The sequence below is a fragment of the Helianthus annuus genome, chromosome 4 (genome assembly GCF_002127325.2).
Source record: "Helianthus annuus cultivar XRQ/B chromosome 4, HanXRQr2.0-SUNRISE, whole genome shotgun sequence".
NCBI lineage: Eukaryota > Viridiplantae > Streptophyta > Magnoliopsida > Asterales > Asteraceae > Helianthus > Helianthus annuus.
The window spans coordinates 207,709,762-207,853,940 of NC_035436.2; the positions used below are offsets into that span (position 1 = coordinate 207,709,762).

The 144,179-nt window shown below is 38.0% G+C and overlaps 6 protein-coding genes and 4 non-coding genes across 13 annotated transcripts; 4 read left to right on the forward strand and 6 right to left on the reverse strand.

Annotated features, from left to right (window-relative positions):
• The first annotated feature begins 34,949 nt into the window (after positions 1-34,949).
• LOC110938279 (zinc finger protein-like 1 homolog) lies at positions 34,950-39,913 on the forward strand. The gene is made up of 8 exons (XM_022180740.2): positions 34,950-35,207; positions 35,422-35,502; positions 35,575-35,698; positions 35,775-35,869; positions 35,936-36,007; positions 36,097-36,379; positions 38,709-38,883; positions 39,608-39,913. Exons 1-8 carry the CDS (start codon positions 35,184-35,186, stop codon positions 39,693-39,695), a joined length of 942 nt encoding a protein of 313 aa, XP_022036432.1. The 5' UTR covers positions 34,950-35,183; the 3' UTR covers positions 39,696-39,913.
• Positions 39,914-42,598: 2,685 nt separating this feature from the next.
• LOC110938282 (transcription factor bHLH84-like) lies at positions 42,599-43,691 on the forward strand. The gene is made up of 5 exons (XM_022180745.2): positions 42,599-42,823; positions 42,910-43,038; positions 43,105-43,170; positions 43,263-43,328; positions 43,442-43,691. The coding sequence occupies exons 1-5, from the start codon at positions 42,659-42,661 to the stop codon at positions 43,532-43,534; spliced, it is 519 nt and encodes a 172-aa protein (XP_022036437.2). The 5' UTR covers positions 42,599-42,658; the 3' UTR covers positions 43,535-43,691.
• Positions 43,692-43,791: 100 nt separating this feature from the next.
• LOC110938281 (endo-1,4-beta-xylanase 5-like) lies at positions 43,792-45,914 on the reverse strand. Of its 4 annotated transcripts, none has more exons than XM_022180743.2 (4): positions 45,747-45,914; positions 45,628-45,674; positions 45,436-45,525; positions 43,792-45,004 (listed from the first exon to the last, which is right to left on the reverse strand). In XM_022180743.2, the coding sequence occupies exons 1-4, from the start codon at positions 45,805-45,807 to the stop codon at positions 43,841-43,843; spliced, it is 1,362 nt and encodes a 453-aa protein (XP_022036435.1). In that variant the 5' UTR covers positions 45,808-45,914; the 3' UTR covers positions 43,792-43,840. The 4 variants fall into 4 exon arrangements, with proteins under 4 accessions (XP_022036435.1, XP_022036433.1, XP_022036436.1 ...); XM_022180741.2 differs by having other exon boundaries at positions 45,628-45,677; XM_022180744.2 differs by having other exon boundaries at positions 45,436-45,522; positions 45,747-45,913.
• Positions 45,915-46,767: 853 nt separating this feature from the next.
• On the reverse strand, positions 46,768-46,839 carry TRNAP-AGG. Its single transcript has one exon. It is a non-coding gene; the product is annotated as a tRNA-Pro (tRNA).
• A 74-nt stretch (positions 46,840-46,913) lies between these two features.
• On the reverse strand, positions 46,914-46,985 carry TRNAP-UGG. Its single transcript has one exon. It is a non-coding gene; the product is annotated as a tRNA-Pro (tRNA).
• A 1,003-nt stretch (positions 46,986-47,988) lies between these two features.
• On the reverse strand, positions 47,989-48,060 carry TRNAP-CGG. The gene has a single exon. It is a non-coding gene; the product is annotated as a tRNA-Pro (tRNA).
• Positions 48,061-61,678: 13,618 nt separating this feature from the next.
• On the forward strand, positions 61,679-63,803 carry LOC110938283 (protein CHUP1, chloroplastic). Its single transcript, XM_022180746.2, has 5 exons — positions 61,679-62,340; positions 62,552-62,868; positions 62,961-63,072; positions 63,230-63,361; positions 63,571-63,803. The coding sequence occupies exons 1-5, from the start codon at positions 61,789-61,791 to the stop codon at positions 63,643-63,645; spliced, it is 1,188 nt and encodes a 395-aa protein (XP_022036438.1). The 5' UTR covers positions 61,679-61,788; the 3' UTR covers positions 63,646-63,803.
• A 5,491-nt stretch (positions 63,804-69,294) lies between these two features.
• Positions 69,295-69,367, forward strand: TRNAE-CUC. Its single transcript has one exon. It is a non-coding gene; the product is annotated as a tRNA-Glu (tRNA).
• A 15-nt stretch (positions 69,368-69,382) lies between these two features.
• On the reverse strand, positions 69,383-71,425 carry LOC110938284 (probable 2-oxoglutarate-dependent dioxygenase ANS). Its single transcript, XM_022180747.2, has 2 exons — positions 70,870-71,425; positions 69,383-70,078 (listed from the first exon to the last, which is right to left on the reverse strand). Exons 1-2 carry the CDS (start codon positions 71,388-71,390, stop codon positions 69,502-69,504), a joined length of 1,098 nt encoding a protein of 365 aa, XP_022036439.1. The 5' UTR covers positions 71,391-71,425; the 3' UTR covers positions 69,383-69,501.
• A 17,225-nt stretch (positions 71,426-88,650) lies between these two features.
• On the reverse strand, positions 88,651-95,568 carry LOC110938285 (serine carboxypeptidase-like 18). Its single transcript, XM_022180748.2, has 11 exons — positions 95,145-95,568; positions 92,056-92,132; positions 91,832-91,954; positions 91,596-91,736; positions 91,404-91,505; positions 90,176-90,262; positions 89,912-90,085; positions 89,748-89,819; positions 89,478-89,626; positions 89,188-89,359; positions 88,651-89,107 (listed from the first exon to the last, which is right to left on the reverse strand). Exons 1-11 carry the CDS (start codon positions 95,425-95,427, stop codon positions 89,024-89,026), a joined length of 1,464 nt encoding a protein of 487 aa, XP_022036440.1. The 5' UTR covers positions 95,428-95,568; the 3' UTR covers positions 88,651-89,023.
• Positions 95,569-144,179: the final 48,611 nt, after the last annotated feature.

A 144,179-nucleotide genomic window follows, 5' to 3' on the forward strand; every position in this document is an offset into this window, starting at 1 on the left:
TAATCTTTCGCAAATCGGTCCGCTTAGGGATCCAAATTCGGTCCAGATAATAGAATACCCCATCTGATTTGCTTACTAACTGAGCTCCATCGTGATAGATCCTTTCTTTCTTCAATGTACGCTCGTTAAAGCACGCATGTTGAGCTTCTCGGATGAGGGTTTCGAGGTTGTGTTGGGCTTGGATGTTTCGGGTACTGAGCACGTAACTCTTTCTGCTCAGCGCGTCAGCAACCACATTTGCCTTGCCTGGGTGATAACGAATTTCACAGTCGTAATCATTGAGAAGTTCTACCCATCGGCGTTGACGCATATTAAGCTCTCTCTGATTAAAGATGTGTTGTAAACTCCTGTGATCAGTGTAGATTGTACACTTAGTGCCATACAGGTAGTGTCGCCAAATCTTCAATGCAAAGACAACCGCGCCTAGCTCGAGGTCATGGGTTGTATAGTTCTTCTCGTGGATCTTGAGCTGACGAGATGTGTAGGCTATAACCTTGTCTCGCTGCATGAGAACACAGCCGAGACCAAGGTTAGAAGCATCACAGTAGACAATGAAGTTGTCGCTTCCGTCGGGCAGAGTAAGGATCGGTGCGTTGCACAGCATATGCTTGAGGGTTTGAAAGGCAGTCTCTTGTGCGTTTCCCCACACAAAAGGCTTGTCCTTATGGGTAAGAGCGGTAAGCGGCACAGCGATCTTGGAGAATCCTTCGATGAATCGCCGATAATAGCCCGCTAGTCCAAGAAAAGAACGAACTTCTGACGGGTTCTTAGGCGTAATCCAGCTTTTGACAGCTTCAATCTTCGCAGGATCGACATGGATACCCCGACTATTCACTATGTGACCCAGAAACTGAACCTCCTCCAACCAGAATTCGCGCTTGGAGAATTTGGCATAGAGTTGGTTCCCCTGGAGTAACTCGAGAACCAAACGTAGATGTTGCGCGTGTTCGGCTTTCGATTTGGAATAAATCAAGACATCGTCGATGAACACGATGACGAAACGGTCAAGGTATGGCTTACACACGCGATTCATCAGATCCATGAAAACCGCGGGTGCATTGGTTAAACCAAAGGGCATGACAACAAATTCGTAATGGCCATAACGGGTTCGAAAAGCGGTTTTAGGAATGTCTTCCTCTTGGATCCGCAGCTGATGGTATCCTGAACGTAGATCGATCTTAGAGAAGCATGCTGCACCTTGTAGCTGATCAAACAAATCGTCAATTCGTGGCAAAGGGTATCGGTTCTTGATGGTTAGCTTATTCAATTCCCGATAGTCGATGCACATCCGGAACGACCCGTCCTTCTTTTTGACGAAAAGGACTGGCGCGCCCCAAGGAGAGGTGCTTGGGCGAATAAAGCCTTTTTCGAGTAATTCCTGGAGTTGGTTCGAGAGTTCCCGCATTTCGGATGGAGCGAGTCGATAAGGGGCTTTGGCAACGGGGTTAGCTCCAGGAATGAGGTCGATACGAAAGTCGATATCACGACTTGGTGGTAATCCGGGAAGATCATCGGGGAACACCCGAGGAAATTCACGAACCACTGGAACATCTTTGACTTCAACTTTCTTTTTCTTTCCCTTCTCCGCTACTACGATGTTGGCCAAGAAGGCTCGGTATTCCTTGCGGAGATACTTGCTGGCTTGAATACATGACATAAGCTTGAGACCTTTCGACGTTGTTTCACCGTATACACATAGGAGATCACCATTCGCGAGCGAGAATCGAATCATCTTTTCAAAGCACACAACTTCAGCATGGTTTTCACGAAGAAAGTCCATGCCGATTATGACATCAAAACTTCCAAGTTGCATCGGAATAAGGTTGATCGGAAAGATGTGATTGTTGAGTTCGAGAGTACAATCACGGAGTACTGAGTTAACGGCAATAGTTCTTCCTGTAGCGACTTCGACTTCGAATGATGAGGACAGATAAGAGCGCTTATGACTAAGGAGCTTCTCGAATTCAAATGACACAAAGCAGTTATCGGCTCCAGTATCAAACAAACATGATGCATAAATACCATTCACAAGGAACGTACCATTAACCACATTGTTATCCGCCTGAGCCTAGCGGGCATTGATGTTGAAAGTTCGGGCATGGGCTGCTTGTTGCTGCTGCTGAGGCTACTGTTGTTTCTGTTGCTGCTGGGGCTCTTGCTTGACTACCCTGTTCGGGCATCTGTTGGCAAAGTGGTTAGGGTCGCCACATGCAAAGCAGACTCGAGCATTGACTGCTGGTGCTTGAGCTGCTGGCTGGCCCTGAGGGGCTGGGAGTAGAGCTTGGTTGACAGTAGCTTGAACTGGGGCTTGACGAGGACCACAGCGACAGTTCGCAGTGAAATGACCGTACAGATTGCAGTGAGCGCAAAAATGACAAGCTAGACCCACTGGATGATGATACGAACATGTCGGGCAGAGTGGGTGAGGGCCTGTGTATGCACGCTTTGCTGGCAGTGCATTGATCACTGGAGCTGAGCGCTGGTGGTGCTGCTGTTGAGCTGGTACCGTTTGCAGGGGAGTGGCGTTTGTCGCGGCAGCACAGCTCTTGTTGCTGGAGCTGTTGTTGTTGTTCTTCTTCTTCTTCCTTCTTGAAGACTTGGAGGATTGAGCAAATGAGTCGGTGGGTGTTGCAGTGGCTTGGTGCAGAGACTTGGTTTGCTTATCCCAGAAACCAGACTTGACTCGCTTATCGTTGATCTCAGCGGCGAGTAGGTAGGTTTCCTCTATCGTTGTTGGCTTGGCTGCGTGAACAAAATCGGCTACACAGTCGGGTAGGGATCGGATAGGGCTCTGAGGTCTTGACTTGATCAGGACAAATGATGCTAAGCTGGTTGAAGCGAGCAGTGAGAGCAGCGTTGTCTCTGTCTTTCTGCTTGATTCCCCAGAACTCGTCCTCCAGCTTTTGGCGCTCAGGAGGAGGGCAGAATTCTTCGATCATAATCACTTTCAACTCCTTCCATGATAGCCCGTAAGCTGCATCATTTCCGCGCTTGTTTCGTTCGGCCGTCCACCAGTCTAGAGCACGGGACTGGAAGACGCCTGTAGCATTAAGAGTACGGAGATGCTTAGGACATCCGCTCTGGCGCAGAGTGACTTCGACCGAGTCGAACCAGTGAAACATGGTTGTCAGACCATCTTCGCCATTAAACTCCTTTGGCCCGCATGCTTTGAACTACTTGAAGTTGAAAGCAGCCTTGCTGGAATCCTTAGGGATTTCGGCTCGGGATTCTTCTGACGACTTGCTAGCGTTCTCATACACCTCACTCACAGCTTTCGCCACAGTTTTGGAGATGATAGCAGCAAGACGTCTGTCCCTCTTTTCCTGGCGGGTAAGTGGGGCTCGGGGTCGGGATCCAGACGACGACATGGTCTGCATTAGACATCGCCACGAGTCTCAACATAACGAAATCGAATCTCACCTCACACGCCTACCACTATCTAAAGCATAGAATCACGTCGAAATACGTATCACATAAACATATAAGCACATATCCGCATAACCACAGATATACATAAGCACAGAAGCACCTAGAACACAGAAGCACAAAACACAGACACACGTAAATTACCTTGGCATTTAATCACTGAGGTAGGTAATATCACATAATTCCCCTATAAGCACACATAGTTTTCTGACTACCTCAAGATTCTATCATTCAAAGCGTGCGTGTCGTTCGAATATCGTATCGATTAGCATCGTATAGTATAACCTAACTTAGTCGTACAGCACAGTATAGTATGATATCGTTTTAGAGTTGCGATAGCTGGGTGTCGAATTGAGATAGAACAGCAATTGCGAGTCGTGTGTGTCGATAGCAAAATTGAATAATATCCCAAAACATAAGCATAAAACAAGAAAGCACACATAAACACATAAAATCAACAAGTGTACCTGATGACTTGTCAAATTTGAAACATATAAAATCGAGAGATAGATTGTCTGCGGCTACTAGACATCGACTAACCAAGGCAACTCGACTATTCACAGTAGACTTGTCATCACTTCCGACTCTAGAGGTTGTGTTTCTGCCTCGATTCTTGGGCATTCCACACGCGCCTCCTAGGTCATACTTGTGAGTTCAGGTCGTTGGAGTCCATCGAAGCCTTGGTGAGATGAATAAAATACATAACAAACTGCTAAGGTTAGGGTTTCACCCCTTGGCTTAGCAATTTCTTCCTTGTCTTTTGTAAAATCGAGAAGAACTTTCTTCAAAATGGGGGTTTCACACCTGATTTGGTATAATTCTCCTCGTTTATTGACGAAAATATCGAGACGAAGGAATAAAAATCCCCATAAGTCAGGAAATTTAGTCGGGAGTTTGCGGTTTTCACACCTCTTCCTGACTGAATCGCCTGACGTTAGTTGAAAATTTAGGCGCAGTGATAGTGAAGAATTACAGAATAAGGCACATAAACTGGGTCTGATGGTTCCTAACTATAGTCTAGGTCTCTAAGACAACGACCCAGACTAGGTCGTGTCTGCCTAATTCCCTATAGTTATGGCTCTGATACCAATCTGTCACACCCCAACCGATGGCGGAATCATCGGGGCGCGACACTGAGCGAAACAGATTGTCCAGAAGTTTCCACAACAACTATTATTACAAATTCAGTTAAGTGATACGTCCCATACCGTATCCCAAATAAATAAACAAGTTATCATAGAATACAACTAAACAAATAGTACTGTTTCGACAACTCAGATTTAATTTATTACAAACCAAATGTTTAGAAGTACTGCCCAGAGTCATTAGGACTCATCCGGACAAGATCTACAGACAACTAATGCCATAGATGCTTGATCGAACAACTCCAACGGCTCCATGGCTATAGTTTATTCGCTTCTAGAGACCCCTAGGTAGGCTACGACCTACAACTGCTAGATGGGCTCTAAAGCTTTATTATTGCCTCGCTTTCCTAGCAAGCTAACACCTTAAGCACCTGTCACATACGTTAAAATAAAGTCAATACATAAAATGTAAAGGTGAGCACACAAGTTTAGTAATAGCATATAGAGTTCGAATAGTTTACGCATAACCTGGCACGTACACAGAGGAAAACGATGCATGTTAATTATCGACATGGGACCATCGGTACCAACGACTGCGGGTTGACCGTCCGAGACGGTTCGCAATACATGATTACCACCGTAATACATGCAAGTAATTGTCCTTAACAACCCCCGTATGAACGGGTACTGAGTCCAAACTATAGTACTATGTTGCTAAGGCAGGTAGATAGCATTCCACGTGTAAACATAATAAACAGCATTCATTTAGTCAAATAGCACATGCATTCGGTTAGCGTTCAAATAGTTTGTGTCTGATTGTGATTTGATAGGTAACGTATGTAACACCTAAAAGTGCTAAAAGCATAAAGGGATCGAGTATACTCACAGTGATTGATTGTGGATTGAAGGGAGCGCTGAGAGTAAGATTAGCCTGAATAGTTCGATAGCATAACGATAAGTAATGCGGAAAAGTAAACAAGTAAGGATGGATCGAAAGGGCTGTCGATCGAACGGCAGGTTCGATCGGACGGCCTGTTCGATCGGCTGGTATATCCGATTGGACAGTCCTGTTCGATTGGCCGGTTGGCTCGATCGGCTGGACCATTCGAGTGGATTGTTTCTTCCTCTGGTGTGTTTGTGTTTGAGGATTTGAACTTTTGAAGTTTTCGTTGCAGCATTTGAGAACACTGAAGTGTTCCTACCTTTCAAGTCGGTCGATCGAGCGGTTCGCTCGATCGGCTAGCTCACTCGATCGGCTAGGAATTTCAGAAGTGGTCCTCGCTGAATGTCACTCGATCGAACAGTCTGTTCGATCGGCTGACATTCCTTACTACGAACGAGTTGTGAAAACGATTAAGTGTTGAAGCATAGTATCTCATGATCCGGACAGTAATGTTTACCAATCGAGTGACCCATTCGATTGAACATTACTTCGTCAATACTATACTTCAAAAGTTTGGAAGTGTGGGACCATGTGCTAGCCGATCGGCTGGCCCGGTCGATCGGCTGGCATGTCCGATCGGCTGGGCTGTTCGAACAGCCTAGCCGTTCGGCCAGCATTTCTGACCTGGTCGGCCTTTCGTCTAACACTTGGCTGTTTGTTTATTTTGTCATTCTTTCAAGGTATCTTGACAACGTGTTGAACTATGATAACCTTCGTTCCTTGGCTCGAACAGGAATCACCCAAGTCCGGCCGGTGAACGGTTCGGAATGTTGGTTTAGAGTTTAACCCGAAATCGGTGAACCTTGTTCATAGAATCTGAGTCTTGAACCTATTAACCATCTGAATGATTAGTTAGCTGGTGCAAGCTCCGTTTCTATCGGTTTGAAGGCATTGAGTGTAAAAGAGTTGAGAGAAAGTTGGAATTCCTTCTTTCAATCCTTCACAACTCGTGGATGTTTAGATCTTTGATAGATCTTAACTTGTTTATGTGGAAATCGGTTAGATCTAAGCTAACCATAGTGGAATGAGGCCAAAACATGGTGTTCTTCAAGAACACCATGATGACATCACCCAAGAACACTTAGATCTTGATGATTTCACGGTTAAAATCCAAGTTTGAAAGATAGAATGGTGTAGAATCAAGTAATGATCATGAACGTACAAGAATTAGAGTGAGAACTTACCGTGATTGAGAGAAATCTGAGAAAAGGTGAAGAAGATAGCTGGTTCGGTCAGAGCTTTCCAAAAATGGAAAGTATGACAATGACAACCCTATTTATAGGCTTCCAAAAGAGGAAAGTGGCAGCCGATCGGCTGGGAGCTCCGATCGAGTGGGCTGCTCGATCGGCTGGCAAGATGCTAGCCGATCGGCTGGCCTGTTCGATCAGGATGCTTCCTGTTCGATCCGCCACGCACTTCGAGTATTTTGCGACGATTTTCGATGTTTCGATTTCGATGGACGATGATACGGATACGATAGAGTTCCTAGTCAAATTACTTTTAATCACAACCACTATATCTAACATACAATCTTCTATAAGTCACGTTTCGATGTCGGTTTCGATTGAGTTCGATTGCTTTTCGAGTTTCGATTCGATTTTCGATTGATTTGCTTGAATACCACACCAAACATAAGGTAAGCACGCACAAGTAGCACATAGGGCACACACACACGTATAATAATACCACAATTCGTGTAATTCGAGTCTCGAGTTCGATTGATTGTTAGATCGGTTTGATTGCTGATTAGGTTAACTTTATCGCATTGTTACTTCCTATCATTCACAGCTGTAGATTAGTTCGCGTTAAAACACATTCGATTACTTTGGTTCTTGCTGATTACAACACTTACTCCACATAATACAACTAAAATACAAAATCGACTATCTACAGTCAAGGAAAGTCAAAGTTGACCTGGACTTTGACTTTGACTTTGACATTCGAAAACACGGGGTGTTACACTCAGGGTTCGAGGGACACTTACGTAAAACCTACGTAAACTCATACCTGCTATTGTCCTAGGGTTATGTAGGACACTTACGTAAAACCTACGTAAACCCCCGCGTACCACTGTCCTCGGGATAAGAAGGACACTTACGTAAAACCTACGTAAACCTCGTACGTACTACTGTTCTCGGGTTAAGAAGAACACTATGGTTGCAAATAGTCTAGTGTATATACAAATGTGGGAAGCCCCCACCAATGGAACATACTACCGGCCTAGTAGAGCCACCTGTTACAACATGAACATACTAATACGAACTTACTTACTGTGAACTCGCTCAACTAGTTGTTGACTGTCTGTTACATGCCTTGCAGGACCTTAGGTATACATGGAGCTTGCACGGGAGGCACAGTCGTTGTGGAAGAAGTGTCTGTTCACAACGTTTTTCACGTGTCGAATCTGAAGAAGTGTCTGTCAGATGAGACCCTCATAGTTCCTCTGAAGGAGCTCACTATCGACGAGCAGTTGCGATTCGTCGAGGAACCAGTAGAAATCACGGACCGGGATGTTAAGGTCCTCAAGAACATGAGAATCCCTCTTGTACGAGTTCGTTGGAACTCCCGTCGTGGCCCAGAGTTCACCTGGGAACGCGAAGATCAGATGAAGCAAAAGTATCCCCAATTGTTCGCAAACAGTACAACCACTACTGAGGCTGAAGCTACCACGGAATTTCGGGATGAAATTCCAGATCAACGGGGGGAGGATGTGACACCCCAGGAAAACCAGTAAACGATACAACTTACCTAGCTTACTCAGTGAGTACGTACCAAATTTCGGGACGAAATTTCTTTCAAGTTGGGGATAATGTGACAACTCGTATTTTAGAACCGTCTCTTGTATTACGTGTTAACCTGTATGAACTCTATGTGATTACGTGAATGCTATGTTTTGTGAATGTTTGAACATTAACCCGATTACACAAACCCATTCGGCCCACTATGCTTGACTCGAGACTATGAGGGCAACCCAAGTAAGGGTTCGGCCCACTCACTCCTTGTACGCATACATGAACCTTAGGGGGTGTAGTTTCTGATTGCTTGCAAAACACTTTTCACACACTCAAACCCTAGTGCCCTCTCTCTCCCTCACGAAACGACGGCAGCCAAACACCCTCTCCATCGAAGCTCCTTGATTCGGATCACTCTTCTCTACCTTCAATTCAGTTAGTGTTTCATGATACGTGTTGATTAATGTTGTTATGATTCCATGTTTTGACTAAACGATTAGGGTTGCATGTATGATGAACAATAGCGTACTATATGATTATGTTCTTGTGAATCGGATGAGTGTGATGATGATAATCGGTTATCATAGCTTGTTTTCGAATTGATTACATGATGAACTAGAACCGAATGCTTGTTAATCGACTGTGATGTGATTGTGTTCATGTTGAAGTTGTGGTTGATGATCATGTTAGGGTTCATAAGATTGATTAGAATATGCCTTATTCAATCGATTGTATGTTAATTGGATAGTTGGAAAGTTGTTAATTAATGATAATGGTAATATGAATGTGCATGATTGCCGAATAATTGCGATTGGATCTGAATTGTGAAACTGCCTAAACTGTTAGCAATTGTTACGAAAATCATGAGTTGCAAATCAGGAAGTCTGTTACATCACCTAGTCTCGACACAGATTGCGAGTCGAGAACTCACTGTCTCGACTCGAGACCACAACACCGACACAAAAAGCATAACTCGAGACCATGGTTGCGGGTCCGGTTGCGACTCGAGACCGTGTAGTCTCGACTAGTACATGATGACTCGAGACCTCTTTGGTTGCGACTCGAGACCTTGAGGCCAGCACAACTCGAGACCGCACTGTCTCGACTCGAGATCTCTAGTCTCGACTCGAGACCACGAACACGGGCACACTATTTTGGACTTTGCACACTGTTACGAGCCCAACCATTTGGGCCGCATACTTGGACTTTGTTTACGTGACTGTACTGTTGAACATATGACGTATGAGTTGTTGATCTGCCGTGATTATACGTGTAGAATATAAGTGCACTATTTGAATACGAACCTGACTTGTATGGTAACCATGGTAGGACGTGGTTGACCACCATATAGCTTAATTGAACTTTGTTGTGTATCTGCCGAGCAAACCAAGGTGAGTTCACACCCTTACCAAGGCATGGGATTCCCGGTGGGTAGGGAATGGGATTGAAGGAAAAAGGATTGACGAATTATTTGGATTTACACCGTTACTAGACTATCTACCATCGTCCTCGGTTGCGAAGGATCCTTACGTAAAACCTACGTAATACTTGTGCTTACCACTGTCCTCAGGGTTCGAGGGACACTTACATAAAACCTACGTAAACTCATACCTGCTACTGTCCTAGGGTTATGAAGGACACTTACGTAAAACCTACGTAAACCCTCGCGTACCACTGTCCTCGGGATAAGAAGGACACTTACGTAAAACCTACGTAAACCTCGTACGTACTACTGTTCTCGGGTTAAGAAGAACACTATGGTTACAAATAGTCTAGTGTATATACAAATGTTGGAAGCCCCCACCAATGGAACATACTACCGGCCTAGTAGAGCCACCTGTTACAACATGAACATACTAATACGAACTTACTTACTGTGAACTCGCTCAACTAGTTGTTGACTGTCTGTTACATGCCTTGCAGGACCTTAGGTATACATGGAGCTTGCACGGGAGGCACAGTCGTTGTGGACATGGATCGTGGACGTTTTGATAAACACTTATGACAGTTGAAAACTTAATAATTACGTTGGATTTTATGCTATGCTTCCGCTACTTAAACTATGTTATTTGAACACCTTTCATATTGTGAGTTGACACACATTTACGTTTACTAATTACTTATATGTTCAATATGATTGGTGGCTTGATCCTGGTCATGTCACGCCTCCAAGCGGTGGTACTCCGCGTGTGGATTTTGGGGGTGTGACAGATTGGTATCAGAGCCATTGGTTATAGAGAATTGCGCTGACTTGGTGAAAAGCGCAAGTTCAGATTTTAGGGCTGGCAGCTGCTAACGCCACCCCTTGGAATGATTTTAAGGAACTGATCAAGCGAGAATACTGCACGCGTGATGACATCCACATGTTGGAAGTGGAGCTTTACCATTTGAAAATGACTGGATCAGAAATCGAAGCTTATACTAAACGGTCAAACGAACTGGCCATCTTGTGTCCAACCATGGTGGACCCTCAAATTAAGCGCATTGAGTTGTATCTCAAGGGTCTAGCGCCAGAAATCCAGAGCCACGTGACATCGGCTAACCTCGATAATATCCAGGATATTCAGCGACTTGCTCATCGCCTCACGGATTAGGCAGTGGAACAAGACAGGCTACCTAAACGTATTGGCGCTACTGCTATCACTACCACTTCTGCTACTCCTGCTACTCCCAGTGACAACAAGAGAAAATGGGAGCGGGATTCCAGCAAGGGTTCAGCTACAGTTCAGTCTCAGGTTCAGCAGCAAAAGACTGACCACTACCAGAGTCCCAGTCAGTAGTCTTCTGGTAGTCGCGGGCAGAGAGTTTATCGCGGAAATCACCCCAGGTGCAACAACTGTAACAGACACCACAGTGGCCAGTGCAACAAGGGTCGTTGCCAGAGGTGTCTCAAGATGGGTCATGAGGCCAAGGATTGTAGGAGCCCGCGGCCTGCGAATCAGAATCAGCAGCAACAGCAAGCACAGCAGAATCAGCAACAGGGCAACAAAGGATGTTTTCATTGTGGCGCTGAAGGTCACTTCAAAAGACATTGCCCTCAGTTAAACCGAAACCAGAACAACAACAACAACAATAACCAAGGCAACGGAAACAACAACGGTGGGAACAACAACGGCAACGAAGCTAGGGGACGTGCATTTGTGCTGGGGCAGGGTGATGCTAGGAATGATCCCAACGTAATTATGGGTAAGTTTCTTCTCGACGACTTTTATGTTACTGTTTTGTTTGATTCGGGTGCGGATACAAGTTATATGTCTCTTAATGTTAGCCAAATGTTAAAACGTGCACCAACTCCCTTAAACACCAAGCATGTCGTAGAGTTAGCTAATGGTAAGAGTCTAGAGGCCACGCACATAGTTCAGGGTTGTAATCTTATCCTCGCGGGTCAGACTTTCTCTATCGATCTCATTCCCATAGTTTTGGGTAGTTTCGACATCGTCATTGGTATGGACTGGTTATCCCAACATCACGCAGAGATCTTGTGCAAAGAGAAGATCGTTCGTATTCCTCGTTCTGGAAAAGAACCTCTCGAAGTCCAAGGCGACAAGAGTGGTGCAGTGGTTGGCATCATCTCCTTTCTAAAGGCCCAGAAGTGTTTGCGAAAGGGCCACACTGTCATTCTGGCACTTGTTACCGATGCATCAGCAAAAGAAAAGAAATTGAGGGACATTCCAGTAGTTCGCGACTTTCCTCAGGTGTTCCCTGAAGATTTACCTGGTCTACCACCTCATCGCCAGGTCGAGTTTCAAATCGAGCTAGCACCAGGAGCAGCACCGATAGCACGTGCACCGTATCGATTAGCTCCATCAGAGTTGGAAGAACTCTCTGCACAACTACAAGAACTCTTGGATAAGGGTTTCATTCGACCTAGCTCTTCGCCTTGGGGAGCTCCAGTACTATTTGTAAAGAAGAAGGACGGTACTTTCCGCATGTGCATTGACTACCGTGAACTGAACAAGGTGACGGTGAAGAACCGTTATCCTCTTCCACGTATTGATGACTTATTCGACCAGTTGCAAGGGTCGAGCTACTACTCCAAGATAGACTTGAGGTCAGGTTATCATCAGCTGAGAGTCCGGGATGAGGACGTCTCTAAAACAGCATTCAGAACTCGCTACGGCCACTACGAGCTTCTTGTCATGACATTCGGGTTGACAAACGCACCGGCAGTCTTTATGGACCTTATGAACAGGGTGTGCAAACCCTATCTAGACAAGTTTGTGATTGTATTCATCGACGACATCCTGATCTACTCCAAGAGTCAGGAGGAACACGAGCAGCACTTACGACTTATCTTGGAACTTCTTCGAAAGGAACAACTGTACGCCATGTTTTCAAAATGCGACTTCTGGCTTCGTGAAGTCCATTTTCTAGGCCATGTGGTAAACAAGGATGGGATTCATGTGGATCCATCTAAGGTAGACTCGATCAGGAACTGGCCTGCACCGCGTACACCAACGGAAATACGCCAATTCTTGGGTTTGGCAGGTTACTATAGACGATTTATCAAGGACTTCTCAAAAATTGCGCAGCCGCTTACACTAATGACACAGAAGGGTGTCACCTACCATTGGGGTAATACTCAGGAAACCGCTTTTCAGCACTTAAAGGATAGACTTTGCAGTGCACCTATCCTCTCATTGCCAGAGGGCACGGACGACTTCGTGGTTTATTGTGATGCTTCCATTCAGGGTCTTGGATGTGTGTTAATGCAGCGCGACAAGGTCATTGCTTACGCTTCGCGCCAACTCAAGGTTCACTAACGGAACTACACGACGCATGATTTAGAGCTGGGAGCTGTTGTTTTCGCGCTTAAGATATGGCGACACTACCTGTACGGTACCAAGGGCACTATCTACACCGATCACAGGAGTCTCGAGCATATCTTCAAACAGAAGGAATTGAACATGCATCAACGTCGATGGGTTGAACTACTTAACGATTACGAATGCGCCATCAAGTACCATCCAGGCAAAGCCAACGTTGTGGCTGACGCTCTCAGTCGAAAAGACACGCTACCTAGACGCGTGCGAGCTCTACAGCTCACTATTCAATCCAGTCTTCCTGCACAGATACGAGATGCTCAGGTAGAAGCATTGAAACTAGAAAACATCAGGGCAGAAGCCTTACGTGGCTCAAGGCAACGATTAGAACGGATAGGGATGGCAATGGGTCGGGTTTGGGACGGGTTTAGGTAATCCCAAACCCAAACCCGGTTAGATAAGCTTGTCCCAAACCCGTCCCAAAACCCGTCGGGTTTCTAGCGGGTAAATACCCATCGGGTTTCGGGTATACCCGCGGGTTTCGGGTAAACCCGTTAATTTAAAAAGATTACCCGTTGGGTATACTCATCTCAAAACCCATTAGGTATTTATCGGGTAACTACTAACCGGTTACATTTCGTATTGTCATTATAAAAATATATATCAAATAACTACAATGTATACGGAATAAAATACTTATATGTATAAAAAAATAGATGTATCATATATATACATATTTAATAATATACAAGAAATTATATCGGGTATACAATCGGGTAAACGGGTACACTTTATCGGGTAATTGGGTCGGGTAAACGGGTATATCACTAAATCCCAAACCCGTCCCAAACCCGCGAAAAAAATAAAAACTATTCCCAAACCCGTCCCAAACCCGATTAACCGACCCCAAACCCGTCCCAAATATGTCGGGTTTCGGGTTTACCCAGCGGGTTCGGGTTTGATTGCCATCCCTAAGAACGGAAGGAAGACGGTGCCTATTATGTAACGGGGCGTATTTGGGTCCCACAATATGGCGGTTTACGAGAACTTGTGATGGATGAAGCACACAAGTCTCGCTACTCGATACATCCTGGTTCAGATAAGATGTACCACGACATCAGGACTACGTATTGGTGGCCTAGCATGAAGGCCCACATAGCAACTTACGTTGGCAAGTGTTTGACTTGTGCGAGAGTCAAGGCGGATATCAGAAACCGTCAGGCCTACTTCAGCAACCCAAGATACCACAGTGGAAATGGGAGGAAATTTCCATGGATTTTGTTACTGGCCTGCCTAGATCTCAAAGAGGAAACGATACTATTTGGGTGATCGTGGATCGACTCACAAAGTCTGCGCACTTCCTAGCTATTAAGGAAACAGACAAGTTCTCCACTCTAGCAGACGTATATCTCAAAGAAGTGGTTTCGAGGCACGGGGTGCCAACCTCTATTATTTCGGATCGGGATGCACGATTCACTTCAGAACTATGGCAAGCAATGCACAAAGCTTTTGGCTCACAGCTAGACATGAGCACAGCATATCACCCTCAGACGGATGGGCAGTCTGAGCGCACGATTCAAACCCTAGAAGACATGCTTCGGGCATGTGTCATCGATTTCGGCAACAGCTGGGAAAAGCATCTCCCTTTAGTGGAGTTTTCGTATTATAACACTTACCATGCCAGCATTCAAGCTGCTCCATTCAAGGCATTGTACGGACGTAAATGCCGGTCACCTCTCTATTGGGCAGAGGTGGGGGATAGTCAGATCACAGGACCAGAAATGGTAGTTGATGCTACTGAACGGATTGCTCAGATACGGCAACGCATGGCGGCGGCTCGTGACCGTCAGAAAAGTTACGCTGATAAGCGCAGGAAACCACTCGAGTTCCAAGTTGGGGATCGAGTGCTACTTAAAGTCTCACCCTGGAAAGGTGTGGTTCGTTTTGGGAAACGAGGCAAACTCAATCCGTGGTATGTCGGACCATTCGAGATCATAGAAAGAATAGGCAAGGTGGCCTACAAACTGAACTTACCAGCAGAACTCGGTGCAGTTCACAACGTTTTTCACGTGTCGAATCTGAAGAAGTGTCTGTCAGATGAGACCCTCATAGTTCCTCTGAAGGAGCTCACTATCGACGAGCAGTTGCGATTCGTCGAGGAACCAGTAGAAATCACGGACCGGGATGTTAAGGTCCTCAAGAACATGAGAATCCCTCTTGTACGAGTTCGTTGGAACTCCCGTCGTGGCCCAGAGTTCACCTGGGAACGCGAAGATCAGATGAAGCAAAAGTATCCCCAATTGTTCGCAAACAGTACAACCACTACTGAGGCTGAAGCTACCACGGAATTTCGGGATGAAATTCCAGATCAACGGGGGGAGGATGTGACACCCCAGGAAAACCAGTAAACGATACAACTTACCTAGCTTACTCAGTGAGTACGTACCAAATTTCGGGACGAAATTTCTTTCAAGTTGGGGATAATGTGACAACTCGTATTTTAGAACCGTCTCTTGTATTACGTGTTAACCTGTATGAACTCTATGTGATTACGTGAATGCTATGTTTTGTGAATGTTTGAACATTAACCCGATTACACAAACCCATTCGGCCCACTATGCTTGACTCGAGACTATGAGGGCAACCCAAGTAAGGGTTCGGCCCACTCACTCCTTGTACGCATACATGAACCTTAGGGGGTGTAGTTTCTGATTGCTTGCAAAACACTTTTCACACACTCAAACCCTAGTGCCCTCTCTCTCCCTCACGAAACGACGGCAGCCAAACACCCTCTCCATCGAAGCTCCTTGATTCGGATCACTCTTCTCTACCTTCAATTCAGTTAGTGTTTCATGATACGTGTTGATTAATGTTGTTATGATTCCATGTTTTGACTAAACGATTAGGGTTGCATGTATGATGAACAATAGCGTACTATATGATTATGTTCTTGTGAATCGGATGAGTGTGATGATGATAATCGGTTATCATAGCTTGTTTTCGAATTGATTACATGATGAACTAGAACCGAATGCTTGTTAATCGACTGTGATGTGATTGTGTTCATGTTGAAGTTGTGGTTGATGATCATGTTAGGGTTCATAAGATTGATTAGAATATGCCTTATTCAATCGATTGTATGTTAATTGGATAGTTGGAAAGTTGTTAATTAATGATAATGGTAATATGAATGTGCATGATTGCCGAATAATTGCGATTGGATCTGAATTGTGAAACTGCCTAAACTGTTAGCAATTGTTACGGAAATCATGAGTTGCAAATCAGGAAGTCTGTTACATCACCTAGTCTCGACACAGATTGCGAGTCGAGAACTCACTGTCTCGACTCGAGACCACAACACCGACACAAAAAGCATAACTCGAGACCATGGTTGCGGGTCCGGTTGCGACTCGAGACCGTGTAGTCTCGACTAGTACATGATGACTCGAGACCTCTTTGGTTGCGACTCGAGACCTTGAGGCCAGCACAACTCGAGACCGCACTGTCTCGACTCGAGATCTCTAGTCTCGACTCGAGACCACGAACACGGGCACACTATTTTGGACTTTGCACACTGTTACGAGCCCAACCATTTGGGCCGCATACTTGGACTTTGTTTACGTGACTGTACTGTTGAACATATGACGTATGAGTTGTTGATCTGCCGTGATTATACGTGTAGAATATAAGTGCACTATTTGAATACGAACCTGACTTGTATGGTAACCATGGTAGGACGTGGTTGACCACCATATAGCTTAATTGAACTTTGTTGTGTATCTGCCGAGCAAACCAAGGTGAGTTCACACCCTTACCAAGGCATGGGATTCCCGGTGGGTAGGGAATGGGATTGAAGGAAAAAGGATTGACGAATTATTTGGATTTACACCGTTACTAGACTATCTACCATCGTCCTCGGTTGCGAAGGATCCTTACGTAAAACCTACGTAATACTTGTGCTTACCACTGTCCTCAGGGTTCGAGGGACACTTACATAAAACCTACGTAAACTCATACCTGCTACTGTCCTAGGGTTATGAAGGACACTTACGTAAAACCTACGTAAACCCTCGCGTACCACTGTCCTCGGGATAAGAAGGACACTTACGTAAAACCTACGTAAACCTCGTACGTACTACTGTTCTCGGGTTAAGAAGAACACTATGGTTACAAATAGTCTAGTGTATATACAAATGTGGGAAGCCCCCACCAATGGAACATACTACCGGCCTAGTAGAGCCACCTGTTACAACATGAACATACTAATACGAACTTACTTACTGTGAACTCGCTCAACTAGTTGTTGACTGTCTGTTACATGCCTTGCAGGACCTTAGGTATACATGGAGCTTGCACGGGAGGCACAGTCGTTGTGGACATGGATCGTGGACGTTTTGATAAACACTTATGACAGTTGAAAACTTAATAATTACGTTGGATTTTATGCTATGCTTCCGCTACTTAAACTATGTTATTTGAACACCTTTCATATTGTGGGTTGACACACATTTACGTTTACTAATTACTTATATGTTCAATATGATTGGTGGCTTGATCCTGGTCATGTCACGCCTCCAAGCGGTGGTACTCCGCGTGTGGATTTTGGGGGTGTGATAGAACCGAACCATCCCCAGTCTATAATTGCACAAGAGATCGGGGCTCGATTGCTTCTGCTATCGTTTAATCTCCATCAAAATCTCCTCCCATGAACCACCAAAAGTTTGGATCTTAAATAATGGGCGACATGCAGTCGCCGGATACCCTCGCTAGTAAATGGATTTGTCACTGCAAGTCAGCCAACTCATAATCGTTGTCCTTTGGTCAGCAGACACTACCATAATACCCTTTCTGCATTCTTTACGATTTAGAAAGAGAGAGAGACGAAGAGAGGGGGAGATGAAACCAACCTGGTTTTGAGATTTTGTAACTAAAAACAAGAATTGTATTAGGTAGGTGTACACAGGTTTTATTAGTAGTTTTAGACTTTTAGTACATGAATATCCAAAGATTATGGCTAAAGACTGTAACCACGTTTAGATCTTGTTAATATGCGAAAATCTGAACCTGCAAGATGAACAAACCATTACACTCGCCGCAGAGATGGGAGGGCCCCTCTGGGACCACCTTCCGGCGTGAGGATAAGTATTTGATAGAGAGAGAAAATAGAGAGAGAAAATAAGGACGAAGGTTCAGAAAATCGTACTTGAGTTGTACTTTGTGGGGGTATTTATATTAGTCAACTTTGATGACGTCATTCGGCAGGACGCACCTATTGATGGTGCGGTTGCTAATGTTTGGGGGACGGAGCTTTGGGATGTGTGTCCCTGGTGATTTGGTTCGGTCCTCTTGTAGGAGGTCCGTCCTCGGTTATATATCTTCAGTACAGAACAAAACATGTGTTCTACATATCTACTTTCTTTTATTTGTTTTTTTTTCTTTCTTCCTAACATTGCTCATATTCATGCCACGTAGTTCGGCAATTTTCATTACGTGGAGACGTGGAGTTCTTCCCATTTAGCAAATTTTAATTACGTTATAAAATGTTTATAAATCATCCTTTAACTTAGGTAAGTATCAATTTATGGCTTCTAACTTGATACCTTTTTTCCTTGAACTTTGTACATAATGTAATAGCCGCAAATTCCGTGAAATAATTTAATAAAATAGTTGAAACTTGATATGTGTCAATAGAGTAATTAAATATCATTTTATCCATTTTTTATGAACCCTGAACTTTCTACATAAAGTAACAGCCGCAAATTCCATGAAATTGTTTAATAAAAGGTTTATTTTATTGTCACGCCCCTAAAATCTTATTTTCACATCCTTTACATTTTATCTCTCTCTGTATGTATCTATGTATATATAGAGAGATAAAGGGGAGAGGTGTGTTAAACACATTTAGTTATCCTTTTCAGCTTATTTCTTACGACTGATATATCAAATGTCGATGCTCGGCGAAACCAAGCTAATGCCAATCAAAACCCCGCTGCGTAGCGCGGGTTTTTCTGCTAGTTTTAAACATTTTTGCTTATGTTCGAAGGATGTAACATATAAATAAATATATTTAACATACGTATCACATGTTTATATTCTTATTGTTATTGCATTTCACTGTCACATCCCAACCGATGGCGGAAACATCGGAGTGAGACGAAATAGATTGCTTAAGACATCATAACACTAATAATTGTGACAAGTATTTTAATATTAAATTTCATTCCATTTCTAAAGGGTCAATTACAAGGATTTGAAGCAATTACAACAACATGAATAATGAAATACAATACAATAGGAGTACAAAATTTAAAGTGTGTATCTAAGCATCCTACTAGATTCCATGCATCACCAACATCATCGTTAAACCTACAACATGTTTTAAAAGCATAGTTCAATACAAAGGTATTGGTGAGTACACTAGTTTTAGACTCGTGACATATGTATAAAAAGTATTTTCAATCCAACATAGCAATTTGGTATACAAGGTCAAACTATCATGCATAACTAAAAGTCAAACTCAAGTGTCTACAAGAATAATAGCATCCCTCAATATAGCAATATCGAGACCGTAAAAAATGAATAATAGCATCCCGCGATATAGCAATATCGAGACCGTAAAGAATATAATTAACAAAATCCCCGTCGGGTGGTGTGATACTCCTATAGCGCTATAATTGTTAAGGCGGGTTAACAAGTAGTATGAATTCTAGCATGAACTTAAGCATAACAAAGCATTTATAAGGATTGTTTAAATAAAGCATGTTTGTGAATCGTGCATTTTAACAAGTAAAACATGTTGCACCGAAAGTGTATTAAAAGGAAAACGGGTCAAGTGTACTCACAAATTTGCTAAGTCTTTCGATTATCCAAGTATTGACGAGTTAATGAGATTTAGGGTATGAATAGGTTTGGAGTGAAGATTAAGGGATGTGTAGATTTGGAACTTGGTTGTAGATCTACCTTTGGTGTGGTTGTTGGCTGTTGTTAAATGTGGTTATGCCTTTTTGTTTGTGTATGCTTTTAGTACTGAAAGGTGGTTATCGATGATGATGGTTTTATGGCCATTTGGAAGTTATTGGAATGAATGTATAGAATGTTCAATGTTCATAGTAATCGTCATTCTATTATTTGTGGGTTTTAGGTGTGTTTTATGACTAAAATTATAATGTTTTAAGACTTTTTACACTCTTTAGGAAATTTGGCCTTTGTAGCCGAACCCCACCCTATATATATTTGTTTTAGAGTAAACTTCTGTTTTGCTCCCTATGGTTTGGTCGTTCTAACGGTTTTGCCCCAATCCTTTAAAGCCATTTTACTCCCTGATATTTCGGTTTTGTCGCTTGTTTGCTCCCCGACTCTAACACAGTTGAAATGATCAATTAAAAGTAGGGGTATTTCAGTAATTTACTTGTAATCAGAAGGGTATTTTAGTAATTTTACACATAAGCATTTAAGTATTTATTTTATTATTAAAAAATAAAAGTTTTATGTCATGGGGTTAGGTTTATTTCTGAACTCTAATAGTTACAAAACTTTCAGAACTCCTAATAAACAATCAATTATTTTGTTTTTTTTATATTTAATATATTTTTATCATTTATTATATGTATTTTTACAATTACATACATGTTAAGAGTAGTTTACATATGTGTAATAATCAAATTATATATATGTGTAATAATTAGTTACATGTAAAAAAACTAGTTTACATATTTGTAATTATTATAAAATTACAAACAAAAAAGATAAAATTAATCTTAACATATGTGTAATCTTAAAAATACATATAATAAATTATTAAAATACCCCAAACATGAAAAAATATGAATAAAAAAGATTGTTTATTAAGAGTTTTGCGAGTTCAGTAAATATTTAAGGTTCTGAAATGATTCTCACCCTTATGTCATATATACATATATAGAGAGATTCATCAAACTTGGGTTACTTTCTCTCTCACCACCAACATCGGTCGGCTGACGCCACCAACCTCCACCACCCACTACCTCACCACCACCACCTTGATATCACCGCTTCTCCTCCACCTGATAACTCAAATAAAAATGAGGCGATAATTAACAACCAACGTGTCAGTCATAAAAATATCCCAAACTTTCCCTTTCATATCATCATATCCATATAATTTCTTCAGATCTCACTTTCACCTTTTACTCATATCCTCCTGCCCTAATCCTACTGTCACCGTTTTCATCCACCACCACCTAATCGGAAACTCAACCATGACATTTCCGGCGACAATCGTTGTCGCTACGCCGCTCAACCTTTCCTCCGTCAACACTCGCGTAACTCCTACGCTACCATATTTCTGGAATGAGTCCAATCGGAGTTCATTTGAGTCGGTTCCCCGTTGTTCCCCACTTTTTTAGTGTTCCCCAATGAACCTTCCCCATATATGATATTTAACAACTAATATTTTAGATTTTTGGTTAACTTGCTAATACGGGCTATTGGTTATAACTGAATTAAGAATTTGCATAAATGAAAACCGAATTTATTATTCAGTTATAGCTCAATTCGTTTTTCAGTAGTTGATTCGGTTTGTAACCTAATAAAATGGTGAAGAGGTATGATTCCAAATTGCGGGTGCACACGTCTCAGATGGACCATACCACTCTAAGCCGTCAGCTTGCCACACGAGAGCATCCAGAAGGTTCTAGAAGATTCTGGAAGAAGTCACCTGACGTCAAGAAGATGCTCACAACAGACAAAAAGGACAACATGTGGCACCAATGACAGCGCGCCAACACTGATCGCAAGATCTCCATAGGGCATGTCGATAGTCAGTACAAAAGGACGCTGAGCTGGAGCGAATAACCCTGCGTCACGTCACCTCTAGGCCTGACCATGGCAGAGGGGACAGAAGGGATATTCCTACTAGTCGGACAACTGTGAAACAATGGCTAGCTGGCAATCTCCTCACTTCACAATTATCCGGTTATTTATAGAAAACTAAACATCTAGGTTTAAAGATCCGATTTCTTACTCTCTCATACACAGTGTTGCAAAAATCGCGATTACTCGGCGATTAATCGCCGACTAGTCGCTAGTCGGCCTCCTACTGAGTAATTTTTCACTAATCAGTCAAAAAATCGCTAGTCAGTCAAAGCCGGTCAAAGTCGCCCTAGTCGGCCCAAGTCGCCCTAGTCGGCCCATTTGAAATCCTTACAAAACAGGCCCAAGATTACAACTTTAGCCCATTTTCCTTATCCCTTACCCTAATATGACGAAGAATTTGGGTCGGAGAAAGAGGATGAAGTAAACGGGTAGATTGAATACGAGTCGGATGGTGTCGAAATCATTGAACACTACGGGGATGACGATTACATTGGAGCTATTTGTTAATGTTTGAATTTTAAGTACTGAGACTTGTTATGTTATGACTTATATGTAAGTTTAGTTTGTATTTTGAACTACTTTTACCTTTTTAAGTATTATATTGATATGGGTGTGTGAGTATATATATACATATTTATAAAAATAATAAAATTTACATATAAAGTTCCGATCCGATTAATACCGAGTAATCTCGAGTAGTCGCTAGTCCCCACCTCACCGGCCGACTAGCGAGTTCTCCAACCTTACTTAGGGGTTGTTTGGCTAAACTTATTGGAATGACTTATTTACTTATTTGAAAAGCAAATAAGTCATAATGGAATGACTTATTTACTTATTCCTCTCACATAATAAGCTAACTCAAACACCTTTTAACTTTTCAAAAAGTAAATAAGTAAATAAGTCACTAAAATAAGCTTAGCCAAACAGCCCCTTATACACACACATTTATCCTCAGAACGATTACTTATTCTCACACTGGAGGATGGTTACAAGGAAAACTCTCATCTTCTCCTCCTTTTAGCGAGTCACCAGTGTTATTCATTTTACAGGATACCTTGAAAGGATCAATTATTCGTCGAGTGAAGAACCGAAATTGAACCATTCTACACGAGACAACCTACTGAGATACTCCAGTTTTCATTAAATGCAAACATAACAAACACACTACAGAGATGTAACTTGTAAATATGACAAAACTCAATGGTTCTGTTGTTGGCGGCTGTCTCTCTCCTGTCATGGAAGGCATCTCCAGCTGGCCACGTGTTCTGTCTTTTTTTTTTCCGGTGGTTGCTTCTATTCTTGTTCCCGTAACATTTTATTTATTGCAATCTTAAAAGAAAATACAGCATTTACTTCAAAACTACACATAAATTAACATATAGTATTTAACTCTGAAAAATACACACTTAGATTATTTTTATAGTAGTTGAATCCGGATTAAAATAACGGTTATTATACCATCCTTTCTTTTATGTAAAAATAAGTCAATTTTTTTTAGACCCTAAAATGAGTTGAATAGCAAGTTGACCATTCATAGCGGGAACTAATTTGGGCGTTTTTTGCCCTATCCACGCTCGAACACGTTGGCGCACCGCCCCTTCGAGCGTTTTTTTGCAATTTTTTTTTTTGTTGGGTGTTTCATTTAAAACGCATGTTGATTAAAAGGTTAATTGAATGGGCCAATGGCCAATAGGAAATTAAAATATGCTATATCGGGTGAGTAAAAAGGGGTTGCATCTAGTAACTTACTAGCTTATGTAACATTGAAATTTTGATGATGGAATGAAGTATTGTTTGTCGTTCAAAAAAAAAAAAAGGAAAAAAGAAATGGGTAATGATTGAATGAGGTTATGAGACATTTGTTTCACTAACCATTACAAATGGTCTAATAATCATTGAGATGTATTATGGATTAAAAGAATGACACTTGAGGCCGTGTCATTGCTCTAATCATCCATTAAGAGTCAACAAATCAACAACTTGTTGTGATGATCCAAATATATAGTTGACATTTGACAATTGGTAATGATATTAATATTCCGTAACCTACAAGGTTATGGCATTAATCAATTATTTATGCAGAAATAATTAAAAGAAAAAGGAAATAGTGATAAACATTACTTACTTTCTTTGGAAAAGAGAGGTCCGATAGGTGGTTCTTGAAAAATGATATTGACTTGTTATTCCTTTAAACGATAGAAGACAATGAAGTGAGTGACAAAACTCCCTACTCACTCATAGACAAGGATATATATATATGAGATATATGACATGGTTAAAATAGTTGTTCAATATAGAAAACAGTTATCTGTTGAAGAATAAACTTTTTGAAATGAATTTTTACGGTTTTAAGGGTATAGGGAGTGGTTAAACACTTTAAAGTGGCAAACCAAAAAACCGACCAATGAGAGCGCGCCATGGCAATTAGGCAAAAGTGTTTAAACTTTGGTGAAAAATGTTGGCAATGGTTTAAACACTTGGTGAAGTGGTAAACTATTTTTTTTAAAAAAAAGGAAAAAGGTATGATTGGTTGAGATTGGAATGGACCCCACCCCATACCCCCCTCTCTCTTTCCTTTCTCCTTTCCCGCATCGGTAAAGCTTCACCGCATGAAACCAAATCTGATCGGTAAACTTTGGTTGGCAATGGTTTGCCATTTCGGTAAACCAAGTTTACCGACACCTTCATTTGCCACACCGTATCCCCTAAGAAGCAAATACTAGTATGGAAAATGACACGTGGAGGTGGAGGGATAAGATGGCACGTCATTTGAGTTACGTGGCATGTAGGATTACTGGTTGTTTGGCGGCAAACTATTCGCTGTAAATACACGCTTGGCTTGCTACTTGCTGACGTCCGTTATTTCTTTTTCATTTTGGCGTACAGTTTTCTAGTTATATTTTTCATTAAAATTATTACTGTGCACAAATATCTTTAACCATTATGATGATATTGAAATTGATGAGGAGCTTATGACCAAATACATATTTACCAAGACTTTTTGTTTATTCATTTATGTGGAAAATAGAAAAGGTACTTTCCATTTGCCATTTCGTCTAAAAAGGATTGATTGTTTGGTCAACGAGAATAGACGACACTTTATGTAAAAGCGTGTAACACCAAATACTCAGCGAAGGTATTGTATGAGGTACACGTAATTTGAGGTCATGCCTTACGCTATAAGAAAAAAAAAAAAACTCATATATACCTATCAAGCATTGATAATGATTAATGATAGTTTTAAGGGCACGAGTAGTGCATCTTTCACCATTTTCATATTCTTTCACTAACAACCAATTATAGTTTGACATCTTAGTTTTTTCTTAGTGTTATGGAGTGTCGCCAGATAAACACTCTAGTGTCACCGAGGGGTATTTAACCAATGTTTTCAAAACCGGACCGGACGTTGAACCAGTTTGGTCACTGGTCCAACCAGTTCAATCGGTTCGACCGGGTGTAAGAACCGGCAGGTGTCTTAAAATTAATAGGGTGAAATTTTTGTTAGGAATCATTAACCTAGTTCTATAGTTGAATTGGTTCACTCCTTGGGCATCTAGGAAAAGTAACAAGAAAATATAATATATACCTTTTGTTAGGAATCATTAAGCTGGTAGTGGCAGATGTAATTTGATAGTATATTCATTCTTCTTGTATGACAAATAGTGAGATGAGATGAGATATGTTATCAAATGCATAATGAGATATGGTCATAAGTTGATGTGAAATACAAGTTACTTATATATGTTGAGTAATTCCATGCGTAATTGTGGCATACAAAGCCTTTGTACGCTTTGTATTAAATCAATACTAAAATAAGGACTTTTAAGAAACTAATCACACCTTAAAACTACAGCCCATCTAATTTACATCACAAAATATTAAATTAGCCCATCTAGAATGTGTTCAAAAACAAAATGGAAAGGTGTATCTAATTAGCAATTGAATATTGTTCCAAATAAAAGAAGAAACAAAGACATAAAGAAGCAACATTAGGAAAAAATGAATAAGATGTTGTTTACTAGATCTTTGTTTTCAGAAGAGGAATTAATGAAAGTGGTGTGGGATGGTGGGGGAGACAAGACGCTGGGCCCAGATACATTTACTTTCAAGTTTGTGAAGAGGTTTTGGAAGGAGTTGAAACCACACTTCATGGAGCTTCTGCATCAATTTTATGTAACAGGAAAAATTAACTATGGTTGTAATTCGTCATTCTTTACGCTTATTCCTAAAGTCCAAGACCCGCAAGCATTGACAGTTCTTAGACCAATATCCTTAATTGGGGTTGTGTACACTATTTGTTAGTGAAGTGGTTTCGTGGGCGAAGGTGAAAAAGAAGGTAATGTTATTTAAAGTTGATTTTGACAAGCCTTACGATTCGGTGAATTGGAGTTTTCTCTTGAATAACTTGAAAATGATGGGTACCCGAAGAGATGGAGAAAATGGATAAATGCTTGCCTCTCCTCTAGCAAAGCGTCTATTTTAGTGAACGACTCTCCGACTAAAGAGGTTTTTTTTTTTTTTTTTTTTTTCCTAAAGAGAGGGCTCCGCCAAGGCGACCCACTATCGCCTTTCCTCTTTATTCTTGTCTTGGAAGTGCTTGATGTGTTCATGAATCGCGCCGTGAGACTGGGAATGTTTGATGGAATCCAACTTCCAAACGAGAAGGATGTGTTATCACATCTATGCTATGCCGATGATGTGATTTTCATGGGCGAGTGGTCCGAAAAAAAACTTTACAACCTTAAGAGGATTTTGAGATGCCTACAACTTGTGTCCGGATTAAAGGTAAAATTTAAATAGAAGTTTTGGATAAATGATCATTTCCCGGTAAATATATTCCAAAAAGAGGCGTGTTACAGGTTTTAGGGGGCCATACCCCCCCGAAACTCCTAAAAGAGGACACCCTAAAACAAGCTTTGGGAACCTCACAAAACGAGAAAGTTTTATAACACCCGACTAGGCTATCAAATAGATAACTTAGTCGGATACATAACTAACTACCACTAGAAAACACAAATCAACAACACCTACTACAATAAATACAAAGTTAAGCTATCTAAAAAGGAATAATTAAAACTCAATAGAAGCGGGACTTCAAAATAAAAACCCAACACATATCTAGGCCTTCAGTTGGAACAGGCTGTACAAAGGCCCAATGAGCCCGAGCCCAGCGCAACATCATGGTAAAGCAGATGAGCCTGGATGATAAACCAATAACAAGGGATTTGGGCTTTGGGCTAACACTAACAGCAGGCCCAGAAACACGCCCAAAGATAAACCCGGAAAGGCCAATACACCACCCGGGAGCCCACTCTACAAACCCGGAGGAGCCAAAAACCAGAGCGGAGGACCGAGGATCAAACCGCAGGCTCCATACCCATAAGACTAGGTCACGAACAGCAAACACGGAAACTGGACCCCGGAAATTTAAACCCCGTACGCTTAACCTGGAGATTGAATAATAGAGGTATATACCCAGACATCTCATAAACCCAAGAGCCAACATAAAATTAACCGAAGCCATGAAGATAATCCACCACCAACCAAAAACTACAAAATTTGACAGCAAATGTAACACCTCGAAAATTCCTGTCCAATAAAATAAAGACACGTGTCATGAGAGACAAACGTGTCAGGAACCCGGATCAAATATAAAGATGTATGGTAGGATTTAAAAGGGCGTCGTGTTATTAAAAATACATCTGAACGACCCAAGGGCGACATGTTATTAAAACACCTCTGAGCGACCCAAATTTATAAATCCCAAGATCCTTAAATTGTTTGATAAACATCTGATATATTAACCGGTTGTTTTCTAAATAAATAAAATTCCATCTTTTATATGGACATCGGGTTATTAGGAATGTTACTACAAGAAAATTCTGATTTAAATCCTAGTATAATGGGAGTTGGAAATAGTTAAAGTAAGCATGTTTAACCATTGTGAGAATCCAAGACTTGTTCTTGTAATTTCCGTCACTTTAATCTCCCACAAGGATCCAAAAACATGTAAGGGGCATGCAAGCATGCAATGGCTGAGTGATGTGTGTAAAATGCAACATATAAATCACATCAATTAAGGCATAAAACTAACCCTTTTTAAGTACTAATGTTGGAAAAAGAGTGTTTTTGTCTTCCTTTTGTATTTTCAGGATGAAATGAGCTCAAAATCACAAAAGAAGCAAAAAGACAACTAATTCTACCATAAATACAAGAAAAGGAACAAAAGTGGACTGCCCGGACCCTCAACGGCACCTCCCAAGGCAAAGGAGAAGAAACAGAGTCTGAACACGCCCCGTGTCCAGCGAACACGGGGGCGTGCCCAGGAAGCAGCAGAAAAGACAAACCAGTAGAAGCTTCCATTGCCCACCACGGGGCCGTGTCCAGCAAGCACGGGGGCGTGGTGAAAGTACAGCAGGCGCATTAATTGTAATTCGCAGTTACAATTAATGAAGTGAGAGAATGTCAGACGGGCACGGGGCCGTGTCCAGCGGACACGGGGCCGTGTCCAGCCTTCTGTTCAGCCTATAAATAGAGGAGCTTGGCTTCATTCTCTCTCATCCCTTGGCACACCACCTCTCTCACACCTCATCCACCACCCACCACCACCATAACACCATCATCCACCACCATCATCCATTGTCCATCGTAGAGTGTGTGAGTCGTCTCGGGATCCAAGATTGATCGTAAGAGTTCTTGACAATCAAGGGCATGTTTGCCTAAGTCTCTTACATCACTTGGTGAAGACAAGTGTTTAGTATAATACTTTTTATTTTTAATCTTTTGCACTTTTTATTTGGTTTTGTATTAATGACTTTAATAACTAGTTACTTATGTTGAAGGTGATCTTTCCTTATCTTTTGTCCGTGGTGTCTTGGCATTATTTTACTGTCTATATAAAATAAAAGATTTTCACCATTCATATCTCCACGGTCTATATGGAGGTATGTTGGCTACCTGGTCGGGGGTTAAGGGAACGGTTTGGTAAGGGTCTTGCCCTTGTTCAGCGTTTAGAGGTCCTGCTTGGGACCTGGGTCAAATTTAGTAGGATCTCCTTCAATGCCCATAGGTATTGGATGGCGGGGATCTAAACTCTTTGACCCCCTCATAAGTTAACTACTATTAATATATAACCCGGCTATTTAGGACTGTATCCCTGCTGACTCAGACTACTTAGCCGAGGGTAACGTCACCGCCAAAAGCGGGGCCTACCATAATTTGCATTAATAACTTAATTCATTATCTTTCAATAATCCGACCCTTTAGGATTGTATCCTTGCTGACTCAAACTACTGGGTTGAGGGTAACGTCGCCTTCAAAAGAGGGGCCTACTACAATAACTAAGATAATCTCTTAAACAAGTGCAAAAGTGCGAAAATAATCAAAGGTTATACTAATACACGTGTCGGATCCAAGTGATTCATCTTGTCTATCTGTTTTTATTTTATTTTTATTTTCAGCATTTAGTTAGTTTTTATTTTTCTTAGTTTAAAACATTTTTCTCACTTTTTGATTTGATTAGACGTTGAGGATAAACCGGTATTAAAAGCTCTTGTGTCCTTGGACGACCTCGGTATCTTACCAACACTATACTACGTCCACGATGGGTGCACTTGCCCATATGTGTGTTTAGTGTTAGTGAATATCGTGTTTTATAAATTTAAAACTTGGCTAAAAGTGTAAAAAGGGGCTTAAATACTCATCAAAAATATATTACACTACACGCACATCACTGAGCAATAGGACCCACAGCTGAAAAGAATGGCATGGCATTCGGAGTTTCAAAGTTGCATGGTCAAGATTTGGAAGTTTGTAAAAAAAAATTTTGGCTTCTGGCCATCGGTTACGGACCGTATGGCTTTAAGCTTACGGTCCATAAGGTGCATACCTGGGCGATTTCAGCAAGGGTCGGTTACGGACCGTAACAGTTCAAGCATACGGTCCGCAAGAGGAGCATACGGACCGCAAGGTCTTAGGCTTACAGTCCGTAAGCCTGTCGCTGGCAGCAGAAAATGGACAGTTGCCTGTTCAGCCTGTTGCACCGACTTATGAGCATGGTTTTCGAAACCAGGGACTTCCTAGGCAGTATTTAGCCACATAGGGGCACCTAGAATCATCTCACAACAATTGTAGAGTCACTTGGCATGATCTTGAGCCATGAGGTTCACTATATAAGGGAGCTTGAGTTGTGAACATTAGACTTGCTCACTTGGAACTTTTGTTCAAGACTTCTCTGGAGCTCTCTGGACAGCAAGCAACCTTCTTAGTGATCTCTAGCAGTAATTAGGACTCTTGTAAGTGTCCTTAACCTCCCTTAATTCAGTTTAGCCTAGTTAATTAGCTAAAAGTCAAACCATCGTAATTAAGGTTTGACTTCGAGATTAGTCAATAATTACTCAGTCAAATCTCGAATTAAAAATACCTATAAGTAGGTAATTATGTGGGTAACAAACCCTTAAAAGGGTATTTTCAGATTCCCACTCTAACCATGATAATTGTCGAGTCAAAGCTTACTTTAAAAAGTCAACAGAATGCTTAAATCCAAATTAACTCATAATTAGCAATGTAGGATACATGCAACCTGTTTGATCATTAATATAACTTGGTAACTAATGTAAGAACATGTTCCAACATGTTTAACTCGGCAATTTTCTGTTTAGACCCGGTTTGGAACCGAAAGTCGCATAGTTTGACTTTCGCTTTGACTTTCAGTTCTGACCCGTTTTAGTCAAGTTTAGGATTGCCTTAGAGCTTATTTTGAACCTAGTTACATGTTAGTATAACCCTCTGTGATTATACGGCTTGGTTCACTAGTTGTCTAATTATTATGCAAGTTTCCGTTAAATGCCCACATGTTGACCATTATGCCCAAATGTCCATAAAATATGATTTTTAAAAATATAAAAGGGTAGACATCTTATTTACTGAATTATAAACTTGTACCTAAAATTTGACATCAGTTTGAGGTCTAGATTAAGAGTTATGCTCATTAGCGTAATTATAAGCTTCTTTAGTAATTAAATGGCGTAAATTACATATAGCCTATCTAAACCCAAATTTTTATACAAAACTTTATACCCACTGATATATAATAATATTTTGGGATTTTTAGAGATTTTTATTTAATTTTAGGCTGAGCATAACTTAGTGTTCTAGGCTTAATTCGGCTAATGCCGGTTTTGCCCTTTTGGGCTATAAAATGAGTTTTATAAATCCTTTTGACCTCAAACCTTTTTCTACTGATTTATTATGTTAAATATATTATTTTGAGCCTTCTGGAATTATAAAAATATCAGCTTTTCTTTTAAAACCCGGAATTGGCTCCAAATCGCCTTTTTAGGCATTTTTACGACATAGTATATGTCAAAACTAGTTTATATATATAAGAGTCAATACCTACTAATATATTTAGTAAAATTTTATATTATAACAGTAAACTAAAGTTTCAAACTCAGATTTTCAGTTTTGACCTTTTAGGCTTATGTGAAATTACCAAAATGCCCTTTCGGTGCATAAGATGGTTATAATTAATAAAATTCACATATATTTGATACTATACTGTTATAACATAGTTAACTAAGTATATTTACTGATTTATTCAGAAATATAACTCAGATTGCTAGTTTAACTCTTTTATACCCTTTTAAATGACTAAAATGCCCTTATGATGCATAATTTGAGTTTAAAATTATTTTGGGCATAATAGGACATATCTTACTGATATCACAGCATATTTAGTGCATATAACATCAGGAAACCTGTATATGATTGATATGGTTACCCGTTACGCACTTTCGCGTTCGGATCGGCTTATGTAACTAGTTTACACATATTAGCCGAAACGGGTCAAACCATATCATCTTTGTCTCAAAATCCAGAATGTGTTTAGTTTACCCATATTATACAAGTCTCCAAACTTTTTGGGTCTAAAAATCACATTCCTTCCCGGTTTTCGCCTTCCATGCGATTAAACCGTAATTATCCTTGAAACTAACCGGTCTAAGCTTAGGCTATATTAAAGACCCGTTAAGATTCTAATAGGTTATCATAAACCTTCTTTCCAGAATAGGAGACCCAGTAAAAGATACTTGCATTTGCTTATTGTGGTTTATACTTGCTCAGGTAAATACTTTTAACTTATTTTCCCTTATACGGGCTTGGGGTACGGTATATAAAATACCGCTTGGTCGGGCAATTGAACTTAACTCATTAGTAGTTGAGTATTATCAATGTGGCCCGTTTAAAAATTTGTTTTGTTTGTTTTACGCCTTTGGGAGTTTAATGACCATGTCCTGGATATCCTTGGCATCATTCATGAAATGGCCATGACCTTGACACGCGGGTGTAGGTGTACACCCGACAATGTGTCCATATTTATTAAGGTATAACCGTTGGCTTTCCGCCGCGGATTTATACTATGTGGTGTGTCAATTAACCTTAAACCAGGCACGAACCAGGCGACTAAACGCATAACAAACATGTAATTCTTTTACAAGTTTAGATTTGATTAATTATCCCAAGTTATAAAAAGTTTTGTGCCATGTGCATTCAAATCAATTTTTAAAATGTTTTCAAAATGAGTCAGTTAAATTGTATTTACCAGTGTAAACTGACGTATTTTCCCCAAAAGATTAAGTGCAGGTTCTACACGTAATAGGCTGGCCACTCCTTAGCATCGTTAGAGTCTCGCAAACTTGGATGCCATTATCTGTTGAACAGTTTTCTCCTTTTTATTTCGATCCGCCTGTGGATCTATTTCAACTACTATGTGATACTTGGATATTACATTTTGTTTGATTGAAATAAATCTATTTTATTGCTTCCGCTGTATATTAAAATTTGTGTTGTTTGACTATGATGATATCAACTACGTCACGATACTCCCCCACCGGGCCCACCGGTGACACGTGGAAATTAGGGGTGTGACAGCAAAACAAACCCACTGAGCCAAAAACTACAATCGAAGCGATGGAGATTAAATAAAAGTTGTTTAATGGGCATAGGTGTGGACAGGGAGACGACTAGTAGGATGCCTCAGATTCTTAATTGCAAGGAAGGGTTCCTTTTACTTTTCTTGGGCTTCCTATTGAAGAAAATATGAAACGAGTCAAACCGTGGCGGTTGATTATGGATAAATTTACAAAAAATGATCTTCTTGGAAGGCGAAATATTTATCCATGGGAGGTAGAATCACCCTAGCCAAAGCGGTTCTTGGGAATTTGCCATCTTACTATCTCTCGATTTTTAAAGCACCGGTTAAAGTTTTAAATACCCTCGAAGACATTAGGAGATCGTTCGTATGGGGCAAGTCGGGGACTAGAAATAAACTTATGTGGGTCGCTTGGAACAAAATACAAGTTTCTAAAAGGTTTGGGGGTATGGGGTCTGGGAGAGATAAGAAGCCTAAATTGGGCTTTCCTTATGAAATAGAAATGGAGGTACATGAACCAAGCTTCTCAACTGTGGGCTTTGGCTATTCGGGCAATTCATGGTAACGGCGAAATGAGTGTATATATTCCACTGTGTGGTGGCATTGGGGGTACTTGGAAAGACATCCTTGCGGTTAAAAAAGACATACAAAAAGCTGGTATTAATAATGTAAGTGGGATGGGCATAGAAACGAGAGGCAGGCAGGTTAATATTTTTTCTGTGGCGAAATTTTGAGACGGGGTAAATGAAAGAATAGGCGAAAAAGTTAATATTGGTGGGTTTAAATGGCTTGCGTGGGTCTCTAAGAATACTTTGTGCTTTGTTTGGAAACTTTGCCAAGCTTTACAACATAGGGGTATTTTTATTCAACAGGTGCAATGCAAATTATGTGGGTTTGATTTAGAAATAGTGAACCATCTTTCTGTGGAGTGTGTCATGGTCAAAGCTGTGTGGTGGCATTTATGTATTTGGCTAAAAATCCCTGTCATAATGCAAGTGAACTCCTTCCTTAACTTGCTGGAAGCAATTAACAATCTAAAAGGCTCGAAAAGTGGAAGAAAGTAATAGAAGTAGTTTTCTATGCGGCTACATGGAGAGTTTGGAAGGCAAGAAACGCAAAGGTCTTTGATAATATCCCGTCTGGGGGGGAAAGGTGGTGGACGATGTTAAAGAGGACATGTTTATGTGGATCAAGAACAGGTCGAAGTTCACAAATTTGAATTGGGAGAGGTGACGAGACTTTAATGTGAGAGACGTAATCGGTTCGAGTTTGTTTATTTTGTTTTATATGTTTTGTTTCGTCTTGCTTTTCGGGATTCCCAGCTTCTTGCTGGCTCATTTGTTTTCATTTTTATGATTTTATAAAAATGCCGTCGTTCTAAAAAAAGAAGTTTACTAGATACAAATAATAACTGATGGATGGTGGCTCAACCCTGTTTTGTAGATTCTTTTTTTCATGTAACGAGTTAGACACACAACCTTAACGGAGAAAATGCACTTACATGATGTTGAGGGTTCGAGTCCCACCTGTAAGGCTCACTAATAAAGAAAAGAGTTAAATGTCATTTTAGTCGTTGTGTTTTGGGCAATTTTGGCAGTTTAGTCCAAATGTTTCATTTTTCGACTGTGGGTCCAAAAAGGTTTCACTGTTGCCATTTTAGTCAACTGGATTAACTTTATCCATTTTTCTGTTAATGAGAAGGGCTAGTCGGTCATTTTATATGGCCGAATTACCCTTCTAGTTAATATAATTACGTATAAAATGACTGAATTGTTGTTCTCGTTAACCGAAAAAATAGATAAAGTTAATTCAGTGGACTAAAATGGCAATGGTGAAACTTTTATAATAATAAAAGAATTTTGAGTAAACTTCCGTTTTGCTCCCTGTGGTTTGGTCATTTTAACGGTTTTGCTCCAATAGTTTAAAAATAACCATTTTCCTCCCTGATCTTTCGAGTTTGTCGCCAATTTGCTCCCTAATCTTTCGAGTTTGTCTCCAGTTTCCTTCCTGATGGAATTAAAGGCTGGGAGCAAAATGAAGATAAGTTAGAAAAATCAGGGAGGAAAATGACTATTTTAATACTGTTAGAGCAAAACTGTTAAAATGACCAAACCACATGAAGCAAAATGGAAGTTTACTCAAAAATTTATTAATTGGTGATGCTCCATATCATAAGCTAGCCCGACCCGATCCGACCCGACCCGACCCTGATGAGCAGACTAGGCAGTAGTGTTGGATGGAAGTTAATTTAACAAACTGCAACGCACCTCTTCTTCTCCTCCAGATGAGCATGAAAATTCCAAATCAAACTGCCTGCTAACCCATAATTCGTCGTCTAGTTATCCGATCCGTCATACGGATCTTCACTTTTTTCAACCTAAAACCCTAAAAAGTTTCTTCGGAATCTTTAATTAAAATCGATGTTTGAATTTTAGGATTATTGTTAATGCGATGGTGGTCTGCAAGTGCCGAAAGGTATGCTGCTAATTTCTTTCCTCCTCTTTCAACTTACTTTTACATTACGTTAGCTAGCTAGGTCTTGGTATTACTTGAAGATAATTAGAGCTTTAGATCGGATCCATCCATTGATGTGGATCCTTCCGTCCGTCCGGGATCTTATAATAATAAATTGTTATGATGAAGTCTGTCTGTCTGTCTGAGGTGTTTGTTTGTTTGTTGCTCACAACAGGCAACTAAGCTGTACTGCTTCGTACACAAGGTCCCCGTTTGTGGAGAATGCGTATGCTTTCCCGACCACCAAATATGTGTGGTACGTCTAACACATCTCCATAAAATCATTCTTTCAGGTCACTTGCTTGAATCTATTGACTTCATTTCACAGGTTCGTACATACTCCGACTGGGTGATCGACGGGGACTATGATTGGCCCCCAAAGTGTTGTCATTGTCAAGCCGTGCTTCAAGAAAATGGTGCTTCTCAAACAACGCGCTTGGGCTGCTGCTTGCGTATGTTATTCTGCATTCGACAAACATGCATCATTCATTTGTACTAATTTAACCACCTTATATTGTATATCTTCAGATGTCATACACACAAGTTGCTTAGTTTCAAATATTAAAAGTTATCCTCCTCACACCGCTCCATCTGGATACGTTTGTCCGGCATGTTCAACTCCGGTAAGGTTAAATTGTACGCATATACATTTGTAAAAGCTTGATGATGTACTTATACGTTGTCTGCAGATATGGCCTCCTAAAAGCGTTAAAGACTCTGGATCCCGTTTACATTCTCAGTTGAAGGAAGCCATTGTTCAGGTTAATTCAATCTTAAACAAGTATATGTTTAGTGTGTTTACATACAAAATGAAGTTGTTCATAGATGCGATGTGATTGTTGTTATGCAGACTGGAATCGAGAAGAATGTGTTTGGAAACAATCCAGTTTCATTGACAGTCAGGATTCCCCCTGAGCCTTCGGTAACAAATGACGATGCAGCAAATGGTTCTGCTAAACGTTCAAGCACAGATAATGTGGAAATAGATGTTCCAAGTTCAGTAAATCATTTGAGAAGCCCAACTTCTAGTGCTACGACCAGAAAGAGTGCACCACAAGTTGAAAGGCAAAACTCTGAGGTTTCATACTTTGCAGATGACGAAGATGCTAATCGTAAGAAGTACTCAAGGAGAGGTGAGATTATTATTGTGTTCAAAAGTCAAATTTAAAGTTGCTTTTGTGTCTTTCAAATTTATGTGGCATCCATAATCTCTTGGTAAAATGCCCGCATACGTGATGAGCGCGCTATGCCATCAGCTTTTGGGATCAAAATGCATCAGAGCACCACACGTTTTTAAAACCAAGATTCATATTAGACAATGGGATTAGTTTCATCTTATATCCGTAATCTTTCTAAACACAAAGTATCATATTACCCCTTTCATTGTAAATAAAATAAAATAAAATAAAGACTAAAATGTCATTTTCGTCCCTGAGGTTTAGCCAGTTTTGCGACTTTCGTCCAAAGGTTTCTTTTTCCGCATCTGGATCCAAGAGGTTTGAAATCTTGCCATTTTCATCCGGCTCGTTAACTACATCTATTTTTCCCCGTTAAGTTAGGGGTATTTCCGTCTTTTTTGTTAACTTAAAGGGCAAGTTGGTCTTTTTCCTTTTATGTAAAAAGACCGAATACTCCTGAAAAAGACCGAAATGCCCTTTAAGTTAACAAAAAAGACGGAAATACCCTTTACTTAACGGAGAAAAATGGATGGAGTTAGTGAGCTAGATGAAAATTGCAAGATATCAACCCTTTTGGATCCAGATGCGGAAAAACAAACCTTTGAACGAAAGTCGCAAAACTGGCCAAACCTCAGGGACGAAAATGGAATTTTACTCTAAAATAAAATAAAATCAAGAGCCTATAATAGGAAGACAACTTTATTGATGTGGATCATCTCCGTTCATATGTTCTCTTAATTTACTCGTTGAAACTTGCTATTATAAGTAACTGGTTTTTACAGACTATGAGATAGGTTAAGCAAATATGAAGTTTTGGTGTTTTAACCTAAAGAGAAAAATGCCCGGATAGTCCCTGTGGTTTTGCATTTTTTCACCTATAGTCCTTAACTTTCTAAAACTACCTGAATAGTCCCCAACTTTTCATTTTTTGTTCCCGGATAGTCCCTGGGTCTAACTTCAGTTTGTTTTCTTTGTTAAGTGGGTGTGAAATGACCAATTTACCCTTTCCTTTAAAAGGCCAAACCACAGGGACTATCCGGGCATCTTCTTTATTTTTAGAGAAAAACCCCACCACCACCACACTTCATCTTCAACCTCCACCCACCATCACCCTCCTCCACCCTCCACCGTCACCGCCACAGTCACTCTCCACGTAATTGCTGCCACAGTATGACTGAGCATCTGAATCGAAATGATGATGTTGTTGTTGCTGAACCTGTGCTAGCACCTGTTGCAGTTTGTTACGTAAAGCGTTTGCTGTTGCCTCGTTTGTTTGAACCAATTCTTTCAGGATTTGATTCTCTATATTCAGAGATTTCACTTTTTCCTCTAGCATCCAGTTCAACCGTCCGATTTTCAGATATTCATCCTCTTTTGTTTTCAGTCGTTTCGTTAAAGATTCATTTACAGCTGTCATCATTCTCATTGTGTTTTGCTTCTGTATTTGTTCCATCTCCGATCTCTCTTTCTCCGTCTGCAATTTGTTGTATTATGTCATGACTTTTGTTTTAACATTCATAACAATGAAATGAAACTGATAAATGACACTTACGTGATGAGCAATTAATCTATCAATCTCGGATTGTTGTTGATACATCTGCGATGAGATATCTTCTGCGTGTAACGTGTACTCGCCTATTCGGTTAACATTTTTAACGGAGAACGATACCGGAATGAATGAAGATGAATCACGTGATCGTTTTCTGGAAACCGTCGCTGGCGGTCGGAAATCATACGCCGGAGAAGTTTCTCCGGCTTAGTTCCGTACGCCATACTACCGTTGTTTTGATACATCATTACACTGAGTAATCAATCACCATACTACCGTGGAGAGTGACGGTGGAGGGTGGAGGAGGGTGATGGTGGGTGGAGGTTGAAGATGAAGTGTGGTGGTGGTGGGGTTTTTCTCTAAAAATAAAGAAGATGCCCGGATAGTCCCTGTGGTTTGGCCTTTTAAAGGAAAGGGTAAATTGGTCATTTCACACCCACTTAACAGAGAAAACAAACTTAAGTTAGACTCAGGGACTATCCGGGAACAAAAAATGAAAAGTTGGGGACTATTCAGGTAGTTTTAGAAAGTTGGGGACTATAGGTGAAAAAATGCGAAACCACAGGGACTATCCGGGCATTTTTCTCTAACCTAAAAGATAAACACGGAGAAATGTAGAACATTGATTTTTATATATATATATATATATATATATATATATATATATATATATATATATCCACTTTTGCACCTCATATTGGAAGATTGATTTAGTAGGTTAACATTAATTCACAGGAGGTTTTCGCAATCAGTTTTTGAGGAAACTGTTGCCGTTTTGGTCAAGTGCATTGCCAACTTTACCAGTTACCACACCCCCTAGAAAAGATGCAAATGCAGATGACGTACATGTGCGTCACCATAGACCGTCAAGGATGGATCCAAGAAAAATACTTCTTGTCATAGCAATCATGTAAGATTTCTAACATTTTGAAGTATGGACTTTACATATAATGATTGACTTGGGTATAAGGTGGTGTATGTAGGGCTGTAAACGAACCGGACGTTCAGCGAACAGTTCGCGAACCGTTTGGTGGGACGGTCGTTCGTTTTATAAATGAACGAACACGAACAAGATATTTTGTTCGTGTAGTTAAATGAACAGACATGAACTTATGCCGCGTTCGTTCATTTGTGTTTGTAAACGTTCAGTAATGTGTTCGTTTGTGTTTGTTTATGTTCATTTATGTTCAATAGTTCATTAGGAGTTTTGATTTATATATTTTATTTAAATACTTCAAAATTCCCACTGATAAAATATTTAATAAATATTAGTGTATTGTATATTACATATCTTTTAATATATGTTCATTTGTGTCCGATTATGTTCTTGAACGCTTGTTTGTGTTCATTTGCATTCATTTGTGTTCATTACCTATAATTAACGAACAAATACACACGAACACGTTCAATTACTTAATGAACGAACAAGAACACAAAATCTTGTTCAATAAGCGTTCATGAGCAGTTTGTGAACACACATTTCCTTAACGAACGCACACAAACAACGGTTCATTTGCAGGCCTAGGTGTATGTGTTTTAGAAAATTGAAACTACACATGACTTTATTTAGCCTCCAAAATTGAAGTATGGAATTTACATATAATGAATGACTTATGTACAATGGTTGCATGCAGGGCGTGTTTAGCGACAATGGGTATTCTGTATTACAGAATTGCACAACGCGGTTTTGGGGAGGAACTACCTCAAGAGGGGGAGGCGTAGTCAATTTAGTCTTTTGATTCTCTGCATTTCTTGTTATAATTTGGATGGATTACAGCCCCATTATGTTTACTTCTGGTAGAAGACCTCTTTTTTTTTTTTTTTTTTTTTTTTTTTTTTTTTTATAAAATGGTTTGCTGTTATACTTTTTTTTTTTTTAAATCTGCATGTAAAAGGGCACATATCAGCAGAAAGTTATGAACCATTCTTTTTTATTGATAGATCTTCAATCTTATTTGTTTTATTTTTATTTCCTTTTATTACAATTTTTGGCTCTAGTCTACCAGCTAAAACTTCAGGGGATTTTAGTTTTAGTCTTTTCTTATTTGTTTCAATGACTAGAATTTTGTAACTTATCCCTAGTTGTAGTTTGTCATGAAGTTAAATGAGGGTGTTACATTTTTTTAAAAAAAATAGTGTCTTGCAAATCATATGTGAAATCATTCTAACATTAATTATAAGATGAAAAATGAAAAAGAAAGGTGAAAAGAACATGGTTGTTGGAGATTCAAAAATTGGTTATGACAGTGTGACAAAGTTGTGATTTGGCGAGTGTATTGGGTTAAAGTTGCAGGGTGACCCGGTGAGGATGGATTTCAACAGCAACTCGCGAGGGTGGAATTAACTAATTTAGGCTCTGAGATGAACTTATGACTTATACGCTTATTATTCTAGTTTTTGGTCTCTGTTTAATATTAACAAGTTATTATGTAACGGTATCGATACCGATCCAATGCAATGCCTATGGAATGCTAAAAAAATAAACATAGACGCGGATTTTAATTTTATTTTTTTAAGTTAACGAACACAAATTATTACTAAAATATCAAATTTAATAATAAATAAAATACTATTAATAAAAGAACAAACACTAAAAATTATGAATTATTGTTTATTACTAAAACTCAAATTAAATAACATATATAATATTACTTAAACTCAAAATATTTAAAATATCCAAACTTTGAAATCATATGTATAAAATAAAATGTATAATAGACTAAACATTTAAGCAAATTTTTTTCTTGGTATGTGTCACAACAATCGTCTGTATATAGAATGATCATATGAAAACCTATAATATTTATTACTTGACCTTAAGCAACATGTAAAAAAACGAAAAGTGTCACTTGGCTATGATGCACTCCTATGTCTGTCGAAGCGAAGTTTATTTAACCCTCGTATTTCAAAAATATGATGCATTTTAGCTTAAGGCTAGCGCATTGGTATTATCAAATTAGGCTAGACTTATTTTTGGCCCATTTAAACAATGCTTCTAAGCCTAAGATCTAAGATTTTATTTCAAGAGTCAGTCCACGCATGCCTTCATTCTAGAATCCAGAAGCAGCGACGCAACACGCCAACACTCGTTACTTGCGGCGTCTTTTGAGTAACCAATGTGAAATTGATTGCCGACTGGACGAAATTAGGGGTAATCATGGCTATGGTTATACAATGTCTCAAATCTCAATCTCAATTGTAGATTCTCAACATGTAATGACTAATTTTTCATATTCCACTAATTTGTATGTGTGTGTATATTGAGTAGCCCTAAATAATCACTAAATCACTAATAAGTTTTGCAAATTGGATGATTTAATATAAAATTTACGATTTTGATTTGGTATTGGTGATTCTATTGATATTTCTTAGGGTTGTCAAGTATTCAAGAGTCAAAAAAAAAAAAAAAAAAAAGATTGGACGATTAGTTTTCGTATTGCTGGCTTGAAAGGCACTACTCAGGTTAGTTGTAGAAAAGGGTTAATTTGATGATTTTCTTTGTACCAATTCAATAGGCCTCGACTTTGTAGTTTGCTTAGGGCCTTCAAAAACGTTAGACTGACCATTGAAGGCTTAATTTCTTTTTACAAGGTTAAAAAGAGCATTTTAGTTATTTAAATTTTATACGAATTTAAAATTAGACTTCAAACTTGTTATAAAATGAAGACCCCAAGTTGTGGCTAAGGCATTTGTATTCAACTCTTATGTATATTATAAGTAAGGATAAGTTGGTTATATAATCTAACTAATTCCATAATATAAATGAGTAGCTTGTCTCTTATGACCAGTGAGTGGTTAAACGTGCCAACACGACCAACCATGATGTGGAGGAATTCACTTGTGTGCTGCATATAATCTATTTATGTTGGGTTTGGTGGTTATAATATCTGGAGATCGTGCAGTGGCCGCCCTAGCTAGATTCCGTTTGCAAAACTACAACAGCACATACATACATACGCGGTTTCCTCGAGTCTTTTTTTTTTGTTTTTAATAAATAAGAAAATATCTAGAGCTAGCTTGCTTAGCTCATACAAACAATCTTTGCTTGCAACAGACAGATGCAATCTATCCGTTATTCTTAATGTCCTTTCTACAATTTTATTTTCATAAGCTTAAATGCCACTTCCTACTTTTTCAAGTAACTTACAGGGATCATTTGTTAGGCCTCCCAGGCCACTTCAATCTGAAAATCAAATTCCATGATTATAATTGTCCAATCATTAATGATCAAACATAGTTCTAAGTACCTAGTTACAAGATTTTATCCGGTAACTGGATCATCTTGTTGACATATGATAATATCATTAAATAAAAAAATCAATGTTTCTGGACAAACAAAGGATGACCCTTTAACACTTAACCAACCACCTTCCAGTAATCTGTTTTAAAATCCATTAAAGGTCATGTTAGCTGTTTTTAACCGAACATTCTAATCATTGTTTTATGAAAGATTTAATATAATTATCTAGCTAGTCAACATATATGTTTTTGGCTTTGGCCAAGTACTATTTAAACATACATAGCTTCTCTCGATGACACCTCAACAACACATTTCATTTTTTGCAAGACAAAAAAAAATGGAATTCTTTAGTGGAACATGCTCTACTGAAGAGGCTGATTTTATGTCACATTTATTTGGTACTAAATTACCCAATGTTCCCACTTCTCAAGAATATTCATTATCCATGTCACAAGAAAATAGCAGTAATGCAATTTTTCCCACTTCAAGCGGTGAAAGCTATCGCTCGCTCTCCTGTTCAAGTGGCAGCCAAAATGGTATTTCGGTAACTCCTCCTTTCATCCCCACAGCAGAATATAACAGTTTGTCGAGGAAATATTATTGTAATGAGGTAGATGTATGTTTACATGAGTCTTCTTTATTACTAATGCTAATGATGCGATCATTGTGTATTGAGCTCTGATAAATGTTGCATAGGAGGACCACACGAGTTGGAAAAAACCCAAGCTTGTTTCAAAACTCAACATAGCTGGAGTTGACCATGATGTCGCAACTGGCAGGAAGAACGGCTCCTCCGCAATTGATAGCCAAAGCGTGTATGCTAAGGTAGCTGCTACTTCATATGAAAACATCTTTCATTCTCAAGTTGTTAATCTAATATGTCTTTTGCAGAAAAGAAGAGAGAGAATTAATGAAAGGTTAAGAATATTACAGAATCTTGTTCCTAATGGTACAAAGGTAACTGAGTTATACGTTTACAAATTTAAAATTGAAGAAAGAAAATGTTTTCTTTTTTTTTTTTTGATAATTTTTGGGGTTGGGTTATCAAGGTTGACATTAGCACAATGCTTGAAGAAGCTGTTGAGTATGTCAAATTCTTGCAGCTCCAAATCAAGGTGAGTAAGGAAACCAAACACTACTATTCAAATATAACTTATCAAGGGTAATTCTTGAAAAAAAAAAAAATAATAATCATTTTGTTCATCCAAACTGCTTATGGTGTTTGCAGCTGTTGAGCTCTGATGATTTATGGATGTATGCTCCTATCGCATACAACGGGCTGGACCTTGGGCTCGATGTGAAGCTACCTTCACCAAGATGAGATGACACATATAGCCTTCTTTCTTCATTCAATGTTATTTATTTTTTATGTTTAAGCCTTTAGCCGCTTAAGGTGGTCTTTTTCTTAAACATGGTTCCTTATGAGCATGAGTCAAGGCCATTTGGGTCCTTTCGGGAGTGTTTTTTGGTTGACATATAGTGTCTAAAATCATATTTAAAGAATTTAGTGCTAATGATACGGTGAAAATTGTCGAATTCTTGTTCATTCATTGTGTTAACTTTGTTGGCTAAGTCTCATTGTTAAAAATCAAACATAAAACAACTAATTCTCATTATTGAACATGACTTAACCAAGGACTTGAAGGTGGACATTTCCGTCCGGTATGCTAACTTTGTCAACCTTAAAAGTGACACTACTAGAAACATCTGTAACGGGGTCTACCACGGTCACTTCATATCGACCGTTAAATACTGAAACCCGAGAGATCCCCTTACTATCTGATACGACTTCAATGTTCCCCGTTTTCCATTCTTCCATTAACCTATCGATTAGATCCCCGACCGGTGTATTCTCCAATTTCTCATTGGTCATGCACATCACATCACACCCGTCGATGGACGCACCCGTCCATATAACAATTGCCTTCACCGCAGCATGACAAAACGACTCCCTTAGTATTTCCTCCAAGTAAATAACCTGTAGTTGAGCTTTATTCTCAAGTGTTGGATCGATTTTCACATCCAACTCGGTTAGCCATATAGGCAAACCGGCTTGACTTAACAAAGTCAACGAGTTTCGAACATAATGAAGGTCGATCGGCTCAGCACCATAATGACATTCCAACCCGATCCCCATTTTCATTCCGCTATTCCCCGGGTAAGCCTGAATTTTCTTAAGCCTTCTCAAGTACTTTTCGGGTGGGGCCCACTCGTCATTCACATGTTCGGTCGTGTTAAACTCGTTCATGTACAATGTCGTGTCCGGATCAATATTGTGAACTCTGTTATAAAAGTAAGCGGACGCGTTTTTCCCGAGCCTCTTTTCAAAGAAATTGTGGTGTAAATTCTCGTTCATAACGTCCCAACCAACTAACCTCCCTTTGTATCTTGTAACTACAGAGTCAACTCGTTTGTTTGCTGCTTGTAACAACTTTTCGGGTGAAAGTTTTCTGACCCATTTTTGTTGGTATTTAACATCATCCCATAAAACCGTGTGGCCTCTAACAATGATCCCGTGTTCATCGGCAAATTTTAACATGGCATCGGGGTCAGTATAGTTTTCTTGACCCTGTGTGGGTTCGGTGTAATACCATTTTAGCTCGTTATGGAAGTCAGCAGCTGTGAATTTGGAAGCAAACCATTTCTTGTATGCTGAGTTGTTGAGGATCCTATGGGTCATACCGCAGCCCCAGTGGAAATCTGAGGTTAGCTGCTTTATGTAAAGTTTAGCGCCTGTTACTGCTGTTTTGTTCGGGTAAGTTATCATGATTTTTAACCGCGTTTTACGCCCCTAAAAATTAATGGAATTTAACATTAACATAACTTCAACTACGAATTCATAAAGGACGATATAGAAATTAATCAAATTATAATTTAGCAATTCACTTGCAGTTTAGCAACTTTTGATCTTATGTGTAAATTGCTGCTGATATTATGCAAATAATCTTTTTGAAATATGTTTTTTTTTTTTACTAAAAAGGTTTATGTTTAAGAATAGTTGTTATTATTAAATGTCAAATCAGATGCTACATAAGACATACACAAACAAGATATAAATAAGCAAAAAAGTTCACACGTTGCTACAATTAGTTATAAAATGTAGCTTGGTTTAATGAAATGTATAAGTTGAAATCTATTTTACTTACAATTGCTAAAACTAAAAGTAAATCTAAAATTAGAATGATTGACATTTGAGATGTTAAAATAAATAAATAAATATACCTCATTTATCTTTTTGTGTTGGTAAGATCTCCATTCCTGTTTGGTGTATGGACTAAATAGTGTGTTTTCATCAAACCCTTTAACCTCCTGCTGCATTGCATTGCATTGCATTGGTAAAATTATTATTAAAAAAATAAAAATAAAAAAGATTATTGAAGTAACAGCTAATAGAAAACAGAAACTTGAAGTTGCCTTTTCTTCTTCTGTTGCATAGTTATCCTCCTGGGCTCGAGTTATATCTTCTGGATTGAAAAATGGAAGAATTAATTAATAGATAGATAGATGATAAAACAACAGAAACATACACTAACCTGATTTCAGCAAGAAGAAGAAGCATAGAAGAAGAAGAAAGATGATGAATAATGTATTCATGAGTTCTAAGATCCAAAAACAACCAACGGGTTATGGGGTAGGTGGAACAATGTCTTATCTCAATAACCGCATATGCTGCCAAAAGAATCTTTTATTTGTTTTTTAATCATAAATAAACACATGTGATCGAATGGGAAGAATAGATATATTATTGCAACACAATTCACGATGGTTCATAGGCATTGGCTAACTAACTATATGATCACAATTAAAATAGCAGCAGCCAGAAAGGTGATGGTCAAATGTAAATAAGTTATGGCAGGCAGGAGGTATAAAACTATAACACTAAAGATACAAGATATATGCAGTGCCAACTGCCAAACATATTAAAATTTCAGAAAGTTCAATTAATTCATCAGTTTATAAACAAACAACAAGTGCGATTGAAAACATAGCGTATTAACACTTTTCTAATTTACCTAACCAAAATTTATACATGAACCTAGACAGTCATTTCTTGTAAAATTTGACTTTTAATTTAGTATTTTGAAACCCCAATTTTCTTAACTATTAGTCAAAATTTATTCTTTCTATTGGAACATTTAGTTGGGATGGATGATGATTTATTATAATTGTTCAAACATGACACGACTCGCTGAAAATAAATTTTAACACTTTCAAGTTCTCTACATCCTCTTTTTAAATACTTCTTTTTTTGTTGTTTTAATATCCAATAGTAACTTCTTAATAGGTTTTTTTAAATGTTACAGAGTGAAATCTAACAAACAGCTAATAACTGGATCATTGGCGCAGCATAGTGGGGGCGGCCGACCCCCCCCGAACTTTTCGCTGGACGTAAAAATCTCAAACTTCGCCACTGAACTGGATTGAGTCTTTTGATCAAAATTAGAACGCACATGTTTTCCTTTTCTATATTTTCTGCAAACAATATAAACAGACAATGTTTTGCATTTAACCAGCAAGTTAACAATTAAAAATATAAGTTTAGAAAAACTTAGAGGGGCATTCCGAGAATTGAACTCGGGACCTCTCGCACCCTAAGCGAGAATCATACCACTAGACCAAATGCCCATTTGTTTTATAAGGTGTATCTAATTTCCTTATTTATGACTTATGACAACTATAAAACAAAAGAACTAAAAACTGGGGCATTCCGAGAATCGAACTCGGGACCTCTCGCACCCAAAGCGAGAATCATACCACTAGACCAAATGCCCAACTTGTTATAATCAAATACTAATAGTAGCTATTACCTATATTGGAATCATTTTAACATGCTACAGTTTTATGTTTATATAAATATAAATCTTATAAGTTATGGACCAGAGACATTTATATCACATGAGGAAAGATATCTGGAAATTAGATATCCTGAAGCTAAGACAACTAATAGACACCAATCCTCTTTAAGTATCAAGTGACAACTACCGTCATACAAATAATTAGAGGTGGTCATTTCGTAGCTTATCTGGATTTTCTTATCAACCGTATTGTTTATTTACATGTTTTATAAATTGGGTATTGAGAGATTGTAAATATCATGTAAATGTCTTCCGTATTATAAAAGAAGAAAGAAAGTTATGTTTAACAACCTTACTAAATGAGCCTACAATTATAGTTCATTACACTTGTGTAAATAAATAGTCAAATATCAAACAATTTGTTCTTATTCAAAAGTTCCTATCTTTATATTACTAACTATTGGGTTTCATACATGTGTTTTGAATATTAAAGTAGCAACGTGGAAATGTGTGTAAGAATCGATCAAGACCAAACTTTTGATTGCCCATCAAAAGTCCAGATCAAAAGCAAATAGAAAAGAACCATAGGATTTTTAGAAAAAAAAAAACCTTACCTTAACCTGATGGTAGTAGACTACGATTCGCTAATTACCTTGAATCAACAACCCGGTCGCTAATTTTGAAACACGAAAACCTTACCAAACGCAAACCCTGACAGCTTAAAACACCTTCAAGTTTCTCTCGTGAAACGAACCAGACGAAAATTAGTTTATAATTAAATACTTAGAGGATGTTGATATATATGTTGCCTATGTATAATTTATTTGGTTAACAAACTAAAGAAAAAAACCACATAGAAAAACAAAGCCAAGAAACGCAATTAGAAGAAATATAACATGGAGTGATCCATATCTCATTTTCCTCAGAACACTACAGGCCTTCGAATAAACATAAAAAATATATAGAAGTCTATAAAAAAGGGGCATTCCGAGAATCGAACTCGGGACCTCTCGCACCCGAAGCGAGAATCATACCACTAGACCAAATGCCCGATTTTGTTTTCTAATGTTACGTTTTCTAATTTATATGTTAAAGGAAACTGGAAAATTTTATTGTTCGGGTATCATCATTTAAGATTGATAGATATAAAATAAAAGTGGGTCTTGATGAGAAAGTCACATAGTTCAAATTCATATGCTAATTCTGATGGGATCAACGTCTGTAAGACGCTTTGTCAATATGAATCTGCTTTTTATATGTTTAGAGTATATTACGATGGTTTAGCCCGATATTTAACTTAATTTATTATGTTTATATGAACACGTTAACCTTCAATTTGAATCCTACATGAAGCTAATCGATGCCCTATAATTTCAAAGTTTTTTAGAGAGCCCTTTTTCTTGGGTCAGTAGTCCCCATATGCTCCACTCTTAAATTGGGGATGTAACTCATTTGAGTATACTTTTTTTTTTTTTTTTCTGGTTTGCGCTATGGTCCCCTTCCTTTGCTTTACGTGCCTTATTGTCTTGTCTTTTTGTATGTGTAGTATGTACTTTTAGTTTGGTCCATAAAATGTTCACCTTTTTACTTTTAAGCACTAATGTTATTTCAAAGTAGTCTATATAATTTTTATAGTTTATTTTGATGATGAATGTATCATGTAATTTTTATGGGGGGAGAGGGGGGGGGGGGGGGAGGAGTTCGATAAAATGTTATATATTTGAATCAACTAAAATTAGATAATGGACCAATTTGGGTCTATTAAAATTATACAACAGTTATCTCTTATAAAACATGTTAACTTAAAACAAGTCCAAATGAGTTAACCATTGTTTGTGTTTACCACATAGCTTCGACACTGACACCACCAAATCAAGGAAAATTGGTTTTTAATAAACCAACCTTTGTCCCGTTGGTAAATAATAATCTTACCTATGTAGTTGGTATACAATAATCCTACCTATCAACATGTTGGTACTCAATGAACTTTCGTTAATTTTTTTAACTGAAGTTAATTTTTAAGTTTTATTTATTACACAAAAAGTCCCTATAGTTGTAATTTACTAGTTTTAACTATTTTATAAAACAAAAAAACCTCAAGGGACTGTAATTTACTAGTTTTAAAATAGTTAAAACTAGTAAATTACAACTACAGGGACTGTTTGTGTAATAAATAAAACTTAAAAACTAACTTCAGTTAAAAAAATTAACAGAACAACATGTTGATACGTAGGATTATTGTATACCAATTACGTAGGTAAGATTATTATTTACCAACGGGACAAAGGTTGGTTTATTAAAAGCAAATTTTCCCCCAATCAAATTGATACCTCTATAAAAAGACCTGTTTGTTTTGATACTTTATTTCTAAAATGACTTGCGTCATTCCATTTCCATTTTGATTATATGATGTTTTGAACTAAATCACATTGATACCTCTATAAAAAGACCTGTTTGAACCCAAAATCATTTATGAGAACCCATTTTAACTCAAATACAGTTTGACCCAAACTCGTTACAATATGACCCACCCATTTTACCAAGCTTAGTTAGTTAGTTACAATAAGACAAAATAGTAGTCACCGATTACTGGTTGCCCTTCCTTTGGACTTGGGGCATACGAAACTTAAATGCCTTCATAAATTAGTTCAACTCTCTTACCCATGGCATTATAGCCTAGTGGTATCTTGGTGGTGGGATAAGGCTTATTACCAATTGGTCATGAGTTTGATTCCCACAAAGAGGGTTTTTCCCCGATGTATTGGGTTTCCTCCTGAATTGGTGTATAGGCATTATTGCCTAGTGGAGATGGATATGATCGGGTGGTTCTGCTGGTGACACGATGATACTGCAGTGGTCCGTCAGTGATCCAAATTTGCCGTTAAAAAAAAAAAAAATGAAGGGCCAGAACAGAGGAGACCTGACCTCCATCCCTCTAGCAAGAGTTCCCTTCATCACAAGGCAATTGATTTTAATTCAAGAAAATGATAGGCCAAAAGATGGGCCATGTTTGGAAGGTGACCCATAACACTCTTGCATTAAAAGCACAATTTGACTTTCATTTGGAATGTGAGAAGTGTCACACAAATTATATAGTAAAAGTATTGCTTTAAGCTATAGGGTATGGTCATTACCCTCAATACCATCATTATCCTTCATGTCAGCGCCATATCACCCAACTCTCATTAGTGTGGTCACAACTCAAATTACCATCCCCGTTTTTTTTAAAACAATGTTATGTAAAATATATTTAACTAATTAAGGAAAGAGAGGTGCATGGTTATATCATGGTTTAATCATATGTGAGCTATGGTGGTTCCCTAAGGGGGTGGTGTAGCACATCATCGACCATCCTAGATGACAATCCATATACCTTCATACCGAGTAGCCTAAGAGAAATAAAACCAGTTAAACATAGGCGTAATTACTAAGAAAAGAAAAGTATTGTGCAAGTCTCCTCCTTTTATTTTCTTCGTTCACCTTTTCTTTTACAATGAACAAAATAAAATCACGTGGCTTTGACAAACTTTGAGGCACATGGGAAAGTCACTACTCATTACTTCAGTAAATCAATCCTTATTTCACCTAAAACAAAGTTCACTTTTAGGTAAACAAACATGTAATAATAATAAACAACATCAAAATTTTAAAAGTTTATTCTTTCGAAAAATCTTTTGCTATAACTACACATGTAAACAGATATACATTCACATAGTTAACTATCAGGATAGATCTGAATAAATAATGGTTATCACTACCGTTATCTTTGATGTATTTAATTTTATAACACTTATGGCCTTTTTTCGTTTGAAAACGATTTATTGATACAAGTCTACCTTTAACTATCAAATTACATTCAAGGCGTGGTCTATTGAAGATTTGTGAAGTGTATATTCAAAATCTAATTATTAATTATTAATGTTTAATAAACGAATTTAACATGAATATAAAATTTTATTTGTTTAGAGTTTTACTTAGTATTTAGTTAAGATCTATGAATTGTTGTCGGTTCCTTTTTCTAACAAAACGTCGTAGTCACTTATAAAATTGTTTCCACCTTTTCACTTTATAGGTTATTGCTTCACAAGAAGTGAAAGAATATTATAGATATTGTAAAGAGTATTTATTTTTCAATTAAACATGTACTAGTGAAAACTGATGTAAATAACATCAGATTTATAATTTATATAGATAAAGTAAATTCATGCCAAGACGCAAGAGGCCCTTTACTAATGTAATTGATGAATTCCTCTTCAACCAAGTGTTGAAGATTCAAACCTATCTTGGGCATTTGATGCACTGTAGAATAACTATGAAGTGTGTGTTCAAAAAAAAGTAGATTTATTTATAGGGTAAGGATAGTGTAGAAAGTGCCTAAAGTGTAAGAAGTGTGAGAAGTGTATTATAACACTATATATAATACTATATAACACCATATAAACACCGTATAACAATATGTAACACTATATGATACCATATAACACTATGTAACACTATATAACATTATATAACAAATATAACACTATACATCTATCATAGACATGCTATCAGACAACCTATAGTGTTATATTTGTTATATAATGATATATAGTGTTACATAGTGTTATATGGTATTATATGGTGTTACATATTGTTATACAGTGTTTATATGGTGTTATATAGGATTATATATAGTGTTATAATACACTTCTCACACTTTGAGCACTTTGAGCACTTTTTACAGGATCCTCTACCTTTATTTATAACATATTGATAATTACACTAAAACATATATATCTAAAGAAAAAGTGTATTGTACAAAATGTCTTAACGTACGAAGCGTACGTCATGTCAAGTTCGCATGTTACAACCCCAGAAAGGAAATCTCGCATGTTGAAAAAAACCAAAGATCGCATGTTAAGAAAAAATCGCATGTTAAAAAAAATTCGCATGTTGCTGAAAAAACCAAAATCGCATGTTCAAAAAAAAAATCGCATGTTGATACTACATCTCGTACGCAACGTACGTTAAGGCAATTTGTAGAATAACCGGGCTCTATATCTAAATATATAGGTGATCAAGTATATTTTTTCATTATTTAATTAAAAAGAAACTATAGTTAACAAACATATTGGTTACTTATATCTATTACCGTATGTACATAAGCGCATTTGACCATCACAAGAACTGAACTCATAATCTTATAGCATTACAGAGAGAAACAAACTTTTCACCTTACAACCCCTTCCTACCTCACCACCAGACTATTTTGGTTTGGTTGTTTTTTAGTATTGACTTTTGAAACAATCCATGTTCATACAAAAATTATTAATGAAATTAAGAACATAAAACTTAATTTCAAACTCTGATAACCCCTTAAACAACTTCCACCACCAATAGAAGTATAGGAAAATAGTAGAGAGGAGAATGCACTAAGAAACAAATAGATGTTGTAGTTTTTTTTTTTAATTGAGTTAATAATATATAAATCCATCAATCAAAGAGTTAGAGATCATAAGTGACCTTACTATAATTCATGTATTATCTATATAACGTTTTACACTTAGGGTGTGAAGGACTAATCCCGATCATCCATACTTAGCGGGCCATTAGCGTAAATAGTAAATACTTATAGTTTAAGTATCTTATGTATAAAGTAGAAGGGTTAAACTTGTATATCCTTATAACTTGATTTGGGATAATCCTATATATGTATCGATGTATGTATCAGACAACACACACATATCATAATTTGATCTTGCAATTCTTTTATTTTTCTCTCAATTGATTCTCTATATCATTCATATCGTTCATAATCTGGGCAACAATTGGTATCAGAGCATCAGGTTCTCTCGCTTTCAAGGATCAATTGATCTTGCTCGATCATTCAACAACCAAGCAAACAGTCAAATCGATTTCTGTGGATCAAGATTTCTTCGCGTTTGAAACTCAGACACGAGTCGACGGTGTCGTATAGGGTTATCAAGTCTTACGAAGATCGTTCACGTGTGCTTTCAGTTTTGTTTGTTTCATCGATCAGGAAAGAACAAGGGCTGTTCTTTTGTGTCAACTGATCGCATACTGTTTTCGTTTCCGAAGACGCTACTCTCAAAAGTCCAGGTTCAATTGTTACGAATCTGTTTTGTGTTTATTTTATTATCGATTAGGAAAGATTATTTTTCTGATTATTGATTTTTTTTTAATTCTCATATTAATAGTTTTAAGTTGTCTAAAGATTAGTTGTTTTCAATCCGGATTAGGAACCTGTCTAAAAGTTCCTGTGATTGTTTTCAAGTCCTAATCTTATTGGAATCCCATTAGAATAAGTCACTGTTTGGAATTAGTTTAATTCCTTGTTAAAATTGTCAATACTTAACAAATTCTCATCCAAGTTTGTTAAGATTGTTTACTGGTACCCATTAAGAACATGGGTGAAAATAGTGGCAATAAAGAAATAATTGTTATGCAAAAGGAAAGTGGTTCGTTAAACCATTTCCAATGTCCCACTTTGAAGTCCACAAATTATATAATTTGGGCTATCCGTATCAAGACTATACTTGAGGCAAACGGATTATGGGAAATGATTGAACCAAGTAAACATACGCAACCAGATGTCAAGAAAGACAAAACTGCGATTGCATACTTGTTTCAAGCCTTACCCGAAGATCTCATATTGCAAGTTGCTAATTGCAAAAGTGCAAAAGAGGTATGGGAGGCATTAAAAACTAGACATGTTGGTATAGACATGGTGCAAAAGGCACGAATGCAAACACTCAAATCTGAATTTGATATGTTGCATATGAAAGAAGAAGAATCTATTGATTCGTTCACTGCCAAGTTAAACAGTATCGTTACTAAGGCAACCAGCCTAGGATCAACATTTGATCAGCCTACGTTGGTACGAAAGTTACTAAATTCCGTTCCTGAAAGGTTTATCCATATGGTTGCATCCTTGGAACAAAATAATGATCTAGACACGATCTCACTAGATGAGACCATCGGTAGACTTAAGACTTTTGAAGAAAGAGTCAAGTCTAAAAAGGGAAGTCATACCGATAGCAATGATAAACTTTTGTTCACAAATCACGACAACAAATTTAGTCGTGAAAAACGGTTTGGTAACCATGGACAAAAGAAGTTTGAACCATCACGAAATAAATGGCGTCGTGGCAAGTCTAGACAATCTAGAAGAGAGGAAAAATCCTCTTGGAAATCCAATCATAGCAAAGAAGAAAATGCTATGAAGGATACAAGCAATGTAAAATGTTACAAATGCAAGAAGCTTGGGCATTATTCAAATTTCTGCCCTAAAAATGAACCTGCACAAGATCAGTCAAATCTAGTGCAAGAAGATAATGAGCCAACCCTCTTGATGGCAATTACCGATAACAATGAGATCCATCAAGAAGTTTTCCTAAACAAAAAGGAAACTGAAACTGAAAAGGTCATAACTACCCATGAGAGCATGTGGTACTTAGATAATGGTGCAAGTAACCATATGACCGGTACACGAACACATTTCACTGATTTAGATGAAACGGCTAGCGGAAATGTCCGTTTTGGAGATGATTCACGTGTACAAATTAAAGGTAAAGGCTCCATCTTGTTGGAATGTAAAAATGGAGATCAAAAGATTATCTCGCAAGTTTACTACATTCCAAGTCTGAAGAGTAATATCCTAAGTTTGGGACACTTAACAGAAACTGGGTGTAAAGTGGTAATGGAAGATAACCTATTGATGGTATATGATCAAAATCAAAAACTCATAATGAAGGTTATACGTTCAACCAACAGATTATACCACATTAAGTTGAATATTGGTACACCCGTTTGCTTGTTGACAAACTTAGAAGACCAAGCATGGTTATGGCATGCTCGGCTGGGTCACCTAAATTTTGATGCAATCAAAACCATGACCCAGAAACATTTGGTTCAGGGAATTCCTCGTATAAAACATGAAAGTCAAATTTGTGATGCATGTTTAGTAGGCAAGCATAATAGAACTCCATTTCCAAATCAGTCCAAGTTCAAGTCTTTGGAACCATTGGATCTAATCTATAGAGATCTATGCGGTCCTATATCACCATCAACTCACGCAGGAAAGAAATACATGTTTCTTCTGGTAGATGATTGTACTAGATACATGTGGGCCTATTTTCTTAACTCTAAGGATCAAACCTTTGAGATTTTCAAAGAGTTTAGATTGATGGTTGAAAACGAGGTTGGAACCAAGTTAAAAATGTTTAGAACTGATAGAGGTGGAGAATTCACATCAAATGAATTCTCACAATATTGCAAAATTAATGGCATCTCTAGGCAACTTACAGCACCATACTCCCCACAACAAAACGGAGTAGTAGAACGACAAAATAGAACTATAATGTCGACTACTAGGAGTATGCTGAAAGCATCAAATATGCCTCAAAATTTTTGGGGAGAAGCAGTTAGACATGCGATTTATGTTTTGAATCGGGTGCCCACTAAGGCACTAATAAACTGCACCCCATATGAAGCTTTGAAAGGAAGAAAACCAAAACTTGATCATCTTAGAATTTTTGGTTGCATAGCTTATGCAAAAGTTGCGTTGCCACATCTAAAGAAATTGGATGATAGAAGTACTAAAATGGTGTACTTAGGCAGCGAACCAGGATCAAAGGCGTATAGATTATTTGATCCTGTTTCAAAGAAAGTTTGCATCAGTCGCGATGTCAAATTCTTGGAAAATTAATCATGGGATTGGAGTAAATACTTAGAAGATTTCAACCATGAGGAACCTGAGTGGACAAACTTCACTATTGAAGATATTCAAGTTACTGATCCACCTGTTATGCATGAAACTCAAGTTGAAAACAGTGAATTTGAAAACACAAATCATGAAAATGAAGATGAAGACCCTCTATTGCCAAATTCACTTCACACTCCATCACCAAACACCGATGATCCAAATTCACAAGGATCCATTGAATATACATCAGCTTCAGCAAGTTCATCTAACCCATTTGATCACACACCTGTACGAGGCTTTCATCCTTTAACAAAAATATATGAAAGAGCACCGGAGGTTGAGACAAATGAGTTACTATTGGCCGAAGATGAACCTAAAAATTATAAAGAAGCATCGGAAGATGAACAATGGATTGAAGCTATGAAAGTGGAAATCGATTCAATCAACAAAAACAAAACGTGGAAGTTGACCACTTTACCCAACAATCAAAAGGCAATTGGCCTGAAATGGGTGTTTAAGACTAAACGTGATGCAAGTGGAAAGATCATCAAACACAAGGCACGTTTAGTTGCAAAAGGTTATGTGCAACAACATGGGATAGACTTTGATGAAGTCTTTGCTCCTGTAGCACGTATAGAGACAGTTCGTCTGATTTTGGCTTTGGCAGCCTATAATAATTGGGAAGTACATCACTTGGATGTAAAATCTGCTTTCCTACATGGCGAACTCAAAGAAGAAGTATGTGTTTCGCAACCAGAAGGTTTTGTGAAACCAGAAAATGAAGGGAAGGTATATAAACTTTCAAAGGCACTATATGGACTAAGACAAGCTCCGCGTGCATGGAACGTTAAGTTAGATCATACCTTAAAGTCCCTTGGTTTTCAAAAGTGTTCTTTGGAACAAGCAGCCTACACTAAAAGAAATGAGACTTCAACTTTACTAATCAGAGTCTATGTTGATGATCTAATAGTGACTGGATATCCAAAGAAAGAAATAGATCATTTTAAATGTCAAATAGAAGAGAAGTTTGAAATGAGTGATCTAGGGTTGTTGGCTTACTATCTTGGTATAGAAGTCACCCAAACAGGGGGTGAAATCTCTATTAAACAATCCGGCTATATAACCAAGATTCTCAAAGATGCAAGAATGTTGGATTGCAATGACACCAAGATACCAATGGACCCAGGAACTAAGTTAACAAAAACCGAAGGGGAAAATTCAGTTGATGCAACAGAATACAGAAGCTTAATCAGTTGTTTAAGATACTTGTCGCATACAAGGCCAGATCTTTGTTATTCTGTTGGTTTACTTAGTAGGTTCATGCAAGAACCTAAAGAACATCTCCAAAAGGCTATTAAGCAAGTGTTACGTTATATCAAAGGAACACAAAACCTTGGTATAACATACTATAAAGTTGGTGGTTGTAAAATAACGGGCTATAGTGATAGCAGTTATGGAGTTAATACGGTTGAAGGAAAGGGCACCACAGGAATAGCCTTCTATTTTGGAAACTCTCCAATAACTTGGTGCACTCAAAAACAACAAACTGTTGCTCTATCATCCGGTGAATCTGAATTTATGGCAGCAACTGCAGCAGCATGCCAAGCACTATGGCTAAAAAGATTACTCGCTGCAATGACTGGATGGAAAGAAGAAAAGATCACATTACTAGTGGACAATAGATCAGCAATTGCTCTAATGAAGAATCCAGTATTTCATGGAAGAAGCAAGCACATTGATACTCGTTATCACTTCATAAGGGAATGTGTGGAGAACAATCATATCAATGTGGAACACATTAGTGGAGAACTACAAAAGGCAGACATACTGACAAAAGCACTAGGAAGAGACAAATTCATCACAATGAGGAAGTTGCTCGGTGTTCAAGATCTGCAACAAATATGATTGTGATTAAGGGGGTGATTGAAGGACTAATCCCGATCATCCATATTTAGCGGGTCATTAGCGTAAATAGTAAATACTTATAGTTTAAGTATCTTATGTATAAAGTAGAAGGGTTAAACTTGTATATCCTTATAACTTGATTTGGGATAATCCTATATATGTATCGATGTATGTATCAGACAACACACACATATCATAATTTGATCTTGCAATTCTTTTATTTTTCTCTCAATTGATTCTCTATATCATTCATATCGTTCATAATCTGGGCAACAGGGTGCAAAGGCGCCCCAGTGATGCACCATTTTCGCAGTCATCATAGTGTGCAATACCGCCGCACACAATGTTTTTTGCGGCGTGATGGAAGGTTGTTATGATGGCCAACGCAAGGTGAAGAAACCATTTCAAACGGTCATATGAATATCCAATTTGTAAATATCCAATCTTCTTCCATTTTTCCTGCACACTAACTTCACAAATTTCCTCTCAAACTCTATAAAAAACTTCTATTTAGTTTTCTCATAAAGTTTTGAAAAATAATGGAGGGTATGGAGCGTCCAAGTACATTTCCACCCGACTCATCTAGCTCGTCCGATTCAAGGAATTCTACTCTTGTAATTTTTGCAAAGGTTTGTGACACTACTACAATATGAAGCAATAGACAGTGTTCAATATTTGGTTTATTATTTTAATAAACTCATCTTAAAATCGACTCCTCAAATGACAGTTGTGCCAATCCAATTAAAATATTCAACAAAATTCCATAAAACACTGTCTTATGCTTAAACCTCCGTCTTATTTTTATATACGCACCCTTTAGACGGTGTTCCCTTTGGACGTCGTCTTATATACTCATCCAATTATGATAACAATAAACTTAGAAAAAAAAAAACAAACTTAAACCCATTCCTACCCTAACATACGTACTGTTAGTTTGCTCGACCAAAACCCTAGCTCCCCTTCCCCTTCTATGCAGCCCCTCCAGACGTAGCAAATCCCTCCAGCGGCACCCCTCCAGCCGCAAATCCCTCCAGCCGCAAATCCCTACAGTTGCACCCCTTTGAGGCTGGTTAGTTTTTCGTTCGATTCCCGTTTGACGCAACCCCCTTTGAGACTAGTTAGTTTTTCGCAGGATTTCCGTTCGATTTGCTAGACGACGAAAGCATTCCCCTTCGATTCCCCCGTTGAGACTGGTTAGTTTTTCGATTCCCCTTTGAGACTGGTTAGTTTTTCGATTCCCCTTTGTGACTGGTTTGTATGTATATGTATTGTTGTTTGCAAGTGATTTAAAATATTTGTTTTGATAAATGTTTTGATATTAAAAGACGGGGTTCACCAAATTTAAGCCGATGTTCAAATTGAACACCGTCTAATAAGACATGATTTAAAACCACTGTAGTTTAAGACGATGTTGAAAACACCATCTTAAAACCCATATCACCCCATCTAAAGCTCTGTTTTGTAGTAGTGTGAAGCCGCCGAACTTGAAGATATGGGACGATGAAAGAAACAATTGTATGTTGTGATTGGGTAGCTGTAAATGAAGTTCAAACGAATGATTACTTTGTTGAAAACTCAAACTATAATGCCAAGACATTTAGAGTGAGGTTCTGATTATCAAAAGAATTATTTTAAATATTGTGGGAGACATTGAAGCTCAATTTGAATGGTTTCAAAAAGGCTACGACAGTAGAGGAAAAAAAGAGTTTCACGGCGATACAAAAGTGCGCATCCGCAATTCTTCAACTTGCAACTGGTAAGGTTCCTGACGAATATGATGAAAATTTAGCTATGTTTCTAGGATTTCTAGTGAATTTCTTGAATATTTTTGCAATGCTATTATTAAGTTATACACTACAGAGTTTCTATAAAGGCCGACTAGACACGACATAACACGTTTATACGTCGCACATGAAGCTAGATGACACTTTCTAGGGATGCTCGGTAGCATCGACTATATGCGTATAGTTTGGAGAAGTTGTCCGACGAGTTTGCAAGGACAGTTTATGAGAGGTGACCACAAAAAACCGACTGTCATGCTCGAAGCGGTGATGTTGAATGATTTATGGATTTGGCATGTGTACTTCGGTGCCTGCGATTAAAGCAACGGCCTTAATGTTCTGCATTTATCACTGTTATTCAATGCCGAGTTACAAGGAACCGTTATTCATTACACAATATAATTATAAGGATGAGGTGCACGCAATATCACCAGACTACGTTATGACCCTCCGACACAGGTACCCTTTAACGAGGATATATAATTGGAGTTACGGAATGAAGACACCCACTTTCGACTACTTTGTTGGTTTATATATCCAATTATCCCATTCCGACGAAGAGTAGTTTTTATATTTTAGTTTTTAAATTTGAGTATTTATTTTTCTTGTTGGTTGTATTTTTATTTAATTTTATGTATTTTAAAAATGTTGGTTTTTATTTTATTTAAAAAAGAGAAAATATTTAATGATGGAATATGATGGGTGGTGCAAGTGTGATGAGTGAAATTTGAGGCAATGTGAAAACGTGAGGTGTTAAAGAAGGATTGGGTATGATAGAAAAATTTAGTAATGGTTGTGAGGGTGCCTCATGAAAGGTTGTAAATGAACCAAACGAACTTGAACAAGGCTTTGCTCATGTTCGTTCATTAAGAAATGAGCATGTTCATGAACTATTCACGAACGAGATTTCGTTTTCGTGTTTGTTCATTAATGTTCTTGAACTATTCACGAAGTTTTAACAAACACAAATAAACTCAAAAAATGTTCATTAGCATAAATGAATACAAACAAATGAATACACACAAACATATATTTATTTTAGAGTAACATTTGCATTTTTCTTCACAAAGATTACGAAGAATCCACCAAAAAAATATAAGCACTTAACATAATTATCTGACTAAACTTGACATAATACTTAGAAACATGATTAACACATATTAAAAAGTTTGTCAACCTTTAATACAAACTGAATAAGGGATGTTGGGGGAGGCATAAAGTATAACTAGAGTTTCTATTTTTAAAAACTAAAAACAATAAAACAAAACACAACATATAAAAACCTTTAATGAACATGATTGAGCAAACATAAATGAGGTTTACGAACATAAATGAACGAACACAACCTCTGTTCATTTTCGTTTGTTTAACTTAACGAACGAAAATTTTTGTCCCTGCTCGTTCGGTTATTATATGAACGATCAAAACTGAACTTCCCGCCAAACAGTTAACAAACTGTTAGTTGAACGTTTACGTCCCTAGCTCCATCCACCCTATGGGCTGATTCCATAACTTTATATAAGGGAGGACGGGGTGTTCGCGGTAACCCCTCGCGGGGAGTGGATCCACCGAAGAGTGGTGGTACCGCCATCTAGGCGGTGAACTAGAGAGAGGGAGAAAAGCGGTGGGAAGTCACCGATGGAGGAGAGGGGGAAGATGGTGGGCCAGCTCACTTAAAACCAATAAAACCTTTTCTTTTTTTTTTTGAATAAAAAAACAAGGGGAGTTAAGAGGGGAGTGCCGCCATCAATTTAGAGTGTTAGGGGAGTTTAAGAGGGGAGTTGACGTGGCACACGAGAATTGGTTGGGCGTAAGAGAGGGGACTCACCTCTTAGGCTGCTCGGGGCGTCTTCGGTAAAGCAAATCGGGGAGGGACTTCACCGATTAGGGGGGGCTGCCATTGGTTCGGGGAGGGAAATCGGGGAACAAATTGGGTGGTTGTTCACCGCGAGCGGGGAGGAAGACAGATGGTGGGGCCCATTTTTCCAACCAATCAAACAATTTTGTTTTTTTTTGTTTTTTTTTTAATAAAAAAACAAGGGTAGTTAAGAGGGGAGTGGCGCCATCAAATTAGGGTGTTAGGGGAGTTTAAGAGGGGAGTTGACGTGGCACACGGGGATTGGTTTGGCGTAAGAGAGGGGACTCACCTATTAGGTGAGCACCCCTTACACCCTAAGTAGAAGGACAATTCCTAAAATTACTAACAGAGGAAATTACTACCAACATTCGAATACAGAGTAGGGGTAAATCAGTCAGAATAAAAGCTTTTATAGGTGTTGGTGAAACACCCCGTACCTTATTTTAGAAGTAAGCAAACACAAACACACCCAAACACTTTGGCAAGATTTGATTTTGAGATCCTCAACCTCTCCACCACTCACCGGAAAAAATGCCGTCCGGTGACGACGACGACGGCGCCACCCTCAGAACAGAACTAGAAGCTTCTTTACTCAAGATCCATTCTTTGGAGAAAGAAAACCAAGAATTAAAACAAGAAACGAGTCGACTCAAGGCACAAATCAACACACTCAAAGCACATGATCTCGAAAGGAAATCGATACTATGGAAAAAACTACACCATTCAATGGATTGCGGGAAAGTTATAGACGATCCACCACAAAAACAGAAGCTTCAAGTGGACGTACCGATAAAGAAATCCACTTCAGATCAAACCAATGTGATTAATCCACCACCTTCGCCGCCACAGCTGCTACAACGACGGGTAACGGCACCACCACCGCCACCACCACCCATTCTACCGACGCCAGTTGGATCAAAGGCGGTTCGACGTGTCCCTGCAGTTATGGAGTTCTATCGATCGCTTATGAAACGAGACACCCAGCTCAAGGAGACTAAAAACGGTGCATCTGGGCTCGCCCCGGCTGCTTATTCTCGTGACATGATCGGAGAAATCGAGAACCGTTCAACTTATCTTACCTCTGTAAGCTAAACTAAACTTATCAGGCAGGGGCTGGCTAAATTTCTTTTATCTTGTACCCTTTTGGTAAAATATATAGGAGAATACTAATTATTTTACTAGGGGTGCATAAAAATAAAAATAAAAATAATAATAATAATAATAATAATAATAATAATAATAATAATAATAATAATATACTATAGTGTAACAACTTGTTAACTTGTGAAATCAGATAAAATCAGATGTGGAGAAATACGGTCCGCTACTGAATTATTTGATACGAGAAGTCCAGAGTGCAGCATTTAGGGAGATATCCGAAGTTGAGGCATTTGTGAAGTGGGTAGATGGCGAGTTATCGTGTCTAGTAGACGAGCGGGCGGTACTCAAACACTTTCCACAATGGCCCGAACGAAAAGCGGATGCATTGCGTGAGGCTGCTTTTAGCTACCGAGATTTGAAGAATCTTGAATCGGAAGTTTTAGGGTTTGAAAACGGATTGAAACAACCCGTGATTCAATCATTAAGGAAGATGCAAGCACTTCAAGACAGGTAATTACTAGCTAGCTATATATATATATAGAGAGAGAGACCGAATTAAAGTTAACGTAATTATTATATATATTTTGTATAAATATATCTAGATTAGAGTCAAGCATTAGTGGAGTGGAAAGAAGTAGAGAGGGTACAAGTAAGAGATACAAAGAGCTACAGATTCCATGGCAGTGGCTGATGGATACGGGAGTCGTTGGAAAGGTAGGTGCATACTTTCCTTTATCACCAAGCAAAGGCTTTTTTTTTAATGACAATTACAATATATATTATTATTATGCTTTATAAAGTTAACTACAAATCTTGATTGTAACTTAAGCTATTTATTTTATTAATTAATTAATTAAGTCCACAATTACAGATAAAACTAAGTTCTCTGAATCTGGCACGAGAGTGTATGCGGAGGATCGCTAAAGAATTGGAGTGCAATGAAGCTTCACGAGACGGGGATTTGTTGATCCAAGGCGTTCGATTTGCTTTTCGGGTTCACCAGGTATATTATTATTATTATTATTATTATTATTATTATTATTATTATTATTATTATTATTATTATTATTTTAACAACAATTTTCTACATCTAAATATCAGATACATAATTAAAATGTAATTGTTAATCATACATGTTTTCAAATATTAATAAATTTGTCCCTTAATAAATTTGCATGTTAATATATAATAAAGAAAGGGTTGAATCTGTAGTTTGCAGGAGGGTTTGACACAGAGACGATGCATGCATTTGAAGAACTAAAGGAGATTGGAAGCCGTTGCGGTTAATTAAGATGGAACCAATAAATAAAAAATTGATTAATTGATGTTATAATTTAACTGTGTCTATGCATGTGCAAAACCACCTGACATCATATATATATCATCAACGTCGCTTTTTTGTGATTTATCATCATTTATATATGAAATGATTATATACATTAAAATATGCGAGAAAATCACAAAGAGAGACGACTAAAATGTCAGATTGCTCATACAGGACTTTTTTCCTCATAAATCATGTTTATTTAATTAAATCAAATCTTTAATGCACGTTTAAAAGAATGGCATAAACTCAATACGATTACAAACTAATGGTAGGTAGACGAGCAACAAGCTGCGCCGCTACCCCTTTCTGAATAGATTTTTATTTGTTATTAACATTATATAGATAATAGTTGTACTACAAGTTTAATATATACAGTAACTAATCATGTAAAGATGGCTCGTTTTTATATTGTTGACATGATGCGTTTTTTCGTAAATTATTTTAAAATTAAGAATAGTTAAAGTTGTTAAACTTTTGAGTAAATTAAAGGTTTGGTTCATGGGGTCGGGTTTGGTCCGTTACCTTTGATCACTTTTTAAAAGACTGTCTTGTGCTTGCAAATTCTTACCATTTCAGTCCATTAACTTTAACTCTATCCATGTTAAAATTTATGTGATTTGAACAAAGAAAACATTGATATGACCCCACCTTCAATCACTCTCTCTCCAGAGTCTCCCTACTCTCTTGCTCCCCCACCATTCTATGCCTGCATCACAAAAGACACTACAATTCGTGCTGAATGAAATTTGAAATCATAGATCTTAGTGATTTAGCTAAGAAACACAAGTGTAATTTGTTGTTTCTCAAACGCTTAGAAGAAGTGCTTACCAGTATTATTAATAACTTCGGTTCCGACATGATGAATCCAATTTCCCATTGTTTTCGGTGCGGCATATAGGCAACTCGTGGCTTCGAAACTGAGTTCGAAAGATAATCTGGGAGAAGAATTGTCTTATGGTGTCGGAAATTTAATGAAAATGTGTTTTTTTTTACAGATATAACGATGAATCGGAAATCGAGTGGTTGAAATAAAAAATGTGAAACTTAGGCGTATCTAATAGGATTTTGTATCCTAGTGACCTTTGGTTTTGTTTATTAAATCCCATGTAACTTTTAAATTACAAAGGTTACATAAATATTAATACTAATGATGTTTCTTTAGAAAATAGAGAATCCATCAAGTTTCATTACAAAGAGAGAACTCCATCATCTTCCCATTTTTTACATTTTTCCGCAAATTTTAACACTACATTTTACCTAGTGTAACCTCAGGTGCGTGACATTCTCCGACGGTCAGACTACTTCAGTTGTTGTACCCAGGGAGACAGACCGATTGTCTTGAGTAGAGACGCAAAATCTGTTTTAAGGGACCGAGGCCCCAACCGTTAACATTAGTTTGTTCATTCTTGCAGCCAAAGAGACTACAAGAAGGCCTTGTTCTAGCACAAAGTTGATTACTTTATCTTTTGAAGATCTTGCTAAGAAGACTACAAGAATACGTTAGTTGTGTAGATTCAAACTTGGCAAAAGAAAACTTTAACGTCTCCCTCAAAACTCATGAAAACCTAATTATAGATATATTTGAAATTTATCTCATGAATCGTTTCCATGATGGTAAGCATGTTTTTAGTATCCAAGACAATTGTCAGCTTTCGAGTTACTTTATCAGTTTTTCATGAAAATTAATATCGGGTAATTATGGTCATGGTAGCATAATGCGTTGTGGGTCGGGTTCAGGGTCAAAATGGTAGTGGCAGAAGGTGGATGTGGTGGAAGCAGGTGGGGTGGCTGATGGTGGTGGGTGAGTGGCGATGGTTGATGGTGGTGGTGGTGGCTGATGGTGGTGGGTGGTAGGGGTGTTAAATATAACAACCCTCCAAAATTATTCCGACACCCTAAAAATATTTAGAATGCCCCAATACGTCCTAAAATACACCCCGTATACGAAAACAGGCCCCAAATACCTTAATTTTATCAAAAATCAAATAAAATAAATAAATAATGGGCCTCGCGGCCCGCAACGGAGAAGGCACAAGGCCTACGCGGGGCGCGACGACCTAGCTATGAGGCTTTACCCGGAGCCACCACGTGGCAACACTTGTCGAGACTATGTTGTTGACCGGACAACCCTATGCCCTAGACCCCCTACGTCGCGGCCCGCGAAGGCTGAGCCTTAGGGCGCCGCGGGGTGTGACGCTATGGCTGATCAGCCCTATATATTGAGAGTTTCGGCTCTCATTTGACACTATACCCGGGCATTATATCCCCCTAATTAGCGAAGCCCTGCCTCGTTGTAAATATCATAACCCCCGGTTACGTATTAGATACGCTGCCCGATTGATCTAGGCTTCCATAACGGCTGTCGAGGTTCTGCCCGACGTAGTCGTTGGAATGCCGTCTCGGGGAGGGTATTACTAATGTAAATATTGGGTAATTATACTAACGCGTGTGCATTTGTGTAACTAATAGATAATCACCAGAAAATCCTAAAGGAAAACCCTAAGACAACAATGTGAGTAATCTCCATTTTGTAAACCTTTTTGCAAACTGTTTTTACAAAACCTCAAATGTTTTACATTTTATTAAAACAGTTATTGAGTATTTGTATTCTACAATTATCGTCGGTATGTTGGGGTTTTGTATACAAAATTTGTTACTACATTGTGAGTAGTAACATGACCACAAGTCGGGTTGACAGTATCATGGGTGGTAATTAAAGTAGATGTAAACAAATGTAATTGCGCGACCGCCCTCAATACTGTAAAACGGTTTTACCTGTCTTGATTGAACTGGGATTCACTCACCAGTATTTTCCACTGACAAAATGTTTTTAAACGCGTTTCAGGTAACAAAATGTGAAAGCCAAATAGAAGCCAGCTGGACAACACTGAAGGCTTGGAAAAGTGGCTATAAAGTTACCTAAAATAAAGAGATGTTTTATTTAATTAAAATAGGGTTTATCCCTATAAAAATGTGTGTACTTGAAACTTGGGATTTTCCCATGTGTTTAATATTATAAAATCGTGATATTTTACTCTGATAAAATATTTCCTAACTACGGTCCTGATGTAAATTCCGCTGCCAAATTGATAAACACCGATACCACTGAAACTGGCCGCGGTCGCCCGTTCCCGGGTAATTAGGGGACGGGGGTTGCGACATTAAATGAGTCGTGTTTGCAGATTGGCGTGTTCAACCCGACCCAAATCCGAAAATTTTAGACGAACCCGAACCTGACATGAATCCGAAAATCGTGTTATACATATGAACCCGAACATTTGCGTGTTTGCCCGAACATTTGCGGGTTTACTCGAACATGACCCATTCAACTTGAGTTTTTTTTAATTTTTTCCGCAAATTAATATATTGTATATAATACAATTAATTTAAGTTATAAAATCTTATGTCAATTTCTCCTTTTAATTTATAACTATGGCATAAAATACACACTCAATATAACTTGTGACATAAAACATATTGTAAAAATCTATAATATGATATAATATAAAGGGGTTAAACGGGTTAACTTGCCAACCCGACCAGGTTGACCCGAATCCAACATGTTTAGCTAAACGGGTTCGCAGGTTCAACCTGAAACTGACCCGAACCCGTTTAGACTAAACCCAAAGTCCCAAACCCACAAATTTCGTATTAGGATGTGTCGTGTATTCTGGTCGTGTCAGAACATCACACCCCTAGTGGGTGGTGGTGGTTGATGGTAGTGGTGGGTGGTGGTGATGGCTAATGGTGGTGGGTGGTGTTGGTGGAGGCGTTGATGGTGCTACATAATAGCCACATCAACAAAATAACCAAGTCTTTTTGCCAAGTAAGCTGTCACGTCAACAAAAAACTGATTGCATTAGACTTCAGTTAGAACATGATGCTCGATGGAGTAAACAAGTTGGGATTGTTAGGGGTAATTTCTTAAGTTGGGACTATTGTCGACCAACAGGTGAAAGTTAAGATTATTAAAATCCAATTTCCTTAAATAATTTGGAGAACTTACTAACAATGTGAAGTTTGAAGCTTAGAAAAACATCGTAACTTGTGTTTCGACTATTACAAAGAAATCCCAACCGATGAGTGAAGTACGAGTGTTAGTCCATGGTGGCTAAACTTGTCATATTAAAACAAAAACACACAATCATCATACACGTACAAATACATATACCATGCACATACATACACACACCATACAAATACATACACATGCCTTATCATACAAATCTTTTCACATATCATACAAATACATCACATACACATACAAATAGATATTATGCACATATCAAACAAATACGCACCATACCCGTAAAATACATATCATACAAATCATTCACATATCATACACGTATCATACAAATACATACCATATCCATAAAAACAAATCACATATATACATACAACTACATATTATAAATACATACATCATAACTGCATCAACTGCTTGATTGCGATTGAATAATTTATCTATGAGCGCTTTAATTCCTCTTCTTAGTTGTTGTTTGGGCGTGGTCATCACAATGAGAACCCTAATTATGCTGGAGGTGGTGGTTGATGACGATCTAGTAATGGGGGTCTCTTTTGTGTAGAGGAAATGGGGAACTAAATGGATCAACGGTACCGTGAACCAATCATACACAATTGTTAGTGGTACTGAGTGGGCGACAAACATATGTGGTGGCACTTTATGGCTGACGACCTTATTAGGGATGACAATTCCCGAACACAACACGGAAAATACAGTTTTTAGGTCTGCTGACAACCATTCTCTTAAAAGATAAACTAGAACACAACCCGTTAAAAGGTGTAACTAATTTGCCCTTTGAAACTTCTTATCTGCCCATTTTTTTTTATTATTCCTCACCTTTTACTCTAAGAGCTAAATATATAAGTAGGAGTTTGTTAGTTGAGAGTGAGATATATGTACACAAAAGGAACTATATTAACACAAATAACAAAAAGATTTCATATGAATTGGTGTAGTTAATTGTTTAAATTGTTACTAAGTCACTAGGTATTACGTATTTTCGTAAATAAACATAAGATGGGTTGACCTTAAAATGATGCGTATGTGGGTAAGGTTACCCACTTTGGTGAACGCGTATGTGGGTAAGGTTACCTGCATGGATCTCGTATGGGTCAGCCCACTACCAGTGGATCTTCTTAGTTGGGCTTTAATGGATCGAAAATAAAACTCTTACTTGGGATTAAATGGATTAATGGACCAATTTTCGCTTGGATTAGATTTCTTCCTGTTTTACATGGATCAGCTAGGCCTAGCGTTTTATTGGATCTTCTTGGTTTTATTAAATTAGTGAAATGATTAGTTTGTTATGTTAATAATATTAATATGTTAAAGTGGTCCCATTTATCATCTCATGGTTCCTATACTATGAAGTCCTTTTTATTATTTTCATTTAAGCTACTAAATATTCTTCCATTTTACCTTTTAAATCCTCACATCTAGGCCGAGTCCTTTTTTCTTTGCTTACTGCAATTATTTTAAATCAACACCTTCTTATAAAAATATACCAGCAAAGCTCTCATAATCTGCTTTTTAGGTGTTTGGTCAATATTAATAATTACATACATGCTGGAAACTCAACAAATCCGTTGTAGTCTAGTTGGTCAGGATATTCGGCTCTCACCCGAAAGACCCGGGTTCAAGTCCCGGCAACGGAATTTTATTTTTTAAAATGCCAAAATTAATTGTATTCCCACATCTCATAACAAACCTAAATTAGGAATTTGGGTATTGAGCTCTTGGCACGCATAATTCAATTGCAAGCAGAAAAACACATGTTTATATTAATCATTTATGGCCTTGCATACATTATGGCCTCCTTGCTAGTTGTTGGGCTAATTTTGTAATAGTTAGACACATAGTCTTCCACAACCACTTTCTTATACATCATCTCCTCCAACGAACCACCTCTAACCATCGGTCCAATTGCACTCCGGGGAGGCGGGTTATAGAAATACGCGAGTGAAAATCGCTCCACATCAAGCTGTGTCCTCACTTGATGCCACATGCTTTTCAACACTCCATTGCTCATGATCTCCAGCAAATCACCAATATTCACAAGTAGCGTGTTATCGTTAGGCCACTTGAGGGTGACCCAATCCGAGCCCTTGTGTACTTGTAGGCCTCCTGTGGCTCCGAACTCCAGTAAGAGGGTAAGCCCACTGGCATCTGAGTGGGGCATTAGTCCAATAGCTAAATCCGGTCTTGGACATGGTGGATAGTAATTCACCCTTACCTTGATCTCACTTTGTTCGGGCTCAAAATGTTGCAAGAAGGCATTTTTATCTAGTGATAATGATTCTGCAAGATCTTGGAGTAAACCATCAAGTACTTTTCTTGATTCTTCCACATATTTTTCTATAGCTTGCCTGCATTAGATATATATATATATGTGTTGAGATCAAGAAGCCTTCTAATGATGAATATAAACTCCTTGAACAAATGACTGTGCTTCATGTAGAAAATGCAAGAGCAATAGGGATACAAATCTACAATTGTTTTATTTATGCTCTTAACATTTACACAACCTTTAAAGCTATCAAATAATAAATATGAGTTTGCATTATTACACTGATAAGTTATACTTAAATGCTAAACCAATTGACACAATTAACCGTTGTATCTCTATGCAAGAGACATGGCAGTTATGACATATCCATATGACCCATTTACTATTTGACCCATAACTATTAGACTAAAGGGTATGGTGAGACCCATCTCCATGAGGATGGGCCGTCACCCGGGCGTCACATCACCGGCTCGTGAAGGATGGGCCTCCTTCACTTTTGAGGGGGGTGGAGGATGAGGCCCACATAATTTATAAAAACAATTAAAAATTTAATTTATTTGATTATTTAGAGAGAGAAAGAGATAGAGAGGAGAGAGAAAGAGAGAGAGGACAGAGAAAGAAGAGAGAGAGAGAAAGCGGCACGGCAAGAACGGCCATGGGTTGCTGGGGACGCCGGGACGGGAGGGAGGGGGGCGGTGTGGGGGACCGGCGCCGGTCCTAGCCGGGCCTAGCCGGCCCCCATACCTTCTAGTCTTATTAGCTACCCTATAATAACCTAATTAAATTCCTTAGTTTATGCAACATGAAACATAGTAACTTATAAAGATTCCTAGCTAAGTTAATATAAAGTAAAAGTAATTATTATTATACCTAAAATGTGGTGGTTTTTTAGGCCAAACAGAGAGGCCATTAGTTGATTGATCAACAACAGGAGGAGCTGCTTTCATGGTCAGGCGATCAATCCAATCCAAGGGTTGATCTTCAGACTTGACAAAGTTCTTGCCGTATCCCATGTTATCCACACTCTTATTATACGATCCAACGTTGGCCTTTTTCTCCTCGTAACTCAACCCAAAGAAACCTTTTACAACATCCTTAGCATCCTCCAACACTATACCATGATTCTTGATGAGAAACACACCCCATTCTTTAGCAGCCTCCGCAAGCCTCTGCAGCTCCCCGTCGTCATGGGTTTGTAGTTTTGATATGTCGATCACAGGCGGCGTGTCGGTGGTGGTAGCAGGGGGTGGTGATGAGGAGGCTATGAAGCGGTTGGGGAAGTGGTTGATACGTGCTACTTCTTGAACCACAGGTATCTTTGTGGTTTTAAGTTTACCGTTTTGGTCGGTAAAAGTGGCTTCGTGAAAGTGAGCACAGTGATACTCAGACATGATTGATAATGGGTGGGTTTGGTTTCAGTGAAGTGTATTATCGTGATATGAATTTGTCATAGCATACGAAAAAGACGACACAAGGACCCATTGCTTTGTCACACATGAACGCCATTGACACGTATGTATGTTATAATGTTAACAAAAAAAAAAAAAAAAGGATTATTGTTTTTTTGGCTAACTTTAGAATTTTAATATGAATTAGTAATGGAAAATTGCATTTTGTCGCACCAGAAACAACTTTAGTTTCATTAGTATCTGATATTTCTTTGGGTTGTCACCACTACAACATATCACATGGGTTCCATTACTAAAAATTATTATTATAATAATCTTCATTTGTATTTAATGGATTTCATGAGTGTTGAATGTTTGGATTACACAAGTATTGTAGAAATAATTGCTAGTAGGGTTGTGAAGTTCACTTGGCTAACAATTAGACCGCCCGTACTGGGGTGTTTTTTTTTTTTTTTTAAAAATTGAAAAATCACGCTCCAAAACGCCCAAACCCCCATTACATGGGGCGTTTTTGGGCGTTATTTTCGATGAATTTTGTTGCCGGCGTGATTATTAAAACGCTTGTGTGTTGTTTGACTGGCCAATCAATTGAGGACATGTGGGTTTAGAGAGAGAGATGGAATGTGGGGTTTGATTTGGTCGGATTTTTGGCCGGATTTTTGGCCGGATTTTATGGATTTGCAGGTCGCAGGCATAGGCACGAAGAAGAAGAAGGGTTTGTTTTAAAACTTTGATATTGATAATTAGGCCCCTATAGTTTTAAACTTTATTATTTTCTGTTTTGACACATTAGGCCCTAAAGTAATTTTTCTGTATTTTTTTAATTTTCTGTATTTTTATTTTCTGTTTGTAATTTTTTAGAATTGTATTTTTTTTATGTTTTAAATTAAAAAAAATAATTGGGAAATAATTGCATGGGCGTTATTGGAATAATGCCCCACTACACCACTTTATGCTATAATGCCCCATGCTGACTGGGATGACACGTGTCGCAAAACGCCCCATGGTAAGGGCATTATATTGATTTACCACTACACATGGTCTTAGGATGAATTTGGTTATTTTTCTGACGGACGGACGGACGGACGGAATGATTACTCTGGAACAAGAAGCCACTAATAATCTAGCAATATTCATGCCCTGTTATCTCAACCTATGTCCTATCTTACTTCTTCACGATCCATAGACCTACTCTTTTGTTGGGCCTTAAACGGGCTGCTAGGGTGGGCCTCTGATGGACTAGTATGGTTCATAACAGGTTGGATACCTGGATTAAACTTATGAGAACATTCTTCAATTCTCATTCTCATTCTCATCAAATACAAATAGCATCATTTTGCATAAAACCCTAAGAATTAATATAAATTTGACGCACACCTATTAAAAAGCGAGAGACGGTTAATCATATATCATGTGGTGGTGTTGATAGCCGAAAGACAAAGGGTACATGCATTAATCAGCTTTTGTCCCAATTGTTAAGTGTTATGTGCTTTATGTCCAAGGCTTGATGCAAAACTACTATCAAGTCGGGGGTCTCACTGGAAGCAGTCTCTCTTTTTCTACGAGTTAGAGGTAAGGTTGTTTACACCTTACGTGTAACGACTCGCACCAAAAATGTCCTAAAACGCTCCGTAAGTGAAAACACGAACCCGTAAAACCTTACTTTTTATGAAAAACCAAGAAAACAAGAAAATTTAGTTTGTCGCGGGGCGCGACAGAGTTAAGGGAGTCCGTCGCGGGGCGCGATAGCCCTGGAATCTCCGGATAACGATGAGTGACACGTGTCGCACACGTGTCAAGCCTAAGGGGTGACACGACAGCCCTAGCTGTAGCTAGACTGGCCCTCGCGGGCCGCGAAGGATCTCCTTCAGGCCGTCGCGGGCCGCGAGAGACTGACGAAACTGCTATAAATTGTACGTTGCATGGGCAGATCACTTTGCTCGAAAATTTCCTTCAAAATCGCCTCCTTTCTGCTCAAATAACAACTTTATAGTATCGACACGCTGCTATGATAACGGGGTAATAACTTGATCACTGCTACGATACAATATCCTATCGATTAAAACCGATCCGATGGATGTTTAAGTGCTGCCCAAATTTTGGGCTATACTTTGTTATTCATCGTGAGGGTTTCGATCTCGTGAATTATCGTAAATGTTGAATTAATTTACTAACCTAGTTTCGTTTGCATTGTATGTTTAACTAGGTTTACCAGCTTAATCAGTAGGTAGGCTCTGACCGTTTAAACTTGCAATGTGAGTCATTTTGTTTTTATCAAAGTTACTTTGCAAAACCCTAAATGTTTTCCTGTTATAAGTACAGTGATTAAGTCTTTGTTATCTTAAATTACTGAAAGTACGTGGGGTTTTGTATACATTACTTATCTAGCGTCACTTTTAGGTGAACAGACCTAAATAGTGATATGACTACAGTCACAGATCCGGCCGAGTGACAACTGGGTCAGATAATTATAAGATAGAAGCAATTGTAATCGCTCCTAATACTGTATAATATAACAATGTGTCTTTTGTGTAAATTGAATGCACTCGCCAGTATTTTTCACTGATCAAATCTTTTTAAAACATGTTTCAGGTGATTTACTGTGAGGAAAAGGAAAAGTGTCGCGTAGCACTCCAACTTAAATAAAGTGGCCCAGTAAATAGAAATAAACTTGTTTTCTGTAATCAGGGAATTTCCCAGTGAAATTCCTTTCTTGTAAAATACGGGGTTTGTCCCGAAACTTATAATAAAATAATTCGGTGTTTTCCTCTTTAACGGTCCTGTTAAAATTTCCGCTGTCAATTAAATACCAATACCACGGGTTTCTGTCCCGCGACTTCTGAACCGGGCAAAACGGGTCGGGGGCCGTGACACTACGCTTCTCAGACCCTACCTTAGCTTTGTTATTGGTGGGATTTACTGAGTACGATGATGATGATGACCTGTTAATAAAAAAGGTATAATTGTAACTTTAATCCTATTAGTTATATACAATTCCCTATAATTTAAGGTAACTGATTTTTTTTATTCGTATATGATATTTTTCAAGAGAAAAAATTATTTTTCATCTATTGTTGTTAGGAGTGTTTATGGCTCGGTTTTGACGATATTTAGGTTAAACCGCAAGTCAAACCGTCATTAAGGTATTTCATATATCAAAAGCCAAAACTGAACAATTAAAAATTAAAACTGAACCAAACTGTTTAATTTCTGTTTGGTTTTAAAGTTTTAGCTCTATTGGAAAAAATAAAAAAATTGTATACAAGATCATTGTGATGTCATGCTAAACAATTTCTTATTTATGAAATAAAAATGATTCTAAGACACACGGTGTGGGCGTTTACAAGCCGAGTGAAATCTTGTCAACACCGTGCACACCAGCCCGCCACAGCGTGGGTCATTCATAATCATCATAATCATACTCAGTAAATCCCACCAATAGCAAAGCAAAGGTAGGGTCTAAGGAGGGTAAGATGTAGACAGCCTTACCTCTACCCCGTAGAAATAGAGAGGCTGCTTCCAGTGAGACCCCCGGCTCGATAGTAGTTCCGCATCAAGCCTTGGACATAAGGCACATAACACTCAGCAATCGAGACAAAGACCAATTAGTGCATGTACCCTTTTGTCTTTCGGCTATCAACGCCACCACATGATGCATGATTAACCGTCCTCAGCTTTTAACGTTATTTTCACAAAATTAGTAAAATAACGTTAAAATTAGTGCACTTTTCAACGATGGAAATCCCACAGGCGTTGATACCAAATTTGCGTTGATGTGGCACGTTTCAATTGGCGTGGGTATTAGCCGTTTGACAACAACGGCTAGTTTCTTAAATTTTAAAAACTTAACTTTTTAAAAAACAAAATTTTACCCTATATAAATCACCCTCTTCTTTCTTTTTTTTACAAACTCTCACATTTCACCCAAATTTTTATAACGTCTCTCCCATCTCCATTTCAATAAACTGAAAATGTCAACCATTCCTTGGACCGAAGAAGAGGATATCGCAGCGTAACCGCTCGCAGTCCGTTTTGGGTGAGAATTTTACAACGCTTTTGCGTCCATAGGGGCGAGACCATCTGTTTGGATTGCGAAAGATTCGAGACGGTGTACACCGTGGTGGAAAATGCGAGTGGGGACCTTGGGGAGGACGACATCATACCAATTGCTCTCATCAACTTCAGACACAAACACAGTCGTGAATTCCGTCATGTTTCGGCTTGGCAGATTATTAGATTTTTTATGTAGTAATATTAATTTTTAGGTTTTATTTTAATTATGTAATGGTTTTTATTTTTAAATATGAATTGTTTAATTATTAACGTTATTTGTTTAATTACTATTATTGTATTTTTATAAATTGAATAGATTATAGAATTTTAAAATATAATTTAACAACAAAAAGTGTGTCACGTGTCAAATAACGCTACTCTTTCACGCCTCTTCCCACCCCCTTCGTTTTTGCTCCACACCCCCTTTCTGACGCAAGCTGACGTGTCCTCCACGTGTTGGATAACGCCCATTTTCAAGTCCCTCCACGCCGTATGGTCTAACAACAATCGAAATTAAATTTCGAGAGTAATAAAATTGTATGTTATTATAAACCATGGTTGTAAAACATGGTTTCCAAGTCTGAGTACTCTTCGAGTAATCGCTCCAAGCTAGGCTGCCGAGGCGACTTTTTTCAACTCCGCCTAATTACTCGGAATCGATCCAACGTGGTCAATCTCGGCTAGAATCGGATCTAATAGGTCAACTCAAGTAGAGTTTGACTTTAAAAAAAATAAAACATAATTTCTATGTCTATCATATCAGTTTCAAGTGGCTTTTTATATCGATCCGCCTGTGAATATTTACACGAACAACTTGTATAAATTTATTTATTAATTTTCAAGCTTAACATTTATTTATTTTATTAATTCCATCTTCCGTTGTGTATTGTGAAACTGATATCAATCGTCAAGCATAAACCCAAAGTCCGGGCCCACCGGGAAATTAGGGTTTGACATCGACGGACTCAGAATGTAGCGCTTTTTTACAGGGCAGGGACTCAACGTGACTCCGCCCTTAAACCTCAGTGACGCAAATTACACTTTACTCTTTAGTTTGTAATACTTTTATTTGTAAAACTTCAAAATCTAAATACTTTTCCTTGGGTGTCAGTTTCAAATTTTCATGTTGTCAGTGTCAAATTTTTTTTGAGGGCCGCTCCGGATAAATCGAATATATACTAAAAAATAACCTTGGGGTGCGGCGGACCACGTCGGCTTGGCCGGCCTAGGTGCGTTCTTGCCAATGCGCCATCTGCACTCTATACCCCTTTGTTGGATATTTATGTCCGGTTCGATAAGTCAACGCTGCCGACTGGGTCTTGACCCGTAAGAGTTACACCTTGGTCAACGAACTAAAATCCACTTAACTAATTTAACTGGTAATTACGAACGATACGCGGGTATTGAACTGAGAGACGGGTTCGTAAATCGGGTGGGACAAGAATACTCTTGCGTCGCCACTTGGCGAGCACCTAGATTTACACCAATGGCTTTTCATGCAAAGTCTCTCTCCAACACTTGGCATGCACCTACTTTTCGGCCAATGAGAATTCATGCAATATTCTCCATGTCCTATTTAAGTTGGGTTTGGGTCTTGCATTTGTGAATAAGAAGAACTTGAGAAAACACTCTCAATACTCACAACCACAACCGGCCACAACCACTGCCACCGTCGGCAGCCCGACGCTGCCACCAACGCCGCCACCGGCTCCGCCCCGCTGCCGCAGCCGCTGCTCGCCGCCTGTACCGCCGGCAACCGCCGCCGCCGTTACACGGCCCTCACTCACGTCTCGTTGGTTCGTAACTAGCACTTGTTCGTTGAACCTCGGTGTCTCAACCGGTTATTTACTAACCGAAGGTATATCTAAACCCCCTATGGTTGATGTTCTATTTCGTGTTTGCATGTTGGTGACCTTGTTCCATTACGGGTAATCCTTGGTATAAAAGTGTTTATGTTAATTTTGTTACATACGCTTCCGTTGCCAAAATGTGTATATGTTTTTTTTTTAACTAGTTAAAGTTTATTTTGAATAACCTATTTCTACATGCACTCTTTTGTCAAAAATGTTTTGACTAAATCCTTGTGACAAAATAAACACATATTTAAAATGAACCGGGTTCATAAAATAAAACTAAAATATATACCACGGATATCCTTCAGTGGTATCAGAGCCGATGCTCACCACATGCAAATCGAAACCGGTCTTTTTTTTTACCGGAATAATAAATCACAAACTTTAAAAGTCTAAAGTTTTTGATTTATTTTTATCTTTGGGCTATATATATTTTTGGTCATATTTTAGTTGTTAGTTTTTTTTTTGTTGACCAAAATTGCCCAAATTTTTTTTTTGGTTGTGTTGAATATGTAAATCGGGCCCGACCTTGTGGTTGTGTTTATATTTGGTTTTGTTCATGGTTTTGGCCCGTTTTGCGGCTCAAAGTTGTAATAGATTAGTTTATGGTTTTGGCCCGCTTTGTGGTTCAAAGTTGTAATAGATAAGGTTCTTTGTCTTTGTTATATTTACTTGTTAAATATTGTTGAACCGAAGACCCGAAGCAAGACCGAATGCCAAGAGGAGTCTTGGAGTTAGTGGGAGTCGCTCAAGACAACAAGATGCACTCAAGTCCATCCTTGTGGTTGTTTTGTGTTTTGTGACCGTGACCCCTTTGATCTTGCTACTTGGCTCTAGCAAGATCATAATCATGCCCATATGATTTACATATTCATTTTTGCTATTATGGTTGCCTTTTGATAAATGTTATCACACTTCAACTTAATACCAAAATGTATTCTTAAAAGTTTTTTTTTAAAAGAAATCGGAAAAAGCAAGTTCTAGCAACTTGGATATTTTTTTTTATAACCACTAGAGTTTTATAACATGTTTTTTTTTCTCACATCTTTAAAACTCATAAACTTAATAGTTTTCACTATTAACTTTAATTGGTTATTCCAAGTCGCGACAAACTTAGTTTTATAGGTTATCTAAAACTAATTGTCCCGAGAGGTGAAAGGGTCTTTTTTTGGTTATGTCGCAAATATAATATTTAGATTAAAACCGACTATAACGACCCTATTTGGTAAAAATTAAAATCAATAGTCCATGCCATCCTACTACTAGTAACACTTGGGGCATAATGCGAACCATCAGTGTTGGAGCCACAGCACGACACTTGGTGTCTAGTTTATCCTTCCAAGGTGCAAGGGTTCCGTCGACACATCCGGCCCTTCCACATGTGACCGTTTTAGGACGACTATTACTTTTCTTCTCGTGTTGCGTGCCCCAGCCGTCTCGAGAACAAAAGTGGCATAGATGAGGCCAAACGTATCAATGCAAGGACAAAAGATTGTCCTCGCAGCCTCATAAACCCCGGGAGTTGTGCTTTTTCACAATTGACAATCGTTGTCAGTCCGCTTGAACCTCTTGCTAATGTTGCATGCCCCAGCTGCCTTTAGAAAGAGCTTCTAACCGGATTCTCGCTCCTTATCGTCTCACCTCACTAAATAAGGAAATACATTGAAAATACTAATTAAATAATTTTTGCTTAACAGATGTCATCTGAAAACAACTCCTCTTTTGCTCTCAAGTCCATACTTGAGAAAGACAAGCTGAATAACACCAATTTTCTTGAGTGGCACCGCAACTTGAGAATCGTTCTCAAGATGGCAAAAAGGCTTTATGTTTTGGAAACCCCGATCCCAACCGCACCCGAAAACAACACTGTGGTTGCGAAGAAGGCTTTCGACAAACATAAAGAAGATGCCATGGAAGTTGCTTGCCTCATGCAAGCCACCATGTCTCCAGATCTTCAGAAGAATATGGAAGACATGAATGCCTTCGACATGATTGAACAACTCAAGGGCATGTTTCAGAAACAAGCCCGTCAGGAACGCTATGACACCATGAAACAGCTCATAAGCTGTAAAATGCAAGAGGGTTCCTCAGTTAGTGCTCATGTCCTCAAGATGAAAGGCTACATCGACCAACTGAACAAACTTGGTTATCCTCTCCAAGATGAGATGGCTGTTGACTTCATTCTCAACTCTCTTTCCAGTCACTATGATCAATTTGTTATGAACTTTAACATGAATGACTGGGTAAAGACAGTGCCAGAGCTACATGGGATGCTCAAAACGGCAGAGATGAACATTTCCAACAAAGTAAGCCAAGTGTTAATGATTCGATCTGGTGGTGTTAAAAAGCCCAAAACAAAGAAGAAAAGTTATAACAGCAAAAACAAAGGAAAGGCTCCTGTTGCTGCCAAACCTGCCACCAACAAGAGCAAGCAAGCTGTGAAAGCCCCTCTTCCAGAAGAGCGGCAATGCTATGAGTGTAACAAGATGGGGCACTGGAAACGTAACTGCCCCGAGTATCTTGCCAAGCTCAAAGTGAAGAAGGCTAATGGAGAAGGCACTTCTTCAGGTATTCTAATATATGTTATCGAACTTTTCACTGTTTCAAGCAACACATGGGTATTTGATACCGGGTGTGGTTATCACATCATTAATGTCTTGCAGGAGCCTGTGAAGTGGAAGAAACTGAAGCCGGGAGACATGGAGCTCATTGTTGGTGATGGGAAAAGAGTCCCAGTTCTGGCAACTGGCACATTTAATCTTACATGTCCTTCTGGTCTTATCGTTGTTTTGAACAATTGTCTTTATGCACCTGGTTTAACCAGAAACATCATTTCAGTTTCGTTGCTTTATGAACAAGGATTTAGATATGTTTTTAATGGTATTGCTATTTCTGCTTATCTAAATGGTATTTACTATTTTGAGGCTAAACCTCGAAACGGTATCTATGAAATTGATGTTCAGCCTAGCAGTAACATATATCACCTTTCTAAATATCAGAAAAATGGTACTAGTGATTCATTCCTATGGCATTGTAGACTTGGCCATATAAGCAAGGCACGTGTAAAATGGCTCCAATCTGAGGGGATTCTTGAATCCACCGGAACGGACTCATTTGATGATTGCGAGTCTTGCTTAGCTGGCAAACTCACCAAGGATCCCTTCACCCATGTTGGTGAACGAGCTAGCGATCTACTAGGACTCATACACTCAGATGTATGTGGTCCTTTTAGAACCATGACTAGGAATCACGAGAGATACTTCGTTACGTTCATCGATGACTATAGTCGATATGCTTATGTCTATCTCATGAAGCATAAGCATGAAACTTTTGAAAAGTTCAAAGAGTTTCAAAACGAAGTTGAAAACCAACTTAATAGAAAGATTAAAATGCTTCGCTCAGATCGAGGCGGTGAATACCTCAGCTTGGAATTTCTCGATCATCTAAAGGAACGTGAAATAGTTTCACAACCCACTCCACCAGGCACACCCCAACTTAATGGCGTGTGTGAAAGGAGAAATCGAACCTTACTAAATATGATTCGATCGATGATGTGTAGAACAAATCTACCTCACTCCTTTTGGGGTTTTGCTCTTATGACTGCTGCTCGACTCGTAAATCTAGCGCCGACCAAAAAGGTAAACAAAACTCCATATGAGATATGGCATGGGCATAAGCCGAATTTGAGTTACCTATAAGTATGGGGGTGTGATGCTTACATCACAAGTGACTCTGATGACAAGCTCGACCCTCGAGGCGAAAAGGTTGTTTTCGTCGGATACTATAACCAATGCGGTTATTACTTCTACCATCCTGATGCAAATACGATTTCCATCAAAAGGAAGGCTAAAAGGTTCCTTGAAGATGAACTTCTTAGTCGAGGAACTGGAAGTAACTTAGTAGATCTTGAAGAAGTCCAAAGACTACAAGCAACCGTTGACGAGGTCGGAACGTCTGAACCACAACAAATTGTTGATACCGAATCAGACCCGAACACAAGCCTTCGCAGGAGCATCAGGACTCGTAAAGAACCCGATAGATACCTTTGGCATGTTGAGGGTTCTGAAGTCCTGACAGTAGCCGAGTCTGATGACGAGCCTACTAGTTACAAATATGCTATTTCTAATCCAGATTCTGCGAAATGGCTAGAGGCCATGAAAGCCGAGATGCAATCCATGCGTGACAATCAAGTCTGGGACTTGGTTGAGCTACCCCCCGAATCTCGGGCAGTAGGGAGCAAATGGGTTTTCAAGAGAAAAACTGACATGCATGGAAATATACAAACCTATAAAGCACGGCTAGTAGCGAAAGGTTTCACTCAAACTCAAGGTATTGACTATGATGAAACCTTCTCACCCGTTGCTATGATCAAATCGATCAGGATATTACTTGCCATAGCTGCGTACTATGATTACGAAATTTGGCAAATGGATGTTAAGACCGCCTTTCTTAATGGACATCTTTCCGAAGATGTTTATATGGTTCAACCTGACGGTTTTATCGATCCAAAATATCCTAATAGGGTATGCAAGCTAAACAAGTCCATTTATGGACTCAAGCAAGCATCTCGGAGCTGGAATCTTCGTTTTGACCAGAAAGTCAAAGAGTTTGGCTTTGTCAAGAACGAAGATGAACCTTGTGTTTACAGAAAGGCTAGTGGGAGTGCTATATCATTTCTCATCTTGTATGTGGATGATATATTGATCATTGGAAACAACATCCCCATGCTTAAGGAAATTAAACATTGGTTGGGATCTTGCTTTGCAATGAAGGATCTTGGAGAAGCTGCTTACATTCTAGGAATCAAGATCTATAGGAATAGATCTAAGCGACTTCTTGGGCTAACTCAGAGCACATACATAGATCAAGTAATGAGACGCTTCAAGATGGAAAACTCCAAGAAAGGAGGTGTTCCAATGACTAAAGGAACCGTCTTGGACAAATCGCAAGCTCCCTCTGAGGACCGAGAGATAAAGCAAATGGAAGGAGTTCCATATGCTTCAGCGATTGGTTCTATCATGTATGCTATGGTATGTACTCGACCAGACGTCTCGTATGCTTTGAGCATGACCAGCCGTTACCAGCAGAACCCTGGGGTTGCCCACTGGACTGCAGTTAAGAACATCCTTAAGTACTTGAGAAGGACAAAAGATATGTTCTTGATATTTGGAGGAGTCAATGAGGAGCTTACTGTAAAATGTTACATTGATGCTAGTTTTCAAACTGATCGAGATACCTCTCGCTCACAAACGGGTTTCGTGTTCACTCTCAACGGAGGAGCTGTCTCATGGAAAAGCTCCAAGCAGAGTGTTGTAGCTGATTCTACCACGGAATCTGAGTACATTGCCGCATCAGATGCCGCAAAGGAAGCTGCTTGGATGAAGAAGTTCATAACCGATCTCGATGTGGTTCCAAGTATCATGAAACCCATCCAGATATTTTGTGATAACACAGGTGCTATTGCTCAAGCCAAGGAGCCTAGATCACATCACAAAGCCAAGCACATTTTGAGAAAATTTCACTACATACGTGAGATTGTGGAACGTGGAGACATCGTTATAAGCAAAATTGACACAGATCAAAACTTAGCTGACCCATTTACTAAGCCAATGACTCAAGAGAAACATGACCGTCATATGGATGCTATTGGGCTTAGATTAGCTAGTGAAATGTTTTGATTTAGTATTTGGATGTACGAACATCAAACAGTTGTATTCCTGTATTCATTTTGATTTACTAGTTAAATGCAATTCTTGAATCCTACAACTGTGTTCGATTTTGATACGTTTAATCCGTGAATCTTGTATTCTAAATTATCCGTAGTCGATCAGACTCGTGGGAACGACTCTGAATTAAGACTATTCTGATTTTGGACTCAAGGAATTGACTTCCAAATTCACAGGCTTCATTATGAATGATGCTGGATGTAACTCGCATCAAATCATCTTCATGGATCTTAGTCATAAGATGTTTTTGATTTGGGCATACTCATTTAGTATCCTCTGACCTGAGATACATGCTAGAACTTCCGTTTACTAAAGACTATTCTTTGATCAGTGTCAATCGCTGTCGCGTAACTGCCAGTCATAAAGGCATTGGTTGGGAGTGGTTCTAAAGTTCAGTGGGAGTTGTATGTAGTCAAGATGGGATTCTGTACTCTTACATTATATGTAACAGTTAGACATCTGGGCGCCCTCGTTGATTCAAACTGGTGAAGTGTAAGGCCTTACCCAAACTTACTGTGTGTTTGATTGGACCACTTTGATTCTTGAACGAGAACAATAATGATTGAACGCCATATGAGATTGAATCTGATCCATGTCTCATTGTTCAATTGATGTCTTTTACAGAAGGGATAGATAACAACGATTGCCATAAGTCTATTGTCTTCAAGTAGCAAATCGTTGCTAAAGGGAAGATACCTTGGTTAGTGACTTTAAAGTGTTATGACCTGTTGGGGGCAGCTATGTGTAGCTAGAGCACCGCTGGCTGTCTGCGTTGAGATCTTATCAGAAACCGTCCAAGTGGGAGCTGTTGGATATTTATGTCCGGTTCGATAAGTCAACGCTGCCGACTGGGTCTTGACCCGTAAGAGTTACACCTTGGTCAACGAACTAAAATCCACTTAACTAATTTAACTGGTAATTACGAACGATACGCGGGTATTGAACTGAGAGACGGGTTCGTAAATCGGGTGGGACAAGAATACTCTTGCGTCGCCACTTGGCGAGCACCTAGATTTACACCAATGGCTTTTCATGCAAAGTCTCTCTCCAACACTTGGCATGCACCTACTTTTCGGCCAATGAGAATTCATGCAATATTCTCCATGTCCTATTTAAGTTGGGTTTGGGTCTTGCATTTGTGAATAAGAAGAACTTGAGAAAACACTCTCAATACTCACAACCACAACCGGCCACAACCACTGCCACCGTCGGCAGCCCGACGCTGCCACCAACGCCGCCACCGGCTCCGCCCCGCTGCCACAGCCGCTGCTCGCCGCCTGTACCGCCGGCAACCGCCGCCGCCGTTACACGGCCCTCACTCACGTCTCGTTGGTTCGTAACTAGCACTTGTTCGTTGAACCTCGGTGTCTCAACCGGTTATTTACTAACCGAAGGTATATCTAAACCCCCTATGGTTGATGTTCTATTTCGTGTTTGCATGTTGGTGACCTTGTTCCATTACGGGTAATCCTTGGTATAAAAGTGTTTATGTTAATTTTGTTACATATGCTTCCGTTGCCAAAATGTGTATATGTTTTTTTTAACTAGTTAAAGTTTATTTTGAATAACCTATTTCTACATGCACTCTTTTGTCAAAAATGTTTTGACTAAATCCTTGTGACAAAATAAACACATATTTAATATGAACCGGGTTCATAAAATAAAACTAAAATATATACCACGGATATCCTTTACCCTTTTCATCTTAAGATAAAGAGTTTTCTATTTATAGTGGTGGTCTTGCGGTCTCCAATCGTGCATCAGTCTTTAGCTTCAAGTGTCATTGTATTATCAAAATACGAATCGTCAAATAACTTTTCTCAACCCCGACTTATTTTCGTCCCATTAATTTCAATAAATAAATTAATATCTGTTATGTGATCTTGATTCCGCGTTGATCCAAATTCGATAAAAATAGTGTTATTATTCCAAAAATAACTGGTCTTAATTTATCATTTCATCCCGCATCCTTTGATCTATAATTAATACTTACTGGCAGAGCGATGTATATCACAATTTTATTTTATAGACTCCTTTAGTTTGGGCGTTTTAGTGATCTGTATCACACAATGTAGAATTGTGGATGAAGGTGGCAGCTAAGAAGATGAGTGAGATCTTGATGGTGATTATTAGTACTTCTATTAAATTAATGGACATTAAAAAAATAATGTATGATCTCTTGTAAAATGAGAGAGTGGTTGATGGTGATGATTAGTACTTTTATTAAATTAATAGACATTAAATAAAATAAGATATGGTGATTATTAGTACTTCTATTAAATTAATGGACATTAAAAAAAATAATGTATGATCTCTTGTAAAATGAGAGAGTGGTTGATGGTGATGATTTGGTTTTATGTTTTCCGACTAGTTTCCGACAAAGATTTATTTTTATTTTTTGTATAGTTAACTTTTCCGACTATTTTCCGACCACTTTTTTTCTTCTTTTATTCATTTTTTTTGGTCGGAACTTAGTCGGAAGTTTCCTTCAAATTTCCGACCATTTTTTTTTGGTCGGTAAATTGTAGGAAAATAGTCGATAAAACCAGATTATTTTTTTAGTTGGTATTTTGTCGGAAAATGGTCGGCATTTTCCGACAAAATTGGTTTTGTCGGAAATTTTGGTAGGAAATCCCCCTGTTTTCTAGTAGTGACCTAAACAAACAGATAAAAATATATTTTTAAAAATACTTGGGGGTGACCAGACCATCAAGCTGTGCGGTACGGGGTTCGTCCCCACCTCATCCAGGATCGGCACCGCCGTCCCCCATTTCCCCCCTCCCCCACAGCCGGCGTCCTCCCCGTCTCCATCCGGACGTTTAGGACGGTCCTCCCCCTCTCTCACACACCAATACATACAACTTTTATATATATATATATATATATATATATATATATATATATATATGTATAGGGTAAACAAGTAATTTTATTGTAAAAAAGGTTAAAAGTGTGAGAAGTGTGAGAAATATTGTGGGGATGACATATGTCCTCAATATAAATTAATTCAAAAGGGTAAACAAGTAATTTTATCATTGATTCAATTAATTCAAAATCTTCCATAACCGCCACCTTATTTATAAGAACATGATTTTTTTAAAAGATCTCTATAAAAACACTACGACTGCAACCACCATTCCAACGTATATAACACCATTCAATAAGTATATAACACCATTTTAAAGATCTCTATAAAAACACTACGAATAACACTGCAAAATCACCATTCAACACATATATAACACCATTCAATAAGTATATAACACCATTCAATAATTATATAACACCATTCAATAAGTATATAACACAATTCAATAAGTATATAACACTATTAAAGACACCACCTCCATTTCAGAATGTGTTCTTAGTATAATATTCGTAGTATGGTTATTGTACATGGTGTTTTAAACCTGCATGCATGGTGTTTTACATCTGCATGCTAGTAGATGTTCCAAATTCCATATATTAAAACACCATGGTGTTTTAAAATCTACATTCCAGTAGATAAAAAAACACCACGCTTTCCAGTATGTGTTTAAAACACCACGCTTTGAATCACAATACAATTAAAACACCATTGTATGAACATAGACAAAACATCATAGACTAAACATCTGATCGAAACCTATTTTTTTCTCTATATAAGTATAGCAATATGGTACTCATATTAAAGATAAAAAAACGCTCGTTATTATGGTGTAATTTAAAAAAAAAAAGTTACGTATAAAAGGTTATTGACGTTTAAAAAAGACGGGGGGAAGTTGCATGTGCATTAATGTTAGTTTCTTAATTTAAAAATGTTAAATTCACATGTATACCCTTAATCTAGAAAATTAATATATTTAATAGTAAACATTATTTACAATTTTTCCATTATGATCTCAACCATTAAATCTTTATTCTTTCTTACCATTCTCACAAAAAACCATTTTTTACAGGAACCTCTACCTATATATATATATATAGGAAGATCCCCACATTTCCTTAGTTTCATCCCCTTTGTCCCATCCTCACACTCATCTTACGTGGCGCTTACGTGACGGATCATCCTCCAAGGATGGACCATCACCATACCGCATAGCCTCACATTTAGAGGTTAACTGTCCAAATCAACTTTATTAAAGGAAAAATTACAAGTTTTGTCCTTTATCTTTATACCATTTTCAGGCGGTGTCCTTTTTAACGAATATTGGTAGGCGGTATCCTTTACTAGGTATTTTGTTGCAAGTTTAGTCCTTTACACCCAACTCAGTTAAAAAACCCTGTTAATTATTGGGTGTAAAGGACTAAACTTGCAACAAAATACCTAGGTAAAGGACTAAACTTGCAACAAAATACCTAGTAAAGGACACCGTCTATCAACAATTAACAGGGTTGGATGCAAAGGACTGAACTTGCAACAAAATACCTAGTAAAAGACACCGCCTGTCAACATTCATTAAAAAGGACACCACCTGAAAAGTGATATAAATATAAAGGACAAAAGTTGTAATTTTTCCTTTATTAAACTAATAATGTACATCTAAAGCTATTAAAAAATAATAATAATAATAATAATGGACATTTAAAAAAATATTAACATGTCTTGTAAGGACCTACAAAATCTAGTGATAAAAATATAACTACTCTAATAAATATAATTTTAGAAATACTTTTCGATCTAATTAAGCAAAGAAAGTGATTAAAAAAAGACGTCTTTGGAGTGGTTGATTAAATATAACAACGTTGAAGTATTCTATATACCCGCCTTGGATTGTAGTGTATTTTTTATTGAAAAAAATATACCCGTCTTTGGAGTGGTTGATTACACGGCGGCTTTTTGGAAAGTTAATTATTTGTAGCTGGAGAAACCATACGAAATTCTCTTTTTTTGCTTTCGGTTCACGTCTTCCACCTCTTAATTTGTAGTTACAAAATAAACTTCTCAAGAAATAAATTAAAAAAAAAATCATTTATTTTATTTTGTATTCTTATCTAAATGGTTCCACCTTTAACTAAATGAGTGGTGTGTAAATCCTGGTTCGGTAAGGATTTTACTCTTAACTGGAACCATAGCTGCTAGTTTTGATTATAGGATTTCTTTAACAATAATCATAACCGATCTTTGGCTATGATTAATAGGTTATGAAGCTCGTTATGGTTCGACTTTTGGTTAATTCGGTTAGTTTACCAAGCCAGTTTTGAACTAAATTTTAAGTAAATGAACACTGAAAAAGAATCGGTGACCTCAAACGGGAATTGAAGCTACTCGTTCCAATGTATTCTGAATTTCGGTCGAGTAACCCGTGTTGATTCTGTTATAGGTTTTTGCAACACAAACATGCAAATTTCAGTCATACACGCATACATACATGCAAATTTGAAGCTACTAGTTTCAAACATATTATGTATTCTCAAGGTTTTTTTTTTTATTTTTTATTTTATTTTTTATTTTTTTTTACAACAATGACATATATACCCAATCCACATATAGTCATATACAATATACATATATTCATCTCAACATAAGCATGTCTTAGTTTGGTTCGATTTGGTTAATGTTCATATAAAACCACTGCAAGAAGGAAGAAGCTAGCATGAAGATGAAAAATGAATGACAAAGCTACTAAGGAAGAAGCACAAAATGTTTGTATTATTAAACATAAATAAAGTTGGAATTACAACGGCTACATTCTGAAAAAAAAAAAAAAAAAAAAAAAAAACACTAGCTCCTATTTATATTACACAAGAATTGAAGCCACTTGATGAAACAATTTGTAACCTCCATATAACTAATAAGAGGGTCAAGCTGCTTCTTGGTGCCCGGGGCGAGCTTCAACTGGTTTGATCGAGTTGACATACCCGGATTATACGCCACAGTACATGTATAAAATATGACTGGATAAACTTACAACGATACAAAAGCTTAACAAAGCACTAAAATGAATGGAATGGCCAACATAATAATTAACTAAAAAAGGATGCATTAATTGGGTTGGGTTGGCTAGATAGGTCTATGGGCGAACCACCTCTTAACCATCTCGAAGCATTCTGCTGGTTTGAACTCTGGAGCTGTGTGACCGGCTCCCTGCACAGCAAAATAATAATAATATAATTATGTATTTTCAGCACAAGTGGTAAGTGTTTGTATAGTATATATAAATATACCTTGACAGTAGCAAAGACCAAGGAATAGTTTTGACGGGCATAGGTGGTTTTGTATCCTCCATTTTGACCGTTAACATAATATGGTTCCCAATTACTATCTGTGATGGTGAGATTAAGAGTATTTATCCAGTTGCGTGTGCCCACATGTGGAACCATCATGTCATGATCTCCACTGTACATACATACAACATATATATATGTACGTTTTAATTAATTACTCACTTAAGATATATATAATCCAACAACTAAGTAAGTAGTGCTTAAAACATGCATAAATGAATACCACCTACCTGAAAATCAAAGCTCTACAGTTTCTCTGAGTTAATTTTTGATGGTAGACCACACTACTCCGAACATTAAATTCATATTGTGGCATTGAAGGTTTACCGTAATTGTACTTCATGTCCAGGTTGCATAACAGCCATTCCTTCACCGTGCCCTGACCCATCATATCATTTCATTTCATTTATTATCAACTTCAATATAGCTTATTCATTTCGTCTAGCTACCTACCCTACCTACTACGTGAAATGAACGAACAACTTTAATTTTGTATTTACCTGCCGTACGTTCAGTGCTTTCATAACATTTTCGTCATTGGCCCAGAGAGTTGCGTAGTCATAATATTCACCCTAACAAAACAAAACAAAATAGCATATACGTTCAATTCTTTATATATAAACACACACACACACACACGTGAAGTGCGAGAATTACTACGTACTCGGCAAAACGTGGTATCTGTGACTAGTGTAGATCGTGTAGGAAGCATTCTAATTGGATTGGCCTTTAAAATTTTCCGATTACCCTTTACAAGGGGATTTCCACCTCTAACCAAGTTGGTTGCTGGATCGCAATCCGGATCCAATATTTGTTGGATGTTGATGTCTCCGACACGCTAATGATCATATTAAAAAAAATGTTACGTTTAAAACAAATGAAATGTAAGCATTGAAGATAAATAAATGCGTTACATATAAATGCTTACTCTGTTAACTTCATCAATATCCAGCATACATCGCAGATTGTTAGAGTCCGCTTCTGCATAATCTCCATTGCAATCCTTTAGGGTTGCCTACACACACACACATACACATATAGCTCATAGATGTTACTTATAAGTTTTAAGGGAATTTGGTCGGTATCAGTTTGATAAATTACGGTACCGAAAAGAAGAAAACCCAAAAAATAAATCCGTGATATGTCATAAAGGATATCGACACGTGTTTTACATTGAACAAAAACCATAAAAGTGAATATCGGTACAGTCTTATAATACCGATACCAGTACCGATGTTCGGTCAGTATCAGTTTGGTTCGTCACATAACGACACTTTTATAATTTACTATACAAAAAAATACTCTACTATAAATACAATTCCGTTTGAACAAAATTTATACTAGATCATCGATACAAAAAAATCAACAAAGCTTTGTATTCAGTTTTGTTTAAAATATTAACAAACACAAGTTATTAATAAATCACATTAAATGATAAATAAAAAGGTTAAAGATTGGTATTTATAGTATCTAAACATTTATAGTATAAGAAGTGAAAATCAAATTAATTAAAAAAGAACCAAACGTAGGTTTCAACTAGGTGTGTGGTAAGCTCGCTTTGTCGCGGGCGGCGATTTTTGCACACGACGTTACAGTGATTCGGTCGGTATCATTTCGGCTTGTTACACATAGGAAATTTAATCGGGTATCATTTCAGTTCGTTACGGTATATTCTCATAACGTCGGCACTTGGTATAATGACAATAACAATAAGCGAAGGTGAAAAATCAAACCATATAAATTGTGCACCAGATATTGTGGGTTAAACCGTTAGTTTCAAAACCAAACCGTATAAATCTAAAACTGGATGCATTATTTAAAAGTATAAAGGTGAAATTGCAATTAAATTATCTTTTAGTAAAGTAAAAGTTTAAGAAAAAATATGTTATAACAAAGAAAAATTCGTAAAAAAAGGTATTTTAAAAATATAAAGGTGAAATTGGCAATCCAGTTATAGTAATTAGTTAGAAGAAAAGATCGTAATATAACAAAGGAAATTATGTGAAAGTGTTCATAGGTCTAGGTGGCATTCTACCATGTATATGTAACTATGTATGCTGGAGACACAAAGAAAAAGCAAAGGGTGCTGTGCATGTTATCACAAGTTCACTATTAATTAAACCTTCTTTGAATTGTATATTGGAAGTTATTATTACCTCATATAATTCTCGAGATATAAGTGCCACACGATAAGCATATTCAAGTCTAGAATTAATATCACCAGTTTTGTCTGTCAAGGGGTTTCCTCCCATGTATCCCTGTCAATTCCATTCCATCATATATATACGTTAATTAATATAAACATAAAAGTATGTTGGTTGGTTGGTTTGTTGTTTTAACTTAATTACCTGAATGTTTACAGTTGGCTGCAGTCCTTCATCGTTACCTTTATATAACTCCTCAGTGATCATTGGTATCACAATCCCTGAATATGAAATTCCGGTAATATACATGGGATTTTTCAAAAACCTTGGATGATCCCTAACAAACTGCATATATATATAATCATGTCTCAGTTTCGTTAGGTACTGAATAAATTTGTTTTTTTACGTATAAACTAACTAAGAGGATTGAATTAGCCAACCTTTCTCATAAATTCCGCGGTTTGTTTTGCCGAGTCTGTATCACTGGAACGGACGGCTTCTGGAGTTGTTGTGTATGAATATCCAGTTAATGTGGGTGCATCCAAATATATAACGTTTGCCACCTTTAGTCACAACATACATACATTCATGATTTTAACAATTTCAATGCAACAAACTTATTAGATGAAAAGAAACAAAAAAGAAAAACAAGACGTCGAGCTACCTTTGTCCAAGAATTTGGGTCCAGTTTCAGTGCTGGGACGTTATCCATATATTTCCCATACTCAATTTGCATTGGACCTATATACACATATGAATTTAGTATTATGTGACTTGCCCCTCAAATTAAAATAGTACGCTAATTAGTTAAAATATTTTTTCATAAGTATATGTATTTGAGACAAGTATAAGAAGTTTAATATAGTAAAACTGAGTAAAGTGAGTTTTTCGTGTATGTCAAAATTGGGTGCCTTTTTTAAAAATATAAGAAGTATGTTTTATTTTATAATATTAACCTTTAATTAATAATTGTTTCATACTTATTTCGAATTCTGTATCACCTTTGGTATTAGTCCCTATAATTGTTTAGCAGGTTGTCACACAAGTTGCAAAAAAAAAAAAGAAAAAAAAAAAAATTACATTTGCGTGGGGTAGTTGAGTGCCATTGTCACACAAGTTGCAAAAAAAAAAAAAAAATTAAAAAAAATAATAAATAAAAAATAAAAAAAAATAAATGACATTTGCTTGTGGTAGTTGAGTGCCATAAGCAAGTGGCCCATAAGGCGAACGGGTCTGCACATGGATAAATCAAAGGATCACGTCTCACTATCTCATCCCCGTAAATTTTGTTTATTAAATAAAAAATAATACAATTTCAATTATTAAATAAAAAAATAATATATTTTCAATAAAAGTACATACATCTGTAGATAAGGAAGAAATAAAGTAAATTGCAAAAATAGTTAAAGGTTTGGTTATTTTTATTATTTTAGTCTAAAATTTAAAACTGTTGAATTTATGTCATGTGGTTTCAATTTTATTGTTATTTTCATCCAAAATCAAAATTTGGTCAGACATCCAACTTTTTTTGTCCTTTTCCTCCCTTTTAATGAAGGGCAAAATGGTCTTCTAACGTCTTATTATAACAAATTAAAAAAATCTGACCATTTTGCTCTTCATTAAAAGGGAGGAAAAAGACAGAAAAACTGGATGTTAACTGAAAAATCTAACCATATTTTGTTTTTAGATGAAAATAGCAACAAAATTGAAACAAGGACACAGATTCAAAAGGTGTGAGTTTTGAACTAAAGTGACAAAAGTGACCAAAACTCAAGGACCATTTTGACCGTTTACAATATTTATGTTATGTTGTAGAAATTAACAGCTTTTACGTTACTCCTGCTCTACAATATATTGCTAGTTTTATAACTATTAATTATATATTCCATGAAAATCAAATATCAAATAATTTTTATTATTAGCGTAGGGCTTAGCTCACTTGACAGAGCCTCTTGCCAATTAGAAGGGTGAGGGTGGTCACTAGTGATAGAATTCTATCAATCACAAGCATCACTCAAGTTCCGCCATGTCATCAACCATTTTTCCATCACTCACAACTTTTTTTGGTGGCAATGGTCATCACTCACCACCACACCCAACAATTTCCCCCCAACCAACAATTACGCATGAAATTGAGAGGTGGCGGTGAATTTTTGTTTTCCACGCGTTGATTTTATGCTATCACGGAAATATAACGCTTGACCCCACCTCCTCTTAGGTCTTGGGTTTAATCCAAAACATAAAGTAGATTAGGATTTATTTAGTATAATTTAGAATTACTTAAGTTTTGTCAATCAAAAAGAAGATAATCTTTACTTCATCTATAACTTTTATAGAATGAAACCATCAAATGACATTTAAAAGTGGTGCAAAGAAAAGGTGACATTTAAAAGAAGCCGTTCAAAGAAAAATGACATATATAAAACCAGGGATGGATTCAGGGATGTTTTGGGGGTTTCTGGGAACCCTCTCAATTTAGGAAAAATAGAAAAAAATTAGTGGAAGCTTTGATGATTTAGAAAAAAATACTAAGAATTAGTGAAAATCTATTAAAAGAAACCCTATGCAAAAAGTTCCTGAATCTGTCACTATTTAAAAGAGTCAATTAGGAAATTAGACAATACGTAAAGTTAATTTTACACATGAAGTTCTTTGACTTTTTGTTAGTTTTATGGACATGTTTGGGTAAGCTTTTTGAAACAACTTATTGACTTATTGGCTTTTTGAAAAGTCATAATCTCTAAAATGATGTTTGGCAAAGAGGGTGTATGTGAGGAGGAAAAGTCAATAAGTCACAAAATCCTGACTTTTCCAAAAAGCCAATAAGTCAATAAGTTGTTTCAATAAGCTTACCCAAACATGCCCTATGTATAAAAAAAAGTAACAAACCATGTTCTTTGACTTTGTTAATTTTACGTATAAAACAAAGTAACAAACCACCTTACATAAGTTTGATATAAAATATCATTGATTATAATAAGTTGTTACACGAAGAAAAAGAAACAACGTTTTCGGTGATATTTATCTGCCATATACACATTTGAATCAAAGGCTAATGACTGATTGAATTGAATAAGATTATGAACCTTTTGATTAAAAAATAAAGATAATTTGAGGTTGATATGATGGATTTTAAAAGAAAGCAGTACGTACGTATATAATTAAAGTATTAAACTAGATTGAGAAGTCAAAAATGTTCTCTTACGTTAAAGGAAACAATTGGTGATACTATATATATGTGTTTTAAATAAATAAAACACAACCCACTAGCTAGCTTACCTATAGAGAATATATATAAAATGACCATGTTAATGTAAAGGCAATTAATTAGGTAAAACAATTGAAGGTATTTTGTACGTTTAACCCACCTAGCTATTTATTAATTAAGACATATTTGACCAATATTTTCTACAGTAATAGTCATTAACCGGCATCTGAAAGTAGCGCTGACCCAAAAGAGTCGTATCGCCGCCCAGCCCAATCATTCAGCAGCCTTATAAAACGTGTAGCCTGAATTCTAGTTCGCCGGTGAAGATAAGATCACAGCAACTTCTAATCAGTAGAAATGACTTTGATGAAGAATAAACCTTCATGTCATGCCATACATACTCAAAAGTTTTGGACCTATTTTGGTAATTTTCCCTCCAGATATCAAGCTATTTATTATTAGATTTGGACGTTAAATTGGGTAAAATTCTTTTCATATATATGATAAGAGTAAAAGTAAATAAAAGCAGAGAGGTATGTAAGTACCGATTTCAAAGAAGAATGCCCGGAGAGTGCCACAGCCGGGTCCTCCGGCGAGCCAGATAATGAGAGGATCCTCGTCCGGGTTGCCTTCCGACTCAACAAAGTAGTAAAAGAGCTGCACGGCTTCATCTTCTCCTACTCCGATGTAGCCTGTTTCTAGTTTGAAAGGGAGAGGATCGGGATAACCGGGAAGGGCTTTGACGATCGTCTGAGAGGCAACGAGGCTACTGCTGGAAACAAGCAGCAGCATACAGCAAATCACACCCACACACTTGCCTTTCTCCATCTTACTTTACTTTCTTTGTGTTATAAAGGAAATGTTTGGTTCCTTGGTTTGTTTTTATAGTTGAAGCTTCAAAGTGTTAGGTGTGGATGGAGGAGGATGCCAGTTTGTTTGTTTGGTAAGCCTTCTTATCAAATTATTTTCGTTCAATGCTTTAGTTATGGTCAACATATTTATCCCAAGACCCCCAATTAAAACGTGTTTTCTTTTTTCTACTTTTATAAAAATAAAAATAAAAAGACAAAAGGAATCCTTAAAATCCAACCCTACAAAAATCATTATATTTTCAAATTATCATCTATTTTTACTTATAATTTAAATACTTTTCTTATAACAAATAAAGTATATAAAGTAAATGGAAGTTGAAGTAAAGTGTTACCGAAATAAGGATTATATATCCTTTGAGAATCCTTGATCCAATGTTAGAATACTGAAGCTTTTAAGGATCCTTGATCCTTATTATATAAAGTATTTCTTAAGATAGATAGTATTCCAAGCCCTTGACAAGAGATCACCATCCACAGTCAATAGGTGGTCTACCCCCTTTCAAGCCTCTGCTTCTATCAAATATGGGCCTTCCCACTTAGGTGCTAATTTACCATCAGTCGGGTTTGTAGTGTTTTGAAATGCTTTTCTTAGCACCAGATCACCAACTTGAAATCTTCTGATCCTGACGTTTTCGTTGTATGCTCCAGCCATCCTTTGCTGATAACTGGCCTTCCTTATTCTTGCTAAGTCTCTGAGCTCATCCACAGTATCTAGGTCTTGATGCAGATTTTCAGCATCTATGTAGGGTGCTTGTTCTGGCTGTAGGATCCACCATCTCTGTAGGGATCACTGCTTCAGTTCCAAAGACTAGTGAGAATGGAGTCTGGCATGTGGCATTCTTTGGAGTTGTCATATATGCCCAAAGGATATGACTTTCTTTTCTCTGACTTGAACAAAAGCTTCTGTTTCTATCCATTTGGAGAAGTATTTGGTCATAGCTAGCATAAATACTTTTCCACATGGTACCTTTGGGAGTTGCCTACTATATTTATTCCCCATTTCATGAATGACCAAGAGAAAAGTATCAGATTAAAGGCTCTGCTGGCTGATGTAGGATGTTGCTATGTCTTTGACAAGCATCACATCTCCTTGCATAGTCTACTTCATCCTTCTTGTAAGACCCTTACTTGATTTATACGATTTTATATATAAATATCGACTATAATAGTGTATTAACGATTTCAAATACACTTTTAAATACGAGGTTGTTAAAAACATTTTAAAAATAATAAAACATTTCTAAATTTTGTGTATATATTCATCGTTTCACACACGCTAACGAATCATGTCGCGGAAGCTTAAGTCTTTATCGTGTTCGGTTCATTATCGAGCTTGATCGTCCTTCGATACTTTATTGTATACCTTGCTTTAATAACCGCTAATTACTATCGAAGCGGATATCCATTAGATGTTTACTCCTGTAAACATACAACTCGACAAATAATCATTAGTCGATGTTGTCAAAGGGTGATATCTTCACCTTTTGACCCATTATGATTTACGCCGTAAAGTGTCTTTTCAAAACTAACGGTTATTGTCAACGCGTGAGTTACCGTTTTGCCCTTATTATTTATTTTAGCTTACCATTTAAGGTAGCCTTTGAAAGTCCTTATTCTATTTGTCATAATATGACCAATACTCAATTTACTCCTTTTTAACCATTGTTATGGTTTCTTATCATTTTTGTTTATCTTGTTCCGTACGACTACACATCGGAACCTTACTTTTCAAATGTTTAATTATCTTTCTCGTATTTAATACGATAGAAGAATATTCTATGAATTAAGAATAGAGTAAGTTATACTTACCTTGCATCCAAATTATGCTTTGCCTCATACTCGATTCATTTGACCCGCTTCCTTCTCAAGCTTCCACCTAGCTTGTCAAGTGTCAAACTTACGATCCCCTAGATTGGGTGATCATTAATTCACGTTCAATTGTGAATTTGGGCTTCGTTTAAGCCTTCAATTTGATGGTTTTGATGAAATTAGGGTTTTTGGCTCCTGGGGAGCTTTTCTGGACGAACAGGAGTCTAGAATGTTAGGGATAGAATTTTACTAGATATGGATCACGGATCCTCAGTGTAGCCTGGATCACGGATCCTCAGTTCAGTCTGAATCGAGGATCCTCAGGAGATGGTACAGGAAGGCCAAGGATCCAGGATCCTCTTTATTATTCTAAACTAACAATTGTTTAGAATGATAACATCAGTTGGGAGTAGAACTAGTAACTTTTGTTTGTGATAATGGATCCCAATTCAATGGGAGTAGAACTACTAACTTTTGTGACAGCTGGGGGATTAGGATGATAAAATCAACACTAGTCCACCCACAAGCTAATGGTCAAGCAGAATCATCCAACAAGATTATCATCAACAACTTGAAGAAGAAGCTTGGATCCAAGAAAAGGAAATGGGCAGAAGAGCTACCTTATGTGTTATGGGCTGATAGAACAACTCCCAAGAATGCTACTAGCCATTTTTTTGGTGTTTGGAGCTGAATCTGTGATCCCTACAGAAATGGTAGTCCCTACTGCAAGAACAAGCATCCGTGATCCTGAAGGAAATGCTGAAAACTTGGTTCAAAATTTGGATACCATAGAAGAACTCAGGGATTTGGCAAGGATAAGATTGGCTAGCTGTAAGGACCTGCAGAAAAATGTCCTGAAACACTCCGTAAGTGAAAACCTGGACCCCTAAAATCCTAAATTTCATGAAAAATCAATAAAATCCAAATTTATCAATTTGTCGCGGGCCGCGTAAGAGTTAAGCAAGGCTTACGCGGGGCATGACATCCTTACAATTCTCCGGATAAGCTTTAGGTCACGTGTCAGACACGTGGCAGACCTACGCCATGACACGGCAGCCCTAGCCGTAGCTAGGGTGGCCCTCGCGGGCCGCGTAGGATGCCCTTCAAGTTTACGCGGGCCGCGACAGACTCAAATATTTGCTATAAATAGGATGTTGCATGGCCAGGCTTCTGTGCTCGAAAAATTTCTCAAAATCACTATTTTTCTGCTTTAAAATCACGCTCAAAATATTGAAAAGCTGGTACGATCACAGGGTAATAACTCGATCACTGCTACGATACAATGTCCGATCAATTGAAACCGATCCGATGGATGTTTAAGTGCTGCCTGAATTCGGGCTATACTTTGTCATTCGTCGTGAGGGTTTTGATTTCATGAATTTATCGTAAATGTTGTATTAAGTTACTAACCTAGTCTCGTTTGCACTATTTAACTAGGTTACCAGGCTTAATCAATTGGCAAAATCTGTCCAGTTAAACTTGCAATGTGAGTCATTCTCTTTTTACCAAATTGTTTCCAAAACCTTATTTATTTTCATAGTTATAATTATAGGGATTAAGTCTTTGTAATCTTCAATTACAGCCGGTATGTAGGGTTTTGTATACATTACTTGATAACCGTCACCGTTGGACAACAGGTTAGCCAATGGGTGATATGACCATAGTCACAGATACAGTCGAGTGACAAATACCGTTTGGGTAATTGGTTGATATAAACATTGTAATCGCCCTTAATACTGTAATTTATAACAATGTGTCGTTTTGTGCAAATTGAATGACTCGCCAGTGTATCCCCGCTGATAAAATCTTTTTAAACATGTTTCAGGTGATTTACTGTGAACAAGGAAAAGTACCGCGTAGCATTACCAGCTTGGATAAAGTGGCTCAATAAATAAATAAACATGTTTTTGTAAACACGGGATTTCCCCAATGAAATTCCTTTATTGTAAGTTATGGGATTTGTCCCGAAACTTGAAATAAAATAATTGAGAAATTTCGGTTAAACGATCCTGTAAAATTTATCCGCTGCCAAATGTAACACCACGGGTTTTCTGTCTCGCGGCATTCGAGTCGGGAAACGGGGTCAGGGGCCGTGACACTAGCTGTAACAACTGTCACTAAAATCCCTAATTAGGATAGTAATTAGCTATTAAGGAAACTCTAATTGAGACACCCAAGTGATTCTACACAAACCCTAAAATTTTCAGAATTTTCAGAATCAGGATCAGGGCCCCTAAAACTCAGGGGGGGATAAACCCTAGCCAACGATTATCTTCATAACTAATTATAAAAATCGAATTTTAAGAAACTGACAACACAGCAAGCCTACCTGCACGAAGGGCTACCCTATGAAAGTAGGGTGGTCACTCGCGTAGCGCGACGGCTAAGGGGGTACCCCTCGCGCTACGCGACGGTGTCAAAATCTCAGTATAAATAGCAGGGGTTGGGACTTGAATTTTGGCACTGAAACGACGAAAAGCGGAGTTACATAGGTCGAGTTATAAGCAAAACAGTCCAACACACACACAATTATCGAATCGCTGCCACAGAACAGGGTAATTACTCGATCGCTATTACGATTCAGTTTCCGGAATCAATACATTCAAAGAATGTCTAAGTGCCGCCCACATTGGGCTATGCTTTATCGTTGTCGATAATTCGATAATGAGCCGAAGCATTGTACTTTGTCGTTGTCGATAATTCGATATACGAGTTGAAGTACTATACTTTATCATTTGTCATTTTGATAAATGTGCCGAAGTATTGCACTTGGACATTCATTGTCAAAATTGATCTCGGGGAATTATCGTAACTGCTGTATTGATCACTAATCCTGTTTTGTGTGCATTATTGTTAGATTAGAAATAATCAAGGCTAATCAGTAGGCTTATACACTGCTCGTTAAATCTGCAATGTGAGTCATTCTTCTTTTTATCAATTGTTTTACAATACTCCAAATTATTTTCAAAAGTGTTATAAATACAGGGACTAAGTCGTGGATATCTTGATTTATTGGTTAGTGGGGTATTGTGCACATTACTATTTCTCTCAGTTAGGTTCATTGACCTACTAGGGAGAAACGTCACTATTAGAGTTCATTAACCTAATAGTGGTATGACCATCGTCACCATTGTGACTTGTCACCATTGTGACAGAAAGCCAGAATAAAATAAGATATGAACCATTGTAATCGCTCTTATGCTGTAATTTATAACTATGAGTCATTTCCTAAAAACTGAATGAACTCACTCAGTATTTCCCCGCTGACAAAACCTTTTTCAAACATGTTTCAGGTAATCTGTTGTGAGCAAAGAAAAGTGCCAGGAAGCACTACCAGCTTAGAAAAGTGGCTCAGTGTAAATAAATAAAGGAACATGTTTTAAAAATAAAGATTTCCATGGAAATCACAGTATTGTAAATTACTGGGTTTTATCCCTAAATTATATAATGAGCAGTTTAATACTAAAGATCCTGTTTTAAAAAGACTTCCGCTGTCGCCTAAATTAAAATACCGCGGGATTTCTGTCCCACGGCTCCTGAAACGGGTCAAACCGGGTCGGGGGCCGTGACACTAGCTATCAACATAGAATGGCTGGAGCTTATAACAAGAATGTCAGGATCAGGAAATTTCAAGTTGGTGACATGGTGTTGAGGAAAGCATTCCAAAATACCACAAATCCTGCTAATGGCAAGCTAGCACCAAAGTGGGAAGGCCCCTACCTAATTGAAGCTGAGGCAGGAAAAGAGGCATATCGTTTACTAACAATGGAAGGTGATCTTTTACCAAGGGCTTGGAATGCTGTACACTTGAAAAAATACTTCATGTAAGAAGGATCCAGGATCCTTGGATATCCTTATACTCAGTTCATGTTAAGGATCCTCAGAGGATATATGATCCTCACCCTGGTAATGATTTGATTATTATTTCTCAAATTCTTTAATTCATTTGATTATAAGGAGAGGGTACTAGAATCCTTTATCCTTTTTCATCAAGTTATGAGTTTTGCAGAAGTAGGTGTATTTTTTACAAAGGATCAAGTACTTGGTCAAATCTCCAAAGTCTTTGGGTTTATCCCTAGTTTATGGGCGTGTCCCTAGTTTAAGGTATCTATTACCTTCTATGAATCAGGTTCTTACACATTCGCCAGTTGCGCACGATTATCCTAGTATAGTTCAAGGCAATGGGACCAGTACCCGCTTTAGGGGCTGACAATTTCATTTTACTGGCTGTATTTAGAATCCTAAGTATAATGGTAGACATATCGTACATCCGTTCCTAAGGTTTCTAACGTTTTCACGTTAGCTAAGGTTTTGGCATCTTCATGTCACTAAGTTTGGATAGTCGCCGGTTTAGGCCATACTCCAGTTTACACAAGATTTTTTGGGCTTGTCCCCAGTTTTTGGGCTTGTCCCCAGCTTATTGGGCTTGTCCCCAGATTGTTGGGCTTGTCCCCAGTTACTAATACTTTCTTTCTTTGACAATTGGCTTAGTCCTAAGTTATATGATGTTATAGGTTTCCAAAGCTAAACAGTTAAGGATCCAGGATCCTAACTTTCTACCAGATTTTATCTTTTGTTGGTATAGTTGTAAGTGTTAAGGATATAGAATCCTAACTTGGATTCTCTGGTATGATCCTTATTTACCTTTGTTTTATTCTTTATTATCACACTTATCCTTTGACAACAGGATATATGATCCTTGATCGTATAGTGTATAATCTTTTGACTTAAACTGATTTTAATATACACTTGATATCTTTTCTAACAATTATAAATCCTAAAGTTTTAGAATGGAATTTGACAAATAAATGTATATTCTTAGAAACGTATTTTGTATCTCTTACTAATCCCAATTCTGGGAAGGAGAGAAACTCTTATCGTGCGTTAATTAAAATGCGTCCCGGATCTCCGACTAATCTCAACTACGAGATAAGAGAGGGACTAAATGTGCCAAATGGCCAAAGATGTAAAGTCCAAGGACTTAAAATATAAAAATCTCAAAATTTGCTCTGGATGTCCCTTACGGACCGCAAGGCTTAGTCCTTACAGTTCGCAAGGGGTTTAAACAGAAATTATGCGCTAAAGGTCCTTACGGACCGTAAGCGGTCAACCCTTACGGTCCGTAAGGGGTGGCTCTGGCAGATTCATGCTTGGCCTCCAAGCATAACATCTCAAGATGTAGTCTTCACACTTCATTAACACTTGTAATCATCCTAGAAAGGCTCTAGACACTTGTAATGATCTTGTGCTCCATGATTCACAATAAATAGCAAGCTTGAACTCATGTTCAAATTGCTCATTTTCCATCTTTCTTTTCTATCTTCTACATTGGAGGTTCCTGATCATTTTGGGAGCTTCCTTGGGTTCTAAACCTTCTCTTGGAACACTAGTAAGTGTTCCATCCTAGTCTTTTTCATTTATAGGCTAGTTATTAGCCGAAAGTCAAACAGTTTGACTTTCTGTTTAACTTTCAGTTATGACCATTATGGTCAAGCCAAAGTTTGTTCTGAACGTGGAAACGTGATCGTAATAATGAAGGTTATAATCCCCTGGGATAATACCTTCTAAAGATCATGTTAAGTAGGCGAAATGGCGAGTCAACTTTTTATTAAGTAAACGGTCAAAAACGTAAACTTTGCAAATTACGCTAATCAAGTTTTTAACTATTAAAACTTGAAGTTTTGGCATTATATCAGTTTAAATAACATGTTAGGACATGTCTAAGCATGCCCAACTTGTCATTTCTTGTTTAGGGCTTATTTCTATATCGAAAGTCAAGCAGTTTGACTTTTGCTTTGACTTTCGATTCGGACCCGTTTGATCAACGATTAGGTCTGATTTGAATTAGTTTTAGGACCTTGATATTAATAAGTATAACCCACTGAAGTTATACTACATGGTCAATCCGTTTGATGAGTTTTATGACAAGTCGCAAATATATTGTTAAAATGACCACAATGCCCCTATGTGGTCAAATGAACTAAATAAACGATTTTAAACCAAACTAAACTTATAATCTGACTTAAAGTCAGTAGGTATAACTAAAGATGTGTTTTACTATTTGAACTTGTCATAAGCCCATCCGACCTTCAAAACCCGTCTTTATGCGCATAACTAGTTATGTGAACCTAGTTCGCATAGTGTAGGCGTAACGGGTCTAGGTATTTCAAAACCTTTCCAAATCAGAATGCTTGGTTAAATAACCTTTATCCAATGAGTCATTGTGATCGGATAGGTATAAACCACATTCGATTTCATATACGCTTAATCTAGCGAACCTATTCTTAAGTAACGGGTCATATATAAAGGGGCTAACCTTTGACCCGTATACATTCTAACAGATAATAAATCTTTTCATTCCAGACTATAGTACCCCTAGATAATCGGACTTGGGTCAATAATACTTAGACTCGCGGCTTTTTGCTAAATTATAATCATATTGATTGGAAGCTAGCCAAAAGGTAAATACTCTTAACTTATTTTTAGTTTTTAAACTTGGGATGGCAATTATGCCACTTGGAGCGGGTATTACATAAATGGGTCGTCTATGTTGCGCATAAATGTAAGAATCCGGTTTATTCCGTTTTACTTGATAGCTGAAACGATTAGGGGTTAATGGTACCGTGTCCGGACGTCCCGACTCATATACTGATATGTCCATACGGAATAGCGTGCAAGGGTAGGCATACCGACTGTAAGACACGTTTTATTCAACTTTGGTGAGTACCATAATCATATCAAATAACTGGCTCTGATATCTGGTTCCCGATTGTATGGCAAGTATATAAATCTGGTAAAAAGAATAAATCCCAAGAAATATTTAAAAGATCACCTACGGGTTTTCTCTATGTATAAAACTCTTTCTGAAAAATTGTTTTCAAAACGAGTCGGTTAATTGTATTTACCAGTGAAAGCTGACGTATTTTCAAAAGATTGAACCGCAGGTACCGAACCTTATTATAGGCTGGGAATCCAGGTCGGCTAGAACGAAGGCTAAGGAATTTGCAACTCCTGATGCTCAAGGCCTATGATGTCTAAAGTTCTATTTATTAGATCCCGCCTGTGGGCTTGTACTAAACGCTTGTAATACTTTATATATATTCAAGCTTTGTTGAATTTAATAATTTTACTCCAATACTTCCGCTGCATATTATTATACCTTGATAACTCCAACCGTCATGATTATACCAATCCAAGCCCACCGGGAATCGGGGTGTGACAGGTTGGTATTAGAGCCACAATTTGAGTGAATTAGACACTAGCCTTTTGTGTCTAATCTCACATATCACAAATGCAGATTCCTTAAGAAACTCCGAGTCTAGACCCGAACATAAGACTACTCTTAATTATATATAGTAGTTATTGATTTTATGAAGCCATGATGTCACGAACAAGATGAAGAATCTATGATGGGTCACGGACTCGATAACCTCGACCATTGAGTAGCTTGAAGTTCCATATGGTGAACTATACTGCTTTGGATATGATGATGACTCCGATACGAGAATCCTAAACCTGGTCACCTTATATTATATCTTTTTGATAATCCTGTGATAACCCAATATCACTTATCTGAAGTCTGTCATATATGATAGACATTCGGTGATATCTCACCAGCTAATTAAAGCAACAACAACTATGTAAAGCTACACCACGACGAGGATATCTGTGCACTTTTGCACCAAATTTCTATTCTTTGATTAAAATATTCTCTCATTCTGGAGAATAAGCAGAAAGAGGAATCACTTTTTCTGGCTCTTGGTTAAAGCATATAATCTCGAGTCTTGGAACTCGATTATTTAAAACCCATATGGGTGTATTATATTATATTAATCCGGCAAATCTCGCCAGCAAATTCTCCATTTGGAGTACGACATTGATTTTATTCATTGATCTTTAACAACTATGAATGCCGAACTTGGTATGATAAAAGTGCCAGTATCTTAGTGTGTCCCATAGATTGTTTTCGTGGCTGGCCAGCATGAAGGTTTAATGCATGGAACCACTAAGATCTCCCAACGGTCATATTGTAGTGATATCAGCTAATAATAAGCATCTAATATATTTTGGCGATATCACTTCCATAAGGAAAAATCATTGATTTTATGGAGCCCATTTTATTATTTTCCTTAAAATGATATGAAGGTCACATTTATTGCTCATACCTTATCAAACAGATCTCTTGTTTGCTCGATAGACGAAGGCTAAAAGCACATGTTCCCACCAATGAGTGGTTGAGAAAGTGTAAATTTTCGTCCAACTATGAGACGATATGTGTCCCAAATCTCCAACTGAGGAGAGGGACCTATATTTTAAACGTCAACTGCGACGTATCCCAAATCTCCAACTGAGGAGAATGACCTATATTTTAAACGTCAGCTACGACGTATCCCGAATCGCCAACTGAGGAGAGAGACCTATATTTTAAACGTCCAATGCGACGTATCCCAAATCTCCAACTAAGGAGAGGGACCTATTTTTAAACGTCGACTGAGACGTATCCCAAATCTACAACTGAGGAGAGGGACCTATATTTTAAACGTTGACTGAGACGTATCCCAAATCCCCAACTGAGGAGAGGGTCTTATATTTTAAACGTCGACTGAGACGTATCCCAAATCTCCAACTGAGGAGAGGGACCTATGTTTTAAACTTCGACTGAGTCGTATCCCAAATTTCCAACTGAGGAGAGGGACTTATATTTTAAACGTCGACTAAGACGTATCCCAAATCTCCAACTGAGGAGAGGGACTTATATTTAAGACGTCGACTAAGACGTATCCCAAATCTCCAACTGAGGAGAGGGACTTGTATTTAAACGTCGACTGAGACGCATCCCAAATCTCTAACTGAGGAGAGGGACTTATATTTAAACGTCGAATGAGTATTTAAACGTCGAATGAGACATGTCCTGGAATCTCCAACTAATCCCAACTATGTGGAAGGAGAAGGACCAAAAGTGCCAATTCTATTGGGTGAAGAAAAATTGGTCGAAGGACCGCTAGCAATCAAGCAAATATATTTCCTTTTAAATTTATTCGGTCCACTAGTTCTTACGTAATTAAGACTAGTAAATAGACCATGATAAAAGACACTGTCTTAAACATATATTCCCACCAATGGTAGTGGTTGAAAAGGTGATAGTAGTGGAAAACTAATTCCCTCCCATCGATATAATATTAATAATCTATAAGTGCCACTCGTCCAACTGTGTGATGTTAATTATCCCGAATCTCCAACTGAGGAGAGGAATCTATATTTAAACGTCAACTGAGACGTAATCCAAATCTCCAACTGAGGAGAGGAATCTATATTTATATGTCAACTGAGACGTATTCCAAATCTCCAACTGAGGAGAGGAATCTATAGTTAAACGTCAACTGAGACGTATTCCAAATCTCCAACTGAGGAGAGGAATCTATATTTAAACATCAACTGAGATGTATTCTAAATCTCCAACGGAGGAGAGGAATCTTTATTTAAACGTCAATTGAGACGTATTCCAAATCTCCAACTGAGGAGAGGAATCTGTATTTAAATGTCAACTGAGACGTATCACAAATCTCCAACCGAGGAAAAGGATCTATATTAAATGTCAATTGAGACGTATCCCAAATCTCCAACTGAGGAGAGGGATCTCTATTTAAATGTAAACTGAGACGTATTCTAAATCTCCAACTGAGGAGAAGAATCTATATTTAAACGTCAACTAAGACGTATCCCTAATCTCCAACTGAGGAGAGGGATCTGCCGAAGTATGCTAAGTTCTTGAAGGATCTCCAGAAAGGGAAAGATAAATTAGAAGAGCTTTCATATGTCCTTCTAAATGCCGAATTTCTGCCGTGGTAACGAACAAGCTATTGGAGAAACTGACATATCCGGGTATCTTCATGATCCCATGTTTGTTTAGTGGTGATGCTCAGAATCATGCATTAGCCGACCATGGTGCTAGTACTAATTTGATGGCATATTCATTTTATGAAAAACTAGGCCTTGGTGAACTCAAGCCAACTCATATGACCTTAGCTTTAGCCGATAAAACCGTTAAGTATCCCCGGGGAATAGTTGAGAATCTGCTAGTAAAAGTTGATAAATTCGTCTTCCCGATGGATTTTGTTGTGCTAGGCATGGAAGCTGATGAGAATGTACTCTTGATATTAGGACGTCCATTCTTGTGCACTACCAAAGCTCTTATAGATGTCTTTTTAGGCACTATCACACTTAGAGCGGGTGAGGAAACGATAGTTTTTAAGGTCACAAAAGTGAGAGGTTCGAGTGCTAGAGTGGAGGCGGTAGCATCAGTAGGGAGAAGTGGTAATGAAGAGAAAAATGAGATGAGTGATCCTAGGTTAGAAAGGGTGATAAAACCTAAGTGTGGGGATCATTCAGGTAAAAAGGTAGAGGAATTAGAAAAACAGATTGTGTGGTTAGAAGCTAGGATGGAAACACTGAGTGAAGCTCAGTGTAGGGATGGATTTCTATTTAAAACATCTAGGTTCAAACCACCCGAAAATGAGTTTGAAGTTCGTGAGAGTTATGAGGAAGTTTGGAGAGAACCGGGTCTTTATGGGTATGATAGTGCTAGAGCCCAGGGAGTAAAATATGGAGGTGAGCTGCGTCTACATGATCCTCAGTAAGTGCTTGAGAAGTTGGGAAATTAGGGTGGTGTCCCACTTGTAGAGTTTGTAGAGTTTGAGTCGTTGTCGTGGTTTCAAGTCTTATTCACACTTTTGGTAGTTTGTGGTTTATGTTTTTGTGTTGTTTTGTATTTTGCCGGAATTCATTACCGTCATGGAGCAGGAATCTACGAAGAATTTAAGCTTGAGATAAGTTTTCGTGTGTTAAACTTGTTTGGGAGCATTTGGGAAGAGTGTTGGAATTTTTTTCTAAGGCATAAACTCCTCAAAAGCGTAGAAATTTTCTGTTTATAAGGTGTACTCGCGCCCCGCGAGAGTCTTTTCTTGATGCATCACGCCCCGTCAAACCCTCTAAATGAACCAGACCAACATTAATGCACTGCGGGGCGCGAGACTGATAACTTCGTTCATCGCGGGCCGCGAGGATCTTTAAAACCGAGAAAGTTGTTTCTTTTTCCCAACTTGATACACACTTTAGCTGAATTCGTGAGTTCTTCATCATTTACTTGTCTCCAAGGTATGGTATCCTTCAATTTTGTACCATGAATCTAACTTAGTGGTTTTTAAGTCAGTTTTTGTGTCGAGTTGGCACTATGCTGGTTTTTGCTTGTCTTTATTTGCGCAGGTTTGAATAAGTACCACTCGTACTCAATCTCCATTTGGGTGTTGTTCAGAGCTGTTTAGTGAATATCAGGCATTTGCCAAGAATACTAGCCAGTGTCGGAGCCGATGGTGAACGAAATGCTATACGATCGAGCTGGATTGGACTAGAGTTCTGGAGCTTACGCGTTATTTAACCAGCTAAGTCCTTTCCATTTTTTGCCCTTTGTCTTTTATTTCTTATTTATTTTAGTCTTTTGAGTCGGTTTCCATCCTACATTGAGGGCAATGTTGAGTTAAGTGTGGGGATAGGAAACTATCGTTTGAGTCTGTTTAGTGTTGTTTGAGTCGTAAAAATTTGAAAAAAATATAAAATTAAAAAATCCAAACAAATTGAAAAAAATCAGAAAATGTTCCTGTTTTTTAAGTTTGCAAATAAATAAGGAAAGTGATAAAAAAGTTTTGGGTTTCAAATAATAATAATATAAGTTAAAAAAAAGTTGAATTCGTGTCTAGCTTGAGATGTGTGAGTAGGCCCTAGGTTCCTTTAATATTAATATACCTTAATTGTTAGTCTACTAGTGGGTTCTCATCTAGGAGAAGTAGGAAGCCGAAATCGCCAATAATAGTGTAAGGAATGCCGTTATAAACTAAAATTGTTAGAATTTTTTATCAAAGAAAAAAATATACAATAAATTGAGCTAGATTGAGATATAAAAACGAGGCCTATGTAATCTCTATTGGGGATGGTGACTCTGATTTAGATTGCCTCTATGTTGAGTTAAAAGAAAAAAATGCAATATTACCGAAGCTCACGTTGTCGCTCTCGGGGATGGTGACTCTGGTTGAGACAGCCTCTGGATTAGATATGCAAAGTCTAGTGCTCAAAAGATAAATAGAGAATTTTTTTATGTTAAATTTTATGTTGGTATAAAACAGTTAGGAAAGGGTAAATTGATTCGTTCCTTTTGTTTCATGAGCTTGAGGCGGGATTAGGTGAAACTGTGGCTCTTAGTGTGACACGCTGGGTAGATTGACTAGACTTAAACATAAAATTGCATGATAAGGTATTGGAACCGGGTTTGGGTTTAAGTGGACACACATACTTGCAATCGCAGTTAACACGAGTTTTAATTTTAATAAGTAATCTAACTGTTGAACCCGAATATTTTATCTGGCTATGATTCCGTTTGCATAATTCTTTTTCAGGGACGAAAAAAGGTTAAGTGTGGGGATATATGATGTATTGCAAAATACATCTATTTATCTTGTAGAGTTTGTTTGGTTTTTACTTAGATTTGGTTTCGTTTTAGTTAGAATGTGCGTACTTTTAATCTGTTTACGTTTTACAGGTCTTGGTTGATGAAAGGAGCTGAAAAGAGGGGAAAACGAGCTAAAATATGCTAAAACCAAGTACCGGGACATGAACGGATGATCGAGAGATGAAACAGTGACAAAATAAGGCTTTTTAGGTTTTCATGGGCCACGATAGAATTAAGGTAGAGTCTCGCGCCTTGCCACAACCTGTTTTGACTCGTTTACTGAAGCATAGTGTCGCAGGGCGCGACAACCTATTCCAAATGTCTCGCGAGCCGCGAGAGAGTGTAATTTCAGTGAATTTCATGAAAAATAGGGTTTTAGGTATTTGGAAAGTATAAATATGATGTTTGTGATCATAATTCAAAACCTAGACGCAACCAGACCTCTTTAGACGAATTTTGAAGCAATTTTAGCAAGGAACTGAGCTCTGGAATCATCGAGGAAGAGCTGGGAGCCTAATGATTGAAGATTTGATGGGTTTTACCTCCTAATTTATCTTGTTTCTTAGTTCTTTCTTTTACTACAAGAATTCTTCATTTGAAACTTGTTTTCTAGATTTTGATATTATGTTTCTTGGCTAAATACTTTAAACTACTTAGGTTGTGATGCACAATTGATTAAAGTTTGGATTTTTATGGGACGTTGATTGTGTTTATGGATCTATCTTGAAAAGTAGCTAACTTTGGATCTTTGATTTGATGTATATGCTTATTTAACTAGATTCATTGAATAATTATTATCCCTCATGTTGCTAGTTGAATGTCTTTCAAAAAATAGTCGCATGCTAGGCCAATTATTGTGTGTCTTTGGCTATTAGATGTTTTGTGTAACACCCCGTGTTACCGAAAGTCAAAGTCAAGATTGACTCCTTTGACCATAGTCAGTCTGTTTTATGATTGCGACTGCGTTAGTTGTATTATGTGGAGTATATGCTAAAATCGAATTAATCGAAGTTTATGTATCGACACGAACCGCGTTACGACTGTGAATAATAGGAAGTAACAATACGATAAAGTCAGTTAATCAAATAATCGAGCTAATCTAATCATCATCGAACTCAAGACTCGAATTACACGAATTTTGGGGTTAATATATATGTGTGTGTGAGCCTTGTGTGTTACCTGTGCATGTTTACTTTATGTTATGTGTGATAATCAATCGAAACTCGAATCGAAACTCGAAACTCAGTCGAACTCAATCGAAATCGAATTATGATAATTGGTGGCGAAAAGACAGCGCGAGACATAGGTGATTGTATGTAAGATATAGTGGTTGGGATTAAAAGTAATTTGAATAGGAAACTCTAAAGTATTCTCATCAATCGCAATCGAAATCGAAATATCAAAAATCATCGCACCGAACGCCCGAATCAGGCAGCTGAACGATCAGGCTCTCAGCCGATCGAACAGCCCAGCCGACCGGACTGCTGTCCGAGCGGACAGGCTGTCCGATCGGGATGCCTGGCCGATCGACCAGCCCTTTCCACTTTTGGAAGCCTATAAATACCCTTGTCATTGTCATGCTTACCACTTTTGGAAAGCTCTGACCGACCAGCTCGTGCTCCCCTCCTTTTCTCAGATTTCTTCCAATTCTGGTAAGATTTCATCCTAAAACTTGTACTTTCTTAATCAATGCACACTCCTACACCCTTCTATCTTTCAAATCTTACTTTTTAACCGTGAAATCATCAAGATTCAAGTGTTCTAGGATGATGTCATCATGGTGTTCTTAAAGAACTTCATGTTTCGGCTTCAATCCACCAAGAATCACTTAGATCTAGCCGATTTCCACATAAACAAACAAAGATCTATCATAGATCTAAACATTTACACGGTGAAAAGGATTGAAAGAATGTTTTCCAACTTTCTTTCAACTCTTTTACACTCAATGCCTTCAAACCGGTAGAAACGGAGTTTGAACCGACTCACTAATCATTCTAGCAATTGTACGGTTCAAGATTTGGGTTCTATCCACGAGGTTCACCGATTTCAGGTTAAACGTTAAAACTCCATTCCGAACAGTTCACCGGCCGGGTTTGGGTGATTCCTGTCCAAGCAAGAGAAACAAGTAAGAACGAGGGTTCTATGGTTCAACTCATTGTCAAAGTACCTCGATATAACGTCAAACAATATAAACAGCCAAGTGTTAGACGAACAGGTCGACCAGGTCAGGAAGCTGACCGATCGGGCTGACTGTCCGAACGGACAGCCCAGCTGATCGGACAAGCCAGCCGATCGACCAGGTCAACCGATTGGCTAGCACATGGCCCCACACTTTAACAATTTCATGAAGTCTAGTATTGAACGAAGTTCTGTTCGAACGGACTACGATCTGATTTGAATTCCTCTTCGGATCATGAGATACTATGCTGCAACACTTAATCGATTTTCAACTTGTTCAACGCATTGGAGTGCCACCCGATCGGTCGACACGTCCGACCAGGTGACACCCTGATAAGAATTTGTTGTTGAAGTACCTAACCAATCGGTTAAGCCGACCGATCGGACGGTCCGTTCGATCGATCGACCTGAAAGGTAAGGATACTCCAATGTTTTCAAATGCTACAACGAAAACTTCAAAAGTCAAACCATCATGCACAAACACATCCTTCTCAAAGGAAGAAACAATCCACCCGAACAGTCCATCCGATCGGCCTACCGACCGACCAGACAGACTGTCCGAACGGACTGGTTAACCGAACGATCAAGCCGTCCGATCGGACCTACCGTCCGATCGACCAGGCCGTCCGACCCTCCAATACTTGTTTCCATTTTTCGCATTGCTTATCGTTATGCTATCGAACTATTCAGGCTAACCCTACTCTCCAGTGCTCCCTTCAATCCATCAATCACTGTGAGTATCCCCGAACCCTTTTTGCTTTCAGCACTTTTGGGTGTTACATATGTTACTTATTCTAAATCACAATCGAACACACTACTCAATCATTTCACACACTAACCGTTACCGCATGTATTACGTGACTAAATGAATGCTTGTTGTTATGTTTACACGTGGAATGTTGTCTACCTGCCTTAACGACGATAGTACTATAGTTTGGACTCAGCACCCGTTCACAAGGGGGTTGTTAAGGACAATTACTTGCATGGATTACAGTGGTAATCATGTATTGCGAACTGCCTCGGGCAGTCAACCCGCAGTCATTGGTATCGATAGATCCATGTCGATAATTAAGTACGTGCTAGTTATGCGTAAACTATTTCGAACTCTATTATGCTATTATCAAACTTGTATGCTCACCTTTACATTATATGTATTGTCACACCCCGATTTCCACGTGTCTCACCGGTGGGCCCAGTGGGGGATTACCGTGACGATGTTGGCAACAATATAGTCAAACCACACAATTATATAAATGCACAGCGGAAGCTTTAAAGATAAATATATACTTCAACCTCTGGTGGTAATATCAAACGTATTACAGAAGTCGAATGTATCCACAGCGGATCAAAATAATAATAAAATATTGTTCATTCAGATACGGCATCGAGTTTGCGAGACTATTCGTGATGCCTAGGAAGCTATTACCAGCCCATTTCGTATAGTACCTGCACTTAATCTTTTGGGGAAAAATACGTCAGTTTACACTGTTAAATACATTCAACTGACACATTTGAAAATGTTTATTAAAAATTGATTTGAATGCACGAGGCACAAACTCTTTTATAACTTAGGAAAATCATAATAATCTTGTGAACGTTTTACATGTTCTTTTATGCGTTCAGTACCCGGGTCGTGCCGGGTTAAAGATTTATAGACACACCACATTGCGTAAAACCGTAGTATAAAAACCAACGGTTACGTCTTTTAATTTAATGTCGACAATATATACCGGGTGTACGCCTACACCGGGATGTCGATGGTCGTGGCCATTTCGTAAAATGATGCCAAGGATATCCGGGACAACGGTCATTAAACCCCCCAAAGGCTTTTATGAAACAAAACTGTTTAAATGAGCCGATCACATTATTTAATTAACCACCTAAGCGATGGAAAAATATAATGCTCAATCAAGCGGTATTAACATACCGTAACCCAAGCCCGTATAGGGGAAATAAGTTAAAGTATTTACCTTTGCAAGTATTATTCCTTAGTTTGATTAAATCACCGATAGCTTTTACTGGGCTCCTAATCTGGAACGAAGGTTTTAATTAACCTCTTAGAATCCTAACGGGTCTTTATATTGGCCGTAGCCTAGACCGGTTGGTTCCGGAATATAAATATGGTTTAATCGCGCGAAAAGGCGAAAACCGAGAATGGAATGTGATTCTGCCCCAAACAAGTTCAGAGACTTGTTTTATATGGGTTCAAGGTTCACACTCTGGATTTTGGGGTTCAAATAATATAATTTGACCCGTATCGGCTAATTTATGAAAACGAGTTTCATAAGCCGAACCGTGCGCGCAATAGGCGAAACGGTTAACCATGAGAGTCTTACGCTTATTTCCTAAGTCAATATGCCTTAAAGAGGTTGTGGTATCAGTAGGATACCTTCCGTGATGCCCGTAACGAGTTTAAGTTAATATTACGCCCCGTAGGGGTTTTCCGGTCATTTTAAAGACTTTTAAAGAGCTTTTCGAGTTCTACAGGAAATCTGAGTTTCCCGAACAGTTTATAAAGTCTAAAATACTTTATTTATTATTTAAAATCAGTAGCAACTGGAATCGGGTCAAAAGACCTTGTAGAACTCAAGTTTTGGCCGAAAAGGGCATATTCGGTATTTACCGAACCGTAGCCATAACCGCAGGTTATGAGCAAGGTAAAAATTATTAAAAATCTCTAAAATTCCCAAAATATTATTTTATAACAGTGGGCAAAAGTTTTGGTGACGAAATCTTGGTTTAGATAGGTGTTATGCTAATTGCGCCTTTTATTACAAAAGTTTATTTTAAATCGCGCTATTTAGCATAACTCTCATTCTAGACCTCGGATTGATGTGAAACTTTAAGGACATGCTTATAATTTAATAAGCAAGGTTCTGGTCCGTTCACGTGTCCGAAATACTCGTTTTATTTTCAAAATGGCGTTACGGTCAACTTTTAGGCGATTAACGGAAATGCGCAAAAGACTCGGATAACTCGTGAACCGATCACAGAGGTTTATACCATCATGTAACCTGGTCCTAAGAGAGTCCTAAGGCATATCTATACCTCACTAAAACGGGTCAGAACTGAAGTCAAAGCAAAAGTCAAACTTTTGCGACATTCGGCTCCGAACCGGGTCAATATAGCAAATGGTCGATTCAAACGAGCGCAAACAAGTTTACATACTTATTATCATGTTTTATGATTATCAAAACAGGTTTCATAGCATATACATTACAGATTATGTACAAAATGGCAAAACGACTTTCTGTTGACTTTTTAAGTGCGCGTTTGACTCGATATTTGACATAGTTAGAGTGGTGATCAGAGGGAACCCTTTTAGGGGTTTATTACCCACATAAATACCAACTCAAAACTACTTTTGATCCGACAATTCACTGGACCATTTGTGAATTATCGTTATGACAACCGTTAGTTACGACGGTTGAGTTTATAAGCTAAATCTATGGAAATATAAGACCAAAATGGGTTTGAACGACTTACAGAAGTTGTATCTTGCTTAGAGAGCAGAGAGGAATGCTTGAGAGCTTTAGAATGATCAGTAGTTGAGTGTTTGAGTTGTGTGAATGTTATGAGCTCAATGTGGCTATTTATAGTGCAACAAAGCCCTCAAGATCATTACACAACAACCTACACTGATCATGGATGATGGGCAGGTGTCCCATAGAGCTATGGGTCGAGTATAGGGTGCCCATGCCTCATTTATTGGCGTTTTGATCGTTCACAAGCTCAAAAGGCAAGAAACTACAAACATTCTGCATTTGGGCGTCTAATGCGGCCCGCATGGGAGTTCCATGCATGTTTAATACGGGTCGCCTGAGATTCAAATATCAGGCACGTATTTTAGGTGGCTCGCGGCCCGCCTCAACTTAGGCCAAAACATCACGCGGGTCGCGAGGGGCCTGTTTTTCAGATTTTTAAAATCTTTTATAATCATTACGAAATCCTGGTAATTAATAACGAAATCTTTCGTAATTATTAACCTGACCTTTCGGGTTTGAAGGGGTAACTTTGCAGTTTGGCCCTCGGTTAATTACGACTAAGGACCTCGTGTTATTTACCCGCGTTGTTAAGTCCCCGGTTAGTTTATTAATTATTCAGAAAGCCTTAACTTTCATTATTGACGTTGTTAACCCTTCTTATACGAATTCGATTATAACTTTCTCGTTTTAAAACGGAACTTCGCAGAATTTTTACAATATGTTCTTGTGAGCGTATAATACTGTTACGAGGCCTCGGGAGCGTTAAAGGGTCACTCAGAGGTATAATTAAACATGTTGACACAGTTAACCCCTGTAGCTTGTAATCACTCACTTTCTTCCGCGTTTCGCTTCCGTACGATCCATGCTTTATTCGTTTGAAGGTACAAGCACCATTTAGGGTTACTATACAGTATATTTACCCTTGTTTGACATTTATAACCCTCGAATTTATATACTTTCAAGGTTTGTCAATATTAGTCCTTTATTTAATATCAATGCCACGTGTAAACAAACGACACGTGTTAACACATTATTGGACACAAAATTTCGAGGTGTTACATCCTCACCCCCTTAAAATAAATCTCGACCCGAGATTTACTCAAATAAATAGGGGTACTTTTCTTTCATTGTGTCTTCGACTTCCCACGTATATTCGGGACCTCTACGAGCATCCCATTTGACTTTTACAATCGGTACGTGCTTTCTTCGAAGCTTCTTCACCTGTCGATCCTCAATCGACAAAGGTTTTTCTATAAACTTTAAGCTCTCATCTATATGCACATCTGTGTGTGGAATCACCAATGATTCATCGGCGAAGCACTTTTTGAGATTGCAGATGTGGAACACATTGTGAATTCCATTGAGCTCTTCAGGCAAGTTCAACTTATAGGCAACTGACCCGACACGTTCAATGACCTCAAAAGGTCCTATGTATCTCGGGCTCAGCTTGCCTTTCTTACCGAAACGCATCACCCCTTTCCAGGGTGACACCTTAAGCAATACCTTTTCACCCACTTCGAAGTGAAAATCCTTACGCTTCGGATCAGCGTAGCTCTTTTGCCTATCGCGGGCAGCCTTGAGACGTTCCCGGATCTGGACAATCTTGTCCGTTGTCTGAAAAACTATCTCTGGTCCCGATAATTGGACCTCTCCTACTTCCGCCCAACAAACAGGCGATCTACATTTCCTACCGTATAATGCCTCGAAAGGCGCAGCCTTTATGCTGGTATGGTAGCTATTATTGTAGGAGAATTCGATTAGGGGTAGGTTCTTATCCCAGTTACCACCTAAATCGATCGCACATGCACGAAGCATGTCTTCTAGCGTTTGTATAGTACGCTCACTCTGACCGTCCGTCTGTGGATGGTAAGCCGTACTGAAGTTCAAACGCGTGCCCAAAGATTGCTGGAAACTCTTCCAGAAGTGAGACGTGTACCTGGTATCCCTGTCGGAGATAATAGACACAGGTATGCCGTGTAAGGCTACAATCTTATCAACATAAAGTTGGGCTAACATATCGGAGCTATATGTCTCCTTGATGGGTAGAAAATGAGCTGTTTTAGTCAGCCTATCGACTATGACCCATATTGTATCGTTTCCTTTCCTGGTTTTGGGTAACTTGGTTATGAAGTCCATAGTTACGCATTCCCACTTCCATTCGGGAAGTTCAGGCTGTTGTAGCAAGCCAGACGGCTTTTGGTGCTCGGCTTTGACTTGAGCACAAGTCAAGCACTTTGCTACGTGGGCGGCCACAGACTTTTTCAAGCCTATCCACCAATAATTCGCCTTTAAATCTTGATACATCTTGTCCGCACCAGGATGGACCGAATATTTGGAACTATGGGCTTCCTGGAGGATAACATCTCGTAGTCCCCCATAAATCGGAACCCATATACGTCCGTTCAGTCTAAGGATTCCATCCTTGCTAAGAGTCAACTGCTCTTCAGTCACTCCTAATTTTTCATTAGGATAATTAGCTTCCAACACAGCCTCTCGCTGTGCAGCTAATATCCTCTCAATCAAATTGTTCTTGACTTCAATGCTCTTGGCATTGATTCGAATGGGTTTTACCCTTTCTTTCCTGCTTAAGGCATCAGCGACTACATTCGCCTTGCCGGGATGGTACCTGATCTCGCAATCATAGTCATTCAAGGTTTCCATCCAACGGCGCTGCCTCATGTTCAACTCTTTCTGATTGAACAGGTGCTGGAGGCTTTTGTGATCAGAATAAATCACAAATTTAATACCATAAAGGTAATGCCTCCACAATTTCAGTGCAAATACAACGGCACCCAACTCCAAATCGTGGGTGGTGTAATTCTTTTCGTGCACCTTTAATTACCTTGAAGCATAGGCAATCACCTTGCCCTTCTGCATAAGCACACACCCCATGCCTGTGTGTGATGCATCGCAGTAAACTACGAATTCGTCTGTACCTTCCGGTAATGTCAACACAGGTGCGTTGCTTAGCTTCTGCTTCAGAACTTCGAAGGACTCTTGCTGCTTTGGGCCCAAATAATTTTTTCCTTCTTCTTGGTTAGGGAGGTTAAGGGCGCAGCAATCCTCGAAAAATTCTCGATAAACCTCCTGTAGTATCCTGCTAACCCCAGGAAACTACGGATTTCGGTAGGCGTCCTTGGCTCTTGCCAGTTCATGACCGCCTCTACCTTAGCGGGATCCACTTGGATACCACGCTCACTCACAACGTGACCTAAAAACTGTACCTCTCGTAGCCAGAATTCGCATTTCGAGAATTTGGCGTAGAGTTTCTCACGTTGTAGTAATTCGAGAATGCAACGGAGGTGCTTCTCGTGGTCAGCTTGGCTTTTGGAATATATAAGAATATCGTCGATGAAGACGATGACAAATTTGTCCAAATACGGCTTGCAGACGCGATTCATGAGATCCATGAACGCAGCCGGTGCATTTGTGAGCCCAAAAGGCATCACTAGGAACTCGTAATGACCATAGCGAGTCCTAAATGCGGTCTTATGGACATCTTCATCTCTGACCCTTAGCTGATGATAGCCTGACCTTAAGTCGATCTTTGAGAAGTAGCTCGCTCCTTGCAGCTGATCGAACAGATCGTCGATCCTTGGTAAAGGATATCTGTTCTTTACGGTAACTTTGTTCAGCTCACGGTAATCGATGCACAAACGCATCGATCCGTCCTTCTTCTTTACAAACAGGACAGGTGCTCCCCAGGGAGACGAACTAGGTCTTATAAAACCTTTTGCCAACAATTCATCCAACTGGGTTCTCAGTTCCTTCATTTCAGTAGGAGCTAGCCTGTAAGGTGCTCTTGCTATCGGAGCTGCTCCTGGTATGATATCTATTCTGAATTCCACTTGTCTATCTGGTGGCAAACCAGGTAGTTCTTCAGGAAAAACCTCGGGATATTTAGAAATGACAGGAAGATCCTCGATCTTCGGCTTAGGTTCTTCAATTATCACATGAGCCATATAAATTACACAGCCTCTGTTCAAACACCTAGAAGCTTTGAGCATAGATACATCTTCGGGCAATCCGTACTGCGTATCTCCTCGAATGGTAAGCGATTCACCACTCGGAGTCTTTAATACTATATGCCTTTTGCCGCAAATGATTTGGGCCTGATTATGGGATAACCAGTCCATGCCTAGAACAATGTCGAAACCCGCTAGTTTGAAAGGAAGTAGAGATAGAGGAAAAGAATGGTTCTTAATGGACATTTCACATCCCTCTAGAATAGTAGAGACGGTTTCTATCGTGCCGTCTGCTAACTCTACCTCGTATTTTACGTCTAGGGTTTTGATCGGCATGTTTAATAGTTTACAAAACTTTCGGTCTACAAAGGACTTATCAGCGCCAGAATCGAAAAGTACTCTTGCAAATATATTATTTACGAGAAAAGTACCTGTAAGCACATTGTCGTTCTGTACTGCCTCCTTTGCATCCATGCGGAAGACTCTCGCGTTTGTCTTCTTGGTCTCCTCCGCCTTCTTGGCGTTCTTAGGGCAGTTACTCTTGATATGCCCCTTTTCGTTGCAACCATAGCAGGTTGCATCCTTGATCTTCTTGCATTCCACAGTCTTATGATCCTTGGACTTGCACAGTCCACAGGAAGGAGTCTTTGGTTGTGACTGTGAATTCGATGCAAACCTGCACTTCCCAGAGTGGGGTTTCTTGCAGATTTTGCAGTTGGGCCTTTCACCAGCTTGCCCATCCTTCTTTGTCTCCGACCCTCTTTTGCCATCACCGTTTCCACGGTGTTTCTTTCCTGACCTTCGTGAGGTATCATCCTCACGTTTTCTCTTCTCAGCCTCCTTGCTCCTTAGTGTCCTCAGACGGACAGCGTCTAAGGTGAGAGACAAGGAGAGGTCAGTAACTGACCTGAAGGTCGTCGGCCGGGAGGCCTTTACACTCGCCTTTATCGTAGGCTCCAAGCCCCCAATGAAACGGGCAATTCTTCGGGGTTCTGGTGTCACAAGGTATGGGACCAGGCGAGACATCGTATTGAAGCTCGTCAAATATGCCTGGCAGTCCAGGTTCGTCATCACCAGTGACACAAAGTCAGCCTCGATCTTCTCAACCTCATGCTGAGGGCAGTAGTTTTCCTTAATGAGAACAATAAATTCCTCCCATGTCATCTTGTATAAAGCAGACTTACCTGATGCCTGCACCAACGCTCTCCACCATGCCAGGGCCTCGCCCTTAAATGACTGGGACACAAACTTCACCACATCCTTCTCTGCGCACCCACTGATGTCCACAATAGTGTCCATCTCATCTAGCCAGGTGATACAATCAACAGCACCTTTCTCCCCTGTAAATTCCCGGGGCTTACAAGATACAAAATACTTGTAGGTGCAACCCTTGGCACCAGATGCGTCAGTGTACTCTCGTTCACGACGAATACTATTTTCAGCTGACGAGTGGTTGTCGTCATCCTTCTTGGGTTGAGAGGGTGGTTTGGAGTGTGTCTTTGGTTTGGAGGGTGGTTTTGTTACAGATTTGCTATGAGACTCAGTGTATTGACGATCAAGAGCTGCCTGGACAGCATTGTCAATTAGAGCCTTTAGCTGTGCGCCTGTCAGATGCACTGGCGCATTGTCGTAGTCATCTTCATTAGTATGGCTATTCTCTCCATTGGGATCCGCCATTGTAACTTGAATCTGTTACAGAAGATAACAAAATTTTATTTAGAAGCTTATTATGGAATTGTCTTTTATGACAATTCGTTAACCATGGTAACAGAGACCATATTTGGTTAACTTATTACTCACTTAGTTTTAGGATTTGAATACATCCTATTTTAGCTATAACAATAATATTAGCGGCATAAAGCCTAATCACGAGGATGTTTTATACTATTAGCCGAGATTTCAGAGAATCAAGGGCATAGAGATTTGAACCGTAGTTCTTTTTATCTCTTTCTGACAGGGAGTCATAGACCACCACTGCCTTTTGTCTTTATAAGACAATTATTACGGCCCATAGGCACTACACCTCTAATGGATGTTTTAATATGGTTGGCCCGTAGGCACTACATCACTTAATGGATGATTTAATAAGATTTGGCCCGTAGGCACTACATCACTAAATGGATGATTTAATAAGATTGGCCCGTAGGCATTACATCACTAATGGATGTTTAAATAAGATTGATCACCTTCATTGGTGATTTAACCCACAATTTATAAATCATTTAGTTGGGTTTTGAAATCCTTAAAGGATTATTGTATAAGAATGACGCGCGTGATTTTAACGAATCACATCTGTCATGATTGTTAACATGCTTGCAGCGGTTAACAGGGAATCTGAATCTTTTAATTAAGTCCTACCATCTTGGCCGGATCTTAAAAGACACCAGGCTAGGTTTCACCTTTTAAGATTCTTTATTTAGGCAGATCAATTGAAAAGGAATGGTTCTGATTTATTTCATATATATTAAAACAAACTCATAACATACATTCCATAATCTCAAATACAATTACATATTGCCCTAAACGGGTCTTTTAAATAGTACATACCTCCATAGAGGTTTTAAAAAGAGTGACAAGTCCATGCAGGGACTAATGTAAGATAGGTGTCCATGCAAGGACTAATAAGATAAGTCCACGTAGGGACTGAAATACGATAAGTGTCCACGCAGGGACTTCTTTCAAAATAGAAATTACATTAGTACAACTATTAAGGGCTAGTGGTCACGTTTCTTCTTTTTGCCCTTTAGTAGGTTCGCCAAGCCTTTGAGAAATCCTCGGTGGCTCTTTTTCTCTTCCTCGAACTCTCTCTCCACACGATCTAGTCGATGGAGTATCTCTTCCTGTTCAGGAGGAGAGAAACGTGGTTGTGGCGCTTGTTGCGGAACTGGAGGTCTGGGAGGTATTGGATACCCATGAGCTGAGTAGTCCGGAGCTCCCATGTTTCCATGTGCTCCGTCAGGGTAGCGTGCATTATATCTAGCCGACACCACATATGGGTCGCGCTCATAATTGTAGTTGTAATGTGCCTGAGACGGTTCGAACGGGTTGTAAGCCGTTGGACCCGTGTAAGCAGGTATGGGTTGGTCGTACCCAAATGGTGGCGAATTTGGTGCGGCTGGTGCGGAGTTCGCCTCCTGTATAGGACTTGAAGGTCCTTCTTCTTGTAGTGGCGGATAGTGGCTACTACTAGAGTGTCGAGGAGTGCTGAAGTGGATACCCCCTCCTCCTCGTGTGGACATACGAGCATTTGTCCTCCTACGCCTTGGCGGATCAGGCATTACTGGTTGCGCCGGTGGCGGAGGTGGTGGCGTAACTGCCACAAAGCGTGAATCCTCAGAGGGATCTTGCGGATGTCGCGGTTGTTGTGATGTCTGTTGAGGTGGTGTGTAGTACCACTCATGTCGGTCAAACAACGCTTGGAAACTATCTGGTCCCTGATAGGGTGTGCCATGGAAGGATGACCCATCAGAGACTTCTATCGGATGCGTGGGCGTACCACGAGCAGGTTCAGTTGGATCAGTATCTTCATCCATATGGTCTTCGGAGAAGTGATCTTGTGGCCCTAGTGGGACAAAGCCCGAAGGTTCCTATATGTAGTCAGCTGGATTAAACTGACCTATGAAGTATGGAGTAGGGTCGTCGTAGTTTCGGTGCGATACCGAACGTTGTAGAGGTATGAAGGAAGGTTGTGGGTTGTTGGGATCATTTTCTGAGTTTGGTCCAAAGGAGTGCCGGTATGATGGCGTCGAGCTGTGCGAGGTGGAATGCCTCGCAGGTTCGTAAAGATCTCTTCGTCGTTGTGGTTCTTCACTCCTTGTCATTGAAGGAGGTCTTGTACCTGACGGTCCAGCTTCGTGATCGTGATGTGTCACGATATCTCCTCTGCCTCTTCTTCCCCTTCCTCTTCCTCGGAATATAATAGGTGGCATTTTTCCTGCTTTATAAAACTTTAAATACCAATAATAAAAGAAAAAGACAAAATTGGAATAACAATTCGAATTTGTCCTAAGTTCTTGTCTAGACTCAAGTATGTGCAATTGTGTCATTGAGATTAAACACATTAGGATAGTGTTTAATTCACTCAATGTTGGCTCTGATACCAACCTGTCACACCCCGATTTCCACGTGTCTCACCGGTGGGCCCGGTGGGGGATTACCGTGACGATGTTGGCAACAATATAGTCAAACCACACAATTATATAAATGCACAGCGGAAGCTTTAAAGATAAATATATACTTCAACCTCTGGTGGTAATATCAAACGTATTACAGAAGTCGAATGTATCCACAGCGGATCAAAATAATAATAAAATATTGTTCATTTAGATACGGCATCGAGTTTGCGAGACTATTCGTGATGCCTAGGAAGCTATTACCAGCCCATTTCGTATAGTACCTGCACTTAATCTTTTGGGGAAAAATACGTCAGTTTACACTGGTAAATACATTCAACTGACACATTTGAAAATGTTTATTAAAAATTGATTTGAATGCACGAGGCACAAACTCTTTTATAACTTGGGAAAATCATAATAATCTTGTGAACGTTTTACATGTTCTTTTATGCGTTCAGTACCCGGGTCGTGCCGGGTTAAAGATTTATAGACACACCACATTGCGTAAAACCGTAGTATAAAAACCAACGGTTACGTCTTTTAATTTAATGTCGACAATATATACCGGGTGTACGCCTACACCGGGATGTCGATGGTCGTGGCCATTTCGTAAAATGATGCCAAGGATATCCGGGACAACGGTCATTAAACCCCCCAAAGGCTTTTAAGAAACAAAACTGTTTAAATGAGCCGATCACATTATTTAATTAACCACCTAAGCGATGGAAAAATATAATGCTCAATCAAGCGGTATTAACATACCGTAACCCAAGCCCGTATAGGGGAAATAAGTTAAAGTATTTACCTTTGCAAGTATTATTCCTTAGTTTGATTAAATCACCGATAGCTTTTACTGGGCTCCTAATCTGGAACGAAGGTTTTAATTAACCTCTTAGAATCCTAACGGGTCTTTATATTGGCCGTAGCCTAGACCGGTTGGTTCCGGAATATAAATATGGTTTAATCGCGCGAAAAGGCGAAAACCGAGAATGGAATGTGATTCTGCCCCAAACAAGTTCAGAGACTTGTTTTATATGGGTTCAAGGTTCACACTCTGGATTTTGGGGTTCAAATAATATAATTTGACCCGTATCGGCTAATTTATGAAAACGAGTTTCATAAGCCGAACCGTGCGCGCAATAGGCGAAACGGTTAACCATGAGAGTCTTACGCTTATTTCCTAAGTCAATATGCCTTAAAGAGGTTGTGGTATCAGTAGGATACCTTCCGTGATGCCCGTAACGAGTTTAAGTTAATATTACGCCCCGTAGGGGTTTTCCGGTCATTTTAAAGACTTTTAAAGAGCTTTTCGAGTTCTACAGGAAATCTGAGTTTCCCGAACAGTTTATAAAGTCTAAAATACTTTATTTATTATTTAAAATCAGTAGCAACTGGAATCGGGTCAAAAGACCTTGTAGAACTCAAGTTTTGGCCGAAAAGGGCATATTCGGTATTTACCGAACCGTAGCCATAACCGCAGGTTATGAGCAAGGTAAAAATTATTAAAAATCTCTAAAATTCCCAAAATATTATTTTATAACAGTGGGCAAAAGTTTTGGTGACGAAATCTTGGTTTAGATAGGTGTTATGCTAATTGCGCCTTTTATTACAAAAGTTTATTTTAAATCGCGCTATTTAGCATAACTCTCATTCTAGACCTCGGATTGATGTGAAACTTTAAGGACATGCTTATAATTTAATAAGCAAGGTTCTGGTCCGTTCACGTGTCCGAAATACTCGTTTTATTTTCAAAATGGCGTTACGGTCAACTTTTAGGCGATTAACGGAAATGCGCAAAAGACTCGGATAACTCGTGAACCGATCACAGAGGTTTATACCATCATGTAACCTGGTCCTAAGAGAGTCCTAAGGCATATCTATACCTCACTAAAACGGGTCAGAACTGAAGTCAAAGCAAAAGTCAAACTTTTGCGACATTCGGCTCCGAACCGGGTCAATATAGCAAATGGTCGATTCAAACGAGCGCAAACAAGTTTACATACTTATTATCATGTTTTATGATTATCAAAACAGGTTTCATAGCATATACATTACAGATTATGTACAAAATGGCAAAACGACTTTCTGTTGACTTTTTAAGTGCGCGTTTGACTCGATATTTGACATAGTTAGAGTGGTGATCAGAGGGAACCCTTTTAGGGGTTTATTACCCACATAAATACCAACTCAAAACTACTTTTGATCCGACAATTCACTGGACCATTTGTGAATTATCGTTATGACAACCGTTAGTTACGACGGTTGAGTTTATAAGCTAAATCTATGGAAATATAAGACCAAAATGGGTTTGAACGACTTACAGAAGTTGTATCTTGCTTAGAGAGCAGAGAGGAATGCTTGAGAGCTTTAGAATGATCAGTAGTTGAGTGTTTGAGTTGTGTGAATGTTATGAGCTCAATGTGACTATTTATAGTGCAACAAAGCCCTCAAGATCATTACACAACAACCTACATTGATCATGGATGATGGGCAGGTGTCCCATAGAGCTATGGGTCGAGTATAGGGTGCCCATGCCTCATTTATTGGCGTTTTGATCGTTCACAAGCTCAAAAGGCAAGAAACTACAAACATTCTGCATCTGGGCGTCTAATGCGGCCCGCATGGGAGTTCCATGCATGTTTAATGCGGGTCGCCTGAGATTCAAATATCAGGCGCGTATTTTAGGTGGCTCGCGGCCCGCCTCAACTTAGGCCAAAACATCACGCGGGTCGCGAGGGGCCTGTTTTTCAGATTTTTAAAATCTTTTATAATCATTACGAAATCCTGGTAATTAATAACGAAATCTTTCGTAATTATTAACCTGACCTTTCGGGTTTGAAGGGGTAACTTTGCGGTTTGGCCCTCGGTTAATTACGACTAAGGACCTCGTGTTATTTACCCGCGTTGTTAAGTCCCCGGTTAGTTTATTAATTATTCAGAAAGCCTTAACTTTCATTATTGACGCTTTTAACCCTTCTTATACGAATTCGATTATAACTTTCTCGTTTTAAAACGGAACTTCGCGGAATTTATACAATATGTTCTTGTGAGCGTATAATACTGTTACAAGGCCTCGGGAGCGTTAAAGGGTCACTCAGAGGTATAATTAAACATGTTGACACAGTTAACCCCTGTAGCTTGTAATCACTCACTTTCTTCCGCGTTTCGCTTCCGTACGATCCATGATTTATTCGTTTGAAGGTACAAGCACCATTTAGGGTTACTATACAGTATATTTACCCTTGTTTGACATTTATAACCCTCGAATTTATATACTTTCAAGGTTTGTCAATATTAGTCCTTTATTTAATATCAATGCCACGTGTAAACAAACGACACGTGTTAACACATTATTGGACACAAAATTTCGAGGTGTTACATGTATTGACTTTATTTTAACGTATGTGACAGGCAATTAGGATGCTTATCTGCTAGGAAGGCGAGCTTAGAATAAGCGTCTAGAGCATAGTTGTCTGTAGATCTTGCAGATCGAGTCTCTAGAAGCATTTGAACAATTTTTATATTTAAATCTGAGTTGTCGAAACAGAATATTTGACTTGATGTTATCTGTAATAATTTGTTTACTATTTAAGGTATGGTATGGGACGTATTATATAAATTGAATAGTAATGATAGTTGTTATGGAAACTTCTGGACAATCTATTTCGCTCAGTGCCATGCCCCGATGATTCCGCCATCGGTTGGGGTGTGACATTTTGTTAGACGTAGTGATCCATAGGGGTATAATTGTAATTTGGATAGCATTAAGTGTTTTACCACTCTTGATATCCGTAAGGTGAGAGGTTGTCAGTCCGTCTTTAGCGTTAAATTACTAGGGTTAAATTCTTTGTAAGAAGATCACCTTCGTTTCCCTTTCACTCATTGCTTACCGAGTTAAATCGAGTTCCTTAGTTGCCTTAGACTTTCCATTGTGAGGTAGTTAGTAACATTAGGGCACTTTTCTAGATAGTTAGTCAACCGGTAGTCTTAACAGCCTTTTAGAGTTCCATAGGTGTCTTCCCGAGAAGGGTTGGGAGTCTTGTTCGGTTTCTCTTAGGGTTTAGTATTTAAAGATATCGGTTCCATAACACATTCGCATCCGATAAGAAACCTTATGATAACAATTGGGATTCCAACCTAGGTAGTTATTCGTCATCACTGAGTTTAAGTCGCGTTTTAGTTTATTTTACTTTATTTAATTTTATTTTAATTGCAATTTAGGATTTTAGAAACACCTCCACCACCTTAAAATATAAAATCAATTTATTCGTGTCAGTCTGTCAAGTCTATAAAGTCTATTTTATGTAATCAGTAGAGTCTCGTGGGTTTGATACTCGGACTTACTTAGGTTATACTACATTGACCGGTTCACTTGCCGGTTGTGTGGTCTAGGTCTAGATAGTCTTAGTCATAAATTTAAAACACTGAGAGTCTAGTTTAGGGTTTAATTTTAGTTAATTTAATTAGACCACTTTTAGCACATCAGGGAGCTTTATCTTTCCCAAGAGGAGGGATACGCTATTGTTGAATCTGACAAGGGGCATGGAGTCTTCCTCCAGTCTGTCCTTTATGTCCCTGTCAAACCTTAAGAAACAATGTTCATATATCACTTCTACCGCGCTCCCTCCATCCACATGTATTTTGGTGACTTTATGCCCCGTTATTTTAGCAAAAATGTTATTGGGAAGTTTCTGAACTTCGTGGTCTTCCAGGTGTGGCATGAGGATGGGGGCCTTCATACAGCTTGGGCTCCAAGGACCCTAGCCTTGACTATCTGAGGTTGGACATATTCTTCCATTCTTCTGATCATGTACACAAAAGCTCTTTCAACCTCTTCCTATTTTATTTCTTTTCCTTTTTTAACCCACTTCTTTTCTCTTTCTTACTAGATGAGATAGTTTCCCTGTCTTAACCGCTAGTTTGATTTCTCTCTTGGGGTATATGTGGTTATCGGTCTTATGATTGTACCCCTTGTGGAATTCATAGTATTTATTGAGCTATGATTTGCGTCTCGGCTTAATAGTGGGGTCTTGGAAAGGAGTTTTTAACCTTATCTGTTGCCAATATCTTGCTGGGCGTTTTAAGGAGAGGGGTGAAAGTGTCACAGTAAGGAGCCGAGTTTCTCCCCTTAGGCTTGTAAGGGGAGAAAATGGGCCTGGGGATGTTATATTGAGGTTTTGATTTAAGATGGGTGGTACCTTTATCCTGAAGTTTAGATGCCACATTTAGCCTCCGGGAGCTTATATCCAACTCTTTCACTTATTGCTGGTATCATTTCCTCTAATGAAAGCTCTGACCTTATCCATTAAGTTGTCGAAAGTTTTGGGGAACTCTTTTCCCAACTCGCGCATAATTGCGTGTGCTTTAGCCCGTTTATAAAACTGTTGATTTTCGTCACTTCCAGAACACACCCTTTATATTCATGCTTTCCTTGATGAATTTTTCCATGTATTGATCCACCTTTTCGTTGCCCCTTTGTCTATTGTGCATTATCTCAATGGGGTTCTTGATAACCTTCTTTTGTTGGTTGAAGTTCCTGAGGAATTTCTCGCAGAGTTCTTCATAACTGTCAACGCTTCCTGCCAGGAGGCTGTCGAACCAAAGACGAGCCCCCTCTGTCAAGGTTTGGACGAACATATGACACCAGGTGGGCATGGACCACTGTCCCACATGTCCTGCCCCTTAGAAAGTATGTGGGATGGTCTTCCGGATCTCTGGTACCATCATATCTATATATATTTGGGGGGGCTTTAGCTTGGAAGGCAACTCTGCTTTGGCTATGTGTCTGGTGAACTTGGACACTTCCGGTAAATCTTTGGGTAGGTATTGTTTGGCTAGAGCATCGGTGTTCTGGCCTTCGTCTTTCTCTTTCATTTCCTTGGTTTTGTCCTTCTCCGTTAGCCCTACTAACGTCGCCTTTTCCTCTGACGTCATGTTACCTAGCAGGACAGGAATGCCATCAGCGGGTCATAATTATCCTCCTTCTTCCCTTCCCCCTGGGTTGGGAATAGGAAGTGTTTGCTTTGGGGGTGTTGAAGGTGAGCTTGGAGCATATGTTTTTAAGTCTTTCGCGTCTGTCTAATGCCTCCAGTTGTGCTCGACGTTCTTCTTTGCGCGCCGACACGAATTCTGGTGTGATGCAAGGTTCCTTTTCGTAGAAACCTTCATGACTTGTAAGACCTTCATACTCTTCTACAGATTCTTCTGTAGACAAGGTTTGTTTTTCAGCGATCTAGGCAGGAAGTGGAGTAGTTTGGTCTTTGAACGAGTTCTGGCTTTTGTGAGACATGGTTGGTGTTGCTTTTGTGAAACTTCAAACGTGAAAATTCGTTCTTGAATATGAGAGACTTTCTAAGAGTAGATGGTCTCACAGATGGTGCTAATGTCGAATCCCAAGCTAACTGAAACATAGTCCATTGACGGGGATTCACTGACGTTCTCCACTTCACCGGTGTGATCCTACAAAAGAGAACACAGTTAGTCTCGTCACGAAGGGCCCGAGGGGATCCATGACCAAGCTCCGGTGTGAGAATAAGACTCATGCCTAGGGAATAAATGATTTTCAAGCTGTATTTAATTGGTTAGAATGTTGGTGTGGATCATAGGATTGAATGATCAAATTCAATGCCTTTGAGAGTTAATTTTCAATATATTATTTTTTGTTTATGGTTGGGTGTGCTTACCTTAAGTAAATCTCCAACCTTGCTTATAACAAAGGAGTCCAACTCTCGAGATAGAGTGCTCCTTGTTACGGACCGCTGGACACTTTTCCGGATAACAGGAATGTCCGGTTAAAAGTAGGGAGATGTTCCCTTGCAAGAAGTAATGACTTCCATCTCATTTAATGCATACCTCCCCTTCAGACGAACGAGCCGCCCATGCTCGCTTCCTTCAACGACGCCACTCAGACCATTAAATGCCACTGAGAAGTCATGCCTCTTATCCTTCTGATCGGAACAGTATCAAAGATGTCTCAGATATGGACAGGGAGATCTCCATCTTTGACAAAATTTAGTTTTAGTGGCAGGAGCATTATGTTTGGCCCAGACCCAATACATTTGACACAAAGCCACAGGCCTAAGGCGAGGGAGCTCATTAGGTGACCCTTGTCGTCATTCACTAATAATATTCTTTATGATACGGTAGATTTCATCATTATAACGTCTCACCAAGAAGGTAGTAATCAATTTTTTTGAGTCTAATTAAGTGGTAGTGATTACTCTTTCAACATCACCTAATCGTATTTCTATCAATTTGTTCCGGTCCGTAAAAGAACCTAATAGTGTAGAAAAAAACGTCACCTTTAATTGAGTAAACACCCGTTGCTAACCATAATTCTTTAACCTCAAACCCTATACAATTGAAAATAATATTAGATATACAGTTGTTTTTCTTAGTCTTACAACGAATTATCGTCCCACTAACTTGTTAGTAATTATCTATATATATTCTAAAGTTTAGTTATATGTTCTATTTTAAAACCAAAATTTATGGTTGTTTTAAATGAGGTCATTTACATATATCCCCCTCCTAAGATCATTTATTACATATATACCCAACCCATAAAATCAATTACATATTTCCCCCCTTTTAAACCATACATATTACATATTTACCCATTTTATTAAAATCACTCCCATTGAATTACTATTTTACCCTTAATGAACTTATTAAATGATTATTACATTTTTCTCCTTTCTAATACCATTACTTACATATTTTATGATTTAATGTGTAATATAATTGTTTACAATTAAGATATTAACCTAATGATATGAATTCATTTTTTTATAAGCCCTGCCTATTTTTTATAAGCTTCTGCCTCTGTTATGTGAAAATTGAAAGTTTTGCTTATATATAATACGTCATAGCTCTTAAGCATTATTTTTTTAAAGAAAACAATCATGCGACCATGGTTTAAAAATTTACTTTTGCTTTAAAACAGTTTTTTCAATATTATTTTGAATGTTTAAAACATGACAATTAGATGTCTGAAATAGCATTACACAAAAAAAATGGAAATTTAGCTCATGCTTCAAAACAATTAAAATGTTGATGATCGAACTAAGATTTAGGCTAAAGAAAAATTGATTACGACTTGAAAAAAATAAATGTATATTGTATAACAATATGTTTTTTTATATAAGATATTTTAGATAATCAATATTTTAACGTAAATTGTCAGTGTAGTTAACTAAAATTTAAATGTATAATGGGTCGGTTGTAAAAAATATGTAAACTTAAACTTAACCAGTAACTAGATATGTAAAAAGGTCACTTGTTTTATAAAATGGGTATGACCGTTTTTTTTTCAAAGAAATATTTTAAAGATTTTATCATAACGTATAGAGTATTGACTAGATTGATTTTGAAGTTAAGAGATAAGAAATTAAGAAAAAGGGTAAAAGGGTAATTTCATAAAGAAAGGGGGAATATGTAATTGATTTTAAAGATTGGACAAATATGTAATAAGGGCTTTTAATAAGGGGATATATGTAAAGAATTCCTTTTAAATGCACCAGCCTATAGAATCCTATTAATTTCATTTAATTTACTTAATAATCACAAGTTACATTACTTTAATCATTTGGGTCAAAAACAATTCCAGTTTAATAACCACAAGTTACATTACTTTAATCATTTGTGTCAAAAATAATTCCACAAACCCTAGATCATCTGATAATAACAATAAGAAGAAAGCTCCGGCCGCACACAAATCTCCGGTATTCGACTGCGATTGCTTCGATTATTACACGAACTACTGGTTCTGGTGGGACACGTCTGTTAACCGAGAGCTAATTCATCAAGTAATTGAAGCTATTGAAGAAAACTTTACCAGTAGTGAACAGGTTAACTGTCGCGGCCGTAAACCTAACCAGAAGAAAGAGAAGGCGAGTCATCGGAGGTTCGCCGGAAAAGCTTTAAATCCTCCGCCAGAGGTTTCGGTTTCGCCCCCGTACGACATCTCATTAGTTTCGCCTCCGTACGACATCTCATTAGTTGCATCGTTTTGGTTTTGATTTTTCCCAGGAATTGTTTTGTTTCGATCTAAGTTTTTTGAGTTCGTTTCGGTAAGATCTTTTACGTTTTTTGTTCCGTTTTCAGTTTTTTTAGTTTTGTGTAAATTTAGTTTCCTTTCCGGTTAGATTCGCTTTATTTGTTTTTGGTTCAGGTTCGGTTTTCATTTCAGCAACATTATTTGTCTCAGCTTATTTGTTTCGGTAAAATTATTCAGTTTGTATAGGTTCATTTCGGTCTGGTTTGTTTTTTGGTTCGTTTAGGTTTGGTTTCAGTTTCCTTGGTTTTCGCTTTTAGTTGGGTTCCATTTTTTATTTAGTCCCCGGTTCGCTTTCTATTGGCTCAAAACTATTTATACGGATCAAGTTAAAAACATATATTCACATACACACACGCGCGTGGTTAAGGTACGTTGCATAATCTATACATCTTGCTTTAAACAGAAGTAGGTGCAACCCGTAAGCGAATTGGAGGTTCAATGTTATGTTCGTTTATTTTCGTTCATTTATGTTCGATGATTGACTTTCGTTTATGTCTGTCCTCTCTCTTATTTGCGTTCGTTTGTAACCATTCTTTATTTTCATTTGAATGTTCGTTTAAATTTATACATTACTAATATTCATTTGAAATAGTTTTCATATTATCAAACCATTTGTTTACTTTTAAAAAGTTGGATGTAATGATACTGGTAGAATATTGACTTCCACCATGCTGGTAAAATTAACACAGTTTTACAACCCACCAACCCGATTACTACTCGCTTGCCTATTTAAATAAATGGGTTAAATAAGTAATGAACCGCATTCAGGTTACGTGAATTTAAGCGTGACGGAGTTAGACTTGCATGGAGTTTTCCTACATATTTTGATAGGTCTGTTTGAATTTGCATATAAAAAATAATTATCTGAATATGATTTATTTCAACTTCAACTTTCAGTAAACAATTTCTAAGTTTAGCTATATCTTATATTTAAAATCAAAATTTATGGGAGCTTTAAATGCATTACAATTAACTTTAATGAAATAGTACCAGCCTTTATGACCATGTTTAATCAATGAGCCTCTTCCTTTTCTCCATATATTAATGTTTAAGTTAGGGTTTATAGACTTTTCATAACAATTCACCTTAAAGGATTGATTGGTTATTAGATAACTAACACTTAATATTACAATTAACTTTAATGAAATAGTACGAGCCTTTATGACCATGTTTAATCAATGCGGCTCTTCCTTTTCTCCATATATTAATAGAAATAGCTCTAGCACGGGATTTCTGGACTCTGAGATACACTACCAGTTTAGCAAATGGTAGTCTTGAGGTAAGTTTATTGTACCATTGACGGTTCACCATTATCTTTAGAAATTTACTTCTGATGTATATGTTGCTTCTTTAAATAACTGAGAAATAGAGGCGAAACGAGTTGGTTAACGGGTATTAAAACAACATCACATGACTATAAGCACAATGACAATTGTCACAAATAGAGGACTACATTGTACCTATGCGTCAACTAAAAATAAAATTTAGTTAAATGGACTAAACAACTACATTAGTTTGAGACCAGGGTAAAAATCTAAAACTGTTATAAATGGATTTTATGATTGTTATAAATATATTTTAAGATATGACTATCCACATGCCTAACTCCCATTGGCATTTAAGTTGTGTTGAATGATTGTCCTATAAATAGTGGCTTTTGTATTTCATACATACATATGAATAAGAATGAGTTCTCCTATTATCTTTCTCTCTTACTTTCTATAATACTTGTTCTCTATGTTTATAGTTATACGTTGGTTGCTAATATGTCGTTGTTTCACAACACGTTATCAGCACGAGACTCTAAACACGGAATTCTGGTAATTCACATCCAGGTCGTCATCAAAAATCAAAGTTCTCAAAAGATTATTAGTCGGCGTGACTATCCTACAAGTAAGTTTTATTTTGATTCATGAGATTTATTAATTATTAATCTTGTATTACTTATCCATATTAAATCTTTGGATGATTAATTTATATTTTCAATTTCAAGCATCCAAAAGCCATCATACATATTACCATAAAAATATTGAAAAGAAATTTCTGAATATCATAAAACAAATCTTTTGGATCAATATTGAAGATTTCAATCATTGAGAGGTTATTTAATTAATTTGAACAAATCAAAACGATGCGAACAAAAACAATGGTTTCTATAAAATTTTTGGTTGATATATTTAGTATTCTAATCAGAAAGAATTTGATACAACCTTATAAAAAAAGGTAGATGTTGATCCAATATTAAAAAAAATAAAAAAAGGATTCGTATAATGTGGACTATATTTTTTTATGTAAATTTCAGTAATTAATTATTAAGGTGTCAGTAATTAGTAATTTTTGCATGATCTCTAAATTTTAAATAAACATACTTGGGTTGTCTTCTATCCCAATAAATATGAGTATTATTAAGATTGATCTCCTCACATGATCGCTATCGATAAACTAAAATGTTTATAATCTAGTGATGCTCATCTGCATATTCCTTGAGCCACCATGATCATATTTTTATCCTTCTTTATTAACCCTGTTAAGTTGTAAATAAAATTGTTGAATTAGTTTGATTTGATGATGTTAAATATTAACCCTGTTAAGTTATAAGTAAAACTGTTGAATTATTTTGATTTGAGGAAGTTAATTTGCAATCTAGAGAATATTATATGTGTTTTTAGAACTCATGAAAAATAATTAAATTCAATATCACAAAGTATGGAACTCAATATTTATGGACTAAACAGTGCAATTGTATTAGGTATATCTGCTTGTATTAGTGGTAAGATATAAATGATGTATATACTATATTTCATTTTGTATAGTTTTTAATTTAAATGGATTTAGTGATGTTATAGGATTAAATATTTTGGTTATACGTTTATTTATGCATAAACCAATTGTATTCTTAAGAAATTAAAGAACGCTTTAAATGATATTAATGTTGGTTAATGCTTAAAATTAAAATCATTAAATATCATTTTTCCCATCATGTTGGTTAATGCTTAGAAATTAAAGTCATTGAATATCATTTAATTCATTCTTTATTAATTTTAATTATATTGTTAATTATGTTATGAATACATCATTAACACATCCTTAACGCCTATGTTATGAATACATCATTAAGAGTGACTATGTTATGAATACATCATTAAGAAGTGATAGTGACTCTCCATTATAACGTTTGATGGAGATGAATTTGTAGTATACAATAGTTGACAGATTATTATACTATGAAAAAGTCTGTTTAGTATTTAATATGTTCATGTACATTCACTTCTGATGTGTAAAACTTGTATTTAACATATAAATTTTAATGTGATTGTTCATAACAATTTAACTAGAAATACAATATGATAAGTATATGTTTATAGTGTTCTTATTTGATATATAAGAATAAGAAATTTGGTGCTTTATATGGCATTACATAAGATGTTATCATATAATTTTTAATCCGTTTGATGACAAGTTATAGCTATATTTTAGTAGTAAAAAAAATCATATATTGATTTACTCATCTTTCTTTATAAATGTTATCTTACTATTAATCAAGATGTATGATTTTATTGTGGCGTTCATCATATATCAACTTTGTCCTTTATAGAACACCACTAATTTGAAAGCTAGCGCACACGATGTCGATAAATTAGAGCATAACGTATAATAATAGGCTTATCACTATTGCAATTTATTGCGTCTTTTATATGCTTTAATTTATGTATATGATATGTTAAATAAAAAAATATTATATATTTCTTACAAGTGATGAAAAAATATTATTTCATAAGATTGTGTCATAAGTCATTTCTTATAGAGACATAATATAAAGTGATGCATTGTATAATCATCACCTTTACATATTACCATAAACCTTTTTAATAGTGTTCTTGATATATTTTAATATTCAATCATGACAGTAAGGCAAATTAATTATATGTATTTTCTTATATTGTACTTGATGAGAAGACATCTTATATCAATTATATATTGTACAATTTGACTTTGTACATTAATATGCCATTGTTTATGTACATAAACAGTCTTCAATGAAGCAGCTAAATTAAAGTTGTGTATATGATCACATGTTATAAACATGATTAAATAGTGATCAAGATTTATTTATAATATGATATTCGAAGTTTCAAACTCACTAAAGCTTATTGTAAATTTTTTGATGCTTGTAAGATTTTGGACTGATAAATGCGCTCTTGATATATAAGGTTTGAAACAGTCATTATGAAAGTTGTCTAACTCTATTCCATTCCTTGAAGAGAATGTAATGAAAAATATATATCATAATCCATTGAGCAAAACAATTTCCATCATTAAATATCATTAATTGTTAAAGAATATATATAAAGTTTGAACAACAAGCATGAAAGTTATGTGATTCTAATCCATTCCCTAATATGAATGTGATGATGATCAGTTCAAAGGTTATGATCATAAACATAACTAAGAAAATTGTAATGATGCCACCATGAATGTTGTATGGGAGTATAGCAAATATGGCCAGAAGACTATATTAGAAGTTACTAGAAATGATACTAATTTTTCACAATATCCCATTAAATCAAATATGGTGAGTAACCAGAAGTTACTATAATATTTATACGTTCACCACATGGCATGACCAAATAGGTCATCAAGATAGCATCATGATATGCTAAACAATCAAACATGCTAATCGGCACCTTAGCACCCAAGTAATCTAAAAACATTGCTCCCGAAATGCCTTATCATATGTCTAGTTAGTTTTTTTTGTGGCAAATAAATTTTTATGCCCTTCCAAACATCAAACTCCTACAAACAATCCCTCTTATATGGGACCATTTGAAATGTACAGTTGTGTGGATTGTGGCATTCATACATGGTTACATGTGAGTTTTTAGCTACCCGTATGTAGCATATGCCCAACATTATGGAACATTGTTTTTTTTTTACATGGTTTAACATTGTTCTTTGACAACCAAATTGTAGGGACAATTGTTGGGCACAATGTGAAATATAGTGAGAGTCATACGTAGTCGAGACAGAATTCGTCGATAGATTATATCAATTCAAAACCAACTGCTTATCACAAATACTCCCCATTACAACTGGTCTCCTGAAGAGAACCAAGTTTCCATTTTTTTATATATATTTTGTTGTGTAGCCTATGTACCAATAGCACCACCATAACATATAAAATGGGATATGTACATCGTATTCCCAGTCTTAGGGGGAGACAAGAAAATGAAAGACTGGTAACATAAAAAAAATGCATCATATTATATATCGACCCCTGAAGTGGTCAATGCAAATCTGAAGTCCAAAAGAAAGAGCGTGTATTTGCAAATAATAACAAATGAAATACAAGATGCATTCACCAACACAAATAACGTGACAAAGTCACATATACCAGCTTAAACTTATCTGCTCGAATGGAAGTACTCACAAAATGATTATCATATTAATAAATTGTGAGAGATAAACCGGTTCCACAAAAAAAAAGATAAAACCCACAAACATAAAAAGAGCAGAGTAACGCAGTTGGTGTAACCCCAAAAGAGGTGGCACACAAAACACCATACGTGGTTGCATACAAAACCCCATAAGTGGTTGCATACTAAACCTTAAAGAAGGTTGTTGTCAAAACCCCAAAAGAGGCTAATGGAGTTCTAAAAGAAACTCTAGTACCAAACAAATATGAGATCGCGATGAATTATGTACAAAACAAGTACAATATGGAACCGTAATGAAACACGTGTAAAATGATATATTTGATTATGCTATAGCAATAGATGTAATCGATGAAAAAAAAAAAGATTACATATATAGAAAGTGTGCAAGAGTGTACACACACAAATAGCCAAAATGGCTACATGACTTAAGGTTGAACTAAATTTGCTCGACAAACTAAACGTTTTCGAACCAGCAGTTCGAACACCCATAGACGTCAAACCAGTAGGTTATAAATGGGTGTCTTTAAATAAAAGGAAACGTAAATAATGAGTTTTTGCGATGTAAGGCACACATTTTAACATAAAGATTTTTCCCAAATCCCAGCAGTTGATTACGAGGAAACGTATACCCCTGTAGTGGATGCGATAATCTTTAGATGTTTAAGCGGCCTCGCAATCTCAGAATGACTTCAGATAAAACAACTTATGGATGTCATCACCATATACATGTATGAGATAATTGCAAATGACATATGTATGAAAACCCCCTGAAGGATTAAAAATGCTCAAAGCATTATGAAACAATAACCCCATAGGTGTTATATATATGAATCTTAAAGGAAACTACTCGTATGTGGTACAGTCGACTATACTCTGAAAAGAGAGGTATAATTTTGATAAAATGAGCTACATCTATTTAAACAAGATTTCACTCTTACAGTGATAATGTAAACATCATCGAGAGGGAACTCTCAAACTAAAGAGGAAAATTCTGAATGACCTTTACAAAGTGTAGTTATTCTCGACCTGTAGATCGAGTATATATGTACTATTTTTGCTCATCAATCTGACTACATCTAGAAGATGTCATATAGAAAAAGCTCATTCATTGAGTACATGAACGATTGTCTGATCGCTTAACATAGAAAAAATATTTTTATCAACCCAAGAAAGGGATGTTGAACTACTTAGTCAAAAAGTACCATGGCTAAAGTGCAATTGTGCATTAACTTAACTTTCTAGCTATGCATGATAATATATATTTTTTATTTGAATTTATCAACATGATATAGCACATGTCCAATGAAGAGACATTTGAATGGTAAAGCAGATATGTCGATACCCTAAAGGTAAGAACGATATGTGTCTATATTTTACTAACCCATGAAAGCTACTTCTGTTAGTCTTGTAGATATAAAGAATGTAACACAAATAGTCTTGGATCTTATGGTATTTGTTCGCAAGAGAAAGTACTAGAAGTCTCACAAGAAGATTTTACAATATTACTCAATATAAAGGATTGCACTTCAAGGCATCAAACAACAAATCATTCTACAAAAGTTTTGAGCAACTTTCGAGGATGATGGACACACTTTACTTAAAGGATACATATTATAACGAGGGGGAGATTTATTCAAGTTGCACACTCTTTTTCCCTTGACTAAGTTTTGTCCCATTGGGTTTTCTTAGTAAGGTTTTTAATGAGGCAACATACCTGATCCAGAAGTATTAGGGGGAGACAATACGCGCTGCACTCTTTTTCCCTTAGCTGAGGTTTTGTCCCACTGGGTTTTCCTAGCAAGGTTTTTAACGAGGCAGCACTACCAAGCGTATAATACATTGTTTTCTTTTATCATGCGGATAGTCAAGGGGGAGTGTTATAAATGGATTTTATGATTGTTATAAATATATTTTAAGATATGACTATCCACATGCCTAACTCCCATTGGCATTTAAGTTGTGTTGAATGATTGTCCTATAAATAGTGGCTTTTGTATTTCATACATACATATGAATAAGAATGAGTTCTCCTATTATCTTTCTCTCTTACTTTCTATAATACTTGTTCTCTATGTTTATAGTTATACGTTGGTTGCTAATATGTCGTTGTTTCACAACAAAAACATCATTTTTGTTTATTTTTTACTTTTATAACCAGATGTGTTGCAGGCATCTGAAAATGTTACCCTGGAGTCGGTACACAAGATTGGCAAGCTGGAGTGACATACCTGTCCAGATAACACTTTTTAAGTCCTGCATACCCTATTTATTAAGTATTGGGTTAATTGTAATAAATTTTAGTAAATAAATATATAGATTATATAACTAAACACTTGAAGAACTGTTAGGATTTGTTAATTTTGTTGGTTTATAAACTGCTTTCTGATCTATAAAAGGGAACAAAACCTGCAATTTGACTTTTAGATGTTAAAACTAAATTTATATGTGTATGTGTATGTAGTATAATATGTATATATATATATATATATATATATATATATATATAACATCTATTTTACACCATTTAAAACACAATGAAAAAAAAATAAAAAAAATTTGAAAACTGTGACGTCTTTTAAAGAGGATTGAGAAACCATACGTCCATAGATTTGAAGTTTTGTGAGACCAGTGGGGCGCAAACCTCTCTTAAAGCGTCTTAAAAACGTGGGGGAACACTGTACCCTCGGGTGTTTTGGGTCTTTTTTGACTGGTGGTGCTACCACAAAGCGCCGAATGAGGAGTGGACTTTGGTCAAAATAACCATGGTCAAACGGCTAACTTTAAAAAAACCCGGTTTTTGTTTTAAAAATCTATACTATATTCGCACTTTCGTACCGTGTCACACACTATCTATATCAGTCGTCGTTCCAGGAAAAAATAATAACTATTATACATGTCGTGCATCGTACGGGTATTCCCCCTAGTTAACATAGAAATAATACTTCTCAAAAGAGAAAAGAATAAATGTGGAAAAGGGAATGGTAGGTCATCATAATTGAAAGCATTCATTTTATTGTCGGGAGTTGTGGCACGTGCTCTTTTTCATCTCTTTGGATTCAATATTATCCATTCATTTTGACACTATTTTCAATGACGATACGTCAGGGACGGCCCTGGGTGGAAGGGAAGGATCACCGTCCAGACCCTGATATTTTAGAGGCCACACTATTTTTAGAAAAAAGTCGATATATATACTTAAAAATTCTTTTTTGTTAAGGTATATCTATACAAACACCAACATAGGTTCACTTACAAAACTATTTTTATTCTTTAGATTAGTTATTACCCTATTGGCATTATGTTTAGACCTTTATTGAGCCCAATACCCAATTTCGTTAAGGCCCAAGGGCACGTTTTTTGGAGCTCGAACAGGGTACACGAATTCTTAGGGTCGGCCCTGCGATACGTCATAGTAACACCATGTGTAGTGGGAGGGGGAAGATAATGTCTCACCCATAGGCATTTTGCATTATGTGACAGTACAGTCAGCTTTTGAGCATTATAGGAAATTATATTAATACGGGTGTAGTGGTATAATGTCTCACAATGCCCCATCCAATAATTATCTAATTATTATTAATTTTTTTTAAAATAAAACTAATAATATTTTATTAAGTAAATAAAAATTATATAAATAATAAAACACAAACACATATTATTACTCGTCTTAATTTTCGTCTTCGCTTTCGCCATTCTCGTCATCTTCCTCTTCCTCGTCGTCCGCTTCTTCTTCACCCTCGTTTGTAATATACCGAACTGACCATACGTGTTGAACCAAATCAACCGCTAACGCAGTATGTGCAGCTTCAGACCGCATTTCATGTGCATTCTTCACTCTGTCTTCCATTGTTGCTTGGGGATATTCATGAACAGCTTCCGGTACATAGTTCTGGCATACTGTTTTCCCTTCGTCTTCCAATATCATATTATGCACGATTATACAAGCGTACATAGCATCTCTCATTTTTTTCTTTGGTCCATGCACGACAAGAATTTCTCAAATAATGTCACCGTTGTTGAGGAACCCCAAAGCATCTCTCAATGTCCTTCCGCGAACACTCTTGAACTTTTTTAAAGTGAGCTCTTTTTTCATCGTACGTGTCACACCCCAACCGATGGCGGAACATCGGGACGCGGCACTAGGTGAACCAGTTTGCTCAAGAGAATCCATAACAACTATTAAATGACAATATCTTAAGAGGTTCATTGTCCCATACCAATAAACAAATATTTCAACAAACGTTCATAACGGAGTTCATATCTCTCAAACAAAAACAAGTCCGACAACCTAGATTTTATTTCCGGGTTTCTAGACTTCCTAATCCATTGCAACAAACAGACCATCAACCTGTCACATACGTTAAAATAAAAGTTAATACATAAAGTAAAGGTGAGTACACAAGTTTGCATATATATAGTATAAAAAGTGTTTACGCATAACCAGCATGTAACACGTAACGGGCAATGCATGTAACTATCAACAATGATACAACCTAACCACGTGACTGCGAGTAGAGTATGCGCGACACATGTTCATCAAAGCGAACACGTGAAGTAGAGTATGTGATCCTTGGCAACCCCTGTTATAACAGGTGCTGAGTCCAAACTATAGTACTATCGTTACTAAAGGCGGTCTGGCAATACATTGTGTAAGCAAAGTAATAAGCATTCAACAAATCACGTATAGCGTGCGGGAGCAGTTAGCGTTTATAAAGTGTTTGCGTTGTGTGTTGTGTTTTAATAAAGAACGTATGTAATACCCAAAAGTGCGTTAAGCGAAAATGGGTTAGAGTATACTCATAGAGCGTGTACTAATTAAGAAACACGATCCTCAATGGATTGAAGGGAGCGCGGATCAGCCTGCGTACAGGAACAGAAGTGTAAGTCCTCCAAAGTACTGAAACAGTCGAAAATCAGAGTGTCGGTGGGAAACAGAAGCTTCGTACGAAGCTGGTGCCTTCGTACGAAGGTGTGCCTTTGTACGAAGGTGGGTCTTCGTACATGTGTTGCTTCCGTTGTCCAAAATCGAGTGTCTTCACGTTTTTCTTCGGAAAATCGAGTGTTCATCCCTCCAACCTTAAGTTATTGATTGAACTTAGAGTCGGAGAGGTCTTTGATTGTGTCACAGGTGGGAATCGGGCTATGATGTGTAAAACCAGTGCCTTCGTATGAATCTGACTTCGCACAAAACAGTCCAGTTCATAAACATGGCTGTTTTTGGCAATCGGTGTTGTGTTTTCGCCAGAATCGGATGTGTTTTTGAGTCCTATTCAAGCTGGTTTCGACACTACCTCGTTCCATTATTGAGTGAACGAAATACATGTCGTTTTTGGTCCGTTTAGGGTGAAGATTAAGTTTAAGAAAGTTTTAAAAGATTTTTACTTAGATCTAACACTTGGTGAGTGTGAAACCAACAGATTTCTAACTTGGGAAGCCGTAGCTAGTCCCAATACACCCGATTAAGTGTAAATCTGTTGTAAAAGAAGAAGGTTTGATGAAAAAGATGAAGATTTGTATGAAAACAGAGGAGTTAAGGTGGAAAAATAGAGTTTTAGTGAAAAAGATGAAGTTTATAAGAAAAGGATGAGGTTCTAGATGAAAACCTTGATGTTTTGATGAAATCGAAGTGATTCTTGTGGAAAATTGAAGTGGAAATCGTTGTGCAATTGAATAAAACTAGTAAATCTTACTTGAAAACGGTCGGGCAGCAATTCGGCAGAGGTTCGGTATGAAAATCAGCAAGTGAGAATGAATGAGGGGTGATGGAGTATTTATAGAGGAGCTGGGTTCGAACAGAATGCCTTCGTTCGAAGCAGCTGCCTTCGTACGAAGGCAGTGCCTTCGTACGAAGGCAGTGCCTTCGTACGAAGGCAGTGCCTTCGTATGAGGCCAGCTGGCTTCATCCGAATATGCTGTTTCGTGCACTGAGTCCCTCATTTCGCGTGTAGGATGCTTGTGTAATGCGTTTCTTTGCGTTAATTAGTGTTGGCACTATAAGTATTTTAGCATGGAACTAAGTTTCGGTTCGTGTTGTGTTTTAGAGCGATAAATCGAGTTGTGTGAGTAGCGTTGAGTTTGCGTTGCGATAGCGTTTGCGAGTAAACAATGCACATAATAAGCACACACAAGTAAAGCATATAAGAACACACAGCATAACATTACTA

Coding starts and splice junctions, on each gene's coding strand:
- LOC110938279 (XM_022180740.2), top strand. CDS start 35,184: ATGGTGGTCTGCAAGTGCCGAAAG. Junction 35,870..35,935: donor GTCCGGCATGTTCAACTCCG/GTAAGGTTAAAT, acceptor CGTTGTCTGCAG/ATATGGCCTCCTAAAAGCGT. Junction 36,008..36,096: donor TGAAGGAAGCCATTGTTCAG/GTTAATTCAATC, acceptor GTTGTTATGCAG/ACTGGAATCGAGAAGAATGT.
- LOC110938282 (XM_022180745.2), top strand. CDS start 42,659: ATGTCACAAGAAAATAGCAGTAATGCAATTTTTCCCACTTCAAGCGGT. Junction 43,039..43,104: donor GCCAAAGCGTGTATGCTAAG/GTAGCTGCTACT, acceptor TGTCTTTTGCAG/AAAAGAAGAGAGAGAATTAA. Junction 43,171..43,262: donor TTGTTCCTAATGGTACAAAG/GTAACTGAGTTA, acceptor TGGGTTATCAAG/GTTGACATTAGCACAATGCT.
- LOC110938281 (XM_022180741.2), bottom strand. CDS start 45,807: ATGAATACATTATTCATCATCTTTCTTCTTCTTCTATGCTTCTTCTTC. Junction 45,526..45,627: donor ATGCAACAGAAGAAGAAAAG/GCAACTTCAAGT, acceptor AATGCAATGCAG/CAGGAGGTTAAAGGGTTTGA. Junction 45,005..45,435: donor AACACAAAAAGATAAATGAG/GTATATTTATTT, acceptor ATTAATTTTTAG/GGGCGTAAAACGCGGTTAAA.
- LOC110938283 (XM_022180746.2), top strand. CDS start 61,789: ATGCCGTCCGGTGACGACGACGACGGCGCCACCCTCAGAACAGAACTA. Junction 63,073..63,229: donor ATACGGGAGTCGTTGGAAAG/GTAGGTGCATAC, acceptor CCACAATTACAG/ATAAAACTAAGTTCTCTGAA. Junction 63,362..63,570: donor TTGCTTTTCGGGTTCACCAG/GTATATTATTAT, acceptor TTGAATCTGTAG/TTTGCAGGAGGGTTTGACAC.
- LOC110938284 (XM_022180747.2), bottom strand. CDS start 71,390: ATGTCTGAGTATCACTGTGCTCACTTTCACGAAGCCACTTTTACCGAC. Junction 70,079..70,869: donor AAAAAACCACCACATTTTAG/GTATAATAATAA, acceptor TATCTAATGCAG/GCAAGCTATAGAAAAATATG.
- LOC110938285 (XM_022180748.2), bottom strand. CDS start 95,427: ATGGAGAAAGGCAAGTGTGTGGGTGTGATTTGCTGTATGCTGCTGCTT. Junction 90,086..90,175: donor ATATTGATGAAGTTAACAGA/GTAAGCATTTAT, acceptor TATGATCATTAG/CGTGTCGGAGACATCAACAT. Junction 89,627..89,747: donor AAGCACTGAACGTACGGCAG/GTAAATACAAAA, acceptor ATGATGGGTCAG/GGCACGGTGAAGGAATGGCT.